The 134,269-nt window shown below is 50.0% G+C and overlaps 3 protein-coding genes, 2 long non-coding RNA genes and 1 other non-coding gene across 10 annotated transcripts; 3 read left to right on the forward strand and 3 right to left on the reverse strand.

The window, feature by feature from the left end:
- The first annotated feature begins 14,950 nt into the window (after positions 1-14,950).
- On the forward strand, positions 14,951-62,808 carry ASAP3 (ArfGAP with SH3 domain, ankyrin repeat and PH domain 3). The gene is given in 27 exon segments (XM_046024055.1): positions 14,951-15,208; positions 40,210-40,282; positions 40,374-40,519; positions 43,158-43,232; positions 44,401-44,450; positions 50,659-50,770; positions 50,989-51,074; positions 51,514-51,589; positions 51,745-51,831; positions 52,006-52,124; positions 53,054-53,123; positions 53,436-53,523; positions 54,693-54,741; positions 54,936-55,129; positions 55,218-55,351; positions 55,591-55,685; positions 55,937-56,114; positions 57,065-57,150; positions 57,313-57,428; positions 57,999-58,066; positions 58,161-58,268; positions 58,402-58,597; positions 59,637-59,844; positions 60,396-60,438; positions 60,440-60,487; positions 61,439-61,472; positions 61,475-62,808. Coding segments are annotated over 27 exon segments (2,706 nt in total). The 5' UTR covers positions 14,951-15,079; the 3' UTR covers positions 61,513-62,808.
- A 3,414-nt stretch (positions 62,809-66,222) lies between these two features.
- TCEA3 (transcription elongation factor A3) lies at positions 66,223-102,950 on the forward strand. 2 transcript variants are annotated; one of them, XM_046012438.1, is made up of 11 exons: positions 66,223-66,434; positions 71,631-71,693; positions 72,639-72,759; positions 73,208-73,349; positions 79,784-79,846; positions 89,708-89,871; positions 90,037-90,093; positions 92,586-92,740; positions 98,234-98,380; positions 100,210-100,281; positions 102,746-102,950. In XM_046012438.1, the coding sequence occupies exons 1-11, from the start codon at positions 66,366-66,368 to the stop codon at positions 102,752-102,754; spliced, it is 1,062 nt and encodes a 353-aa protein (XP_045868394.1). In that variant the 5' UTR covers positions 66,223-66,365; the 3' UTR covers positions 102,755-102,950. The 2 variants fall into 2 exon arrangements, with proteins under 2 accessions (XP_045868394.1, XP_045868404.1); XM_046012448.1 differs by having other exon boundaries at positions 66,224-66,434; positions 72,639-72,744.
- Positions 79,859-98,197, reverse strand: LOC123946745. Its single transcript, XR_006819648.1, has 3 exons — positions 97,476-98,197; positions 87,417-87,573; positions 79,859-81,490 (listed from the first exon to the last, which is right to left on the reverse strand). It is a non-coding gene; the product is annotated as an uncharacterized LOC123946745 (long non-coding RNA).
- A 5,571-nt stretch (positions 102,951-108,521) lies between the features above and the next one.
- LOC123928319 lies at positions 108,522-108,631 on the reverse strand. Its single transcript, XR_006815665.1, has one exon. It is a non-coding gene; the product is annotated as a U6 spliceosomal RNA (small nuclear RNA).
- A 928-nt stretch (positions 108,632-109,559) lies between these two features.
- On the reverse strand, positions 109,560-112,703 carry LOC123951535. 2 transcript variants are annotated; one of them, XR_006820476.1, is made up of 4 exons: positions 112,604-112,703; positions 110,994-111,057; positions 110,602-110,693; positions 109,560-110,315 (listed from the first exon to the last, which is right to left on the reverse strand). It is a non-coding gene; the product is annotated as an uncharacterized LOC123951535 (long non-coding RNA). The 2 variants fall into 2 exon arrangements; XR_006820475.1 differs by having other exon boundaries at positions 110,602-111,057.
- On the forward strand, positions 111,379-119,737 carry ZNF436 (zinc finger protein 436). 3 transcript variants are annotated; one of them, XM_046020255.1, is made up of 4 exons: positions 111,379-112,757; positions 114,055-114,146; positions 114,950-115,076; positions 117,300-119,737. In XM_046020255.1, exons 2-4 carry the CDS (start codon positions 114,114-114,116, stop codon positions 118,550-118,552), a joined length of 1,413 nt encoding a protein of 470 aa, XP_045876211.1. In that variant the 5' UTR covers positions 111,379-112,757; positions 114,055-114,113; the 3' UTR covers positions 118,553-119,737. The 3 variants fall into 3 exon arrangements, with proteins under 3 accessions (XP_045876211.1, XP_045876214.1, XP_045876209.1); XM_046020258.1 differs by lacking the exon at positions 114,055-114,146; XM_046020253.1 differs by lacking the exon at positions 111,379-112,757 and having other exon boundaries at positions 113,441-114,146.
- Positions 119,738-134,269: the final 14,532 nt, after the last annotated feature.

Raw genomic sequence — 134,269 nt, forward strand, 5'->3', positions numbered from 1 at the left:
TCTGAAATTGATGTGGTGATGGTTGCATAACGATGACTATCCTAAAAACCCCTGAATTGTATACTTTCAGTAGGTGAATTGTATGGTATATGATTATAACTCAATAAAGCTATTATTTTATAAAAGGACAAAGGGATCCCGTTGGGGGCATGAAAATGTTCTAAAGCTGACTTATGATAACAGTTGTTACTTAATAAAATTTCTAGAAATCATTTCATTGTACATCTGAATCAGATGAATTTTATATTATGTAAAATATATGTCAACAAAGTTGTTGGGGAAAACCAAAGAGAGGCAAGGCTGAAAATGTATGTGAAAGGGAGAATTTTCTAGAAAATAATAAATGTACCCAAACTGACTCAAAAAGAAATAGAAATCATTAACTAACTGGACGGGGCATTCAGGAGTTTCTGACTCCAAAATGATGCCAGAGCTAGGTGGATTTATTAAACTCTGATCTTGAACTTCTACATTTTTCAGACAATGAGACAAAGGAAAATTGTCCAGTTTATTTTATAAGGATAGGATTAACTGGATCCCCAAACCAGAAAAAGGACAATACAAGAGAAGAGAAGAAAATAGAAGAAGAATTCCCTTAAACATAGATACATAAATCCTAAATAAAAATTAGCCAATTAAATAGAGCCTAAATAGAGGGGGGAAAAGGTCATAGCCAAGTTGGACTGATCCCAGGACTGCAAACATATTTCATATCAACACATTTGCTGCAAAACTCCAAACTTTTCTTGTGTGCAGGATGTGAGATAGAAATGCTACTTTTTGGAAGCTTTCCCCAGGAATCTGTTGTCCTCATTTATTCATTCAGTAAATATGTGGGTGCCTATCAAGTGCTCAGTATTGTCCTGATACCAGTGCCTAACATAAATTCCTGCCTTCAAAAATGAAAAGAACCGGTATACACAATCCCCCACGTTAACGAATTAAAGGAAAAACCCATGTGACCATCTCCATAGATATAAGAAAAACACTCAAAAAACTCAACACTCTTTTATTTATTTTTTCTGAAGGTTTTTTTTTATTTATTTGACACAGAGAGAGAGATCACAAGTAGGCAGAGATGCAGGCAGAGGGAGAAGGAGAAGCAGGCTCCCCGCTGAGCAGAGAGCCCAATGGGGGGCTCGATCCCAGGACCCTGAGATCATGACCTGAGCCGAAGGCAGAGGCTTAGTCCACTGAGCCACCCAGGCGTCCCTCAACACTCATTTATGATTTTGAGAAAACTGATACGTGAGAATACACAGGAATTACTATTTTATTTTTTAAAGATTTTATTTATTTATTTGACACACAGAGAGAGAAATCATAAGTAGGCAGAGAGGCAGTCAGAGAGAGAGGGAGAAGCAGTCTCCCTGCTGAGCAGAGAGCCTGATGTGGGGCTTGATCCCAGGACCCTGGGATCACGACCTGAGTCAAAGGCAGAGGCTTAACCTACTGAGCCACCCAGGCGCCCCAGGAATTACTATTTTATAGCAAATACCATACTCAATGGTAAAAACTTAGAAACAAGACAAGGACACCACTGTCATTGTTACAAATCAACACCAACCTGGTGATCCTGGACAAAGCAATAAGACAAGAGGGAGTAAAAGCCATAATGTGACTACCTGAAGCCCAGTGCAATTAACTACTGTGCTCTCCTAGATAAGGGTCATTTATTCATCAGACATTTACTGAGCATCTATCCTGTGCCAGGGCGGGATCATAACTTAACCTTACTTGTCAAGGGTATTGACCAGTGTTAAGAGTTGGCTTCCTGGGGCTCCTGGGTGGCTCAGTGGGTTAAGCCTCTGCCTTTGACTCAGGTCATGATCCCAGGGTCCTCGGTTGAGTCCTGCATTGGGCTCTCTGCTCAGCAGGGAGCCTGCTTCTCCCCCTCTGCCTGCCTCTCTGCCTACTTGTGATCTCTGCCTGTCAAATAAATAAATAAAATCTAAAAAAAAAAAAAAAAAGAGCTGGCTTCCTCCTTCCACAGATGCACACGGCCTGGCAGGTCTATGTCTGCAGCAGAGCTCTTGGGGTACCTGAAGGGTTCTAGATTACAGCAAGGAGACCAGACCTACCCGGGAAGGAGAGTTTCTAACAGGGCTCAGCAGCGTGACAATGCTTTGTTATGTGTATTTATGCATTTCGTTTGCCTCTTGATCCCTCCATCAATCCTGGAGAGCAGAATAGAGTGACCCAATAAATCTCAATTCACTGGTGTCAGGCTCATGCGAATCCTCAAGTGACCAAAGCCACAAGTGACCAGCAGAATGCCAGTGTACCTGCTGGCTGGGGCTGTGTTGACCCAATCAAGGGACACAACTCTTTTGGTGTGCGTACACACACACAGACACACACAGACATCCACAGACACACACACACAGAGTGTGTTCCTTCAAAGGGATCACTGATTACCAGGCATATTACTTTTTCAGCATGGGGACTGCTGCCCTCTGGTGGCCACTCTGCTTAATGTCTAATTTAGGAAAAGAATTACAATTTACAAAGATCATTAAAGACCAGGTTTTATCTTATTTACCACCCCTCCCCAAAACCTTACAGAACAGGTATGATCCCCAGCGAGGCTCAGAGAGGTGAAGCTACTTGCCTGAAGTCACACAGCCAGAAGTGACGGATGGGCTGTGACTAGGGCGAGGCACGAGGCAAAGGCCAGACCGGCCCCTCACCTGCTCCACCTTAACCCCAGCCCTGGCGAAGGCGCAGGACTAGAATCAGGTCAGCCAAGTTCCTAGACTCCTGGTCTTAACCACCTGGTTTTCCAGCCTCCTGCGTGGCATGACGGGGGTTCCATTCTGACCTTGGATGTCTCCTTTGTGTGCGCAATTCTAGGTGCTCGCGAAGCAAAGACACAGCCTTTCTTTCACCCATGAAGAATGTGACTTGTGTCCTGCAAACGTGGGTGTGAGAAGACTCGTTGCTCCAGAAGCAGCAAAGGAAGTGTGATTTGTGTGTGTGTGTGTGTGTGTGTGTGTGTGGTGTTCTAAGGGAACAGGCCCGGGGTGGGGGGGGCGGTGCTGGAGGTAGTGTCCTGGCCACAGGCGTCTTCTGGCCCAGGCAGGGCAACCCCTGAGACAAGCCGGTCAGCACCATGTAGGCTCCTTAGAGGTGCTGGGGAAGCATCTGTGCAATAAATGACCATAAACTTGTAACAGTCGATCTGCTCTCCATTGTGAGGATATACGGGATTCTTATTGTCCTGTGTGGTCGTGAGGCAGAGAAGGCAAGTGCTCACGGGTGTGAAGGGAAGTCACATTCCTTTGACCAGACATACTCAGCGTGGCTGTTTTAGCTCTTCTCATTTCACCAGCATTTTTCATCAGGATCCAAGCCAGTAGTTTTCCCCTAAAACCAAATTCACAAGTTTCTATTGAGCAGCCATTAGGGAGTCAAGACCCAGGGAGAGGGCAATTGCAGAGGGAGAGCTCTAGGCCATTCATTCAGCCCAAGCAAGGTGCCCAGCATTGTCCTAAGCGGTCTTCTTTACATCAACACAGTGAGGGGAAGGGGTGGGGTGGGGAGGAGTGGAGATGGAATCCCTTCAGAGATGAGAAAGCAGCTCAGAGAGGTCAAGGGGTGTCTCTGAAGTCACACAGTGAGAGGCAGAGCTGAGATTTGAGTCCAAGTCTAGCCTGGTGCTCACATCTCGACTTCTGTGCCTCTGGTCCTCGAGAGTTCCCCAGACGAGCAGCATCAGGATCACCTGGGCGCTCTTTAGAAACGCAGGTCATCAGGTCCTGCCGCAGGTCTACTGAACCTGAACCTGTGGACAGTGGACCCAGTGGCCTGCATTTCAGCAAGCCCTTCAGGTGATTCCGTGGGATTCTCAAGTGTGAGAACCACAGACCATTGCTCTAGCGGTCCATGAGCCTCAAATGCCCACAGCCAGATGGGGACCCACCAAGGTGGGACAACCCAAGGAACTCCAGTCAAGACATTTTGTGATAGTGCTAGGGGAGGGAGAGAGTTCTGGGAGTTCTGAAACAGTTTCTTGGAAGAGATGACATTGGACCCTGGCCACGTTGAACGGAAGGACTTTACAGATAATAGATGGAGGAAAAAGCCTTTTGTGTAGAACAGAAGCAAGCAGGCCAGGAAGGGCCTGCTCATGAAAAGCCTTGTCTGCCAGGCCGAAGGGCCTGGCCCTTTCCTTGGAGGCAGTGAGGAGCCATGGTAGATTTTTGAACACAGATGCTCACAGCATTTTCTGGCTTACCCACTGCAGCAGGCAAAATAACGGCCCCCGAAGACATTCATGTTCTAATCCCCTGAGCCTGTGAATACATTATGTTACATGGCAAGGGGAGATGAGAATTGTGGTTGGAATAAGGCTGGTAATCAGCTGACCTTGAGATGGGGAGATTATTCTGGATTGTCCCGGCGGGCCCCATGTAATGTGGGGTCCTTATAAGTGACAGAGGGAGGAGAGTCAGAGTCAGGGTCAATGAGGGATTTCACGATCAGTCAAGGGAGTGATTTCAAAAGCCACCCTGCTGGCCTTGGAGATGAGGAAGGGGCCAGGAGCCAGGAATGCAGGCAGCCTCTAGAAGCTGGAAAGGCAGGCACCAGATGGGCGGAGCCTCCAGAAGGAACACAGCCTTGCTGACACCTTGATTTCAGCCCAGTGAGACCCATCTGAGACCTCTCCCCTCCAGAACTATGGGATAGACCTCCAGAAAAATGCAAGGAGTCTTCTTTTCTTCAACTGAAGACAAATCACAACATCAGTTAGCGTTTTCTAAGTGCTTGCAGTGTTGTATATTTGATGAACATGCTCCCTTTAATCCTTACAACACCCCCATGACATGGGCGTTATTATCTCCTTGTTCCATGTGGGGAAACTGAGGCTTGCTGGAACTGATAAGGAGCATAGCCAACACTAAGACCCAGGCCTGTCTCCCAAGTTTGTCCCCACTTGGCTTGAGAAGAACTTAGCCCCCCGTGACAGTTTCCACGTGAGGTTGCCTGGGTGGGCTTCAGCCCAAGGTGCTGGGGGCCTTTGCTAGCTGGAGCAGGGGCACACTGTTGGAGGACCTTGGATATCCTCGCCCTCCAGGGAGGAGTTTGGTGAAGACAAACTTGAATTTCTCAGTGTACCACCCCTGCCTTGGGTCTGCTTTCAATGAAGCCAAGGGAGACAGAAGCCCAGGTATTGGGCTCAGGTTCATGGCCAGATTGCCTGTGTTTGTCTCCTGGTCCCAGACAAGTTCCTCAGTCCTACTCTGTAAAACGGGGTTGATAATAGTACCTACCTTCAAGACTGTTCTATGGCTTATTGCATGTATGTGATGGACTTACACATTAACTACACAAAGCAAGTCTGATAACTGTTTTCATTATTTGCATTATAATTTCGGTCACGGGAGACCCACCCCACCCCAACCCCCTTCTCAGGAATAGTGGGGTGATCAGCTGTGCAGATGGATTCACACATACACCTTTTTCATATGAATATTTTTACATGTTTGCTGAATATCTCTTCAGGAGTTTTCAACCTTTTGTGGGTTTGTGGGCCCTTTGGGACTCTGATGATAACTATAGACCTTTTCATATCTGATCCATCCATACCCTTCTGGGTGCACAGTGATGGGTCCCTGCATGTATGCTTGGACGTTGTGGGTGTTGGTGGGCTTCCACAGCTCACAGGGAGCCTGGCCCCTGCTAATGGGCACCCAGGGTTACTTGGTCCAGATTCCCAGCTGTGCAGGTTGTGCACTGCCCAACTCTAAGGGGCGCCATGATGTAGACTACAATTCACAATCCTGGCGTTGTATAACATGGAGCCTTGTGAGCTTCTGATCCAGACTGTGGTTACCCAACTCTTTCTCAAGGGAATTTAAGATCTGAGATTCTAAGATTAGTCTCTATGGGCGGCTTGAACTGAGGATATGCAAATGAAGACCCTTTGGCCCTGGAGAGTAGCTGCTCTTGGTTCTTGAGTACTTTCTGGTTTCTGGTGGGACATTTTGGGTAGGAAAGATCTTGCACAGCTTGAAGCCACAGGACCATGAAGTTCACAGCCTAGCAGAGGGTGGGGGTGGGACTTTACACACACATACACACAAAGGGAGGGAAGGAAAAATAAGAAAACATGAAACATGGGGAGGCATGGGGGCCTACAGGAAGGGCACAGGAAGGGAAGGTTTCCTAAGGCAGTGACATCTGGGTCATGAGGATGATTAGGAGATGGCCAGGCGAAGAAGCTGGAAAAATAATGCAGGGAAAAGGAACAGCCAGGGAGTGAGCAGAGGTGGGGGTCTGGAGGCCTTAGGAACTTAAGCAGAGGTCAGTTTTCTTCTGAGAGAGAGGATTGAGGAGGCAGATGGGGCTAGATGGGAAGGGGCTCACGGCCTTGCAGAAGAGTATGGGCTTGATCTTAAGGGTGGGGAGAAGCCCCTCATCGCATCCATTTTCCCTTGGTGACTCTCATGTTTCACTTCTAGTCTCTGGTCTCATCTCGCCTCCTGGCATGAAATGTGAGTTCTCCACTCCCAGGAGCTCAGCCCTGAATCACCAGAAGGTACATCAATCATGGGGCAGTGGAAGAAACAAGGATTTAGACATTAGATAAACCTGGATTCGAACTCTATGCCAGCCACTCACTAGTCATGTAACTTTGGGCGTCAGTAAGATGGGAATAACGACACCTACTTGATCTAGCAAATATTCACAACATTCCTACTACGGACTGTGGGGTCAGTCACTACCATTTATTGAGCTGAGATACACTATGTGCTAGGCACTATTGCCAAATCCTTTGTTGTTGCTGTTATTTTTAAAGATTTTATTTATTTGAGAGAGAAATTGAGTGAGAGAGAGAGTGAGCGAGCACAAGCTGGGGGGGGAGGGGCAGAGGGAGAGGGAGAAGCAGACTCGCTGATGAGCAGGGAGTCCAATGCAGGGCTTAATCTCAGAACCCTGAGAACCCTCATGACCTGAGCTGAAGGCAGACACTTAACCAACTCAGCCACCCAGGGGCCCTGCCAAATCCTTTATATCTATCACATCATTTAACCCATTTCTATAGCATTATGAGGCAAATGCCATTGTTCCCCCATTTTATAGATGAGAAACTGAGGCCCACAGAGATTAAGGCATTTACTCACGGTAGATAGCAAAGCCAGGATTCAAACCCAGGCAGTCTGGCTCTAAAGCCTGGATATATAACCTGGCTTCCCACCAAGGCCCTAATAAGGACAAAGAAGTCCATGCTCTCACAGAACTTATATTCTAATGGAAGGAGCAAACAATAAAACAGAGACAAATAAGAAAAGCAGCATGTTAAAAGGTGTAAGTGCTAAATAGGAAAAAAAAAATAGAACAAGGGGAAAAAAATAGAGTGATGTAGAGTTTGGGGAGAGACAGGTGACTGCATTTTTAAATGAGATGGTCAGGATAAACATCATTAAGGTGGTTACCGTTGAGCTAAGACTGGAAAAAAGGTGAGGGAGTTGACCATGTGGATGTCTGTGGAAAGAGCATTCTAGGCAGTGGGAACAGTAAGTGCAAAGGTCCTGTGGTGAGAGTGCGCCTACTACATGTAAGGAACAAGGAAGTCAGTGTGGCTGGAACAGAGGTGGAGAACAAAGGGAAGAGTAAGAGTAGATGAGGTCAGAGGGAGGCAGATTATGTGGGGACTTGCAGGTTATGTAGAAACTTGCCTTTTTGTCTGAGTGAAATGAAGAGGCGTTAGAGGCTTTTTTTTTTTTAAAGATATATTTATTTACTTGTCCATTTTGAGAGAGAGAGAGAGAGCAGGGAAAAGGGAGAGAGAGAATCTTAAGCAAACTCGCCGCCGAGCACAGAGCCCAATGCAGGGCTCAGTCTCATGACTCAGATCATGACCTGAGCCGAAATCAAGAGAGCTGGATGCTTAACAGACTAAGCCACCAAGGTGCTCCTCATTAGAGGCTCTTAAGGAGTGAAATTACATGATCTGACATGATATATTTTTAAAATTTTTTAGAAGATTTTATTTATTTATTTGACACAGAGAGAGGCAGTGAGAGCAGGAATACAAGCAGGGGGAGTGGGAGAGGGAGAAGCAGGCTTCCCACTGAGCAGAGAGCCCGATGAGGGACTCGATCCCAGGACCCTGGGATCATGACCTGAGCCGAAGGCAGATGCTTAATGACTGAGCCACCCAGATGGCCTCTGACATGATATTTTAAAGGATCATTTGCTTCTCTGATAAGAGTAGACTGTAGTGGAGTAAGGACGGCAGCCAAGAGACCAATTTGAAGGCTCCTGAAATAATCCAGGCAGGAGATGACATGGCTGAAATCAGGCTGGTAACAGTGCAGCGATGAGGACTGGGGGGTTTAGGATCTATTTTGGATATAGACATAAGAGATTTCTCACTGTGGGGAAGGAGCTTTGGGAGGGAAATCTGAAGTTTGGCTTTGGATGCGCCAAGTTCAAGATGCCCCATTTGCCCTCCAGGAACGTCAAGGAGGCAGATGGATATAAGGGGCTGAGGTTCAGGAGAGGTACAGGCTGGAGTTGTAAGTCTGGGACTCATCAGGATCTAAATGGTATTTAAAGCAATGGGACTAGATGAGATCATCAAAGGACTGAGCACACATAGGAGAGGAAATGACCAAGGACCAGGGTCCTTAGTGTTAAGAAACCAGAAAAAAAAAAAAAAAAAAAAACCCAGGAAGAGCTGACATGGGAGGTCAAGAAGAAGCCACCAGTGAGGGAGGCAGAAAATCAGGCAGTGTTGTATCCCGGAGGCCAAGCGGGTGAGGACTAAGCACTGGCCACCGGGTTCAGCAACGTGGGGGCACCAGTGTCCTGAATGCGAGCAGTTGCAGTGGCTAGTGGGAGTGAAAGGCCGATCACAGGGAATTTAAGAGAATATTAGAGTTCAGGCCTCTTTCTGGAACTCCTGGTATTGTCCCTGGTGGCTCCACGGCTCATGCTTCTAGGTCTCTCCGAGCTCGTTTTTCACCCTCCCCAGCACTCAAACCCAGCAACACCTTGGGTTCTCCTCTTAACAGATGCAATTTGCCTGGGACCCCAAATCAAGTTCAATATTCCACTGATACCAGTGAGTGATGTCCGAGCAGCTGCTCCTGACTCTATACTACTTGGGGCAAGCCGAAAGGAAGAGAATCTATCTTAAGACGTTCTCTTTAGAAAGTGATGACTCTGGGTGGCTCCGCTGGTTGAACGTCCAACTCTTGGCTTCAGCTCAGGTCATGATCTTGCAGTGGTGGGATTAAGCCCTGCATCAGGCTCTGCTCTCAGTAGGGAGCCTGCTTCAGATTCTCTCTCCCTCTCCATCTTGCTGTCGTGCTCGCGCACTCTCTCTCTCAAATAAATAAATAAAATCTTAAAAAAGAAAGCGATGGTACTTAAAGAGAGCATTTGCATTAGGTACCCCAAACACTGGGATCCTTATATTTTTCTCCTCTATTCTGCTCCAACATAAACATAATCTTGGGTGCAACAGGATATTAAACACCTGTTGATTACTCAAAGATTTCCCCAAGCCTGGAAACTTAGGGAAATTCTCAGTTTAACTGAGTTGTTCACATAATACTTCAATAAAAGCAAAGGGTTATTTTACTAAAAAGAAAAATATTGGAGGAGTGGAACTGGATGCAGTGATGACAGCAGTGACTTTCAATGACTCCAGCGGCAAAGGGAAGCAGAGAAATGGGACAGTAGCTGGAGGGAGAAAAGAGATCAAGAGAATTGCTTCATTACAAAAGCTGTTAGGGCATGCCTCTGTGCTGATGGGAGCGGATTTTCTGTATCATCTTTATCCCTGCCTTGGCTCATTCTGTCCCCAGCTCCCTCAAATCCTTCAGGGCTGAGCTCAGGTGTCTTTTCTTCTCTGAAGCCTCCCCAGCTTCCCTGAGCCACACATTGAAAGGGTTCTCTTTTTCCCCTCCTCACCCCTCATTCCCATAGCTCCTCTTCAAGGCCATCTACAATTTGCATCTTATGATTATTTGAGTTCAAGTTCCTTGAGAACCTCCCCATATCGTGCCAATCCCTGTATCCACACCTTCCCTCACTGCTTATTTTCCACTCAAGAATCTGCCCGGAACTGCGTGGTGACTGTTTGTTGAGTGAATAAGTAAATTTCCGGGAGTAAGATTTGTATAGTGTGACCCAGGGACTTAGAAATGGCTATTTTATACGTAGTGTGTCTCAAACTCTTCCCTTGAAACAGCCCTAGTAAAGTTGAATTGTTTCATAGGGTGGTCTGGGAACATAACTTGAAGCAACTGGAAATTTCCCTGAAGGCACATATTTTCTCTGAAAATTCCCCCAAATTTCGTAACTTATGCTGATAGGGTCCCAGGTTTATCTTACTTCCCCAAAATACTGTAATTTACTTACCATTTGTTCTTTAATTCCCCCCCCCAATTTTTTTATGATTTTATTTATTTTTTTGACAGAGAGAGACACAGTCAGAGAGGGAACACAAGCAGGGGGAGTGAGAGAAGGAGAAGCAGGCTTCCTGCAGGGCAGGGAGCCAGATGTGGGGCTTGATCCCAGGACCCTGGGATCATGACCTGAGCAGAAGACAGACGCTTAACGACTGAGCCACCCAGGCACCCCTTCTCCCAAAGATCTTGAAATAAAACTTAAGCTTCAGAAATGGGCCACAAGAGTAGCATGTGTCTCTCAGTCTGAGCATTTGATAAAGGATTTGACCTTGAAGTAGTTGCTTTGCAAGCTAGAAAGGAATTTGTTAGCTCGTAAGATATGATGACAGTATTCTGCCTCTAGTGGGTGGTATGTTTTAATTATAGGACAGAATATATGGAACATTTATATCTACTCAATTTGCAAGAGGCAACATTTTCAAGTTAGGTAGCATAGCTTGGTGATAAAACAAAACAAAAACAGGCTTCTGAGTCATGCAGACCTGGGCTGGAATCCGGGTTCTATTGCTTGTTCATTCTGATTTTATACTAATTAACCTCGCTAAGCTTTAGTTTTCCCACCTACCACACAGAGATGGCAAGAATAATGTTACCTGCCTCCCTGGGTTGTTGGGGGTACTGAGCAAATTATTGCTTGTATAGCCCTTGGCATTGTGACTGGTACACAGTAAGTGCTCAGTAAAAAAAACACGTGGGCCAGAGACCCAGATCGGCAAGCAAGTGATTACAGTGCACAGTGAGAGGCGTTATAGCAGGTCCTGTGGGAATCTCCAAAAGGATGTTGGAAAGGCTTCCTGAAGCAAGCGACATTGAATTTGGGCAGCTGAAAAGAAGTCGGGGAGTATTACAGGCAGCAGGCGGTATAGCTAGAGGTCTCAGATGATGTCAGGGATAGAGGGGTGGGGTGAGAGATAAGGCTGTAAATGCAGGCGTGACAAGATCGTGCAGGACCAGCTAGCCATGAAAAAACATTCATCTTTCACCCAGAGAGCAATGTGGACCTTTAGAGAGCTCTAAGCAGGGCAGTATCAGATCAGACATGCAAGACTGGGCTCAAGGAGACCTGTGAGGAGGTGAGAGGTAGCTTGGCCTGGACTGGGGTTGGTCTGGAGAAGAAGAAGGTGGCCATATTGGTGAGACATTAGGAGACAGTGATAAGACTTAACTGAGTGGAAGTTGGTGGAAGGAGATGGAAAGGATGACCCCGAGGTGGTACAAGGTGATACCTTTCACCAAGACAGGGACAGAGAAGGAGCCAGGGCCAGGAGCAGGGTATAAGATGGTGAGTTCAGTTTTAGACAATGTAGAGTTTGAGAGGTCTGTGAGATATGCACCATCCCATGGGCCATTGGATCTTTAGTAAGCAGAGAGGCAGGCAGAGAGAGAGGAGGAAGGAGGCTCGATCCCAGAACCCTGGGATGATGACCTGAGCCGAAGGCATAGGCTTTAACTCACTGAGCCACCCAGGCGCCTGGATACATAGAGCTTAAGCCAGAAAAGGGTCAGAGCTGGAGCTAGAGCCTTGGAAGATGTGGTAGGCTCAGTAATGGCCCCCAAAGACATGCAGGTCCTAATCCCTGGAACCTATAAATATTACCTCGTATACCAAAAGTAATGTTGCCGTTGTGATTAACTGAGATAGGGAAATTATCATGGATTATCTGGGCCGATCCTAAATGTAATCACAAATGTGCTTATAAAATGGAGACAGAGGGAGATTTGACCACAGAAATGAAAGCAGTATGATATGACACAGAGGCAAGATGCCCTTGAAGATGGAGGAAGTTGACTATAAGCCAAAGAATGTGAGAAATGCAATTCTAGAAGCTGGGAAAGGTAAGGAAATGGATGCCCACCGAGTACCTTCAGAGGGAGTGCAGTCTTTTTTTTTTTTTTTTAATTTTTTATTTATTTCTTATTTTTTTATAAACATATAATGTATTTTTATCCCCAGGGATACAGGTCTGTGAATCGCCGGGTTTACACACTTCACAGCAAGAGGGAGTGCAGTCTTGCTGGTGCTTTGATTTCCATGCGACGAAACTCATTTCAGACTTCTGACCTCCAGAGCTGCAAGAGAATAAACGTGTCTTGTTTGCCACCAAGTTTGCAATAATTTGTTACAGTCCCGATAGGAAACTAACACAGAACACATCCACATTAATGGTGTGAAGGAAGCTGGTGGGGATGGATGAAAGTGTCCAGAAAGCCTGGGTGGAGTGAGAAGAGCAAAAGGTCTAGAAGGGAGCTCCCAGTGATTCCAGCATTTAAGATACATGCAGAGAAAGGACAGCTGAGAAAGGGCCCCTCAGAGCAGCTAGGGAGGGAGGAAGAAGACCACCAAGGAAAATAATTCTCTCAAAATTCAAAGGAAAAAAGTGTTTCAAGAAGGAGGGAGTGATTAACAGTGCAAAATATTCCTGGAGGTCAAGCAGGAGAAGTGCCCGTTGCATTTTAAGAGAGAGATCCTCGTTGACCTTGAAATAACTCTGGAGGGATTCCTGATGAAAACAGACCAGAGTGAGTTGAAGGGTGACTGAGTTGTATTTCACAGCATATTTGCCCTGTCTCCTCCAGCAGACTGTACACAGTTTTTCAACATTTAATTCTATTACACAAGTAGTATACGCTCCTTGCAGAGAAGTTAGGAGATACAGATTACCCAAAAGAAAAAAAAAATTACTCATGTCCTCAGCAGGTGGTATCTTAGTGTATATATTTTTAGTGTTTGTTTTTTTTTTTCCTGTGTAAAGTACGTAATAGTCACAATCACCTTATGGAGTAAAATACTACTAGGCCACTTTAAGAGTAGAAAATTTAGGTTTGGGGGAGCCTTGGTGGCTTAGTTAAGCCTGGGACTCTTGATTTTGCCTCCGGTCGTGTCTCAGGGTTGTGAGATCAGCCCCGTCAGGTTCCCCACTGGGCTTGGAGTGTGTTTAAGATTCTCTCTCTCACTCAAAAAAAAAAAAAAAAAAAAAAAAAAAAAAAAAAGAGAGAGAGAGAGAGAGCGACAAAGGACAAAGAAAAAGAGAATTCAAGTTTAGAGAAGCAAGCAATTTGCTCAGTTGCACACAGCCGGTCAACAGCAGCAATCACGATTGGAACTCAGATCTATGAAATTCCAAAGCTGATATTCTTCATCGCAGGGCTTCCCTGATTTATTTTTTAAAATTAATTAATTAATTATTTTTAACCTGAAGAAATCCTTTCATAGGACTTCAGGCTCCAGAACAAAACCCAAGTGGATTTCTATCCTGAACCCCATTCCTCATCCGCCCAAGGAAATAGGTGGTTTCCAAGAGGTAAGTGTTAATAGTGGGGAAGAGTGGCAGTCTTCAGCCCAATACAGACAGTGAGCAGGGCTGAGGGGTAAAAGGCACGATACTGAGCCCAGGAAGAATGAGGGCACGGTGAGAGGGTCAGCAAAGGGCAAACGGGTTGCTCAGAGCTTATTGGGTACGCGCACGTGTTAGGTTCTTTCCTCGAAACTTCACAGTTTAGTGGGCATCAGACTTCTCACTTCGCAGAGAAGGAAACTGAGGTTCCAAGAAGGAATGTACCCGCCTCCAGATCACACAGCTACCCAAGGGCACAGAGCCACACAGACCCAGCGGCGGCCGAACCAAGGGGCGGGTGGGCGGCTCCGGGGGAGCACAGAGCGGAGGCCAAGAGCTGAGCGTGCGGCGCAAGGGAGTGGTGCCGTTGGGAGGGAAGAGGGGGGGCCCAGACCAGGTGGGCTTTGTGGAGAGATGGAGGGCGGAGTCGGGATGAGGCCGAAGGGGCGAAGTCACGAGGGCTGGGAACGAATCCATAAGAGAAGACACAGGGCGCATGCAGGAGGGGCGTGGAGGTGGGGCGCCCGCGCAGCGGGAGGCAAGCAAACTTGGGAGGCCCAGCGGAGGGACGAAAGGGGGCGTGGCCGTGGAGAGGCCGAGAGGGAGAAGTGGCAGAGAAGCTCGCAGGCAGGCCGGGGCGGCGCAGTCGGGACGGAGCTCTCTGGGGCTGGGCGGGCTGGAAACCCCGCAGGGGAGCCCTGCGAGGGGCGGGGGGCGGAGCAGGGCGTCCCGGGCAGAGCTCTCAGGGGTTGGGAGGCCTAGGGGCGGAGCCGAGGAGCCCGGTGAGGTCTAGAGCTCCCGGGCTCCGAGTCCTGGTGGCGGGGGCGGGTGAGTCAGGGGCGGAGCTCTCAGGGGATGGGCGGCCTGGGGGCGGGGCCGAGGAGGCCGGTGAGGGGCGGAGCTCCCGGGTTCGGCGGCTTGGTGGCCCCGGAGGAGTCCGACGGAGAGCAGGGGGCGGGCAGTCAGTCAGGGGCGGAGCTCTCAGGCTGGGAGGCCTGGGGGTGGGGCTAGGGAGCTCCGCGAGGGGCCTGGCCCTGGCTGTCCTGGCTAAGGGTGGGGGGGGGGGGGGAAGGCTGGAAGGCCGGGGGCGGGGCCTAAAGGCGGGCGGGGTGGGGAAGCTCTAGGCTCCCGGGACGCCAGGGAACGCGGCTGTGCTGGGCTAGGGCAGTGGAGGGGGCGGGGCGGGGCGGAGGGGGCGGGGCGGCGCGGAGGCCCCGACGGCGCTCGCGGTGGGCTGTGAGGCCAGCCCAGTTCCGTGCAGCGAGCGCCCCCCGCGCCCCGCTCCGGCAGTCCCGGCGCCCCCGCCCCGCGCCCGCCATGCCCGAGCAGCTCAGCGTCGCCGAGTTCCTGGCCGTCACCGCGGAGGACCTCAGCTCCCCGGCCGGGGCCGCTGCCTTTGCCGCCAAGATGCCCCGGTGCCGGGGGGCAGCGCTGGCGCGGGAGGAGGTGAGAGGGCCGAGGCGGGAGGGGTCGGGGGTCCCGGCAGGGCCTCGCTTTGACCTTCACGGTCGTGACCGTGATGGCTCTTACCGCGCCCCAGAAACCTGACTCCTCTCTAGATCTGTGAGAACCGAGTGCATCTCAAACATCAGCGACCTCACTGTCGAGTCCGGAGGGCCCGAGGGACTTTTTGTGCGGCGGCGGGGGGAGGCTTGAGGTCATCTCGATGACAGGCTTCACAGGTCGGGGTCATAACCCTAGTGCTCGTGTTGACCAGCCCGGTCGCATGCATGTGTGCTCAGCGCCTCACTGCATCTCTTTGGGTTTTCGTCTTCGGAGCCCCACGAGTTTGCTCCCCAAGTCACTCCCCTCCTGGAAAACAGGCCTTCCCGCCTCAGTCCTGAACTTACTTCTCCGCAGCTTCAGGGAGGCCCCCTCCCCCTGGCTGCGGGTTCTGAGATTTGGCCGGCGCTTGTGGAATGAATGCGAATGAGAAGGCGCCAGGAGCCGGGGTTCACCTTGGCCAGGCTGTTGGCAAGTTTGTAGTCTCCCCTCCCCTCCCCTTTTCTCTTTGTCTTTCCCAGCAATGCGTCCCAGGCCTTTTCTTTCGCCCTTGCAGGCTGCCCCACCCCATTCCCTTCTGCACTGGAGTTCATTCCTACCCCCCACCCCTACGGACCTGCTGCACGCTCGAGGGGGGGGGGCGCTCCTCTGCCCGGACTGTTCTAGCGCATTGGGTCAAGGGAGAATAATAGGGTTGTGCACCTCCCTTTCAGAGGATGCCCCGAATTTGGTGGCATTTTTGACTTTAGCAGGAGCTCTCATCTCCAGCCTTCACCATGAGAGTCTTGAGCGCCCACTGTGTGGCAAATAAAAAGCTCAATAGTTCAAAATACTCTGGACCAGTGTCTTGAGGAGTATCTCCTTCTCCTCCTCTCCCTGGCAGGCTGAACCCCCATCCCAGAGTCTGTGCATCTCTCTGTAGGGGTGTTAGAGGGGTGTGGGAAGAGCATTGACTTTGCGAGAGGCAGAGCTGTGTTCATATCTGGCCCTGCAGTTTGCCAACTGTGTGAGCTTGGGTGTATGACCTGATCTGTTTGAGCCTCACATTTGGGATCTATAAAATGGGATAATAATGTTTACCTCACAGGGCTATGGTATTATATGAGTCAGTGTGAGTAAAGCATGCATCTTTATAAATGGAATGATTATCAGGTTAATTGATGGACCTTTTTAGACGGTGACTGGTTCTCTTTTGTCCTCATTTCTCTCACAGAGCCTAGCCTAGTGCATTGCACATAGTAGGGTTACAGGCTTTCATTAAAATAAGAAGCAGCCGTGGCCCCTGAATGGCTTAGTGGGTTAAAGCCTCTGCCTTCAGTTCAGGTCATGATCTCAGGGTCCTGGGATCGAGCCCCACATCGGGCTGTCTGCTCAGCAGTGAGCCTGCTTCCTCCTCTCTCCCTCTCTGTCTGCCTCTCTGCCTACTTGTGATCTCTGTCTGTCAAATAAGTAAATAAAATCTTAAAAAAAAAAAAAAAGAAGACGCAGCCAATGACCTTTCGGCCTCTTTCCTCAGGCAGAACCAGTAACTTGAAGTCCCCGCACTATGAATGTGGATTCTGTGTTTCTGGGAGGTTCACAGGGCAACTGTTGTCCTGATGGGAGAGTGCTGCCAGAGATTCATCTTCATGGCTTCACATTCCTTGACCTGGAAGAGTTCAGTGCCACTGGCATGATTAGGGCTTTCACAGTTCACCCTCCTCTCTGGGTTGTTCATTAAAATGTTAAATCAGATCAGGAGCAGGAGAAGGGACTGTACTATGAACCTTTCTCCAGGGACAGAAATGCCCATTTATCCTGTGCATCTGGCCTTGCCTGGGTTGTTGTGTGTTAGTACTTGTGTGTGCTGGAGAATGAGCATGGGTGGGAGGGAGTATGGGGGAGCTGCCCCTTGGAAGGGGTCTAGTGCCCCAGTTCAGGCCACACAAAAATCCAGCCTCGTTTGCCTTCAGGACTTTGGTTTGGTCCGTGTGACAGTTTGTTTTCGCAGCAGAAAGCCTGTGGCACCCAAACAGCTTTCCTCTTCAGTGTTTTAGTATCCGAAAAGTTAGCATCTGACCTTTGGATTGGACTTTCCTGAGGTTTCCTGTTTGATTTTGCATTCATGTTTATATTTACATGCAGTTTGATGCTGGCATGCGCCCACTCCTCTACCCCCCAACTCCCCCCCCCACCCCCGCTCCACCATACCCCCATTCTGGGCATGACTAACCCACCCCCTGGCTTGAGGCTCCATTTGGCTGAATTAAAATGCGACAGATTCTTAAAGCACGCCTTCCAGTCCCCTGTGGCTTCCCCAGGAATAACTAGAGACACTGTCCTAGGACTTGCAGGACTCTTTTGCAGTCTTACTAGGAAGGACCCTTGGCAGGCCACTGAACTAGAGTGTCAGCATTCAGCAGCCATTTAAGATAAAGATCACCTAGGAACTCTCATGTAAGTTGGGGAAACTGATGCCCAGAAAGTACAAGAGACTGGTCCGAGCTCCTTCCTCTGGGTAATAGAAGAATTGGCATTGCCACCCAAATATTCTAATCCCTGGTCCTATTCTATTTCCTTCCAAAGTCCAAATGTCTGTTCTCCCTATGTAACTTCTCTGAACCTCAGTTATTCTACCCTTAAAATGGGTCTAATAATCCTTCCTTGCTTTCCTCTCTAGGTTGTTAAAGTTTTGGGTTTGTTTTTTTTTTAAGATTTTTATTTATGTATTTGACAGAGAAAGACACAGCAAGAGAGGGAACACAGGGGTGGGGGGGGCGGAGGGAGAAGCAGGCGTCCCGTTGAACAGCCCCGCCCAATGTGGGGCTAGATCCCAGGATCCTGGGATCATGACTTGAGCTGAAGGCAGACGCTTAACAACTAAGCCACCCACGCATCCTAAAGTTTTTTGTTTTTAATTGTGAAACACTGTACAAATGTGAGGGAATATTAAGACAAATAAATCATTCTGTCAACCACCTCTTTCCTGTTCTGGGCCCCTTTACAGTCATCATCTTACTGGTGGTAGTCACAAGAACACCGGTGAAAATGGACCCAAGAAGGTTAAGGAAGTCACCTAGTGTCACACAGTGGCTATATACTCTAAGTATATCTTTATCCAGTTCTCCATGCCATCTCTGGGCCAGGCACCAAGGATGTAGAGATGCTGCTCTGGTTGATGGCTGGTTGGGAGACATGCCTATCTTAGGGAGACGAGTAGGAATCCCAGGAGTCTGTTCTGAGTGCCTAGAGAGAAGTACAGAAGGGTGCCATAAGAGGTCAGTGGAGTTGGGGGGAGAGAACAGTGAGGATTAGTGCAGTCATGGAGAGCTTCCTGGAAGAGGTTACTGCCAGATGGGTCTTGAGAAATGGAGGAACTCCATCATTCAGTGGAGAGGGTAAGTGAGTGAATTTGGAGATGCGGGAAGAGAGCATATACAAGGACTCAGTAAACTATTTTGACCGGTGCTAAGAATTCATGCTGTATTGTGCGTCTCAAACTACTACTGAGTGTGTATCTCCTGCTAGGTGTTAGATAAAGCAGTCTTCCACAAACAGGAGATCTTCGAAGGCTTGTGTCTCATATATTTATTTTGAAGGTCAATGAAATTTTAATTGCACAAAGAACATGATAATTTTTTATTAAGTTTTAAATTTTAATTCCTACATAGTTAACATAAAGTGGTATAAGGACATAATCATTTATAATTAAAACATATAAAAACATAACAGAAAAAGCAGAATTCATCTCTGATCATGCTTCACAATCCTTATTCTCTCCCTGGAGGTATTTACTATAGATATGTGTGTGTTTCCCAACGTATGACCTCAAAGAAAATACATTATCGCAAGGGGGTGGTAATTAGGAGGAATGTTTACCTCGATTTGTATCATGTTCTATATCACATAGTTGACGTTTTATTGGAGTCAGATTTGTCTTGTCCTTTGTGACTTTGCTTTTTTTTTTTAAATCTTGTTTTAGAAAGAACTTTGTTGCTAATACTCTTGTGACTTCTATATTCTGCTCTATCGTGTATCTTTATTTGTTTTACAAAAAATAATAAAAATTATGTAATCTTTGAGGTTGTTTGCAAGAAACATAAGCCCTCTCAAGCTGCTGATGTTGAAGGGAAACTCGTTTTAGGGAATTAGAGGTGCCTCAGGGGACTGAAGCGTGGTTAAGTAATAGTAGACCACATCACGGCCTCACTTGAGGCTGGGAAGTCGTCAGGAACAAAAGGAACTGCTTCATCATTCTGGCTGCCCCACCTGTGCTTCTTTCTGCACATCTGCTCACTTGTCATCACACAGGCCCCAGAAGGTATCACATAGTCGTCTGGGGAAGAAGGCCACTTCAGCCCCCATATCCCCGTGACCTCACGTGTCTGAAGGTAGCCACGCTGGCCTTGTGTCCCACTTCCTGGTTCCTGGTGGAGAGGTTGATGGCCTGCCTCGGCTTCTGGATTGGTTCTAGAAAATGGGATTTCCACCCCTGGTTTCACGTGGCTACGGAGACCTGTGCTGTGGGAGGGAACACTTCCCAGAGAAGAGGGGCAGAGCTTGGAAAGTCCCCACCCCTCCTATGCACAATTGAGGATCCAGGGAGAGGCACAGTTCTCATCCTGTTTTCTTTTTTTTTTTTGCTATTTTTTTTAAAATATTTTATTTATTTATTTGACACAGAGAGAGAGAGAGATCACAAGTAGAGCAGCAGGCAGAGAGAGAAGGGGAAGCAGGCTCCCTGCGGAGCAGAGAGCCCGATGTGGGGCTCGATCCCAGGACCCTGAGATCATGACCTGAGCCGAAGGCAGCGGCTTAACCCACTGAGCCACCCAGGCGCCCCCTCATCCTGTTTTCTGCCTACTTGGCTATCCAGGTGTTAGGTGGACCCCAGTTTTAAAAGCTAAGGTTTAGTGGAATTAAAAAGATGGAGAGCTAGGGGCGTCTGGGTGGCTCGGTTGGTTGGGCCACCGGCTCTTGATCTCAGATTGGATTTTGATCTCAGTGTTGTGAGTTCAGGCCCTGAGTTGGGATCTGTGTTGGGCGTGGAGCCTACTTTAAAAAAAAGATGGAAAACTAGAGGGTATAGCCTGACTTGGAAGGCCATGACTGCCAAATTCATTACTTGGGCTTTTTGCTGGACACGGGGGACCAGTGAACCCAATCATGTTGTCCAAGGAATGGATGAGGCCAGTTCTGCTAAGGGACACAGCAGCCAGCATAGGGCCTTTGGGACTGCTCGGTGCCAGGGCCTGTGTTAGGCACTGGGTGGACACATTGCTTATTAAAAGAAATAGAGGCCTTGCTCCATTGCGCTTTCAAATCTTCTGGGGAGGACAGCTAGTAAACAGATTAACAAAGTAGGTAATTGCATGTTGTGATGAATGGCATGAAGGCTCTCCTCCTGGTCAAGGCCTTCCCTGGAGCTTGGTCCTGGGCCCTCATTTCTTTGCGTGCTAGCCCCTCCCCAGGCAATCTCATTCACGCCCTCAGCTTTGGTCCTCTCTCATCTTTAAGCGACTCACTCACACATTGGTATATCCAGCCCAGACCCTCATGTTCAACTGCTTGCTTGGCCATTTCACTTAGACATCTCAACGTGTCCAAAAACCACACTTGTGACTTCCTACACAGGCTGGCCTTTCCAGGGTCCCCTTCTCCGGGAGCGGTACCTCCCTCCGTACTGTTACACCAGCCAGAAACCTCGTACCACCACATGCATCTTGCATCGTCAAGGGTCACCTGTTCTGTAAACATCTCCGCAGCCTACCCACTTCTCTACATCCCCACCCTGGTCCAGACCACCATCACCTCTTCCCTGGCGCTCCTAACTTGTTTCTCTGCTTTTATTGTAGCCCAGTTTCCCCTAATAGCACTGCATGTCTCTCCTTTGCGGCACACATCAGAGATATATTTTGTATTTATTTATATAATGATGTTATTAAAATCTGATTTCTCACTAGATTTTGAGTTCCATGAGAATAGAATCTAATCTCACCCCTGTACCCCTGGTATTTACCATAACACCATAGTGGGTGCTCAGAAAATATTGGTTGGATCACGAATAAATAAAAGAAGAAAACTAAAAAGGAGCATACTAGAGAATAGTGGTGTGAGGGTGTTCCAGATCGGGGGAACAGCTTAAGCAAAGGCCCTGAGGCAGTAAAGAACCTAAAGCATCTGTGACACTGAAAGGAGGCCAGAGGGACAGCAGCATAGTGATGAGGTGTTGGAAGACCAAGACCGGATGAGTTTGGGAAGGCAGGCAGGGGCTAGATCACATTCAAGCTTGTAGGCCCTAGCAGCAGGTTTGGATTTTATCTATTTTGTAAGCAAGCAGCATAATCCAGTTTCCATTCTAGAAAGATCATATCAGCTGCCTTGTGGAGATGAGATAAGAGGGAGCAGGAGAAAACCCAAGGACGCTGTTACAGCTGTTCATGGAAGAGAATGATGGAAGTGTGACTAGGGCTGTGATTGGTGGAGGAGAGAAGTGGACAGATTCTAGAAGGATTTTGTAAGTAGTAACTAACATCAAGACTTGTTGACGGAGTGCATGTGGGGGAGTGGTCAAGAAAGGCTCCCAGATTCCTAAGGAAGAATGCCATTTACCCTTTTCTAGGAAGGAGAAATCTAGGGGAGAAACAGGTTTGGGGAAAAGTCAGGAATCCTGTTTGTACAACCTTATAGGTCTTTGAGATACCCAAGTGGAGAGGTCAAGATGGCGTTTGGGTATGTGAGTTTATTTCGGATATATGAGTCTGGAGATGAAAGGAGTGGGAGAGAGTTGTCAGAGTTGAGATAGTGGGTTTTGAACTTGGATCTGTGTAAGAATCACCTGCTGGCCTTCGCAGAGAGTCTAACTCAGTAGCTGTGTCTTTCTTAGGCCTCTTATTGCAAGCGACAGAAACCAGCCTGAGCTGCTTCACACAAAAAAGCAGTTCACGGAAAGGGAATATTCAGTAGGTCACACAGTTTCTGGGAAGCTGGAGAGCTGGGGTGAGGTGGCAGCCAGGATCTCAGCCAAAATCACTCCGCTGAGCCAGTTTGGCAAGGACACTGCGTTAAGTGCCACAGCTCGTTGCTGCCACTGTCCTTGGAGACAGGGCTCCTTCGTGGCTCTCGTCGTCAGTAGGAGAACAGATCTTCCCTCTCCGCTCCCAACTCGGAGTCTGCAGCGAGTGCCTGCTCCGCCAAGCCCAGCTCACACCTGGACCCTAGCTGCAAGGGAGTCTGGAACAGCAAGAACTTGGACTTCGCAGCTTTTGCCAGAGGCAAGCTCTGCCAGGACTTGCACTGCAAGTAGTTTCGTAGATGAAAGAAGACTCACAAGCTGACCCGCAAAAAGTGGCAAGCGTCCCTGGCTGGTTTGCTGGCAGGCAGGAGGGTGTGAGAATCTGCATTTTGATCAGCATCCCAGGAGATGCTCATGCAGGCGGTCCATGGACCATGTGGGCTTACATCGCATTAGCTGGTGTTTAAAGCTGAGGGAATGGATGAGATCCCCCAGGGAGAGGAATGAAGAGGGCCCTGGCTCCAAGCTCTGGGAAGCTCCAGGGCCAAGAGTTTGGGAAGGAAAGAGTAGCTAATGAAGGAGGTTGAGAAGGAGCTGCCAGTGGGGAAGGAGGAAACTCAAGAGGGTGCAGAGCCCCAGAAAACTGGAGAGGAATGTTCTGAGAGGGGAGTCATGCTCAGCTCAGTCAGATCCTGCCTAGATGTCCAGAGGCAAAAGTAGAAAATGGCAGACACAACGCCTAAGCATGGCAACATAGAGGTCGATGATCAGGTTAGGAGCCGGGCCAGTGCTGGCTTCCCCTCTGTACTGGCCTGGACTGATTGAGGGAGCAGGCTGATGAGAAGTTCTCCTGCGATGAGGAGCTGAGATGGATGATGGCTGGGGACCTAAGCCAAGAGGGTTTTCCAGGATGGCCTTAGAATGTAGTCCTGCCTGAACCCATCTTCTTCCCATACCTGCCTCTGGACCAGGGCAGAGGGTCTTCCCGGAGTGTCTGCCTCGGGCTCAGTCTTGTAGAGTCTCCTCCTCTCTCTAAATTTCAGTCTTCAGTGTTCACTTCCTTGCCTGATGTTTATTTGTTTTGGGCCACTGTGGTGACGCGAGCATGTTTGAGAACAGAAACTGGAACTGCAGGGCATGGCAGAAGGAAAATGCTTTCCCTGAAGGCTGTTTGGTAGTCTAGTCCTCAGACAGATGTTGTTGCTAGAAGATCCCCCCCTTTTTTTTTTCCAAGATCTTTATTTATTTGAAAGAGAGAGAGGGAGCAAGCAAGCAGGGGGAGGACAGGGGGAGAGGGAGAGAGAATCTCAAGCAGATTCCCCACTGAGCATGGAACCCAGTGTGGGGCTTGATCTCATGACCCTGAGATCGTGACCTGAGCCGAAACCAAGAGCCAGACACTCAACCAACTGAATCACCTAGACACACTGCTGGAAGATTCTTTCAATGGGCCTAGTGCCTGGGTCCAGAGCACATGAGGCATTGAGGCCTATGGAGGAATAGTGAGTTCCCCGGGCTCTGCGAACCCTCTGTCCTGGGAACAGTGTAGGGACTGGACCTCACTGGGGTCAGAGTGGGCCTCACTGTGGAGCATACTGGAGGCTGACCTGGGAACAACTGCTAAAGGTTCTCCAACTCAGATGGCGTTTGACCTTGACTGAGCTTTTAAGAACTTCAATTGCCGTGGGTTCTACCTGGACCCACTTTATGAGACTCTCCCAGGGGTGAAGCCTGGGCAAGTGAGGAGTTCAGAAGTTCCCCAGGCGACTGATGAACAGTGGGCTGAAGATGATTGTGGTAAGCCATGGCATACCCCTGTAAGGTTGGGAAGGTAGGTTCTGATGGTACGGAGACCATAAGACAAGGCCCTGTCTGGAAAGGAGAAGGACTTAAGCCCATGGAAAGCTGATGGACAATCCACAGCATACAGGGATGAGGCTGAGGTCTATGTGAGAGTCCAGGGACTGACGTCAGACAAACCTGGGTTTGAATTCCCTTTGGCTGTGTGACCTCAGGAAGATGACTTTACCTTTCTGAGTCTCAGTTTCCCCATCTGTAAATCATGGGCAATGATAACACTGTCATGGGGTTGTTCAAGGGGATTACAGATGAAGCATCTAGCATATCCCTGTCACGTGACAGATGCTTACTTTTTTTTTTTTTTTTAAGATTTTGTTTATTTGTTTGGCAGGCAGAGATCACAAGTAGGCAGAGAGGCAGGCAGAGAGAGAGAGAGGAAGGGAAGCAGGCTGCTCGCTGAGCAGAGAGCCTGATGCGGGGCTCGATCCCAGGACCCTGAGACCATGACCTGAGCCAAAGGCGGAGGCTTAACCCACTGAGCCACCCAGGTGCCCTGATACTTAACTTTTTTAAAAGTCCCTTTTACTAAAAGCACAATTACCCCCCTGCACATAGGATAGCTAAAGAGATCAGGAGGCACACAGGGAAAATGAGATCATTGCAAACAGGGTTTATGAGTGAGCACTCAAATTGTCTGCAACGTCCTGGCACCAGAGCCAAAAGAGGACTCTTGTGTCCCCTCCGGGTGTCCAGGAGGGAAGAGCCCAGCCCAGTTCTGGACAAGGCAGGTTCTTCCCTCAGCTCTGCCCTTTGCTGCCTCTCAACCGTTCATTTCTTCAGCAAACATTTACTGAGACTGACTGCACATCCCCTCCCCTGGGTTGCTTTCAGGAGGATTTCTTAAAATCGGGATAAAATTCACCATTTTAACCATTTTAAAGCAGGCAGGTCAGTGGTCCTTATTCACGGTGCTGTACAAATACCACCTCTCACTCCAGAACATCTCCTCACCCCAAAAAGAAATACCGTGTTCCTTAGAGTCCTCCCCGCTGCCCCTCCCCGAGCCCCTGGCCACTCTCTGTCCCTCTGGATTGGCCTGTTCTGAATATTTCATATCAGTGGAATCCTCCAATATGTGGCCTTTCGGGTCTGGCTTCTAGTTAGTGTCATGTTTGCACGGTTCTCCCATGTCATCTGGGTTGCTTTAAAAGCAATAAAAATAGGAACAGCAAACACAGCAGGCAGGGCTGTGCGCACTTCCTGAATCCAATCCCTGTAATCCCCATGAGGAGGTGAAGGCACAGAGAGATGAGCAGCTCAGTAAACAGGGTCGCCAGAAAACGTCCAGGATGCCCATGCAATATCTGGGATATACTTATCCTAAAAAATTATTCATTGATGATCTGAAATTCTAATGTAACTGGATGTCCTGTGTTTATGTTTGCAAAATCTGGGAACTCTACTAGCGTAAGTGGCAGTTCAGAGCCCTTAGGAGGGCCTGTCCTCTCACCCCATGGGTCATGCCTGACATGATTTAGTAGGTCTCAAGTGAGGCTCTGGTACGCTTGCTTTTTGAAGAGCTCCAGGTGATTCTCCTGGCAGCCTGGAGGTGTGGGGACGAGTTCGCTGGGCAGGAGAGCTAGCCTACCACCCTCCCTGTACATAGGGCGCTGGGCTATGGGCTGAAATGCCTGACTGCATTCAGTCCTATGAGGTAGATGCTGTTATTATCCCATTTGACAGATGGGGAAATGAAGGCACTGAGAAACCAAGTCACCTGCTCCAGGTCACCCGGCTAAGACTATGGGAAAGAGAATTTGGACCTCAGAACAGTGTGATGTGAAAGCTGGAGTCCTGAGCTCCTGCTGCTTTTTCTGTGTTCCCATAGGGCCTTGCGAACATTCATCCATTCATTCACAAACGTTTGAGGCTACTCCCGTGGCCCTGTGCTGGGGTCTGTGAATGCAAAGGCAAATGAACCGGTCTTCAGCCCCTGAGGGAAATCAGATGTGTGGTACATAAGGGCCATGAATGCCCGGATAAAAGGTATAAAGGCAGGAGGGATGGGTTCTGCAGGGGTAAGTTCTGTTGAGGCAGGGAGGAAGTAACCTAAGCAGAGTCTGGGAAGACTGAACGGGGGAGGGCCTGTCCAGGCCGCGGGGAGAGCATGAGCAAAGTTTTGGTGGCGGCAACAGCCTGGCGTGTTGAGGAAATTGCAGAGCTGTGTAGGACTGGCATTTATGAGATCCGTGATGGATATCCCGTTGGGTGCAGGGAAGGGACTCATCCAGGCCAGTAAGGGAGCCAGAGAATGGGAGGCGGGGGGCTCTTGGCTCCTCTATTCAGGGAGGGCAGGGCAGGCTGTCTGCAGAGCTGGGTGGAATTCAGGGCTTGGGGCCAGGATTCAGACGGGAATCCGAGGCGATCGGTCCGGCAGAGTTCTCGCTCTCTTCGCTCATCACTCCTAGCAGTCTCCCGAGAAAAATCCCCGCCAGGAAACTTGGGGTTTACAGAGGGCTCAGCTTACGTTGAGGGTGCGGCTCCCTTCCTGCAACCCCTCTTCCTCCCCACTCCCCACCACCCTGCAAGGGGCAGCTGGCGAGGCCTAGCAGCTTCCCTGGCTGGGAAGACAGATGCAGGGGCCCAAGCGAGGGGCCCCCCGGCCAGTCACGGGCTCCAGCCGCGCAGGAAGGAAAACAGCGAGAGGCTGAGGGACCCTGAAATAATAAATGTCAGAGCTGGCAGGAGCCTTCCGCATTCCGCCCAGCCCCTTCGTTCCAGACTCCAGATGGGAGCCGAGGAGTCAGTCTGGGAGGAAAGGAGACTGCGGGAGGTCGCAGCAGGGGGGCGGGTAGAGCTGGGCCCCTGGTCCTGGCTCCCAGGCTCTGCGGTTTAGCTAGGACAGAGGCTACAGGCAGGCAAGGAGAGAGGAGCTGGAAAGAGCCCTGCCCTGCTCCCTGGCACCTCCTTCTGACTCCGCCAGCCTGGACTCTTGGGTCTTGTCGGGGTGGGGGCCTTGTCCGCCCAGATGAAAACCAGTTGGAGACATGCTCTCGCTGGTGCCTGAGGTTCAAGCAGCCTTGCAGGATATGATTAACAGGACTCGGGGTCCCAGAGCATCCCCTAGAAGGGGAGGTAGCACTCATGTCCATCAACTCTAAGGTGCACAGATGGGGAAACTGAGGCACGGGAGGAAGGCACGTGCTCAGAGGGACCCAGAGGGGCTAGTGGCTGAGGCAGGCCTAAAATTCAGTCCCTTTCCCTTCCTTCAGAATGTTTCTGCATTACCTCTCAAGGTGCCTGACATCCACCATTAGAAAAAATATGGTCTCTTTTAATGTTCACAGTCGTGCTGACGGAGGTAACAGGCTCAGCCAGGTGGGATCTCGCTCATGGTTTGATAATGCGAGAAGGCTCTGGAAACTACGGGCTCTGCCCTTCCTGGAGCTGCCTGTGGCACCTGAGCCAGTTGCCTCGTCTATCCCAGCCTCAGTTTCCTCATCTGTAAAATGGGAAGGATAATAACTATCTCGCAGGGCCGCTGAGAAGGACAAATGAGGGAAGCATCAAATGTCTGGCCCAAAGCGATCCCTCCTTGGGAAGGTAGGTGGTTGGATTCACGTTAGTAAGTAGACTCATTCTGGGACTTTGGAGTCTGAGTCCTTCCTGTCGTGTGTGATCGGTTTTGGGTTGGGCCAGGCTGTGTTCCCCATCACCCTGTCATGCCTGTGGGATGCATCTGCGCCCCTTTTTCCCTCTCGGATATGGGTCTGCAGCCAAGCCCTAGAGTTGATCTTTCTACCATCGGAATTTACCATGTCACTCCTCTCTTGTCCAGAGCCCTGCGGGTGCTCCCGGTCACCTGTGGGGTAAAACCTAGGGGTTTGGTTAAAAGAGCCTGACACCCTGGGTCCAAGTTTAAGTTCCACCACCTACTAGTTGTATGAGCCTGGGCAAATGCCAAAACTTCCCTGGGCCTCAGTTTCCTCATCTGTAAAACCTTCTGGGGTCACTGACAGGATTCCATGAAGCGGGACAACGCATGTTCCCTGGGGTAGAGTGCAACTCTTGACCCTGGGGGTGTGAGTTTGAGCCCCACGTTGGGGGTAGAGATGACTTAATAAATAAAAGTTAAAAAAAAAAGTCTGTCGCATGCTCGCCACACAGCCTGGCATACAGTAGTGCTAGAAGCATCTGCTTAGCTCCCACTGTGAGCCTGGTCTCCCCAGGGGGTCATTCTGGGCCCTCTCGGTCCTGAGGACTCACTGTTCACTGTCCTGCCCCTGGCGACGTGCTGCTCCAGGAAGCTCCTGGCTGGTCCCCAGATGTGGGAAGCGTTCCTACCCAGGAACTCTGCCAGGCATCTCTCCTCTCTTAAAGTCGTCGTCCGCCGTCTCACTTCGCTCCACTAATGTCTCCTTGTTTTTCAGGGCCCTGGAGAAGCATCACTTCATCTCAGCGTGGGGTGGGTACCTCTTTGTCTGTGTCCCCACACAGGCTTCTCTCCTGCTCTGGGCTCCCCAAGGGCCTCCGCAGGCCGTGTCCTATCTCCCACACCGGGCATCGGGAGGGCAGGACCCAAGCAGACATCCCTCTCTCCCCAGCACCTGTGCAGGGGCTTGGAAACAGCTAGGCGCTCAGTATGTGTGAATGAGCTCCTACTCTGTGCCAGTGACTCGTTAGAGACCTTACCCCAGCTCCTCCCTCTGTCTCACCGGGTGGAAAGGGGCAGGTTTGCAAAGCTGAACTTCCCCAGCACACACCACTGAGGGTGTGGAGTTGAGCTTGGATTGCCCTGGAGGTGGGATGCTGGAAATACTTCTCAGTCCCACCCTTTCCCTTCCTTGCTGGCCACCCACGAAGGGCCCAGTGGGGCTCCCTGCCTGGCTCTGGATCTGGTGGTTAGACAGGTGGACGAGAAAAAGCAAACTTTAGAGCCTCACATGAGCAGGACAGCTCACGTTTGCATGGGCTACAAACTTCTCTGGTCTAACAGGATTTAATTCTCAGTCGGGGTGACTGGAGCCGCGGTGACTGTCATTCCCGTTTTGCAGGTAGAGAGCCAATGGCTGAGAGACCCTGGCTTAGGATCTCCAAGCTAGTGAGAAATTGGGTCTGGAAAAGACCTGCCTCCACATCCTGTGCTCTTTCCACCATGTGCCCTTTTGTAATCAGGCTGCAGAGCATGGAACCTGCCTCTAGCCAGCAGGTCAGCCTTTACCCCTTCCTGCCTGATCCCTTGCCCTCCACTGGCCCTGCGCCCCAGGCCCCTGACTCCCTCAGGCCAGCTTCTCCAAACCCACTCTTCCATCCCGTTCCCCTTGTGGAAAGCCGTGCCCAGACAGCTATCCACTGAAAAGAATCAGTTCCACGTACTAAGGTGTCAAGGGCTCGTTTCAGTAACTTAGTGCAGTGGTCCCTTACCTTTCTGAATATATGAATCCCTTGTCGGGGCGCCTGGGTGGCTCAGTCAGTTGAGCGTCCAGCTCTTGATCTCAGCTCGGGTCTTGACCTCAGGGTTGTGAGTTCGGGCCCCGTACTGGGCTCCACACCAAAAATGAAGGAAGGGAGGGAGAGGGGGAGGGAGGAAGGAAGGAAGGGCCCCTTGTCTTCTTGTATTAACTCTGTACTGTAGAAATTTTCAAACATACCCAGAAGTAGACTAACCAAATTGTTATTATTTCTTCAATCTTATGTTTCATCAATGAGCCCTCACTTTTTCCTGAATTTATGGAGATTCTGAAATGGTCGCAGGGACAGAACAAAATGATGCACAACCCCCATTTACACGTGACCCAGTCCTGCCCTGACCACACCTCCACCTGCTTCCCTGACTCTCATCTTATTTTGAAGCAAATACCAAAGTTTTGCTTAAATTCAAAAAAATGTTCTAAAAAGCAAAGGAGGGTCCGTGCATCACCTTTTGTCAGTGTGTGTTTTTTTTTTTTAAAGATTTTATCCATTAATTTTGACAGAGAGAGAGATCACAAGTAGGCAGAGAGGCAGGCAGAGAGAGTGAGAGGGAAGCAGGCTCCCTTCAGTGCAGAGAGCCCAACGTGGGACTCGATCCCAGGATCCTGAGATCATGACCCGAGCTGAAGGCAGCGGCCTAAACCACTGAGCCACCCAGGCGCCCTGTGTTTTGCACCTCTTAAATGATGTCTCCTCCGTTGTTTTTGGTTTCGTTTTTTGCAATCCCCTTGTTAAGGAGATCGGTGGCTTTTTCTGTAGTTTCACACGGTCTGTGCTCACTGCTGCATTCCCCAGGCGTGGCTGCACGAGTTTCTCCATCTGCTTTTCCCGTACATTAGTAGTTGGATGTAGAAATGAGAAGCTCTGGGGATTTTTTGTGTGGGTTGGTTTTTTGTTTTTGCATTTTATATATCACTTCATTAAATTTTTTTTAAAAATTACTCTTTTTAGTTATTTATCTATTTATTTGACACAGAGAGAGAGAGACAATGAGAGGGAACACAAGGCTGGGGAGAGAAAGAGGGAGAAGCAGGCTTCCCTCCGAGCAGGGAGCCCGATGCGGGACTCGATCCCAGGACTCTGGGATCATCACCTGAGCCGAAGGCAGATGAACTGAGCCCCCCAGGCGCCCCTCATTAAATGTTTTTTCTTTTTTAAGATGTTTATTTATTTACTGGACAGACAGAGATCACAAGTAGGCAGAGAGACAGGCAAAGAGAGAGGAGGAAGCAGGCTCCCTGTGGAGCAGAGAGCCCAATGCGGGGCTCAATCCCAGGACCCTGGGATCATGACCTGAGCCGAAGGCAGAGACTTTAACCCACTGAGCCACCCAGGCACCCCTCATTAAATGTTTTAAGTATAACTTGGCTTGCTCTTTAAAATGTAGTATTTTAACTTTCACATTTAATATGTAGTATATATAATTTAATCTTCTTTGTGGATATGAAAGCTCAAAGGAGCCAGGATTCTGCCCCCTCACAGAGGGACCTCTTTTTTTTTTTTTTTTTAAGATTTTATTTATTTGACAGACAGAGATCACAAGTAGGCAGAGGCAGGCAGAGAAAGAGAGGAAGGGAAGCAGGCTCCCCGCCAAGCAGAGAGCCCGATATGAGGCTCGATCCCAGGACCCTGGGATCATGACCTGAGCCGAAGGCAGAGACTTTAACCCACTGAGCCACCCAGGCACCCCGAGGGACCTCTTTTTAATGTCAGTTTCATTGGCCTTCCCATGAAGTCATACTTTTAGCATTGCTTGAGAAATTTGGAAAAGGACAAAAAGTTACCATGAATTCAAGAATGCTTATTTATTTATTTGAGAAAGAGAGAGAGAAAGAATGAGAGAGAAAGCATGAGCAGGGAGAGGGAGAAGCAGGCTCCCCGAAGAGCAGGGAGCCCGACATGGGGCTCAGTCCCAGGACCCCAGGATCATGACCTGAGCCGAAGGCAGACGCTTAACTGACCAAGCCACCCAGACGCTCCCCCACCCACCCATGAATTCAAGAATGCTTTTAAAGACTTGTGTCTTATTGATCATAACAGCTGTGTACAGATTTGGAATGTGGTCATGCTAACCTGGGAGACTTTTTAAAATTGGTCTCTGTTGCTTCCTGTAGGTGCAGCTTGGTGGGGCCCAGGTAGGAACTGTGTGGATGTCCAGAGTCTGGAGTCCACAGACTGGAAATGAACTAGAAATGGCATCTCCCAGTTTGGGTCCATGCATCTCTGCTACTTTGTGGCTGTGTGAGCTCAGGCAACTCCCTTCACCTCTCTGAGCCTCACTGATTCTTTGGCCAGATGGGAACAAAAGCAGCAACTGCCTTGTTGGGATGCTGTCCGTCTTACAGGATGGATGTGAAGCTGCTTTAGGAACTGTAAAGCCCTGTAAAAGTGTTGGTTTATATTCTGTCCTTAGTTTGTATTTCCTATGAGACTTGGGGCAAGAAGCTCATCCGACCCTTTGCTCTGCAGTCTGTAGGATGAGGAGGTAATGTTAGATTATCTCTACTATTCTGTGATTTAGTCCTTTGGGAGACAAGATGGAAAATGGTTTTCATCTCCTGTGCCAACTCTGGTTTAATTGGTAGAAGCTACCTGAAGAGTAGTCCTAGCAGAATGATGAACCAAACCTAGGGTCAATGGGAAAAATCCTGAGATGGACTAAGGAGGCCACAAAAGTGATGCCTCTGTGCCATATTATAGTAGTCCAAAGGAGTGAATGTCTAATGGTGAAATTTAATCAGCAACTCCCGAGGCCTTAGCTTTTGCTGCTCTGCTCCCTCTGCTGAGTCGCCATGGTTACCACAGCTGGCACTGGGAAATCACAGGAATGAAGAATGGGTCCTATTGATGAATCCTAATCCAGGAGGGGGGCATGCAAAAGGCCCTTCCAAGCAGGCCAGCTGGGCATGGCCCTAGTGCTGCCATCTATATAGGCTTTGCCTGCAGAGAACACAAATCAGAGCCAGAGCACAGTGTGTGATGGGGGGAGGAATGAGGGGGGAGCACACCGGGGGAGGGAGGGGCATAAAGGGCAGTGCCACCAGCGGGAATTCAGGCTTTGTCTAGGGCCAGACAGGCAAGGCTGCCCAAAGGACTCCAGCTAGTTTTCCAAGTTTAGGCACGTCTCCCCTGCCTCTGCCCGATGCCTGCCCAGGCTCCCGCGTGGAACCATTGACTCTGAGCTTTGAGAGAACGCTGAATGGCCATCGCTACTAAGTCCAATTCCAGTTTGAATCGTGCTCTACTATCTGAAGTCCTTGAATACTTCCAAGTGCTGGGGAGCTCACTCCCTCGAAGGGTCGCTTACTCTTCCTTAGGAACTTCTTCTTCTGAGCTGAAATTTGTTTCTGTCTCCTTAAATTCTACCTCTCAGGCCTGGAAATCCTCCTCTGGTCTAATTTGTACACTCTATGTTCTCTTCAGTAGGATAGCCTGAGGAGTATTTGTCGTTGGGCACCGCTGTCAACCCTGTTGTTTTGGCACAGGTCTCCACCTGCCCTGTCCCTGTTTGAAGGATGGGGAGGGGGTGGTAGAGGTGTTGAGTTGGGGTTCAGATTCAGAGGCAGAGCCAGTCCCCAGATCAAAGAAGCCATGTCACTGAATGTCTAGGGGCAGCTTGGTGGGAGGGACAGACCATCAGCTCTGGATGTGGCCAGACCTGGGTTTCAAGGACGGCTCTGCCACTCTTTGGCATTTATGTGACCTGACCGTCCCTGGACACGCTCCTTCCCCCAGCAGCTTCATCTATAAAATGCCAGTGGTGATGCCTACGTCAGAGGGTGGCTGGAGGGTGACAAGAAACGTGCCTGGCACAGCCCAGGCATTCACGTGTACCATCTTGTCTGCCCAGTGGCGGAGGTTCTGTGTGACTGCCCAGTGGCCCCTGGGGACCTGTCATTCACGGGTCGTGCTGAGCTGGATCATTGCAGGGTGGGGAGAGGATCTTTAATCAGCTCTGGGAAGGTTGAGAAATTCCTAAGCCAGTTCAGTTTAATTCTGGAATAGGTAACATCACTACCTCCCAAACGATAAGCACTTTAAGCACTAAGCACCTTACCTGGGTGAAGTCATTTCGTCTCCCCAACAACCCTTTGTAGTGGAAACTGTTGTCATCCTCATTTCAGGAAAGGGAATGTTGAGGCACAGAGAAGTCACACAGCGAGTACCTAAATGGAGCTGAATTCAAAACCAGGTAGTTTGAGGCCAGCCCCATACGTTTGGCTGTGATGATTTATTGCGTCTCAAGGGTAGAATTAGGGAGCGATTCCCAAACTTTAGCATGCATCAGAGTCATCTGGAGGACTTGTTAGACCAAATTGCTGGGCCCCGCCCCTGGATTTCCTGATTCAGCTGAAGCCCTGCACTTCTGACAAGGTCCCCAGGTGACGCTGATGCTGCTGGTTCAGAGACTCCCCCCGCCCCTTCGAGGATTAAGTAGACCCACCTGCATCCAGAGACTGATTTTGGGTTTTGTTTTGTTTTTTTTTTTCTATCCGGTCCAGCCTCAGACATGGGGAATGAGGACTGATCTGCAGAGGCAGAAAGCAAACCACAGTCAGATTCATACTCCTATTTTCCAGATGCCCCGAGCCTTGGCATGTGCTGCCAGGTCTGTGATCTCTCGTGAGCTTCACCAGGAACTCTGTAGGTTAAGTGGGGAATGAATTTTCTCCCCACATTGTAGTATTTTTCTCCTATTTTAAGCAAGAGGAGATTTGGAGAACTGCTGTGTCAGTGTTCCCCAGGGAGGTCTTTTCAGCAGACTGGGGCTGGAATCTCAGCTTGTGACTCCTCGTCCTATGGTAGCTTCATCACAGGAGTTCTGGAAACCGCGGGGCCTTTCCCCAGATACCTTTCCATCCCCAGACTATGACCAGGATTTTTTCCTTAAAACTATATTTCTTTAGCTTAAGCCTTTGCTGCATTGTATCATAGAGTGTGGATAGATGTTATCAGTCATTTATACCCTGGTGTGAATGGTGTTCAGATTTTTTCTGGAGAAAAGGGTGATGGGGGTGGGTACCTGGGTAACTCAGTCATTAAGCATCTGCCTTTGGCTCAGGTCATGATCCCAGGATCCTGGGATCAAGCCCCGCATCGGGCTCACTGCTCAGCGGAGAGCCTGCTTCTTCCTCTCCCACTCCCCCTGCTTGTGTTCCCTCTCTCGCTGTGTCTCTGTCAAATAAATAAACAAAATCTTAAAAAAAGAAAAGGAGAAAAGGCGATTAGAATTCTCCCCTCTTTGTGCCCACGTCAGGCACTTCCATGTTTATATGTCTGGGAGCCTCTTGAAGGAAGGGGCCGTGCATGGCTAAAACAGGGCACCAGCAGGTCCTTGCTGGAATGAACAAATGAATGCATGAATGAATGAATGAACATACGGACCATGTTCCTCTCCTTTCCCCTTCTTCCCAGAGCCCTCCCTCCTCTAGCGATCCTACCATTATACCGAGCACTCCCCACACCACCTCACAGTGCAGTCTTAGTCCCTTTCCTGCCCATCCCATCCCCATAGTCAAGCATCACAGCTTACAGCTTTCCCTGTTCCTTTTAAGCAGATGCGATTCTGCTTCCCCTGGGCTCCCGGGTGCCTTGTCCACCTTCCATTACTAGCTCTAATTGGATTGAAGGGATCTATTTGCTCGGCTTTCTCCCCTTAGGTACTGATTTCTGGAGAGATGAGACTGTGGCTTTTACACAGGGTGCAAATGCATAGCAGGCACTCAGTAACTAAGATGAATGAATGAATGAGTGAATGAATGGCTGTGTGAACTTCGGTAAGGTCAGGAATGGTATCTTGCCAGAGAGCCATTTCCTGATATATGTCTGACAAGGGCATCGAGTGATAGTTTGTTGGTCTTTTTTTTTCCTTAAAGATTTTGTTTATTTATTTATTTGACAGAGAGAGACGGAACACAGCAGAGGGAGTGGGAGAGGGAGAAGCAGGCTCTCTGGACGTGGGGCTCGATCCCAGGACCCTGAGATCATGACCGGAGCTGAAGGCAGATGCCTAATGGCTGAGCCACCCAGGTGCCCCAGTTTGTTAGTCTTTAGGTGACTTGCCTGCCTGGACCAGCTAGAGCTCCTAGCTTCAGTCCCAATAACAGTGTACCCAGCATAACGTGGCTCATAGAAGACAGACGTGTATTTCTCTTCCGTCTGAAAGAAGTCTGTAGGTGAGTGGTCCAGGGCTGATGGGGTGGCTCCCCAGTTACCCGGGACAAGGCCACTACTTTGTCTTCCACCATCTGCAGCACATGGCTTCTGCCTTACGGTCCAAGATGGCTGCCTGAGCTCTAGACATCACACATGCATTCTCGCCAGGAGAACGGTATGACAGAGGGTTACCCCTCCCTTTCTTCCTTTTCCTTCTTTCTTCCTTCCTTCCTTTATTTTTTTTTTAAAGAGAGAGAGTGCAGGTGGAATGGAGGGGCAGAGGGAGAAGAAGAGAGAGAATCTCAAGCAGGCTCCATGGTCAGCATGGAACCTGACATGGGACTTGATCTCAAGACCCTGAGATCATGACCTGAGCAGAAATCAAGAGTCCGATACTTAAAAGACTGAGCCACCCAGACACTCCCCCACTTAAAAAAAAAAAAAAAAAAAAAAAAAACTTTATATTTTAGAGCACTTTTAGGGACGCCTCTGTGGCTCAGTTGATTGAGCATCTGCCTTTGGCTCAGGTCACAATTGTGGGGTCCCGGAATCAAGTCCCACGTCAGGCTGCCTGCTCACCAGGGAGCCTGCTTCTCCCTCTGCTTGTGCTCTCTCTCTGACAAATAAATAAATAAAATCTTAAAAAAAAGTTAAGGAAGTACAGATTTCTCATATATCTCCTACTCCACAGACAACCTCCCTCACTGTCACTGGCCCACACCAGAGTGGCCCCTTTGTTAGTATCCGTGAACCGACATGGACATGTCATTGTCACCCCAGATCTGTAGCTAAGTTAGGTTCACTTTCGGTGGTGTACGTTCTTTGAGTTTTGACCAGTGCCTAGTGACATGTGTCCACTCTCGGCATCGGGCAGGAGAGTGCGACGGCTCTAAAAACCCTTCGTGCGTCACCTGTTTATCCCGCCCTCCGCTGGCGACCCCTGATCTTTTTATCGTGTCCATTCTTTAGCCTCTTCCAGAGTGTCACATAATGGGAAGCAGACGCTATGCCACCTTTTCAGCTGGGTTTCTTTCACACAGTGATATCCACATTTTGTGAAAGATTTTATTTTTAAGTAACCTCTCCACCCAAAGTGGGGCTCAGACCCACAACCCCAAGATCAGGAGTCACATGCTCTGCTGGCTGAGCCAGCCAGGTGCCCCCCCCCCCCCCGAAATACACACTCAAGTTTCCTTCATGTATTTTGTGACTCGCTAACTCACTTCTTTTTAATGCTAAGTAAGATTCCCTTGTCTTCCAAGTTTTAGCAGTTAGGAATAAAGCTGCTATAAACATCCATGGGCGTGTTTTTATGTGGGAACAGGTTGTCAGTTCATTTGGGTAAATACCGAGGAGTGCAATTGCTGGATCAGATGCTAAGAGTATGTGCAGTTTTGTAACAAGCTGCCAAGCTGTCTAGTGAAGCGCCCGTACCGTTTTCCTTTCCCACCAGCAGCGTCTGAGGGTGCCTGTTGCTCCACAGCCTCATCAGCATTTGGTGTTGTCAGTGTTTTGGATTTTGGCCATTTTAATAGGTAGGTAGTCCCTCCCTTCCTTCTAAGAATACTTCTGGGAGCTAACAAGTGAAATATCCATTAATGACATAGGTCAGCACATAGTCCTATGACTACGTTCAGCTGCAAGGTAAGCTGGAAAGTGTAGCCTGTATTGGGGTGACCGAGTTGCCATCTGAAAAGTCAGCATTCTTTTTTTTTTTTTTTTAAGATTTTATTTATTTGACAGAGAGATCACAACTAGGCAGAGGCAGGCAGAGAAAGGGGGGGAAGCAGGCTCCCCATTGAGCATGGAGCCCAATGCGGGGCTCGATCCCAGGACCCTGAGATCATGACCTGAGCTGAAGGCAGAGGCTTTAACCCACTGAACCATCCAGGCGCCCCAAAAGTCAGCATTCTTAACTGCTAAGGAAGAAGAGAGAATGGACACCGAGAGCCAATCAGCAGGCTCTGCCATGCTGCAGGGAAGAGAGATGCTCTCAAAGGAGCTTAAGCATGAAGGGGTATTTGTTGCTTGCATTCAAGGATATTTCATGAAGACCCAAGGAGCCTCTCGGGGTGCAGAATCTGGAGATTTGCCAGAAACCAGAGGAGCCTTTTTCTTCTGTTTTCTGGGGCACCATGGGTCTCATTTGCTTCTTTGTATACATCTGCTTTGTTCTTTTGTCTTTGCCCACGGTGGGAAAGATGTCCCAGCTTGAGTACTTCAGATGGATTAGCCAACTTCCCAGAGCCCCATTCCACATTCCTTGGAGAGAGAAGCTGTTTGGGCCGGCCTGCATCAGGTGTCACCCTGGTCCGGTCTACTCTGGCTAGAACAAACAAACAAGGTAATAAAGGACCTGCCTCTAGAGGGGAGGAGGGCTGTTTTCCAAGAACAGTATCTTGGCGTGGGGAGATTCCCCCAAAAGTATCTACAGCAGGAACACAGACTCCTCAGGTCCATGTCCCGGGACTTTGCAAAATGTTCATTTAGGTAAACAACTAGTGGATATTTTCTGTGTGCTAGGCACATGGATCTGCCTTTTAGGGAGCTTTCTCCTTTTTTAAAGATTTTATTTTTATGTATTTATTTGAGAGAGAGCGTTGGTGAGGGCAGGGGAGTGACAGAGGGAGAAAGAGAAGCAGACTCCTTGCTGAATGTGGAGCGCAACGCAGGGCTCAATCCCAGGACCCTGAGATCACGCATAACCTGAGCCAAAATTAAGAGTCAGAGGCTTAACTGACCCAGCCACCCAGGCACCCCCTTTCCAGGAGTTTTTAAGTCTCTTTGGAATTCATTCATATCTGTGGTCTGCACTGTCTATTGGAGTAAAGTCAGAGCTCCTTAAATTAATCATGTCTTTGCTCTCCCTGTCAAGTCTCAAGGTGGGGATCAAGGGCTTCGGCGAATGTGTGTTTCCCCCTCTGGGTCTTTGGGAACTATCATGATGTCCTAGTTTTCCCTTCATGTCTTTGTTTCTCTGGTAGTGTCTGAGTTTGTTAGCTGGTTCACATACGGCCTCCTGTTCCCCCATCTCCCTAATTCCTTGACTTTTTTTTCTTCAGCCCTGGGATGGGCCTCCACTGTCCCAACGTCACATGTCCCAAACATGAAATCTGTACTCAGGGAGGAGAATGTTAGCTTTCTAGTCCCTGTAGGAAATGTACTCAGAGTTTGGTGGACCCTTCGAGAGCAGGTACTGATGATGACCATAGGTGCTGTTCTTTGAAGCCACGCTCAGCACAAAGCTAGGCCCTCTCTGTGCATCTCATACATGCGATCTCATAACCCTGAGAGGGAGGCATGATTTCCCCCCATTGTGCAGATAGTTAACCAGGAAGCAACTTGCTGAAGGTCACACAGCATCTGGTCACTAGAGCAGAGCCCTCTCCCTCCCGAGGCTTCCCCCATGCCCAAGGCTTCGGAGAACATTCTACATTGCCCCCCAGCTCTGCCCCGTGTGTGCCCTCCCGAGCGCAATCTTTGGAGAAACCATTCCAAATGTGTTTGTCATGTTGAAGGTAACTCTTTGGAGATAAACTCTGATCCCTTTTTTAGTCACCGGACAAAATAGTTGGGGCTGTGGCGGGAGTGGGGGGATGGGTGTGTGGATGGAGCCCTGAGCTAAAGCAGGGAAGCCCAGCTCTGCGGCTGCCCCACTCTTTGACTCTGGGCCAGGCACTGCCCTCGCCAGGCCTCAGTCTCCTCAGGGGTGGTTCTGTCAGCCTTTCTCAGCCCTGATGTTCTATAATTTCCAGCTCCACCAACATTTCATCAGGGGTCCATGAGGTTGGAGCATCTGCACCCCACTGAAGGAGGAGGTTTGGATCCCTGGCTGAGCCTGCCCCCCTAGGGCCTGTGAGGCCTGCTTCTCCCCATCACATCTCCTGGCCTTCCCCGTCTGTTGTCTGTTCTGCAACCCACAGAGGTTGCCTGGTGCTGTCCCACCAGTTCTTTCCAGTCGGGGTGTAGTGTGGCCCCTTCTGCTTACCGAGCCCGGGATTCGAGGAACAAGCATTCTTCTGTCTGTGTCTTCGAGAATACAGAGATGGGTCTGCGTTCTCTCCTCCGGTCTTTTGCTAAGCACTTTTGGATACATTTGTCAAATCATGAATTCTCTCAGCACTTCCAGGAGCCTGTAGTATCGTCTCCAGTTTGCAGACAAAGCCCCCAAGGCTCGGAGAAGTTAGCAGATCTGTCTAGATCGATACTCTAAGTAGTGCCAGAGTCAGGATTCAGACCCAGGACTGGCGCTCCCCCACGACGCCACGTGCCGTTGAATCGCTGCATTTACTTGGCCTGCATCGGAGTTGGGGAGAAAAGTCTGTAGGTCTTCCTGGAGGGCTGCGACGGATCTCTGGTGTCCTGTGTGGTCTGGGTGGAATAGGGTGGTCTGTTCATGTTTGGAGGAGGGCTGGGGGGCCCGAGGGAAGAAACATTATATGTGTGTTTGGAGGGTGGGATCCTGGAGTCAGGCACCCCTCCCAGCTGAGCGTCCCTGAACTCTGTCTGCATTTGCTTCCAGATGCTGGAAGGGGACCAGGCCATCTTGCAGAGAATAAAGAAGGCTGTGCGGGCGATCCACAGCTCCGGCCTTGGTGAGTGAGTCTGCCTAATGCCCAGACTGGCCAAGCAACTCCTTCCCCAGCCCCAGCATGGAACTCACTCTGCCTTTCCCTACCTCCACAGGCCATGTGGAGAATGAGGAGCAGTACCGAGAGGCCGTAGAGTCCTTAGGCAACAGCCACTTGTCCCAAAACAGTCACGAGCTCTCCACTGGCTTCCTGAACTTGGCCGTGTTCACCCGTGAGGTGGCTGCACTTTTCAAGAACCTGGTGAGGACCTGTTCCTTTCTCAGCCACCCTTAGCCTAGGCTCGGGGTAAATCAAGTGGGCTCATGAACCTCACTGTCCAGGGTTTCCCTGGACCTCAGTCTCCCTTGACCTTGACCAATGACCCAATTCCCTTTCCAGTTCTGACCTCCCTTTTGCATTCTTCTTCTTGTCTGACTTTCCCCCCATGTGCTCTCTCTTCCTCTCTCCCTCCTCTTTCTCTTCTGTGGTGAGGACCCAGCAGCAGAGGAAGGCTCACCGAGGGGAAGAACCCCACAAAGAGAGGACTCCCTGGCGGGGGAGGGAGGTTGGGAGAAGGAAGGGCAGACTCTGGGTTTCTGTCTTTGTGCCGTTGCCTCCTCTGAACCCTGCTAGTCCTCTGCTTTCCCAGCTGCATCTGCCATGTCCTCAAAGCCTGGGACCCACCTCCCCTCAAAAAGCATCTTAGCTCTTGCCCCTGCCCAGTATCCTCAGGTTCTTGCCTAAGGCTTTTTTTTTTTTCCCTGAGACAAGAGCTCTTCCCACAAACAGGCATGGTTCTCAGAGCCTCACGTGGGTTAACCCATTGAATCCTGGAGCACAGCTCTGTGGGTTTGGTTTTACTGTTGTCCCCACTTTATGGGGAGGAAATGAGGGCCTGAGGTCAAGCGACTTGCCCGAGTTCATATTGCAGGATTTGAACCCAGGGTGTCTGGCTCCGGCATCTGAACACAAGCCTGGCTGTAGCCGTTCGGGAAAGCCCATCTCCCTCCAGGCTCCGTGGCTTGTGGACTGGCTGTTGTGGCTCCAGTCCCTCCCTTGCCCAGTCTCTGGTTGTGTCACCTGTGAGAAGCAGTTTGCTTGGTAATGGAGCGCCCAGACCCCAGACTTAGATGCAGGCCTTGAATCCCTTGCTCTGCTGCTCTCTAGGCGTGTGACTCTGGGCAAGTCACTCAGTCGGCCTGGGCCCCTTCTCTAAAACTGGGCTGATCACGGTACCCACCTCGCAGAGCTGTGATGAGGCTCACGCAAGCTAAGTTCCCAGCCCCGAGTAAGCGCTCAGTAAGGGTTTGCTACTCTTGCGTCTGTCATTATTATATCTTTTTGCGTAGCACCGCCTCTCACACTGTCCTCTATGTAGGTGTCTGGTGTTTGAGTTCAACTGAGTTAGTGATTGCTTTTATCTCTCCTCCCCCTGCTTTGGTCAAACTAAGGTTTGCTGAGGGTTTCCTCCATCCTGGGTATTGTACTGGGGGCTGGTGACACAGAAAAGAGTTGGGCTGTGCCTGAGAGAGCCACAGTCTAGTGGGGGAGGCAGGAACTGAGATGTGGGATGACACCAAGACAAACTCAAGAACCCAGCAAGTTGGCTCGGAGGCCCGGTGCTGCCAGAGTTTGGAAAAGGGAAGGTCACGGGGCGCCTGGGTGGCTCAGGCCATTGAGCATCTGACTTCGGCTCAGGTCATGATCTCAGGGTCCTGGGATCGAGCTCTGAGTCAGGCGCCACGCTCAGGGGGGAGTCTGCTTCTCCCTCTGCCTCTCCCCCCACTTGTGTGCGCGCACACTCTCTCTCTCTCTTAAAAAAGTAAATAAAATCTTTAAAAAAAAATTGAAAAGGGAAGATCAGCATAGGCCATGAGTAGGGGCAGTCAGGAAGGCTTCCTGGAGTAGGGGAGACCCAAGCTGTACCTTAAAAGGCAAGCTGAAATATCAGACAGGCAGTTGGGGCTGCCAGATGATAGAGATTCTATTCAGAATAGGATTTTTTTTTTTAAACTAGAATTTTTTATTTTTTTAAAAGATTTTATTTATTTATTTGACAGACAGAGATCACAAGTAGGCAGAGAAGCAGGCAGAGAGAGAAGAAGGGAAGCAGGCTCCCTGCTGAGCAGAGACCCTCCCCCGATGCAGGGCTCAATCCCTGGACCCTGGGATCATGACGTGAGCCGAAGGCAGAAGATTTAACCCATTGAGCCACCCAGGTGCCCCCAAACTAGGATTTTTTAAACAGGAATTTCATTAGCCCTTGTAATGGGAAATCCAGGTATGCAACTGGCTTTAGGCCTCTTCTCTTTCTCTTAGATAGTTTCTGTGTCTGCTCAGTGGGCAAGGTGGCCCAGCAGACCCAGATTCACAATACCGTCAGAAGAAAGACAGTCTCTCTCCCATGACTCTGGCAGAAAGTTGCAGGAAGGACCCTGATTGGCTGGCTTGAGTCATGTTCCTGATACAGTCACTACGGCCCAGGGGTGGGGTACCCTGATGAGCTCTGCTCCTGTGTTTACCCCATGTGACCACAGGGGAAGGGTCCCCCACATGATGGGGGAGACGAGGAGCTAACCACATACAAATGACAGATGGGCACTTCAGAATCAGGGTCTGAGGGGACAGGTGAGGATGCTGGAGGCAAAGGGCCAGAGAGGGGACTGACTGTGGATGTTCCCAGAGCTGGGAGGTGATGAGGCCGGTTAGTCAGGGACGGCGGTAACAGCTCTTATGGGAGACCCACTCTGCCACTCCGCTACCCTCCCCCCTCACCTCTCTCTCCCCAACCTCCTCTACCCCCGGGTGTCCTCCTTTGCCTCCCAGTGCTGTCCCCAACCTCTTGGGGCCAGAAAGATGGTCACCCAGGGTGGGGTCTGGGGATCTCTGCTCTTTCTAGGTTCAAAACCTGAACAACATCGTCTCATTCCCCCTGGACAGTCTGTTGAAGGGGCAACTGAGGGACGGGCGACAGGTGAGTTCCCATTTGGGGAGCGGGGGTGCCCAAAGGTGGTGGGATGGAGGGAGAAAGCGGTGGGCAGGAGACCAGAGGGGAGGCAGGGCTGGGCTGAAGCCGCAGGTCAAACGAGGCTGTCACTGTGTGAGTGCTGACCCCATACTGGGGACCCTTGGAAGGACAGGAAGACGTGGCTCTGGGGTCAGCCGAGGATGGCTGACCTACTGTGTGCCTGGGCCCCTATGTGAGATAGCTCGGGCTACTCTTACAGCAGCCGCACGAGGTGGGTTCTGTAGGCACTATCGTCCCTGCTCTGCAGGTGAGAAAACCCGAGGCTCAGGGAGTTTGGTAACCTGCTTATGGTTCATACAGCTGCTGGCGGAAGAGCCAGAGTGGGCTCTGGGGCTCTTGACTCTCATGCTTGGCTCGTCCCTGCCCTGGCAGCTCCCCGCTCCAGGCAGAGCAGAACTCAAAGAAAGTGACAGAATAATCGGCCTGAGAAATCTGTCCCAGAAGGCTCAGGGGAGACGCTGTCCTCCCCCCAGAGGCTTCCCTCTTGCCTAAGGCCAGTCACCAGCCTGGGAACCACCCAAACCAGCCAGGCAGCTTCCTGCCCACCCCCTCCTGGGCTGAATGGGGCAATTCTGAAGGGTGTGAGCCATCCCAGGCAAACTAGGCCAAGGATCAGCCAGGTGTCACTGGCTTGCTGTGTGGCCTTCGGTAGGCTTCTTAGCCTCTCTGTGCATATGTCCCTCTATCTGTACCCTTCCTGTTGAGAGGATGATCTAGTACCAGGCAGGAGAAAGGAGTGGGGGAAAGTTAGAGGGTGAGTCTGACCTTCATCTTTCCATCCTCATCCTCATGGTGATCTCTGTCTTCTGAGGGAGAAAACTTAGGGCAGATCCCAAAATCTTCCCACACCTCAGGCCAGGGCCCACCAAACCCAGCTGATTCTTAGCAGCTATGGGAGGAGGTTGGATGGGTGAAGGGGCTCAACCCTGAGAACAGGGCCGGTTGGGTCTGTTTGGGTGGAGAGGCGAGGTTTACAGTAAGGGCTCCGGGGGTAGGAGTTAATTGGATTGTGGCTCTGAGCAGCATAGGGGAGCGTGAAAGCACAAAGTTGCCTTAAAGGCAGCAAAGTGTGCTGTGGATTCCCTTTGGGCACATTGTTCTTTTTAAACCACAGGATTCCAAAAAGCAGCTGGAGAAGGCGTGGAAGGACTATGAAGCCAAAATGTAAGTGGCTGCAGTCAGGGTGGGTTTCCCAGGGGAATGATGCTGGTGTTACAGCAGGAAGCTAGACACTGGGGAGAACTTCCGTGCTGCCCAAACATGTCACCCACAAGTGCACGGCCTCTCACTCTCTAGGGGCATTCGTAGGGAGCGATTTATGCCCAGGCCTGATGGGAGTCTGGGGACTGGGCTGCGAGACCACCGAAGGGAGGCAATTGTGAAGGGACCTCAAGATGCTGCTCTCAGAGGCCCGTCTGCTCAGTGGTGCCAGATGGAAAGAAGCTATCACTTACCGACATACCAGCCACTTAATCCTCACAAGCACCCAGCCCTGTGCATGAGGGGTTAGCGTCCCGATTGTCAGAGGAGGAATTGGAGGCTCAGAAGGGTTAAGTCAAGGCCCAAGGCCACACAGCTAGGCAGAGGTAGGATTGGGATTCATGATTCTTGATTCTCTTTCTGCAACACCAGGTGGTGTCTCGAAACATTTTGGTGGACATAGAGGAGGGAAGGGAGTTTGTGGTCATACCCAGGCCTCTTAGTATGGCAAGACTCTGGACCTCTCACCAGCTACGGGGCCATCATGGGGACAGAAGGAGCTGGTTCCCCCTGAGAGAGATTCCTCTGTCTGCAGGACTCTGCCAGGGCCCACCCAGGCTCACCATACCTCAGAGCACTTGGTAGCTGTTTGTAAAATTTTGTTTCTCTTTCACTTTGCGAAATCAGTATGTGTCCATTGAGAATAACTTAGAAAATAAGGAGAAGCAAAAGAAGAAAACATTTTAATTATCCTATGAGAGGATTAGGGCAACGTGGAGACTAGACACTACTTCTCTGTTGTTTGAATATTTTACATAGTATGAGCAGACCCTGTCATTTTGTCACTTAAAAACGTGGGGGTAGGGGCGCCTGGGTGGCTCAGTGAGTTAAAGCCTCTGCCTTCGGCTCAGGTCATGATTCCAGGGTCCTGGGATCGAGCCCCACATCGGGCTCTCTGCTCCGCAGGGAGCCTGCTTCCTCCTCTCTCTCTGCCTGCCTCTCTGCCTAGTTGTGATTTCTCTCTGTCAAATAAATTAAAAAACAAAACAAAACAAAAAACAAAACAAAAAAAAAAAACGTGGGGGTAGGGAAAACTACCAAAACCAAGAGGAAAATTCTTAATTTCCGAGCTTCAACTAGTAACAGCTTTCTAGTCATTTTTTCTATGCATAAAGAAATACTTTTACAAAACCGAGAACATAATAATCATACCTTTTATTTTACTTAAAAATACATCATGACCACCTTTCCACATTGTTACATATTCTTATACGACGTCACTTAAACGGGTGCCAACATATGCATGATTTGTAACATATTTTGTCTTCCCTGCCTTTGGAGAAGCATCCTTGGAACGAGATCTTGGCTCCCACCTATAATTATTGCTTGTGTAGGATCATTCTAAGAAGTAGATCCTGGAGCTTTATGGTTCCTCCAGCCCCAGGGCCCTGAGGACATCCCGAGGCCGAAGGAAGGCCAGGACACCCCCCCGACCCCCATGCCAGCAGTATCCCCATCTACACTGCGGCTGTGCATGTAGATCGCGGTTTCTAAGTCCGGTGGTCTCTCTGAGTCCCTATGCTCTGTGGCCTCCCGGCCCCTGCCATGGGAGCTACAGAGGCTGAGCTCCACGTCCTGGCACAGGTGTCCGTGTACACTCCTTTCTGTAAGGGCTTCAGGTGTGGCTAGATATTGGTGAGCCCTGAGTTTCTGTGCATTTCCACCTCCTTCCTCCCACACTGGTCTGGACAGCAGCTGGAAAGGCCCTGAACAGCATCTGTCGGATACCACCAGGAGTCGCTTCCTGGTTGGTCACAGAGGAGCATGGGTTCCCCGCTCTGCCTGGAGCTGTGAAGAAAGGCATCCCAGGCCCTGTGCAGGGGCCGAGTTTTTCTGGGTTGTTTCATGTGCAGGTCCATTTCCTCATCTGAAACACAGGGCCGGTGATACCCGGGAGGGTTGACTTGGAGATGAAGTAGAACAGTGGCTGAAAGCGTCTAGCACTGCACATCAGCAAGTACTCAGTGACCATCTTTCCGAGACCAGAACCGAGACCAGAATAGCACAGCAAGGGGCCGAGAGGCAGGAACCAAATCCTTGGCTCCTAGCACTCCCCCCTGACCAGCCTGGGATCTGGGACCATCACGTCCCTTCTCTAGGACTCGGCTTCATCTTGTGTAAAACGATCCTTCACTGTGACCTGTCAGAAAAGACACCATGGTGGAGGGGAGGGGCACGGGCTGTGAAATAGGTGCTGGGGATTATGTACACTTACAGGGTGCCTGGTGGGTGTAGTCAGTTAAGTGGCCGACTCTTGGTTTCGGCTTGGTCATGATCTCAGGGTCCTGGGACTGAACCCTGCATAGGCCTCCGTGCTCAGCCAGGAGTTGGCTTGACGTCCTCTGTCCCTCTCCCTCTGCCTCCTCCTCTTCACGCTCTCTCTCTCAAATAAATAAATCACATACCAGGATGAGCATTGAGCAATGTATAGAATTGTCGAATCACTATACTATATACCTGAAACTAATATAACACCGTATGTTAACTATGCTGGAATTAACATTTAAAAATTAAATAAATAAATACGTTTTGAGAAAAAAAAGATACCGTGCCTGTTTGGAGGAAGACCAGGCAGGACAGGAGGGATGGAGCAAATCTGAGGCACCGTGTTGGTTACCAGTGTCGTCCCCAAGGCTCTATCGTCAGACAGACCTGGAGCCAAATCCTAGCTCCAGCACTCAACAGCCGAGCAATCTGTGACCCGTCTCAGCCTCAGGCTCCTCAACTGTAAAATGGGGTAATGAATCCTGCCCCACGGGGTTATTGCGTTAGTACGTGAAGGATCTGGCAGAACACCCTGCTTAAAAATAATCATTAGTAATAATAGCAGCTGATACCTGTACTCAGTTAAGAGCTTCCTCTGTCCAAGGAACTGTGATAAGCTCTTTATCATCAGACTGACTCCCCTTGGCAGGGAAAGGGGCTGTTACTGTCCCCAACTTATAGGTAAGAAGTAAGGGAAAAAACACCACCACAGTCCTTGCTTTGTGGATCCCACTGGTTTGTAAGCCAGAAGAGAGGTGGGTCGATAAGTGACGGAAATACAAAGCGATGGTGCCACGGGGAGGGTGTCAGCGCTGGGGTGGCAGAAAAGACAGGTGGTTTGGTTTGGGTGGAGGTGGAGGGGAGGTGGCATCACAGGAGAGGCTGTTCAAGGGGTCAGGCTGGCAGATACACGATTTGTTTTGATTCCTTTCCTCTCCCGCCGTCCTTCTCGCTGCCCCCCTCACTCCCCGTCTGAATACTAGACTGTCCCCCAAGTCCCCTTTCCATTTCTCTCAGTCTCCTCAGGAACTAGCATTTCCCTGCTTCTCACTCCCTATTCATTTTACTCCTCTTGCGTCAACTCCATTCGAAGGAAATAAAAGATTTGCAGCAGTTGAATTGTTTAGAAACCACTGGTGAACTGTTGAGGACATTGAGGGAATCGGAGTGGTGCTCTTTTCTGACCAGGGCGTGAGAGGATATAAAGCACTCCCAGCTGGCACTTTGAGCTTGGCAGGTCATCTCAGGTGACCAGGTCAGCTTTGGCAGGGTCAGTTTCTTAGGTTACCTTAGCGGAGACGGAGGAACAGAGCTATGGTAATTCACAAAGCCGTCCAGCATACTTTACAGCTTGTTTTCATCCTGAGCTACCTAGCTTCTGTCCTTTAATCTCCACTCGCGCCAGTAGCACCCCCCCCAAATTAAATAAATAAATAAGGAAGCACCCTATGCTAACACACACACACACACACACACACACACACACACACACACACCCTAAAGGAATCACCAGGTGGCTCAGTTGGTTGAGCATCTGCCTTCAGTTTGGGTCGTGATCCCAGGGTCCTGGGATCGAGCCCTGAGTTGGGCTCCCTGCTCAGTGGGAAGCCTGCTTCTCCCTCTCCCCCTGCTGCTCCCTCTGCTTGTGCTTGCTTGCTCTCTCTCTCTCTCGAATGAATAAGTAAACTTTAAAAAAATAAAGGAATCACCAGCGGTTATTACCATAACCGTCAATATCACTAGCATCATCATAATCCTGCTACTTATTGAGGGCTTACCGTAGGCCGGGGACTGTACCATGCGTTATACCATCTGAGAACAAAACGGTATTTGTCTCGTTTTTGAAATGGGGGAACTAAAGCTTAGAAAGTTTTATAAAAGTTACGTGAGAGAGCTGCCATTCAAACCCAGACTCTGCATTTCTAGCCACTGTACCGTATGGTGCTTCCTTTTTGTCCATTCACTCTGGAGCAGACGTCTCTCAGTGTTAGTACCTACAGAGCTTCCTCATCCTTTTTTAACAGTCGCATAGTATTCCTGTGGCTGGCCTTAGCACAATTTAACTACATCCTCCTGATAGACATTTAGCTTGTTTTTCATTTTTTACTACTGAAAGATGTGGTAGCAATGCCTGCGGGAGATGCCCCTGCCCCTGCCAGCAGCTCTGCCCTCTCTGTCTCCCACCCTCCGTAGCAAGCTGCCAGGCTCACTGCTGACACCCTGCTGGCCTAGCCAGCACCTCTCTCTGCTGTTCATCGTCAGATCCCCCAAAAAGCATCTGTCGTGACCCTCCAGGAAGCCCGGGTCATAGGGTCAGTCCCCACCTTAACTCCACTACCCTGTTACAGACTCCCTCTCGGGATATCATCAAGTCTCAGGGAAATGTAAAAGAGTCACTCCTAAGAAATTTTTTCTAGAAAACCTACAGAACTGCACCCTAGAGCAGTGGTTTCTCAGTCGGGGGTGATTCTGCATCCCCACATCACCCGCGGGAGATACCGCTGTCAAAACTGGGAGAGGCTACAGGAACCGTGTGGGTAGAGATTCCAAATATCCTACATCCACAGAACAGCCCCCACATCAGAGAATCATCTCATCAAAGGATCTGTAGCTCCAGGGTTGAGAAGCTGCTGTGTGGGTCTCCAGGGACAGATTCTACATATAAACACTACCCCAGAGGACTGACCTCTGTGGGGCCTGGAACTTTAAAGCCAGAATGAACTCTGCCTAGGCCATTGCTTCCCCACTTTACAGATGGGAAAACTAAGGCCTAGCGGCACCTGTGATCATAATAACTGTAGGGTCTTCTGTGTGCTAAGTCTGCTGTGTCCTCTGTCTCATCTGGGTACAGAGAAGGATCCCCATTTTGCAGATGGGGAGACTGAGCGGGGGAGTGACGTTTGTCATGTATCCCACAGCTGTCTTTGCTTGGGGCTGGCACCTACTTGAAAGCACCACTGATAAGTAAGATGTCTCCTTGACAGAGGAACTGTGGTGACAGGTGCCCAGCCCCAGATGTGGAAACACTCTCACGCTGAGAGTGGGTGGGCTGCTGGGCGTGGGATTTCCAGGAAATCATTTACACACAGATCCACCCATTCCCGAAGAGGGAAAACAGCCAACCCTTGAGATCTGTGGGGGCAAGGCCCGGGTTGCTCTCAGCTGCAAGCCCGAGAGGCCCCGTCTTCACTCAGAAAGAAAACTCGGGTTTGCTAAGTTTTACCTGGGAGGTTCCGTGGCTCAGGGCATGAAGGCGCTTGGTGATCCTTTAAGCTATGTGGTCCTAAACCCCTCCCAGCAAAATCACACTGGTCACCCCAGACCCCACCTGGCCCTCATCTAAGCCCATCACTTCCCTGCATAAAAACCTTCCAGTCCTTCCCACTGCTCTTGGGAACCCTGACATGATCTGAACCAGGCCCTTTGTGATCTGGCCCCTCTGTCCCTCACCGGGAACCACCTCCTCTCCGCCTCTACTCCCGAGCCCTGAGGGCTCCTGCCTCCAGCCCTCACAGGGTCTGACGCTTCTAGCTTCCTCCTGGCAACTCGCAGACCTCAGCCCTCGCCTCGAGCAGCGCTTCCTGAGCGGCCCGTGGTCGGATACCCATTTTAGCTTTCCGTGGCTCTCCCGATGGCTGGGATCTGATCCACGTCGTTCTCCCCGACCAGCCCGTGGGTTCCCGAATATGCCTCGTTCACCGCTGGACCCTGGCCCTGCCACACGGCTGGCGCACGGGAAGCCCCCTCGCTCTCGTGTGCTCGTGGCAGAGAGGAGCGTGGGGACGTGGTGGCACATGAAAGGGGCCCCAGTGAGAGTTGTTCAGGTTTCTCTTTCCTTGGGGCCTAGGGCCAGGCTGGAGAAGGAGAGGGACCGGGCCCGGGTGACAGGAGGGGCGCCTGGGGAGGTGGCCCAGGACACTCAGAGAGAGCGGCGTGCCTTCCAGCTGCACATGTGTGAGGTAAGGATGCTGCAGGGGCGAGGGCGGGGCGGGATACGTCTTCCTGTCTTGGTCTCCTGAACCCCCAGGGGGGCCCAGTCACAGGTTCTGGCCCAGAGGGATGGCACCAAGGTTCAGTGAGGGCCAAGAAGATGAGCCCCGGATGGGGACGGCAGCCCCCTGGCCCCCAGGATTCCACTTCTGCTCACACTGCGTGCTTGGCCCTGCTCCTTTCCCAGTACCTGCTGAGAGCCGGGGAGAGCCAGCTGAAGCAGGGGCCCGACTTCCTGCAGAGCCTCATCAAGTTCTTCCATGCCCAGCACAAGTAGGTCTCTGCCCTGTCCCCACCCCCCCACGCCACGGTCCTTGCCCCTTAACCCTTCAGGCAACACAAAACAAGGCCCCTCCCCAGGGTCTGGCAGGCCCTCGAGGACTCTGTGCCTTGTTGGTGATGCTTTGTACGGCTTCCCTTAAGGGGGTGTTCATCGTGTATCAGGCGCTAAGTACTTTCTCCTACACATCAGCTTCCACGCAATCCCCAGCAATCCATTTTCTCCTCAGAAACTAAGCCTCAGGTTTACTAGCATCCCCCAGCTAGTAAGTGGGATCTAGACTTAGACAACTTGGGCTCCGGAGAGCGGGCTCCTGCCCAACAGAGAACACTGCCCCCAAGTGCCCCGCGATCCTTGGAGCACCTTCTCCCACACGTCCTGCTTCTCTCTTTCTCATCTTTCTCATCCCTTGTTGGGCCTCACACCTCTTAGCTTTTTCCAAGATGGCTGGAAGGCCGCTCAGAGCCTGTCCCCCTTCATCGAGAAGCTGGCAGCCTCTGTGCATGCGGTAAGTTGGGCCTCGGCCTTGAGTACCTGGTCAAGCCCCTGTCTTTCCGGGGGGGGGGGGGTCTGAGGGTGGGGAGAGCTGGCCCCTGCTCGTCTCGGTCTGGGCCATGCGCCTGGCCCGTCCGCTGGCTGACGGAGGGGTCCTCTGTTCCACAGCTCCGTCAAGCCCAAGAGGAGGAGCTCCAGAAGCTGACCCGGCTCCGGGACTCCCTCCGAGGGACACTGCAGCTTGACAGCAGAGAGGTCAGCCCCCGAAACATCCCCAAGTGAATGCCTTCTCCCAAGGCCCGCCATGGAGGGCGGGAGAGGGGGACCCACTTCAAGGATCCCTTGAGAAGTGTCTGAGAGGGGCCCCTACAGAATGAGGCTCTGCCCACCCAGACGTCCTAAGGTCTCCTTTGCGTGTCGGAGGAACAGGAGACTCTGAGCCGGAAGAACTCGGGAGGCGGCGGCGGGGGCTACAGCATCCATCAGCACCAAGGCAACAAGCAGTTTGGGACAGAGAAGGTGGGCTTTCTCTACAAGAAGAGTGACGGGTAAGTGACCCCGAGAGCTTGACTAACTTGCCCAAAGCCACACGGCCAGTAAATGACAGTTGGGGGAGCTGCCCAGGGGAGCCGTTCTCATCATTTATGTAGACTCTGTGGGTTCCAGGACCCTCCACTGTAGCAATGCAAAATCCTCCGAATCCTAGGCATGTGAACTTCTCCTAGAAGTCACTGGTTGTTCCTAACTTGAAAAAGGATAAAAGCAGCTGCTAGCAGTTACTGAGCGCTTATTATGCCCTAGACCATCCCCGTGCCCTTCCCTTGAACCTCTGTAATATACTGAGTATGCCTGGAAATGAAAGTGTTGGCTGTGCCTTGCTCCCTAGTGTAAAAAAAAAAAAAAAATCAGGTGTGAAATGCAAAGGGATGTGTTCCCATTTCTCCTGACTAATCAGTTTTTACCAGAGAATAATAATTTTGGTATACTAATTAATATTTAATTCTTGAAGAAGTGTTAAGTAGCTATAGATCGTGGGTTTGCTAATTTTACTTTGGGGGGGGGTCTCAATATTTATCTTGCTTTATCCTTAATCGTAATGCAGCTGTTGTGGTCGAGAACCGAGAGCCTGATCCTCCTCTCAGTCTGGGAGTTCCCTAAAGTCCAGAGCTGTGTCTCCTTCATCAGACTAGCGGCTCTCAGAAGGCCAGGGTCACGTGATCTCCTTCAGAATAAAGATTCCCAGAGAGTGGGGGCTGTGTTTCCCCCATCAGACGGGGAGGTGCCTCAGGGCAAGACTATGTCTCCACCATCAGAAGGGAGCCCCAGAAAGTGAAGGGTGTAGGGGTCAGGGGATGAAGAGGAGTGGCTAGAGGTCAGATGGGTGGGGCCGGGGACCTGGTCCAGGACTCTGTTTTCTGATACAGGGGAATTAGGTGTGAGCTTTGGGTCAGTGTCTCTCTATCCCTTTGGGCTCTAGAATTCGAAGAGTCTGGCAGAAAAGGAAGTGTGGAGTCAAGTATGGCTGCCTGACCATCTCCCACAGCATGGTGAGGCCTGGAGGGGGCACGATCGATAGGTCTTCTCTTCACTTCTGAACAAACAAGTGTCAAACCCTCCCTCCAGCCCTGGCCCCCAAACCTGGATCCGGAATCCCTGGAGATCCCCTGTGGGAGGAAGGCTGGGACTCAAAACTCTCAATCTAATCTTGGCCCACACTCTACATCCCTGAGGCGCTGCGAAAGGGAAGACATGAACTGAACAGGACAATTATGCCCATTTAACAGACTGGGAAAATAGAGGCCTGCGAATTTGGGAGACCCAGAGAAAAACATGTGTCCTGTCTCCGCAAATCCCCACAGATAAACCGGCCCCCAGTGAAGCTGACCCTGCTGACGTGCCAAGTGAGGCCAAACCCTGAGGAGAAAAAGTGCTTTGACCTGGTGACCCGTGAGTACTCCCAGTATCCTCCCCCACAACTGCCCGGTGTGTCTCTAAGAGACCTGCCGGCTCCCGGGAGGCTTCAGTTAGGGCCCCGTGTCCAGTCCCCCGTGTGTTTATCAGACGGCTGGCCCTGCAGGCATCAGACACCTGAGGCCCTAGGCGCTGCTTTTAGAGGCTTCACTTCACAGACTATTAAATACTAAAATGCACTCCCATTCCACATTAAATATGATTATTTCTGTAAAGTATATTTGAATGGATTTGGGTAATTTAGCTTTGGAAGTTATTATTTCTCTAACATTTTCACTCTTCATCCTTTGGAGGCTTTGGTGCCAGGAGGCGTGGGGGCCAGTGCCAGCTGAGAAAGACCTAGATCTCATTCTAGGGCAACTCTCTCTGGCAGGGATGTGATGTGGGGACCCAGTAAGATGATGGGGAGTATCCAGAAGAGAGGTACAGATATAGCACTGTCGAAGATAAGGGAGGGGAAGGCCTGCCCTGCTGTCGGGAATCGGGAAAGCCTGCTTGGAGGAGAGCCTTTGAGTGTAGCCTTGAAGGACAGAGAACGCTGAGTTTGGGGGAGGACGTTTCAGGAGACAGGACTGGCATGATGAAAGGCATGGGAGCAGGAGAGTGGGTCTGACCAGGCTGACCAGAGTGCAGAGTTCGAAGAGGAGAGTGGTGTGAGATGAAGCCTGGGAATGCCTCTTAAAGTTTCGGACCTTATTTCCTGGCAATAGGGAGCCACAGAGGGTCCTGAAGAGGGGGTGGCCTGATGAGAACCTTGGGCACAATAGTCTGGCAGATGGTACAGGTGGGGGAGGGGGAGTTGGGGAGCAGGGAGACCAGACAGGAGGCCAAGGGCCCACATGGGGTAGTGGCAGTAGGTTTGGAAGGTACCCTGTCTCTGAGCTGGGGTTGGAGGGGGTGGTCCTGTGCTCTGGGGGACCACCCCAGACCCTGGAACAGAGGGGTCTTGGTAGGATCCTCCTTTGGAGGTGACTTCTGAGAAACAGCCCATGCTGCCAGCCACTATCCTGCCCACCATTATCCGCCCCCCAGCTGCCAGCTAGGCAGAGTCTGGTTCCACAGGGACAAAGTTCCACCTGGACCCCACAGGCTGGGTGAGGTCTCCTTGGACTTCTGCGGGCCAGACATACCTCCTCTCCCCACAGACAACAGGACATACCACTTCCAGGCAGAAGATGAACATGAGTGTGAGGCGTGAGTGACACCCCCCCCCCCCCCCCCCCCCCCCCCGCTTTCTATCCCCCACCCACCGCCGGTCCCCCAGCCTCTCCCCATTCCCCTCCCCAGCCTGGGACAGCCTGGAGGTGGGGACAGGGGAGCCTTATCTACCTCCCAGCCGGGTGACCCCTGCGGGTGTCACTCCCATACCCCCTCGCACCCTTTCCTAGGTGGGTGTCAGTGTTACAGAACAGCAAGGATGAGGCCTTGAGCAGTGCCTTCCTCGCGGAGCCCAGCGGCGGTGGCCCGGGACCCTGGGGGGGAGCCGGGCTGGACGGGGAGCCCCAGGATCTCACGAAGCTGCTCATCGCCGAGGTGAAGAGCAGGCCCGGGAATGGCCAGTGCTGCGACTGCGGGGCTGCAGGTGGGCCAGCGGAGTGGGGAGAGAGGGGGGAGCTGGCAGCGAAGGGGAAGGGCCGGCGCCTCCAGGCACGAGCCGCTCTCCCTTGCAGACCCCACGTGGCTCAGCACCAACCTGGGCGTGCTCACCTGCATCCAGTGCTCGGGCGTCCACCGCGAGCTGGGCGTGCGCTTCTCGCGCATGCAGTCCCTCACCTTGGACCTGCTGGGCCCCTCCGAGCTGCTGGTGAGGGAGGGGCGGGCCCAGAGGGGGTTGGGGTGTGGCTTCGCCGGGGGCGGGGCTTGGGCCTACTGGCTCTGCCCCAGGGTTTTGCGCTCGGGTCTGGCCGGGCGGGGCGGGGCGAGGTGGGGCGGATCCTGAAGATCCGGAAAGGGGAGGGTCGGGGTGGGGCCTCTGGAGGCTCCGTCCTCCAGGGGCGCTGTCCAAAGCACTGGTCTTACTCCACCGCTTTCCTGCGACCCCAGCTGGCCTTGAACATCGGAAACATGCGCTTCAATGAGGTCATGGAGGCCCAGCTGCCCGCACAAGGCGGCCCTAAACCCTCAGCTGAGAGTGACATGTAAGGGGATTCTCAGATGGGGGTCGGGCCGTGCGTCCTGGCTGGGGATTCTGCTTCTCCAGCTCCCGTAGTCTCAGGAGGATCTTGGGCCAGAAGTCTAAGGAGAAGGGAGCCCCAGATCCAGAAGAGGCCAGGACATGGTTCGGTGGGGAGGGGGTGGGGGGGTGAGATCCGTAGCTCCTGTGGGATGGTTCCAGGGCTCAGCGGAGTGGAAAGGGCTCATGCTCTGAGACTGTGGTTGACTTCTGCAGGAGCACGCGCAGGGACTACATCGTGGCCAAGTATGTGGAACACAGGTTTGCCCGGCGGTCCACACCCGAGCCTCAGAGACTCCGGACGGCCATTTGCAACCGGGACCTCCTGTCAGTACTGGAGGCCTTTGCTAACGGGCAGGACTTTGGACAGCTGCTGCCTGGGCCTGAGGGACAGGTGAGGACCCCCTCCAAGGGCGACTTATATCCCACCCCCTCTCATACTCCCCCGTCCTTCTCCAGGACCAGCTGTCACTCTCCTCTGCTCCCCTCCCCCTGACATCTGTTCAAACCCTACCTGTTGGAGGGGTAAATGGGACAGAGCACTTCCGTGGGGCAGACCTGGGCCAGAGTCCTGGCTCTGTGTTTTCCTAGCTGTGTGATCTAGAACAGGTGACTTCACTTCTCTGAGCCTCTGTTTCTCATCTGTGAAATGAGTGGATGGTAGCACCCCAGGGTTGAAGTGAGAATGAAGCTTGTGTATATAAAGGACCAAGCACATGTGTGCAAGAAATGTTAGTATCTTTCTTTTTCCTTGACAAACCTTGGACATGGGTAAAGGTGAGTCAGAGTAGGTCAGGGAAGCCTGTTGCATTGGTGATTCTGGTAGCAAATATCCCATGAGCCAGGGAGTTGGGAGGGGAAGGGTGTCAGAGACGTCTGAAAGTTAAATTGGCAGGAGTTGCTGACTGTAGATGAAAAATGGATGTCATGTCTTCGAACCATCTGATATCTTGGTGGGATTGTCCAGTGGGCAGTGAGGGTGCAGCACTTAGGTGAGGTAAGAATTTGGAACAGCCTGCACATGAGTGAGAGCTGAAAGCCTGAGGTTAGCTGAGCTCTCGGGGGAGCAGCGAGAGAGAGGAGCAGAGAGAGCAAGGCCGGGGCTAAGAACTGAATTTGGGAAGCACGTGTTACTGGGATCAAGAGGAGGCAGAGCCATGGAAGGAAGCGTGGAGGAAGGGTCTCTCCTCCCAAACACGAGACTCCCTCTCCGCAGTCTCCTCTCTCAGGGTTCTGGCAGCTTTATATCTGGAGATGTCGGGGGGCAGCAAGAGTTCAAAAGGGTGATATTGGGCTGGGGGCAGGTGAACTGGGGAAATCTCAGAGGTGTGGACGTGTACCCAGGCACCTGGAGAGCTCGCCCTGCACTTGGCCATCAGAGTCGCCAGCCCTTCCTCCTTGCCCCTGGTGGACTTCATCATCCAGAATGGGTGAGAGCCTCCCTGCCCATCTGCCCACCTCCTCGTCCTCCTCCACCCCTGTCCCGTTCCTTTCTCTGCTCCACAATCCTTCCCCTCTCCCTCTTTTTCTCCCTGACTTTGACCCCTTCCCCTGTCTGTTCCCCTTCCTGCCTCCCTGTCCTCCCCCAACAGAGGTCACCTGGATGCCAAGGCTGCTGACGGGAACAGCGCTCTGCACTGGGCTGTTCTCTACAACCAACCTGACTGCCTCAAGCTGCTGATGAAAGGAAGAGCTTCGCTCAGCACAGGTGGGGCTCCCAGCACGTCCCCCAGCAGACTTCCATTCTTTCCTGCCCCTGGTGTGGAACTTCCTGCCCTCTTCCCAGACCGAGGGCACGGGTAACAGGCACGGACTTTGCAGACAGACTTGGGTTCTAATCCTGGCTTGCCTCTGACCACCTCTGTGACCTTGGGATTTGTCCATTCATCTCTTGAACCTCAGCTCCCTCCTGTGTAAAATGGGTATAATACCACTGGCCTAGCAGACCTGCAAAGAACATAAAATGGTGTTTCTGAAAGTACCTAACCAAGTAGATACTAGCTGAACACAAATAATAGTGATCATGATAGCCACTATTTACCGGCATAGTAACTCCTTTAGTCTTCACGACAGCCTCTTCAGGAGGTTACAAGTATTATACTCATTTTATAGATAAGAAAATCAAGGCCCAGAGACGCTAGGTAACTTGCCCAAGATCACACAGCCAGGAAGCAGCAGAGCCAAGATTCAAACACAATCTGATTCCAGAGGCCCATCGTAACCTCTAAGCTAGAATGCATTTGACCTTGACCATGACCCTTGGCTTTACCCCTCACAGTGAACGAGGCAGGAGAGACAGCTCTGGACATAGCCAGGAAGAAGCAGCACAAGGAGTGTGAGGAGCTGGTGAGGTCTAGGAAAGGAGGGGAAGCCCCTTATCCTTTCTGTCTCTCTGCCGAGCCCCTGACCCTCTGAACTGCCAGGGCTTTGTTATTGGCAGCTGGAGCAGGCCCAGGCTGGGACCCTCGCCTTCCCTCTGCATGTGGACTACAACTGGGGAATCTCCCCTGAGCCTGGCTCTGACAGTGAGGAGGACGAGGAAGAGAAGGTGGGTCCCGGCCCCGTCTTTCGGGCCTTTGTTAGCCCATGGAAGGAGCCCGATTGGGCCTGGGAGGGGGAGGGCCAGGGCTGAACTGGAGGAACCAGACCATCCTTTTTCTCCCATACTTTTGCCCCTGCAGCGCTCTCCTCTGAAGCCCCCAGCCCAGGCCCGCTGGGCCAGCGGGAGGGTCGACCTCAGCAACAAAACCTATGAGACCGTCACCAGCCTGGGATCAGCTGCCCCTCAGAGCCAGAGTGAGGCCTGCCCCCCACCCTTGCCGGTCAAAAACCCTTCTCGGACCATGGTCCAAGGGCGTGCAGGACATTCCAGCGGAGGTATGGCCAGCCACCCGCAAGAGTGCTCCCCGTACCGTTCACGGAGGGTCTGCCATGCGCTGGCACACTGAGCTAAGGCTGTGTGCAGTAGTCCACGCCCCCCTTCCGCCCTCACAATCACCTGTCAGGTAGAGGCTACCATCTCCCCTCTGCAGGTAAAGGAACAGAGATGTTAAGTCACGTGTCCGAGATCCCACAGCTAAGTCCCCGATGTGGGATCCCAACCCAGGTCTGTCTCATTCCAGAATCCTCAATGCTGTGCTTAAGTAAAAAGTCAGAGAAGCATGTACTGACCATCCACTGGGTGCCCGAGATGCAGTCTAGTGGGGGAGATAACAGCCAGAATGCAATTCATTACAATATTAGACACGATGGTATGGAATGTAAATCCCCCCCACCCCCACCCCACAAAGGGTGTAAATCTCGAAAGGACAGGAATTGGAGTGTTCTGGGACTAGTATTTCGGCATCTGTCTGGCCTCAAGAACTATTTGTTGACTGAATGAAGAAGCTTGTTCTGGGAGCTCAGGGGAGGGAGGGAGCATGTCCTGTTGGGACTGAGGGGTGGCTGAGGAGGGTGTCCTGTCCTGTCGGCATCTGAGCTGAGCCTGAGGGGTGAGGAGTCCAGACTGAGGTCCCAGGGGAACAGAAGCTAAAACAGTGCGTCACTAGCCCATGAGCCCCAAGCAGAGTGGGGAGAAGCTGGAGGGGAACACCAGATGGTGGGGGCGTGAGCAGTGGGGGCAGCCGTGATAGTCCCTAGAGGCCAAGGACTGCTTTGACATTGAGAACAGAGTAAGACATAAAGACAGGTTTTATCACTTTTTTTTTTTATAAATCTTTTTAAAAAAATATTTTATTTATTTATTTGACAGAGAGAGGCAGAATAGGCAGAGAGGCAGGGGAAGCAGGCTCCCCACTGAGCAGAGAGCCTGATGCAGGGCTGGATCCCAGGACCCTGAGTTCACGACCTGAGCAAGGCAGTGGCCCAACCCCCTGAGCCACTCAGGTGCCCCAGGTTTTATCACTTCTGATTCCAGATCGTTCTGAAGTCCCCAGCCTGGGCTGTGAGCCCTTCGGGGCCCCTGAGAGCCTGGGCCGTCCAGCCTCCACCTCTTCCACCCTCACAAACCCCGTGGAAGCTGCAGGTCCCAGCCAAACCCCACCCAGCTCTGAGGAGGGCCCCTCCCGACCCAGCCTGACATCTGGAAGCACCCCTGCAGAGATGTATCCCCCGGTCAGGTTCAGGTAAGAGCCCAGCTCTGCCACTGAGCAAGTTTTTCCCAATCCTTATGTACATCATCTAGCTCCTCACCTGTAAATGGTGGCTGCCTAAGGACTGCGACACCTCCCAGCTCCGAGGCCCACGACTAATGCAATACGCTAGCCTTCGAGTGGGGGGTGAGGGGACCCTTCGCCCTTCACGCACCTGCCCCTGAGTCCAGCCTGAAGGGCTGGGAAGGAGCCTGGAACTCACACTGCTGCAGATGGGGTAGAGAAGGCCGAGTCCCACCCGTGTGGCTTCTTCTAGAGGTTCTCAGTGGGATCTCTGTCGTGTCCCATCGCCAACCCACAATCTAGTCCTCTCTTCCTTGTACACAACGCTTTCCGTTTGGAGTCTGGAGAGTAGACACAGGAAAGCTCCAGTTCCAGGCCTCTGCAGCCTGTGATGGGCCCAGCCAGGACCCTGGAGGACTCTGTCCCCGCTTGTCTCAGTCCCCAGCCTATACCTGAGCTCTTTGTCCCCGCTCTAAGAGGCTCTCGGCATGAGGTCACCTTGGCCTTTCCCTGCCTTCCAGCTCCGAGAGCACTCGCTCCTATCGGCGGGGTGGGCTGGAGCCTGGAAGACTGTCCCTCAGCCAGGCAGCCTCTGCCCACAAGGAACATGCCGGTATGAGCTCTGGGACTGTGGTTCAAGGGGTGGTGGCAGGACATGCGGGAGGCAGAGTTGATCAACAGTAGGTGGGCGGGGTGGGGTCATGGGGACCTCTGCCCATGGCCAGAGTCTACAGGAGGCTGGGTGGCCACAGTTTGGCCAGTCCCTTGCCCTGGTGTGCCCCCTCCCCTCTCCAGCCCAGGACTCATGAAGCTGGGGAGAGCCCAGGTCTTAAGGGACGGCAGAGGTGAGGATGCCCGAGCTGGGGCTTCTCTCCAGGGGAAGATGAGCAGACCTGTGTCAGCCAGGCTGGGGGCTCACTTCCCTGCAGATGAGGCAGGATTAGGGCAGCCGGAGAGCAGCTCTTGGCTTGCCAGCTGTCCCCTTGTATAGGAGAGTCTCCTGAATCCGCCCAGACAGGCCACTCCCAGGCAGAGAGACGTGTGACAGGGACAAGGCAAGAGCTGTCACCCTGAATCTGGCCTCTCCCTGCTGAATCATGACGTCTTTCCCAGTCACCCATAGTTAGTTGGGGATCCTGGGAGAGGACACAGGACAGAGCCAGTTAGGCTGAGCACGAAACCACTGATCCCCTGGGGATCCCTCAGGGGTGGCCGTGGTTGCTGTGCTGGGAGTCGGAGACAGCAGGGGCAGGAGCTGGGCCTCTCTGAGGAATCGTCATCCTCAGTCCATCAAAGTCAGACGCCAGATCCCAATCTGTGTCCACAACCAGGTATCCGCCCCCAGCATTTAGCAGATGCATGTTGGTGGCACATGTGTGATAAGAAGAGCTTGGACTGTAGGACATGGAGGACTTGGAAAAGTGGCTTTGCTTCTTCAAGCCTCAGTTTCGTTGTCTGTGAAATGGGGATAATTTCATCTATCCATAATAGGACGGTGGTAGAACTGAGGTGGTATGTAACATAGGTACTTAGAATATGTCGATTTTCACTCTTCTCTCCCCAGGTTGGCTTCACTGAAGGAGAGGACTCCAGGAGAGGGGTTCTCCTGGAAACTCTGCACAGCTTTTGCAAGACTAGCTCCTTGCTGGCCCTTGCATGCCAGAACTAGCACCCGTGTGGGACCCCAATGTTCAGTGCTAAGACTTGAGCCCACAAGAGCAGGGAACTGAGTTCTCCATTACCTTAGGTCTTGCTCTGTCTGTACCTTGTGCCTCTGTGGCTGGCCTTCCTCCCTACCATGGGCCCATGCCCCCTCCAAGGATACGGGCCCCTTTCATATTCGGGCTGATGGCAGTTCCTTCCCCTCTATCCCGTCCCCACCCAGGGAGCTCTAGAGCTGGGTCTAAGTACTCATGAGCTACCGTTAGCTGCAGAACCCTCAGTCTCTCATCAGACCAGAATATATTTCTTCCATCAGTCTGGGGGCTCTGTAAGAGTAGGGCCAGCCCACCTTCATCATCCAGACCAGGGATTCTGCCAGCCAAGGGCAGAAAGGACGGTCTTCTATCTGGAGTTGTCTTCTCGGACATTCGTTAGTCTAGTACTTTACTGAGTTTCTTTCTACGTCCAGATGCCACATGAGTAAGACAAGGGTCTTGCAGACATGGTCTCTTGCTGGGTCACTGGTCCCAAGGGCTGGGTTTGGGAATCAGCAGGGCTAGATTCCAGGGGATGGTCCCGGGCCTAGGGGCAGACAGGCAATCAGCTGCCTTACACCGATGGGACTCTGCATTGTCTACAGCTCGCATCCATCCTGGTTGGCCACTGCTCGTGCTGTACTGGCTGTCAAGTAAATACACACTAGCACTCCTTTTGAGGAACCGCACAGCCCTCCTGGGGACCTCTGCTCTATTCCTCAGCCAGGAAGCAGGCTCGGAGTAGCCCCCATTTGCCTACTGTCCTTGATGTAACAGGAAGGAAAGGAATGGTCTGGGATGACTGATCTTCCTTTCTCTCCTTTTCCTTTGGTCAACTCAGAAGCCTTCCAGTCTTGGGGGAAGAAAGAGCTAAGAAAGAAGGAAGGAGAATAATAGGAATGGGAAGGCAGGGACTCAAGTTCTGCTTCCCAGTCCCAGAAGTGCCACCACGACTTTCAGCCCTATATTAGAAAACAGGTACAGCTAATCCATCATCAGTCTCTAAGATGGTTTTATGAGCATCCGGCGCTGGGCCCTGGCAGGGATGGGTCAGGCCAAACAGGAGAGGCCAGAAAGTGCCAATGGCCAATGAAGCAATCTGGCCTGGGAGGCAGGGCTGTGTGTTCTGGAGATCGGCCTGGTCTGGGATCCCACAAATCCCAGTGGGGTTGTCTTCTGGGCCTCCAGCGTCTGGTTTTGTTCATTTCAGACTTGTTATCTCACTCATCTCTAATAAAAGATTTTTTTTTTTTTTGCATTAAATTCAGTGGCTTCCTTTGTGGGATCTGAAGAACAGTAGGGAAGGGGTGGGAATCCTAGGGCCTGGAATTCTTTCTCTGGATCTACTAAGGAAGACCGCGGCACAAACAGGGGTTTGCACCCAGGGATGATTTTGCCCCCAGGGGGATGTTTGGCAACACAGAGACCTTTTTCAACTGTTGCCAACTGGAAGGTACTACTATCATCTAGTGGCTAAAGGTCAGGGATCCTGGTGACCACCCTCCATCCAGTTCACAGCTCAGCCCCCAAAACAATGGATCATCCCCTCCAGAATGTTAATGGTACGTGGGTTAAAAACCGGTGCAGAGGAAGTGTGCTGGTCAGGGAGCCGGAAGGCCCATAGTTTAGGCTGGCCACAGTCCTTGTCTCAGTTTGCAGTCCCCTGAGACAAAGATCTCGGAGCAAGGAGTTTATAATTTGCAAGGTGATCCCAGGAAATGTAATGAAGAAGTAGGGAGTAGAATACTGGGTCAAAAAGCAATAGGGGGGGCCGCCTGGGTGGCTCAGTGGGTTAAGCCTCTGCCTTCAGCTCAGGTCATGATCTCAGGGTCTCTGGGATCGAGCCCCGTATCGGGCTCTCTGCTTGGCAGGGAGCCTGCTTCCTCCCCTCTCTGGCTGCTGCTCTGCCTACTTGTAATCTCTCTCTCTCTATCTGTAAAAAAAAAAGAAAAAAAAAAAAAAAAAAAAACAATAGGGGGTGTGTTAATGAGGGGCTACTGTGAACTAGGGCTTATCTTCAGGACCTTCCAGAGACTATTGATTAGAACATGTCTTCGGGGCACCTGGCTGGCTCAGTCAGTAGAGCATGCGACTCTTGATCTCGGGGTCACTAGTTCGAGCCCCATGTTGGGCACAGAAATTGGTTTAAAAAAGAATAAAAAAGAACAAATCTCTGAGTTGTCCCACTGAAAGTGAAAATATTGGTGTGCTTGCCACCAGATCTTTTGTTGTCTTTCGTTGGCAGAGGGGTCCTGCCTGGGAGTGTCCATTTCCAAGCACCTCAGCCTGCTCTGAAGCCCTCAATCCGAGATGTAGGAAGGTGTTGGAGGTGCATCCAGGAACAGCCTGCTATGACCTCCAAGTGAGGGCAGGTAGAGGGAATACGGCGGGTACCAACAGTGTCTGATATGGTTGAGCAGTGCAACCCTGGGCTGCTCTAAGCCTCAGTCTTCCCATCTGTACAATGAAGAGGTTGGACTAGATGTTTTCTTAGGGTCCTTTGAGCCCTAGTGATGTAGGTGTCTTGGCTTCTGTTGATGTCATACAACTCACCGTGGGAACTCTGTGGAACTTTGAGGAGGACCAGCTCTGTTTTTTTTCTTTTTTCAAGGCAATCCTGGGGCACCTGGCTGGCTCAGTCATGGAGTGTATGATTCTTGATCTCAGGGTTGTAAGTTTGAGCCCCACATTGGATGTGGAGTTTACTTGAAAATAAAATCTTTTATTTTTAAGATTTTTATTTATTTATTTATTTATTTGACAGAGACAGAGCGATCACAAGTAGGCAGAGAGAGAGGGGGAAGCAGGCTCCCCACTGAGCAGAGAGCCTGATGCGGGGCTCGATCCCAGGACCCTGAGACCATGACCTGAACTGAAGGCAGAGGCTTAACCCACTGAGCCACCCAGGTGCCCTGAAAATAAAATCTTTAAAAAAAAAAAAAAAGGCAACCCTAAGTAACTACAGACTGCTGTCCCTTAAACCCAGAGGTTGCTTGGGAGTTGACCAAGAGACCTCCGCACATCCCAAACATAAAGTCTAACCTCCTAAAAGTGGCCCATAATGCTGGTGTGGTCAGACTGCACTCACCTCTGGCTTTCTGCCCTGTCTTTCCCCAAAACCAACCTCTAAGCTATAGCCCCGCCAATATTTCAGTTCTTCCAACCCTGACACACCAAGCCCACTCCCATCCCTAAGCTTTGCATGTTCAGAGCTCCCGGAGGACTGTTTTGTTCCTCTCTGGATGCTCAGGGCTAGAACTGTCTGGCACATAGTAGGTGTTCAATAAATACATGTTGAATGAATGAATGAATGTTTCTTCATCCCTTATGTGAATAGTCCCTTCCCACCCACAACTCCCACCCCACATTTCTGCCCCAAAGATTAAATTTCCTTTCTTCAGGGCAGATGAAACCTCCACTGTGTGGGTCCCCTCAAATGTGTCCTTAAAGTATCCTTACTACTTCCTGACCCTCACCCCACTTGTGATAATATATTTGACTGCATCCAAATCCCCTTAGGTTTTCTCCTGCCTGTTTTCTCCTGACTGTATCTCAAGTTTGCTGGGACTAGTGTTGGACATTCAAAATGCACTTGTTGAATGAAGATAAACTCACTCCTTCCTACCACAGTCCCAGGTCATTCACTCAGCAGCAGTTAGAAGCCAGATGAGCCGTGACCTAGGCTGGGATGGAGTTCTCTAACACTGAACACCCCAAGCTACTGTGCGCCCCCCCCATACAGCACTGACCACTTTTCATCCTTCCCCTCCAGGTCCCTAAGCACCTCTTCCAGCAAAAAGATAATTTTGTGTTAATTACGCTCACCAGTTTAGGACTCTTCCTGGGTGTGCTGGACACTTGGAAGGAAGGTCCTTCCATGGGAACACAGATGGGTACGCAGCTGTGAGGGTACAATTCTCTTTCCTCCCTTCATCCAAGATCCCACCTCCAGACCCGATCCCTTCATCCAAGATCCCCCCTCCAGACCCGATCCCACTGGGGAGGCAGGTGGCCTGACCCTGAATAAGTTAGGGGCACCCATCCACCCGGATCAGCATGTCTCAAAGTTTGGTGCACCTAAGAATCTCCCAAGTCGTCACTACACAGAGAGAAGTCGGCACAGCCCTGCCTGCTGCACTCGGGGGAGCTTGTACGAAACGCAAAATCTCACTGCAGCCAACAAAATCGATGGAATCAGAGGGCCTGGGTGCACGTGTGTACACAGGCTGTGTGCACGAATGAGCAAGCCCCGGTAGAGCAGAGTTGGATTTGACGGCCGCGCAGGAAATATGAGCAGAGCGCGGCAAGCTGCCTGCACTTGGGCGCAGGCACGGAGCTTGGTCCGCCCGCTTGGAGCAGCGACTGTGTAGAGTCGCTGGAGCCAGGACTCCTCCCAGAGCGCTGGGGCACCCTCAGGCGCCCTGCTTGCCGAGACAGCCCCTTGTATCCGGGGACCACGGCCTCCCCAATTGCCAAACCTCGTTTGGGCAGAAGGGCGGAGGCGCAGGGCCCTCTCTCTCGCAGCCTCGTCCCTCTAGGGAGGCCAGACCCGCCGGCGCGGGCAAACTTTGCCCGGGCGAGTCCTTGAAGTCTATATTTAGTGCACGTCACCCCTCCCGCCCCCCCCCCCCCCGTGGCTGCGAGGCGGGCGGGCGGAGGGGGTGTGGGGGGAGAGCCCCGCCCCCGCAGGCGTGTGCGTCGTGTGGGTTTGGGGCCCTCGCGGTCGCGCGCCCTCCGCCTTCGCGCCTCCCGCAGCCCCGGCGCCCCTCGCCCCCGCGGGCGTCGCGCGCCAGCATGGGCCAGGAAGAGGAGCTGCTGAGGATCGCCAGAAAGCTGGAGAAGATGGTGGCCAGGAAGAACACGGTGAGGCGGCGGAGTTTGGGCCACGGCCCCCGCCCCCAAGAGGCGCGGCGCGTGCGAGCGGGAGTCCCGGGGGCGCGTGTTGGCTGGGCGCCCGGGAGGCGCGTGCGGGACGCCGGGGCCCGAGGGAGGCGCGGCTGGCGCAGGACGCAGCGCTCCTTGGGGGCTGCTGCGAACCCCCGGGGTGGGCGTGTGCCCGGCCCAGGGCGCTGGGCAGGATCCCGCGGGCCCCAGAGACGAGGCTTATGCACGCCCCTCTGGACAAGCGGGGTTCAGGGGCCCTGGGTGGCTTGCGCAGGGCCCGGGAAAGCGAGCGAAGAGACCGGGACCTGGAAAAGGACTTTCGGATTCCGGGGACTCAAGGCAAAGTCCGGGGAGTGGTGGCGACAGGGGGCGGGGAAGAAGGGGGAACGGCGCGGGGGAGGGGGTGTGGATTGCAAAATCCTGGGTGCCCGAGAAGGGACAAAGAAACTTGAGCTGATGTAGGGTGCTGAGCCGCCTCCATCCCTCACCGGGGGAGCGGATCTAGGGTAGGGCAGCAAGGGACCGCAGATCCCACAACCTCACAGCCTGCGGGCGCCAGGAGCGGTTCTACTTGCAACTTTCCCTTAACTTGGCCGCAGGGTGGGGCCCCCGCGGGCGGGGCCCGAACAGGTGCCGGGCAGCCACTGCGTGCCCTCGGGGGCCCTCAGGGCGGGGAGGGAAGGAGGACTGGCGGTAGGCCTGGGCCTGAGGGTGGAGGGTTGGAGGGGAGAGCCGGACCCAGAGGAGAAGGCAGACGGAGGGCCCTACCTGCGCGGCCCTGGGCTCTCAAGGCAACTTCAAGTTAATGTTTGATCCTCACCATGATCTTTGCCTCAAGCTGGCGGCCAGGTTGCCTAGTCAGAGCAAACTTGGCCTTGGGTCTGGGAGGGCCTGAGCACACCCGGAGAGGGAAGAGAGGACGACTTAGCCCTTGAGAGCTCCATAGCCCCTGCTGGAGCCTGACCTGTCTTTTCAGCCCATTCTGTGACTAGGAGCTTGGGAAAGTGTTGGCCCCTAAGGGAAGCTTTAGAATGGGGAAGAAGGAAGAGTCACCGCAGTCAAAGACTGTGTCAAGCAGCCCTACAGTAGGCACAGTGAGTGGGTGTCTGCATAAAGGCCAGAGTCTGCCAGTTTTCTCACGTGGAGGGAAGAGATGAGATTATCTACCTCCTGGGAAGGGGTGACTGCAGGCAGTGGTGAGTGTGGAAGAGATGTGAGGCCTTCGGGAGCACTTGCATGGATGCTTAGTAAGAGTTAGACAGTGACTCCTCCTTTGGGACAGCAAGGTGGGACGTGAAACCTGTGGAGTGCTGGGAGCCCGTCACCCTTACAAGCCCAGTCTCCCCCCACCCCATTCCCGGATCCTCCAAGATCAGTGGAACTGAGCCTCGCATCCGAGGGCGTTTTCCCAGCTCCAAGTGGTGGAGCTCAGGCCCCTGTCTGCTGAGCTCAATTCCGCCTCACAGCCCTGTCCCTGGCTGACCCCAGGCTTGGGCCAGCAGATTCTGGGCTGGAGGTGAGGGTGGTGGGATTGGGACACCTGAGGAAAGGCAGTTTTGGGGGGAGTAGAGCTCTGGCTGAGAAGGAGGGGACCTGCCCTGGCTTCCCCCTCACTCCTTCTATGGTCCTAGGCTCACTGCTCTCTAGGCTTTCCCTCTCTGGGCCTCAGTGCCCTCTTCTGTGAAATGGGAAGAGGAAACTGTGTCCCTTGGGGGATGGATTCCTGTGAAAGTGCCCAGAGCTCCGTCCAGGAAAGAGCCCGGTCTGGATGCAAGGTCTCGGAAGCCGGTAGCACAGGGCTCCTTCGTGGCCACGTCTGCGCCTGGGCTCTTGGCAGCATCTGGGTGGGCACAAGCTCATGGCCTATGGCCGGGAGAGGCGGGGCCTGCTCTGGGAGCAAAAGTGGGGCCCGCCCAGCAGCGGTTAGGGAGAGGAGGACACATTTCCTGTAACAAGACGGATCCTCCACGTTGCAGCTCAGGCCTGGGGTTTGCTGCCAGTTACCAAAATCCCAGCAACATACTAAGGGCTTTTGTCAGATGCTGTCAGCGTCCGGCTGAAGCAGCCTCAGACACAGAGCCACAGCGACAGCCACAGCGACACATACACACAATCACACACAGAAACATAGCTGCACACACGCAGCCACACACCACAACAGCTAGACAAGCATCTACACAAGTAACTGCGTTTGAGACCTGGCCACGGGCACTGACGTGCCAGATACAGTGGCCATGATGCTTCCAGAAAGACACACTCGTGTGCGCCGCAGAACCATCCTCAGACAGCCACACTGACCCACTCGGAGGTTGTAACAAGGGCATCATCCCACAGAGACACACAGACACGCTGCTCGGAGCCGCACACGCACAGCTCCACGCGGGGACCAGAGGTACAGCTGGGTGCACACCCCAGCCCTGTACACGGAGAGTCACAGCTGGCAGCTCTCGCTCGGGGTTCCTGGCAGTTTCTCTCCATCACCGCCCCGCAGTACAGTGGGACACACAGAGACACGTGCCCCGTGGTGAGCTGCAGCCACAGCCACTGTTGATTTTTCAGGAATTTTCCAAGCTGGCCGTGAAATACAGCTGTTGTTTATTCTTTTAATTGATTACAGTTGACAGCCAATGGGACATTAGTTTCAGGTGTACAACATAGTGATTCCTCAGCTCTATACATTCTGTACGCCACCAGCTGTCACCGTACGATGCTGTTAAAATACCATCGACTTGGGGCACCTGGTTGGCTCAGTGGGTGAAGCATCTGCCCTCGGCTCAGTCAGGTCATGATCTCAGGGTCCTGGGATCGAGCCCCGCATTGTGCTCCCTGCTCAGTGGGGAGTCTGCTTCTCTCTCTCTCTCTTGCTCTCATTCTGTCTCTCTGAAATAAGTAAATAAAATCTCTAAAAAATAATAAAATACCATTGACTACATTCCCTACGTAGAGCATTATCTTAAAACTTAAAGATATACTTACAATTAAATAAATTTTATTAAAAACAAAGGTAATAAACTCTCCAAAGCCATCACTGCTAATTGTTTTACATCATTTCACTATCACCTGGGGTCTAAAGCTGATTCACTCAGATCACATCAATACGGTGGAAACGGTGTATAATGCGTGGGTCTGCACGTCCCTTCCTTGTCCCTCCTTTACTTCAGTGACAGTGGTTGGTAGCTCAAAACTGGCCACGGGAGGACTATTGACACGATAGAAATTGACAAACACTAGGGATCAAGTGGTTTTTCCTTTGAGAACTGGGCGTTAAACATTGAGCAACAAGCCACTGCCCTTACTCATATTTCGTAATCGTACACCCCGAGGTCGCTGCGTGTCCATCTCGACGCAGTTTCTATCGTGGTTAGAGCTGAGGGGCTTCAGTTCGAGTCCCAGGTCAATGCCTTGCAACTTGGGGCAAAGTATTTAATCTCTTTGTTCCTTGGGTAGTTCATCTGTGAAAATGGGGTAGTAATTTGGTAAGAAGGAGGGTAGTGATCGTACATGCCTCGCAGGGCCAGTGTGAGAGTGAAAGGGACAAATGCAGGTGAAGGACGGAGGGCAGGGCCCAGCACCCAGGAAGCCTTGAATTAGTGGTGCACGCAGAGTTGTTTGCCCACACGTTTATGTACATGCTTGCACGTCTGCAGGTCACGCCTCCGAAAACGTACTACAGACCAAGTTCCAAGAGAGGCTGAGAGCAGCCCTTGGGACGTGGTCCTGGGAAGGAAGCCTGGCAGGGCAAGGGCTGGCAGCTGGAACCACACACTGAGACCAGGGCAAGGGGCATGCAGGACACAGTCAGCTGGTGCTCCCAGGGGACTGAGCTCAGGACAGGAGGCAGGGCTGGCCTCTGGGAAGTGGGTGTAGGAAGGAGAAGGCTGAAATGGGGCAGGGGTTGCACGGGGCCTGGCAACCAGCAGATTTTCAGATCTGAGGCTCCTTTGCTCCCTTCTACCTCTCCCTTCCCACCTCTGCTCTCTGCTTTAGCCATTCAGTCAGGGAGTGCTGAGCTGCGTGCTGAACCTTGAGGTTTCAGGGACTAAAACAGTCCTCTTTGCCCCAAAGAAATGAAAGTATATGTCCATACAAGGACTTGTACATGAATGCTCCTCTGCCCTCTACCCCTACGTCCCACCAGCAGGTGAACGGATAAGCCAGTTGTGGTACATCTCTAGGATGGAAAAAGACTCAGTAATAAAAAGAATTATTGATCTCTGCAGCAACATACATGAATCTCAATTATGCAGAGTCAAAGAGGCCAGAGGAGAAAGCCCATCACAGTATGCTTTATATAAAATCCTTTTTTTTAATTTAATTTTTCCAGCCTAACAGTATTCATTATTTTTGCACAACACCCAGTGCTCCATGCAATACGTGCCCTCCCTATTACCCACCACCTGTTCCCCCAACCTCCCACCCCTGACCCTTCAAAACCCTCAGGTTGTTTTTCAGAGTCCATAGTCTCTTATGGTTTGCCTCCCCTTCCAATTTTTTTTTATAAACATATATAAAATCCTTTCAAATGCATCTAGACTGACGTCAGAGTACCAGTGGCCAGGACCTCGGGTTGGGGTGCAGGGCGGGAGGGATCACAAGGGGGCACAAGGGAACTTTGGGGGATGATGGCTATGTTCTTCTCTTGATTGTGATGATGGTTTCACGGGTGTACACAAACTTCAAACATGCAGCTCATTGCATATCAGTTATATCTTAGTAAAGCTATTAAGAAAAAAAAAAGCACGGTCCTCACCCTGCAGGAGCTCACATTTGGCAAGTAGGGGGCTGAGGTTGCAGACGCAAAAGCAGTAAGAAGCCATGAAGTAATTACTTTTAGAGGACAAGATGGCGGAGGAGAGCGCATGCCCAGTAGAAGGAACAGCAGAACCTGGGGTGGGGGGCCGGGACGTGGTTAGAGCTGGGCCCCGGCTCAGGGAGGGCGCGAGGCCAGCTGGGCGATGGGAGAGGAAGTTAGGGAGTTGGTCTGGGGCAGAACATTTTCCCTCTCTCCCTCTTTCTGTCCCTTGCCTGTCCTTTGACCACTTGACTACGTTTATCCTGTAGCTGAGCAATCTCCCCTATCTCCTACACCCCTCTTTCCCGCAACACCACACAGTGTCAGAAAGGGGCCTGGGGCAGAAGCCATGGCCTCCGTCCTTACCTTGTGGCCTCCCACAGGAAGCGGCGCTCGACCTTCTGAAGAAGCTGAACAGCTGTCGGATGTCCATCCAGCTACTCCAGGTGGGGCGGGGATGGGAAGCCTGGGGGGGGTGGGGGGCTGTGCCTAGGGGATGGGGAAGACCTTCTGGGGAAGAGGAAGACCTGGGGGGGGGGGGCCTGTCCAAGGGTCGGGTCTGGGAGGGATTTCTGAAGGGAGGGCCAAGGGCGGGGGAGGTTTTGCGCTCTGAGGGTAGAGACTGAGGCACTGAGATGGCGGCGGGGTACCTTCCAAGGGCAGGGGGCCCTCTAGGTCTGTGAGGAGGACTGATTTGCTTTCTTAAATACCCCAATTCCTAAGCCCTGGGCCTATGGGATCTGTTTTTTTTTTTTTTTTTCTTTTTTTTAAGATTTTATTTATTTATTTATTTGAGAGAGAGAGAGCACATGAGAGGGGAGAAGCAGACTCCCCACAGAGCTGGGCGCCCAATGTGGGACTCGATCCCGGAACTCCAGGATCATGACCTGAGCCGAAGGCAGTGGCCCAACCAACTGAGCCACCCAGGCATCCCTGGGCCTATGGGATCTGAAAGGCCAGTGATCCAGGGAGAAGGAAACGTTGCCCACTTTTGATCCTCCCTGTGTTGCCCGAACAGCCCCCAAGCATTACCAGAAGTTCTCAGCCCTGAAAAAAATCAGCACAGACCCAAGCTGTAGGCACCAGACCTGTGTCTTCAGCTGAAACTTGAACTCAGAGATGCTAGGAGGTGGACGTGGTGAGGGGTCCTCAGCGGCAGCTTTTCACCGAAGCCATGGTCACCATCAGGGCTGGGGGCTGGGCCTTGGGCCCTGGTCTTCAATGCGTGCTGCAGGACCAGGGTCACGACATCAGCCACGGCTCGGGGCCGGGGCTCTGCAGAGGCTGGGGCAGGGGACGGGCGGGATTGAGCCGGGGCGGGCCCTGCCAGTTAGGATGGCCAGTCCTGGGAGCCCACTGGAAGACCAGCCCTTGACCCTCTGGCTTTGCAGACAACCAGGATTGGAGTGGCCGTCAATGGGGTCCGCAAGCACTGCTCAGACAAGGAGGTTGTGTCCTTGGCCAAAGTCCTCATCAAAAACTGGAAGCGGCTGCTGGGTGAGAGGGGTCAAGGTCTGCTTAGGCTGTGTGCTTCTCCCTTCTCCTGGGTCGGGACCATGCCTGGCTTACAGCAGGTGCTCAGTGAATGTTTGTCGAATGACTTAAGAAATGACAGGGGGCCTCATTGTGGGGAATGACAGTATTGGCCTACACGCTCTACGCATTTGTAGACGTGTGCCTCTATGTATGTATTTCCGTGTGCTTGCATGTTTTATAGAGAGCACATGTCTGTATAGACGCATTTGTGTGAATATGGTCTGTGTGCAGATGGCTTTGCACACGTGTGTGCGTGTTGCATAAACATCCGTGTGTGAATGTATTTCTGTGTGTGTGTGAGGGTGTGTTGGGGGCATGTGCTGCTGTGGAGGTCCCTGCCCTTTGTTCCGCCCTCCCCGAAGTCATGCTGGGGTCTGCAGAGATAGAGCGCAGTTTGGGACCAATGCCATGCTTTCGTTTTCAGACTCCCCTGGACCCCCCAAAGGAGAAAAAGGAGAGGAGAGAGACAAAGCAAAGAAGGAAAAGGGGCTTGACTGTTCCGACTGGAAGCCAGAGACAGGTCTTTCTCCACCAGGGAAAAAACGCAGCGAAGAACCCAAAGACAGGTATTTTTTTCTGGGATGGAGAGAAGGGGCGACACTTGTCCTGTTCTCTGCCAGCGGCTCTGTTTCTTTAACTTCATTTACTCCTCATGCTCCAGGAGGAGCTGCTCCTCTCACCTCCTATGGGGTCCCCTTGAGGGGTTCTTCTTGGGCTCAATCAGACAGACCCGCAAGACCCAAATAGGTCATCCCTGTCACTGACTTTACCTTTGAGAAGGACACTGGGGCAGGAGGCACACTGTGCCAGCAGGGCAGGCCCAGGCCTTTCTCATCTGCTAGGGGACCACACAGCCTCCAGAACTCTTCTGAGTTCTACCCAGGTACAGGGTAATGAGTCCGCAATGAGGGGGCCGTGAACCTTGGCGCAGCTCCCCAAAGCTATGGTTTTCCACTAATTATTTATATTGCATTCAGAGCCCTTCCTGCCTGCATGTAATTTACCAATCAGGGCTCATTTGCTATAAGCAACGTTGCCTAGTAACACAGCTGACATCCCACCCTTGTCAGGGTTCCAGGTAAATGGGGCTAGGAACTCACTTAACCCTACGGAAAGTAGAGTGTTCTGTTGGCTCTCTATTCAACATTTCCATTTCGTGAGGAGGAAGCCGGAGGTTGGGGAGCAGGGATTTTTCCAAGACCACACAGCTGTTACGTGACCGAGTAGGATCGCATCTTCTGCTGAGAAGAGTTGTTTGTCTCAATTCCATGTCCATTCCCCCTTGCCCACCACTTCATGTAGACCCAAATGCCTTATCCATGAGAGCAGATAAAAGTCCTCATCGATGCACAAATAAATCCGACCTATTCCCTATGAGACTAGAGCCCTTAATTCCCTGGGTCGGGGCGGGGGGGATCTGCATTTGTTCATCTACTAGGTAAGGAGGCAGTTTTAAATAATACTGAATAGTATCTGATGGTAGATAATAGTAGGTATTTTATGGATAGTATCATCCATGATATAGCAATATTTTTAAAAGATTTTTATTTATTTATTTGACAGACAGATCACAAGTAGGCAGAGAGGCAGGTGGAGAGAGAGAGGGGAAAGCAGGCTCCCCTAAACAGAGAGCCTGATGCGGGGCTCGATTCCAGGACCCTGGAATCATGACCTGAGCCGAAGGCAAAGGCTTAAGCCACTGAGCCACCCAGGTGCCCCCGATATAGCAATATTTTTAACGAACATACCTTTTTACCCAATATAGACACTATAAGGAATTCATTTTAAGGAATTAACGAGGTTAGGGGCACCTGGCTGGCTCAGTCGGAAGAGCACGGGACTCTTGATCTTGGGGTTGTGAGTTCAAGCCCCACACTGGGGGGCTTTGAAAAAAAAAGGAATTAACCAGATTAAAGCATAAAGACTTAATGTTGTACGTGTAACATATTTCTGCTGGCGTTTCTGAAACATTTTTAATCTCTGAACCATTTTAAAATGAATGTTTATTATAATCCTAGAAAACAAGTGTTTTGCAGAAAACACTTTTAGGGAATGATGCTGTAGAAGAAAAGATCTCACCCAGAAGGGAGACATACCTCTACCACGCTACTCCCAGTCTGGGCTGTGCAAACAGCTGTGGGGCAAGGATCCTATGTATCCTTCCAAGCACAGGACAGTCCCACACATTGAAAAACCACTTACTATGTTCAAAAAGCTGATAGGGCCTCCATGGAGAGGCAGTGCTGGGTAGAAAAAAATTTAATGACGTGGGAAAATATTCACTAAGCATTAGGAGAAGCTGTGGGTATGATATAGTATATATGGTATGATCCCATTTTTATAAAAATTAAATAAGTGAGGGGCACCTGGCTGGCTCAGTAGAGCATTTGACTCTTGATCTTGGGGTGGTGAGTTTACTAAAAAAAATAAGTTAGGGTGCCTGGGTGGCATATATATATATTTGTATATATATAATTTATGGATGCTTAGGTGGCTCAGTCAGTTGACCATACCACTCTTGATTTCAGCTCAGGTCATGATCTCAGGGTTGTTAGACTGAGCCCCGGATCAGCCTCTGTGCTCAATGCAGATTCTGCTTGAGATTCTCTCTCTCCCTCTCCTATTGCTCCTCCCCCCAACACTCTCTAAATACATACATACATACATACATACATACATAATAAATACATGTATCATTTATGTAACATATATATCCTTCCAGACATTTTTGTGTGCTTATTTTGTCAATAACATGGAATTATATGCTGTATATTATTTTATAACTTTTCCAAATACATGTATTTATTTCAACAGTAAGGCACATTTAGTGTAAAAAGTTTAGAAACTCAAACACAAAAGAAAATAACAGAAATACCACTGTTAACATTTTGATGTATACCCTTCTCCTCTTTTTTTTTTTTTTCTTTTTTAGAGAGGGGTAAGGGGCAGAAGGAGAGGGCAAGACAGAATCTTAAGCAGGCTCCACACCCAGCACAGAGCCTGACACGGGCTCAATCTCATGACCCTGAGATCATGACCTGAGCCAAAATCAAGAGTACTTTTCCCTGGGAAATGAAATTGTCACTAAGGCCAAGCAGGGAATGAGTAGGTTGTCTCCCCACCTCGTGGGGAAAATTAAGCTGGCAAGGGTCCAATTTCAACTCATTTGGTGAATTTTTTGTTTTAGTTTCCTTAATGATGACTCACTATCATTATTTATTATATAAACACTATCCACATTAGTGATATTTAAAATTTAAATGAGCAGTGCCTGGCTGGCTCAGTCAGAAGAGCACGTAACTCTTGATCTCAGCGTTGTGAGTTCGAGCCCCATGCTGGGTGTAGAGATTACTCAAAATCTTTAAAAAAAATAAAATAAAAATGAAAAATATTTGTCTACAGTGTGCCACTTCCAACAAATGAAACAGCTTTTGGACATCTTCCTCCCTCCCCGTCCTGATCGACTAATATACATAATTTTTCCATTCCTATAGGCAGAGTATACAAACAATTATGTCCCTGTTTATCTTCCTGTTGTATTCTAAGCATTTTTTTCTTGCTCCTAAATACTTTTCGCAACGATCATTTGCAGTAATTGCAGAATATTTCTGGTGTGCTCTAAAAAGTAAGGCAATAAAGAAGGGCCAGAAAATGGGGAGTCTCTGGGATTGAGGCTCATGTCTTCTCTTCTTTTTTCTACTGCAAGAATTCCAGCTTTCCACTTGGGCCTGCACCTGTCCGTCCCCATGGGGCATTCGGGGAGGAACCCCGAAGGGGAAGTCCCAGGGTCCAGTGTGGGATTAGAGGGGCTTGTGAAGAAGGGTCGCTCCTCCCCCTCTCTGTCTCTGCTGCCTCCCCTGTGTTTAAGCTGGGGTGAAGATCTGGGGCCGAATGAGTCTGGCCCACAGGATAGTCAGGCCTAGCCCCTAAAGCCGCCTTAACCACTATCTCCCATGCCACCTAGAGGATGAGGTGGCAGCTGGAAGTCTGTGTAGGGAACACTGCACAATCTGGAAAACCAGAAATCAGGTGCCTAGGACTACCGGGCGTGGAGGACTTCTGTGTTCTGAAAACTGCTATAGGGACAGAAACCTCTTCCCAGCCAGCCCCTGGACACAGGTGCTTTTCTCCCCCACTTGACGGGGGCAGGGAACCCATATTCAGAGAAGATAACCTGCCCAGGGCAGGGCTGGGATTGCAGCTCAGACCACTGTCTCCCTTTTTAGCACACCTGTTATATATGCTTGTGTGCACGTAGGAAAGGAACCAGAAGGAATGGACCAGCGATAGTTGCCACTGGGGAGCTTTCTCTTCCCACCTTTTGAGTTTTTATATTTCTGCATTGGTCAGTTCCACGGCATTTGGCAACAAATACTTATACAGCACCCGTTTTGTGTTAGACGGTCTTCTGTTGGCCTGGAATAAGCCAGTCCAGGTATGAAATTGGATTCCACAGAAGCAGACCCTGAGACACAAGTTCAAGTGCAAGGGGTTTACTTGGGAAGTGATTTCAGGAGATGCAGAGAGAAGAGTGAGGGAAGCGAGATGGGGAAGGGAAGGAAGCCAGCCCAGGGTGTGTTAGTGGGCAGGCTAGTGCTGTGGGCAACCAGGGCTTAAATCCTGCCGGGGAACCCTGGGTGACCGTGGAGAACACACCTCGGTTCACCCCCTGAGGGCTGAGGACGCTGGGGTGTTTATCCACCAATTCCTAAGTGTCTGGTTGAAGACTGCTTCCGGGGTCCTTAACTCCTTGGCACTTCCATCCCATTGGCCGGCTGGCACTGGCTGGCACGGAGAACTCTTGTGGGCACAGGCTGGGGGACCCCTCAGCACGGAGTCCTTGGGTCCCAGTGCACAGGGAGAGTGAGTGCCCGAGGGAACGTGGGCTCTGCAGGGACAGCGTCCACCACAGTGAACAAACCCCACCAAGCTCTGTGCTTGTGGAAATTACGTGGGGGCTGGTCGGATAACATACATAGTAGGTAAGAACATAGTAGGTAAGAACATTTTGTAGTACCTTAGAAGGGGATGCCCACCCTGGACTTAAAAAGAAGTCTCGGGGGACGCCTGGCTGACTCAGTCAGTAGAGCGTGCAACGATTGGTTTCAGGGTCATGAGTTCCAACCCCAGATCAGGCGCTAAATTACTTAAAAAAAAAAAAAAATATATATATATATATAAATATATATATATGTATATATATATAAATATATAATATATATTTATATTATATTATATTTATTTATAAATATATAATATATATTTAATATATAATATATATTATATATATTATATATATAAAATATATATGTATATATACATATATATAGGAAGCCTGGGTAAGTGAAATGGGAAGTGATGTTTACAATTTAAACACAGATTAATTTCATAAAACCATTAAAAGGGGGAACGTATTAGATAGCATAAAGAGAATGTAGCTACATGCATTTTGGAGAATAGAAATAAATTTTCACCTCTGATCCCATCACCCTACTGTAACCATGGTTGTATCTTCCTTCTTTCCTTTTTTTTTTTCAGATTTTTTTATTTTTATTTTTAGAGATTTTATTTATTTGAGAGAGCCAGAGAGCAGGAGCAGGGGGAGGATCAGAGGGAGAGGAAGAAGTTGGCTCCCCGCTGGCAGGGAGCCTGAGGCGGGGCGCATTGATGCGGGGCTCGATCCTAGGACCCTGAGATAATGACCAGAGCTTAAGGCAGATGCTTAACAACTGAACCACCCAGGTGCCCTAGATTAGTTTTTTCTTTTGAGTAATCTCTGCACCCAACGTGGGGCTCCAACTTACTACCTGAGATCAAGAGTCCCATTCTCGGGGAGGCGAACCATAAGAGACTATGAACTCTGGAAAACAACCTGAGGGTTTTGAAGGGTCAGGGGTGGGAGGTTGGGGGAACAGGTGGTGGGTAATAGGGAGGGCACGTTTTGCATGGAGCACTGGGTGTTGTGCAAAAACAATGAATACTGTTACGCTAAAAAAATAAATAAAATGGGAAAAAAAAAAAAAAAGAGTCCCATTCTCTACGAGCTGAGCCAGCCAGGAGCCCTGATCACATTTTCTTTCAATCTTTTTTCCTCCTAGGCATTGCTTTTCTTGTGTGACTTTAGAAATAGTATGCATCTAATTTTATGCACCATTTCACTTGTCATTTTAACAGCTCTACTATCTCCAAGGCCTGTGTGCCTCTCTCCCCTTCTCCTAAGTAAGGTGCCCGCAGGGGAGGCTGCCGCTGATCTTTTCCGGCTCCTTGGCTCCTCCTGAGAATAGGCAGTCCCAGGAATACCAGTCTCTGTGGACTCCAGCTAGCCAAGGCCTGCCTGACAGCAAGGAGGAGGGGAGTCTGCTGAGAATTAATGATTAATAATTAGTAACACAAAGTAAAGGTGTGGGGGTGACTGGCTGGCTCAGTTGGTAGAACACACGACTCTTGACCTGAGGGTTGTAAGTTCAAGACCCAGTTTGGGTATAGAGATCACTTAAAAATAAAAAATCTTTCCAAAAAAAAAAAAAAAAAAAAAACCATTAGAGGCGCCTGGGTGGCTCAGTGGGTTAAAGCCTCTGCCTTTGGCTCAGGTCATGATCCCAGAATCCTGGGATCGAGCCCCGCATCCGGCTCTCTGCTCAGCAGGGAGCCTGCCCCCGCCCCCGCCTGCTTCTCTGCCTGATTGTGATCTCTGTCAAATAAATAAATAAAATCTTTCCAAAAAAAAAAAACCATTAGTAACACATGCATAACACACATAATGTACATGGCACATATAAGACCTCCTTCCCTTGATTGCTTCATTCAGTGGAGGGTAGGGGCAGGTGTCTAGCCTGCAGGACTTGCAGCTTTGTCTCCAGGCAACTGTGGTCGAGGTGGGTTCCACCACTCTCAGCCCAGCAGGCCTGGCTCCCAGAAGCTTTCTCCCCAGCCTCTGAGCTCTCTAGATCAGTCCTGGTGCTAACTTAAAGAGTCTCATCTCCAGTTTCTCTTCTTTCAGGAGAGACTCTGTGGACTCCAAGTCTTCAACCAGCTCCTCTCCAAAAAGGCCACCGATGGAAAGGTAAAAGAAGCCACGGGCTTCTCCATCCCAGAGGTGCTGTTCAGTGTGTGTTCCCCTCTCTGCTTTCATGAAAACAGCCTGGGAGCAGAGGAAAGTAGAAAGCCTCCTATAGTATGTTCCTTGCAGACTCTAGGACCTACACCGGAGGATTGAATGGGACCTTGAATCAGAGGGATGGCTCCTTCACTGGGGTGGCTGACCAGTCACTATTGCCCCAACACTATCTAGGGAACATTCTCAAGGTCAAGTTGAACCCAGTGAGGACAGAGGTCTGGAGAACTTATCCCTGGAGTGGGATCTCTGCATTTTAGTTACCCGAAATAGCATAAGTCAGCAAGTTGTTTATTCATCAAATATTTATTGAGGGGCAACTATGTGCCAGGAAATGTTCTAGCTGCCAAGGATACACACAGCAATGAACAAAAGCAAAATCTCTGTGGTCATGAGGCCTATATTCTAACAAGGTGTGAGAGGCAATCCACAGAATAAATAAATCAGGCAATGATTTAGAAGGTGATGGGCATTGTGGAGACAACAGGGCAGAGTGAGGGGGTTGGGAAGGATGGTCATTTGAACAGCGACCTTTGAACAGTGTCTTTGAACAAACCTTTCAAAGAGAGGAAGGAATGAGCCATGCAGATCTCCGGATCATTCCAAGCCAGGACCCTGAGTGGCAGGGTCAGGAGGCGGTGACGTGGCCAGGGCTGGAGTGGAAAAGTGAGGCGGGAGAGCTGGAGGACGGAGTAGAACAGGAGCCCCACAAGGGAATTTATCAGAATGCCTTCGGCTGCTATGCTGAGAATGGGCCGTCAGGGCCAAGGGCAGGAGCAGAGCCCCGCCAGGAGGCTACTCAATAATTCAGGCAAGATATGACGGTGGATTTCCTGACAGGCTGGGGAGGGGTACCAGAGAATATCAAGAGTCAAGATGACTCCAAGACTTTTCTCTTGAGCGCTGGCAAGGACCGAATGGGGAAGATTGCATCTAACCCAGGCTGCAGCAGGTGATACAGAGCTGAGGTGGGGATGTGTTGGGTTTCAGGCGTGTCCTAGTCATTCAGATGGAGAAGTTGAAGGCACTTAGGGCAGACCAAGCTAGAATTCAGGAAAAATGTCTGGGCTAGAAATCTGAGTTTCAGACTCATTAGTATGGATCTAGCGTTTGAAGCCACGGACCTTGATGAGGTGGCTAAGGAGAGATTGTGACTGAAAGAGGGAGTGTGAGCTGTGGTCCAAGGGGAGGTCAGAGCAGGAGGAAGTGACATAGAGGTGGATCAAAGCTAGTGATTCATGACCGGGGGCCATATTGGATGCTGGGGCAACCAGGCTAGAATGGTAAACGTGTTGGCTTCCAGGAGACTATGTATGGAGCCGCACAGTTATTTTAGACCTACTGTACTAGTAAGACTACCACTGTAAAGAAAAGGGGCACAAAAATTAGGCTGTTTAAGGTTTTTGAAGATTAAACAGTCCTGGGATATTGATGGGGTGCTGTACTTTTATAGTCCAAAATGGCTGTCAGGTGCCTGCTGATGAGTGGCGGATCTGGGGAGGGCTGCAGCTTGGAGTTGGAGTCTGAGGCCACATCCTGCCTCTGAAGGGAAGAATTCTGTGGTCAGCTGGTGATGTCTTACATGAATGAGGCCTAAGAATGGAGGAACCAGTGGTTGTCAGTGGAGAGTCATTTAGAAGTTCGTAGAGGTATTTTTGGTCACAGTGATGACTGTGATGTGGGGTTATCTTAGTTCAGACTGCTGTAACGAAATATCGTGGACTTAAACAACAGACATTTATTCCTCACAGTTCTGGAAGATGGAAACGCCAAGGTATGAGCCAACTCAGTTCCCGATGATGGCCCTTTGCCTGGTTTGCAGATAGCCACCTTTTTGCTGTGTCTGCACAACACACACACGTGCACACACACACACACACACACACACACACACAGTGAGCTCTGGTCTCTTTTCTTCTCATAAGGCCAATAATCCCATCATGGGGCCCTCAAAGGCCTCACCTCCAAATTCTATCACATTGGGGGTTAGGACTTCAACATATGACTTTATGGAGGACACAAACATTCGGTCTGCGGTGGGAGAGAGGCAGGAGCAGGACAGCATTTACTAGGCAGGGGCCAGAGATGCTAAATGTCCTGGAACATGAAGGACAGACCTGCATAATGAAGGATTGTTCTATCCCAAAGGGAAACACTGACCACTAGTCCAGTTCTGGGTGTGATGTTATAAGAAAAACATTTCATGTTTGTGTAAGGATTTATACCTCCGTATTCCTTTCCTGACTTAGCCTTGTGACCTTGAAGTCTCCTGACTCCCTCCTGTAATGCATTCTTTTTCTGAAGGTCGGTCAAGCAGAATACGTTTGTCCTTAGAGCAGTTGTGCCCTTTCCTGCTGGTTCCATAGTGGGGGTGGGGAATCCAGAGAAATACAAGCAAGTCTTGTAAATCCACCTTATCTACTACCCACACTGTTTCCTGTGCACTCTCCCTCTCGATTTCTTCTTTCCCTCCCTCCCATCCATCCATCCATCCAATGAACACATTTGTTGAGCACCTCCTTGCAAACCTAATAGGCTCCAAGGACCAAGGTCATGTGCATACAGTGGGAGACTAGTGGAGACCATGGCAGACTGGAGGGTACCTCTCTGTCTCAAGTGGCCATGCAGTATCCAGCCCAGCTATTTGTTGCTTTGTGAAAATGCAGGCCCTGGGTACCGTGTCTTCCTATTTTTTAAGGAAAGCTGGACATCTAGATGTTCATATGAAACTCCCAATTTTATTTTTTTTTTTAAGATTTTACTTATTTGACAGACAGAGATCACAAGTAGGCAGAGAGGCAGGCAGAGAGAGAGGGGGAAGCAGGCTCCCCGCTGAGCAGGGAGCCCGATGCAGAGCTCGATCCCAGGACCCTGGGAACGTGACCTGACCCAAAGGCAGAAGCTTTAACCCATTGAGCCCCCCAGGTGCCCCTGAAACTCCCAATTTTAAATATGGATAATGTATTCATATTTTTCTGTAACACAGTAGGGCAAATAAAATACATTTGGAGCCCACCAGCTGCAGCCTCTAAGCCCAGGCAAAAGTGTCAACTCATGATCTCTGCCTTCATGTGGCAAATCACTGACATAGAGGCAGACAGCAAAATGCTTTTTGTTTTTGTTTTCCAAATGCTGTCTAAACAAAAAAAAATTTTGAACGTATAACATTCGATGGGCACATAGGAAGAGAGTCTCAATATGACTTGAGAAGTCAAAAAAGACTTCCTCCAAGACAATGTATTTGTGCTCAGAATTGAGAGATGAGAAGGAGTTCGGTGGACAAGCCAGGAGAGGGCCTGTCCAGCAGTGGGACTGGAAGGTGCAAAGCTGTAGTAATATGAGTGAGCGTGGTGCTCTGGGAACTGTAGCTGGGGCATCAGGGAGCAAACCCCACAGGGCACCCCTGTGACAGGGAGGAAGACTGCACCTTTACCGAGCCCGCTGTCTGGAATTGTTGACTTTTCACCCAGCAGCTGGGCTTGCCTATCGGTGTAGTAACTGCAATGTCCTCGAGGTGGCGCGCAGGAGCAGCAAGCGGGCCTCCAGGTGCCTCCGCTCCGACCTGGGGTGGAATTTTTCTAAGGGCTTGGTGATGTCAGATCACAGGCTGGGGGGCTGACGCTGGCGCTGGCACATCCGGGGAGCAGAAGGAAGCTGTTGATAAATCCGACGCCCCACCCCCAGCCCCGCCAGTGATGCCTTCCCTGCAGTTTGTCGCTGTTCCCAATCGTGTGCACTGAAAGCAAAATGAGGCTGGCTGCCTGAAATGCACCGAGACAGGAACGCCGGCCAGCCAGCCAGCCAGCTCCTAGCCAAGGGGAGGGACCAGGGCTGGAAGTGCCCTGCTGGGAAGGTGGGGGGAAAAAAAGCAACAAGCAGCCTAACCTAGCCTGGGTTGGGGACCCTGGAAAACTCTCTGCCTTGTAGAAACACAGTGAGATGAATTGAAAAGAATTTGGAAGCAGACAGATCTCGGATTGTGGTGTGGCTCTGCAATTTGCTGGTTGGATGACCTTGGACAAGTCAGTTCAGCTCTCTGAACCTCAGCCTACTGATCTGTAAGGCGGGGATAATTATGACCCCTTTCCAGGTCATTATGAGGATTAAATGAGATAACAAAATGCTTAATACTGTTCCCAACCCATATAAATGGTCAGTAAGTACATGATCCTTGGTAATAATACTCACACTTAATGTGGCAATCTAGGTAAGTTACCTAACCCTTCATTACTAGAATTCTCCTGGCTGCTCGAATCCTATCAGAAACTCTCTAAGATGGGTACTATTCTCATCCCCATTACTAGCCCAGGGTCACAGAGCTACAAAGTGGTGGTGTCAGGCCTTGAGCCTCGGAGTTCAGCTCTGGAGCAGCTTGGGTCCTTAATAAATATACCACCTTAGTGTAGGCATTCCCCAGATGAAAGCTGTCATATGTTATCATGTGTCCTTCCAAGCAACGTGTGCTCCAGGCTCCACTGTCAGGGCCCCACTGGAGAATCCTAGACATTGAGGATATGGTGATGGGGCATGTAGCTCAGTGAGGTCCAGCACCAGGAGGAGTCTGGGGCTCCATCACAGCTGGAGATGGGCTGGCCTGGGTGGTGGGAGTTGACAGACTTTGGCTCAGAGTGAGATCACTTTCTTAATCCCAGGGAGTAGGGTCTCTATCTTTCCAAAGAGGACCTGTCACTAACCCAGTTCAGCACTGTCTAGGCCTCCTGGATGTGCCTTTTATCTCTTTGTGGCCAAATTTCTCAACTCATCTTATATTCATGCGTTTAACAAAGACTCATCGAGTGTTGGCCCAGAATGCTATTCCAGGTGCTAGAAACAATGGTGAACCAGCCAAAGGGATTCCTATACTCTGGAACCTGTAATCTGGAGATGGAGGCAGGCAATGCTTAGAAACACACAAACAAGTTAATTCTAGACTTGGGTAAGTGCTATGAATGAAAGAAGTCAGGTCACGTGCTAGGGAGTTACAGGGCAGGGATAGGCTGCTTGACTGGGCTGGTTGGGGGAGGCCTCCCTGAGGATGTGATACTGGAGCCAAGACCTGACTGGTGGAAGAGGCCCAGTCATAAGAAAATCTGGAGGAAGAAGAGCCTTCCCGGAGGAGGGAGCAGCCAGTGCAAAGGCACTGTGGTGGGAGTAACAGGTGTATTTAAGGAAGAGAAAGAAGCAGTGCCATGGGGAAGCTTCCGTGAACTGAAGGGGGAGTGTGGCATCAGATTAGATCAGAGGGGAGGCAGAGGCCATTAGCGGGGCTGGGAGGCCATGGTGAAGAGTTAGACTTTATGCTGAAAATAACTGGAAGCCATTAGAGGGCCAGAAGCAGGGAGGGATGAGATCAGCTGTGATTTTTTGAAAGGGTTCCCCTAGCTTCTATGTGGCAAATGGATTGTAAGGGGGGCAAGAGGATGCCAGGAGACCAGCTTTGGGGCTATTATGGCTGTGTGGGTGACAGCCCAGTGGCTAGAACCAGGGCTGGGTGTGGGGAGATTCTCACTGATTGCAGGCAGCCCCTTAAGCTCTAGACTTTACACCCTTTCCAGTCCTCCCTCACCCACACCTTTCCCTACCACCGAAATCTGACTCCAGCAGAGAGCAGGCTGGAGCTCGGGTTCCCCAGCCCTGTGCCCTGCCGCCAGGCCGCTCACTTGTCAGGCAGGGTTGGGTCAAATCCAGGGTAAATTTATCTAGAACAGAAAGTTCCAAACTGCATTTTAAAAAATGAATAAAAGCTAGGAAATCTCTTTGGACAAAATTTTTCATAATTCAAAATATAAACCTTACAAGACCAGGCCTTCCCTCCCCAGCCCGCCTCAGTCCTTAGGCAGCACATAGGTACCTTTGAGGAATCTCAGGGTTCAAGAGAACACAAAAAAATTGTTTGTGGTGACGGAAGACATCCAAGCCAGGTCAAACCAAACAGCAAAGGCTGAGGAAAAACAAGGTCTCCAGCAGAATTTACATTGAAGAGTACCTAGCAGGATGTTGGATGTTGGATCTTGTCACCCCAGATTTTTAACAGCAGAAAGCTTGGGCTACTCAGTCAGCCTCACTCTCAGACACAACTCCTTGGACTTGAATTCTCAGAAGCCCAGGATCATCTTCCTGAGGGGAAGAAGTGCATCCATAGCTTCAGAGAGGTATGGTGCAGCTGCCCAGGCTGTGCACTGTACAACTCCAGAAGGTACCCAGCTGACAATATGAACAACACTCCCTGGAATTAAGAAATACAGCAGCCCTTTAGGACCTTCCACCAAGAACTCAGTGGGTTAAGACTCTGGAGTGGAAGAAGGGACCTTAATTTCTTCAACCCTCATGAATCAGTTTTTCTGAGGGAGGCCTAAGGACTGGCTGGCTGATCCTGATGTGTCACTGAAGGAGACGAAGGTGAAGGCATCTTGACACCTGGCCCCCACCCCAAGAGTTAGTGTAGAAGCAGCTCTGAAAGGGAGGGAGTTGTGGAACTATCACTCCATCCTCTCATCTGTGAAATGGGGCCAGGAACTTGCCACGGTCAGGGTTATGGAGAAGAAGAGGTAGCAAACAAGCAATAAAAGATGACTTTGGCTTTTACCTTTTTTTCACAAACCCCTTAACAAGTTCTGTCCTTTCTCTCTAACACCCTCAGCCTCACGCTCCAGGTGCCCTGAGCCCCTTAACACTGCCTATGCAAAACATGGGTTTCACGCTTCTGTGCATTTCTGCCATGAATGCATCTTCCCGTCCGCTCCTCCGGTGGCCAACTCCTCCCTCCCATCCCTTGTGGAACTTGAACTGAGTTGCACTGCAGTGTGGGACCTCTTTGAGCTTTCTTAGGCTGCGTGGTTACTAAGGGCTAGAGCATTGTGATACTGATCCGCACAGGTCACCAACAGGATGCTGGCGGATGCCTCTCTCCTTGCCCAGCACTCTCATTGCAAGGACTCAAAAGGGACCAACAACAGTCCAAGCTTCAGCCTAGTTCTTTTGGTTGCATGTACAGTACTTCCTTCTTTTTTTTTTTTAAGCATTTTTATCGTGATAAAATATATATAACAAAATGTGCGTTCCAACCTTTTTTTCAGCATAAGAAAAAAGATATTTTATCATTTTGAATGCATTAAGATTTGCCAAATATATAAAAACAGATTACTTATCATTGCATATGTCAAGCTGTGTGGTTATTCTTACTCCATGAACTTCCTGGATGGATTTTTTTTCAAAGATTCCTAGATGGATTTTTTTTATTGGTTCAAAATATACATAACATAAAATTTAGCCATTTTAACCATTTTTAAGTGTATCGTGGTGGCATTAAGTACATTCACATTGTGGTACAACCCCACCACCATCCCATCTCCAGAACTTTCTCATCCTCCCAAACTGAAACCTGACCCCACTTCCCCCTTCCTCCAGCCCCGACAACCACCATCCTACTTCCTGTCTCTGTGGATGTAACGATTCCAGGTACTTTGTGTGAGTGAATCACACAATGTCTGTCCTTTTGTGTCTGGCCCATTTCACCCACCATGTCTTCCGTTCATGGCATCCATGTTGCAGCGTATCTCAGGATTCCGTTCCTTTCTGTGGCTGGATGGTTGTCCACTGTATTCCATACCGCATTCCGTGTATCCATTCATTTCTCTCTGGACACACGGGTTGCTTCCACCTTTGCTGGGAGCCCCCTGAGAACAGGAACACAGGAAGCCCGTCTGAGCCATTAGCTTAGAGTGACCACTCGTGATTATCAAATTTTTTTTTTAAAGAAAAAAACCAAAGAGTTTCTCATTACGGAAGTAGATATACTCTTCAGGGAAGATATAGAAAATCTGGATAAGCAAAGATGAGATTGAAATCTACTGTAACTCCACCTCAAAGAGATAATGAATAATTACTAATTATTATGATCAATGATTAATTATATAATTAGTAATAATAATTATTATTGCTCTTAACAAGGTGTTGCTGTCTGAATGTTTCTATGTTGAAGCCCCTAGCCGCAAAGTGACTGCATTGGGAGATAGACCCTTTATGGGGGTAATGAAGACTAAATGAGGTCATGAAGGCAGAGCCCTGACCGAATAGGATGAGTGTCCTTATGAGAGACACCGGAGAGTTTGCTCACTCTCTGCCACGCGAGGACCTAGCAAGAAGGTGGTTGTGGGAGGTGCCTGGGTGGCTCAGTGGGTTAAGCCGCTGCCTGCGGCTCAGGTCATGATCTCGGGGTCCTGGGATCGAGTCCCACATCGGGCTCTCTGCTCAGCAGGGAGCCTGCTTCCCTCTCTCTCTCTCTGCCTGCCTCTCTGCCTACTTGTGATCTCTCTCTGTCAAATAAATAAATAAATTCTTTTAAAAAAAAAAGAAGGTGGTTGTGGGATGCCTGGGTGGCTCAGTCAGTTAAGCCACTGCCTTCAACTCAGGTCACGATCCCAGGGTCCTGTCTACAAGCCAGGAAGTGAGCTCTGTCCAGCACCTTGATCTCAGACTTCCCAGTCTCCAGATCTGTGGGAACTTTCTATGGTACAAACCACCCAGTCTTTGGTATTTTGTTATAGCAGCCCATACTAAGACGCAAAGTTATCCTGCCAGTCATCTGTACATACATGTATGTATACTTGTGGGTTTTTAAGCCCAAACCAAAATGAAATCATTCTTTTTTTTTTTTTTAAAGATGTTACTTATTTGTCAGAGAGAAACAGAGCATAAGCAGGGGGAGCGGCAGGAAGAGGGAGAAGCAGGCTCCCCAGGGATCCCAATGCAGAACCCAGAATCAGGACCTGAGCCAAAGGCAGACGCTTAACCAACAGTCACCCAGAAGTCCTCAAAATGAGAGACTTCTTAGGCAGTCTATCTTGGGAGTTAAGAGTAGACTTTGGGGGCGCCTGGGTGGCTCAGTGGTTTAAGCCGCTGCCTTCGGCTCAGGTCATGATCTCGGGGTCCTGGGATCGAGTCCCGCGTCGGGCTCTCTGCTCGGCAGGGAGCCTGCTTCCCTCTCACTCTCTCTGCCTGCCTCTCTGCCTACTTGTGATCTCTCTCTGTCAAATAAATAAATAAAATCTTAAAAAAAAAAAAGAGTAGACTTTGGACTCAGACAGACCTGAGTTCAGGTCTCAGTGGTGTAATTCTGCTTCCTCATCTGCAAATGAGGATGAGGACAGTATCTACTACCTAGGACCGCTGTGAAGATTCAATGAGAAAATGTTCCTGCCATGCCTGGCACCAGGTAAAAGCCAGCCCACCTCAGCGGTGGTAAATTCACCCATCACTAGACTGTCAGCTCCTTGAGGATTGGAGCTTTGCTGAGTTTTCCGCTTTACCCCTTGTTCTTAGCACTGGACCTGCAGAATAAGGGCCTACAAAGCATTCACTGAATGAATGAGTAAATGGTCCAGTGAGAAGACAGAGAGAGCTGTTAGCACGGTGTCTAACGGATCGTAGTGTGGTTTCACGTGGTGTTACAGCATTCTGTAACCTGCAGAGCAGAGCGCTTGGTTAAGAGTCTGGGCACCTGAGTTCAATGCTCGGGTTTCAGTTCTGGCTTCCACTTGTGTGACCCAAGTCAAGTTATTATGAATGTGACTAGCTCTACGATTCACTTTCGAATGCAACTCTAACGGGGATGTAAGAAGAGAAGCAGCCTCGTGGGGTTGTCATGAGGATTAAATGAGATGATCTATGTCAAGCCCCTAAAAATAGCACCTACCTCACCATGTTGTGTGAGGATTAAGGGAGATCACCCATGAAAACGTCCAGAATGGGGCTCAGGGAAAGCTTTATCCACTTAATGTCCAAATGTCTATTACTGTTTGTCATCCTCAGATCAAACAGCAGCAAATCAAAAGCAGAGACCCCCAAAACACCCAGCAGCCCCCTGACCCCCACCTTCGCCCCCTCTGTCTGCCTCCTGGCACCGTGCTATCTCACGGGGGACTCTGTGCGGGACAAGTGTGTGGAGATGCTCTCAGCAGCCTTGAAGGCGGAAGGTGAGAGGGCCTGGGCTGGGGGCGGGGGAGGGAAGGGCTTCTAGAAGGCGGATGGGATGCGGTCTTTCTCAGGAGTGGCACAGGACACTCCAGTCTCCGGTACAGGCAGGCTCCACTGCCAAGGTCATGTCTGGCTGACGCCTGTGCTTCCCGAATCTCTTCCAGATGATTACAAGGACTATGGAGTCAACTGTGACAAGATGGCGTCGGAAATCGAAGATCATATCCTTGAGTTGTGCCAGGGCTGTGGGTGCCCGGACTGTCCAGCAGCAGAGTGTCCCAAGTGCAAGGGACCTGGGACGGTGAGGGGGAGGGGAAGGGGCTCTGGGGACAACCCCTATTCTTCCTCTGAACCTGGGTTCTTAATTCTAGCTAACATTTATTAAGACTTGCACCCGCCAGCCTTTTGCTAAGCTGTTCATGAGCAGCACCTCGTTCAAGGTTGAGAACAGTCCCATTTTACAAGGGAGGTAAACAGCCTCAGAGAGGTCACTCGCCAAAGCTCATACAGCTCATAGTCGTGGTAGAGTTGGGATTTGAACCCAGAAAGCATGACTCTAGAGATCGAGAGCTCAACCGCCGTGCTAGACAGGCCGTGTCGTCAGGTGGCTCGATTGCAGTGTCAAGTATCAGAATGGACAGGGAGGACAGCATTCCTCATGCTCAGCCTTCTCCCTTGTCTCTCCCCTGAAGATCAATTCCCTGCTGGGTACCAGGCCCTGTGACAAGCAGCCAGCACTTCCTGCTCTGTCACCTCTCACAGTCTCTATGAGACAGGGGCTGTTGCTCCCATTTTACAGGTCAGGAAACTGAGGCTCAGAACGACTGGGTGTCACAGGTTGACTGAAAACTTTGGCCTTTGGATTCCATGTCCTGAGTTCTTTCCGTATGACCCATTCTCCTACTCTTTGAAAGGGGGCTGTGCAGACAGAGGAGGTGACCCCCCCAAGTCATGTGGGCCCATTGCACCAAAAGATTGTTGTTTGGGGGAAGGAACTCCCTCTCGGCATATGAAAGAGGTGTAGAGGGAGGGGACAGGATCCCCAGGGGAGAGGGGTTCTGAGAGTCTCAGTGAGGTGTGAGTGACCCTTTTAAACCTCCTGGGCTACCTAGGGAGCTCTTTCGGGTCTGTTGGGGAGGGTCCCTGCTCTGTCTGGTCTGACCTTCTCCCCTGCTGCCACCTCCTGTGTGAGGCCCACCTGGATATCCTCCCTGCACACTTCCTGGGACTTCCCCTCCACTGTCCTTTAATTATGAACCAGCACGTCTTGGGCTATGGAACTCCTCACCAAATACGTTTTCATCAATCCCAGCGATTCAGGAACACAGAGCAAAACTCTGAGCTTCATCTTTATTCTCTCCAAGCAATCGCCCATCCCTCCAAACAGGTCCCTTCAACCTTCAAGCCCAGCTGGAAACAAAGGCTGGTGGTCTGGTACCTCATTCCACTCCCAGCCTGTCTTCCTTCCCTTCCTCCATCAAGCCCTTTATCTCTTTGTTCTTAGAAGGTGGGAGACAAGGGGGAGGATGAGTTCTAGGGGCTTGAATGCTCTGGGTCCCCAAAAGATCTGTTCTGTTTGGAGAGACCTCGCAGTAACGTGGCAGCCAGAAGGCTGCGCTCCTTGGAAGGGGTCAGTGACCCCCGGGCCTGGGCTCCACCTTGTCCTGGTCAAGGCCACTTCCTGCCTGGCGAGGGGAGAGTGGAGAGTGCATTACCGGCCGACTTCCCACCCTGTCTCTGCCGGGAATTTGCCCTGTGACCTTGAGCACGGCTGCATCCTTCCTAAGCCTCAGCTTCCTTGTCTGTTCATGAGAAGTAACTCTGACCAGCAATTCCCAAAGTGGGTTCCGTGGCATGATAATAGGTATTCCTAGGGGAAAGGCGCCGGGGGAGGTGGTTCTATGCTCGAATATGTTGGGGACACAATTGAACAAAATGATGTCTTTCTTGCAGTACCTCTCAGGCTTCAACATGAGGATCCTCGTCTTCTGTTTTCCTCTGATAGCTGGACTCCCACCTTTCAGTGGTCCTTCGAAACTGGAGTTGTCTTCATCTCTGTTCTCATCTTCACAGCCCTTAAGTGTTGAGCCCTCAATGTCCCAGACCCTAGGCTAGTGGATCACGCAGTGTAGCTTGCTAAATCCTTGTAATAGCCCGATATTTTATAAATAAGGAAATCTAGGGCACCTGGGTGGCTCAGTTGTTAAGCGTCTGCCTTCGGCTCAGGTCATGATCCCAGGGTCCTGGGATCGAGCCCCGCATCGGGCTCTCTGCTTGGCAGGAAAGTCTGCTTCTCCCTCTCCCCTGCTTGTGCTCCCTGTCTCATTGTGTCTTTCTTTGTCAAGTAAATAAATTAAATCTTAATAAATAAATAAGGATATTGAGGCACAGAGAAGTCACGTGACTCACCAGAGTCCCACAAAAAACTCAGACAAACCCCCGATGCCCTTCCCTGGGAGCCCTGACACAACAGTGCTCATTAAGGTCTGATCTCACTGGGGAGGCCGTTGCCCGTCCCTGATGCATTGGTGACCCCAAATGCCTGAGCGAAATCCCCACTCCGGGGGTCAGCAGCCACGTAGGTTCCCAACCCCTGTACAAGTCCAAGGAGAGGAACAGAAGGTCCTGGGGCTCTTTGGGCTTTGGGGAGTGGCTCTCCATCTTTCTGTGCCCCTCCACGAGTGGCTCGCTGATCCTTGACATATCTGGTCACATATCTACCAGGAGCTGAAGAGCACAGACATGAAGTACCGGAACCGGGTACGCAGCCGGATCAGCAACCTCAAGGACCCCAGGAACCCCAGCCTGAGGAGGAACGTGCTCAGCGGGGCCATCTCTGCTGGACTCATTGCCAAGATGACGGCGGAGGTGAGAGTGGGGCTGGGACCCCTGCCTGGCGGGGTGGGAGGCCAGGCCCCTCCGGCTTTGCCCACCTCTGTGCCTTGTGACTCAGTGGAGATGACCCAGACCCTCTCCAACTCCCCCTCCCTCTCCGACTCCCCATCCCTCCAGGCTTCAGGACCATCAGGATAGTGAACACAGCTAGTATGACTTAAGCATGGTGCTAAGTGCCTTAGGCTCATTGTCCAGCTGTATCTTCACAGCATCTGAGGTCGAAGTGTTTAGTATCCCCATTTTACAGGTGAGGATACTGAGGCTCGGAAGGGTTCACTGGTTTGCCCATGCACCCAGCTAGAAGACATCAAAACCAGGGGTGCGTTTGGCTCAGTCCGTGGAGCGTGTGACTCTTCATCTCAAGGGTTCTTCTAAGTGCAAGCCCCACGTTGGGTGTAGAGATTACTTTTAAAAAAGATAAATCTTTAAAAAAAGAAAAGAAAAGAAAATGTCGAAGCTGCAAAGCAAACTCTTGGGCCCCACAACACCCACTCTTTACTGCTTGGTCATCTGCCTCCCTCTTCTGCCTTGTGTAATCCTGGGTCCAAGCAGAGGAGCAGTCCCTGTCTCTGTGGAACATAGTCCCTGCTGGGGAGACAGATACATTTGCAACTGTGTACAATTCAGAGGTAGTGAGTGCCACGATCGAGCCACCCCGGGAACTTAGAGCAGGGAAGGATTGACCCAGCTTGAAGGAGTCAGTAAGGGAAGGAAAAGGGAACAGCCTGTCTGAGGAAGTAAATGCAGTGGTTACAAGCTTCAGAACTGTGCCAGACTGCATGGGTTTGAATTCTGCCCTTCTCACTTAGCTCTGTGCTCTTGGACAAGTGACTTAACCTCTCCAGGCCTCAGTTTTCTCATCTGTAAAACAGGGAGAATAATAATAACTAATATGGGACGCCTGGGTGGCTCCGCGAGTTAAGTGTCTGACTCTTGGTCTCAGCTCAGATCTCAGTCTCAGGGTTGACTTCATGCCCTTACTTTAAAAAAATAATAATAATAGGGGTGCCTGGGTGGCTCAGTGGGTTAAAGCCTCTGCCTTCGGCTCAGGTCATGATCCCAGGGTCCTGGGATTGAGCCCCGCATCGGGCTCTCTGCTCAGCAGGGAGCCTGCTTCCTCCTCTCTCTTTGCCTGCCTCTCTGCCTACTTGTGATCTCTGTCTGTCAAATAAATAAATAAAATCTTTTTAAAAATAATAATAATAGCTATCTTGTGAAAGATTGAGTGAGTTAATACATATGAGTGTTTAGGTTAATATAATAGTAGGTAAAGCCCTCCCCAGAATTCTTATATGATAGACTCAGTGACTGACCATTTCATGTAACCCTGAGCACCATGCTGTGAAAGAGGAAATCTTTATCCCCATTTTATAGATGAGAAAAACTGAAGCCTCACACAACTGGTAAGTGATAGGTGAGGATTCAAACCCAGATCGAATTTCAGAGCCCACATCTTGGAAACACCTTTTGAACACCCTCAGGTCTGAGTGGCTTTTGGTTGCCTGGGCTGATCCAGGGGATTCCGGATGAGCTCCGCCAAGTCAGAGTGGCCCAGACAAGGGGAGGGGCAGGGCGTTGGGATCCTGGAGTCTGGCTGTGCCTCAGGACGTCTGGGAACTCTGATGCTGTTGGCAAGTGTGTGCCTGTGTGTGTTTGTGGTATGTGTGGTGGGTGTGTGTCATGTGTAGTGTGTGTGGTGTGTGGAATGTACTTGGTATTGTGTGTGTGTGTGTGTGTGTGTGTGTGGTGAGATGATGTAGTGGCTCTCTATATTAATTTCTCTCTTCACTGCTTTCCTCAAATACCCAAAACAAGAGCAAGCCCTGGTTTTAGCATCAAATGGGGGAACTTGGCACAGGTGGACCAGGGTTCTCTTTTGGCTTAATTTAGAATAACTGGTCTTGGGCACCTGGGGGGCTCAGTGGATTAAGCACCTGCCTTCCACTCAGGTTGTGATCTCAGGGTCCTGGGATCGAGCCCTATTTCTATGCGTGTGCCTTGTAGGAATGCTATCAAGACATTATTCCAAGCAATCCAAGGCATGGGGAGACCAGACCCAGGAGAACCAAGAGCAAGGTATAGACACAGGTTCGAGCCAAACCCAGCAAGTTCCCATAAGCTAGAGGTCAGAATGGAGCGGAGTGTCTGCACTAAGACAAAGACAGGCCCCAGACATCCCAGCAAAGTAACTGGCGAAGCCCGACATGCAGGTTCCACACGAGGACTGTTCACTAGGACAGAGCAAGAGAATCAGGTGGTCAACCCATGGCCAAGAAGAGTCTGACCAGACCCAGAGGAGCGAGCCAAGAACCTAGCAGGCCTTCCATGGGGCCAGGCACCAAGGACCCTACCGTCTGCCCGCTGTCCAGGCATCAAATGAGAGGAGATCTTCACCCTGGGTCCTCTTTGGTCCCAGGCAGGAAGCTTCTGTAAGAAATATAAGACCAGGAGCACCTGGTGGCTCAGTGGGTTAAGCCGCTGCCTTCGGCTCAGGTCATGATCTCAGGGTCCTGGGATCGAGTTCCGCATCAGGCTCTCTGCTTGGCAGGGAGCCTGCTTCCTCCTCTCTCTCTGCCTAGTTGTGATCTCTCTCTCCATCAAATAAATAAATGAAAAATCTTAAAAAAAAAAAAAAAGGAAAGAAATATAAGACCAGGGGCGCCTGGGTGGCTCAGTCGGTTAAGTTCTGCCTTCAGCTCAGGTCATGATCCCGGTGTCTTGGGATCAACCCCCAGGTCTAGCTCCCTGCTCAGCAGGGAATCTCCTTCTCCCTCTCCCTCGTTTGTGCTTGCTCGCGCGCGCTCTCTCTCTCTCTCACTCCCGCTCTCAAATAATTAAAATCTTTTAAAATTTTTTTTAAAAAAGAAATATAAGACCATTTTTGATCCAGTAAGAATAATAACAGCTTGGGGTTGGACAGCCTGCTATGTTTTGGCTCAGGAGACAGGAGCGGCCATCAGGGAGAGCCTGGGAGAGCGGACGCCCTTGTACGTGGGTGCCCCTCTCTATATCCCATGTCTCCCTCTTTCCTCCCTCAGTCTTCTTTCCCTCTTCTCCTCTCTACCCAGTAGCATCCCGGCATGGAGTCAATTCCGAGATGCTCTTTAGGGCCATTGAGTGGCTATACCCTCGGCCCCATGAGGAGGGGGCTTCTGTCTGTGCGCCACTCACCCCGGGACTGAGACCCGTGCCTGGCACGTCATAGCTGCGCAGCTCCTACTCATGGGGTTCACCTTCGGGGTTCCTCCTGTCAAGATGCGTACACAGAGGGCCAGTGTCCTCTCCCGCTCTATCCCCGTCCTCATGCCCCAGCTTATTACAGTGCTGTACTAAACTACTGCGCTGTGTTTGCTCCATGTGTCTTTGACATGGCCTCCTCCATAAGGCAGCACGGAGACAGGTAAATGGATTGGTGAGCGTGTGTTTTTCTGCTCTGTTTCATAGCTGGTACACAAGACCCCCTTTCCACCATCTGACCCCCCGCCACATCTCCCAGCTTGAACACACCCCCAAACACCCTTCCCCCTGTGTGTTATTCTTGGCTGATCTTTTGTGTCTACTATTCTTTCTCTAGAACTGCTGTTTCCCTTGGGAACTCCTGCTTATCTTTCAAGACTAGTTAAGGTGTCAGTTTCTTCAACAAGCCTCCCTGCCCCGGAGCAGTTAGGCACCCTGCCCTGGGCTTCCCCCTATGCTGTGTGTACCTCCGCCTTAAGGACCTGCTCTGCTATCTCGCAATCCTGGCTCTCTACCTGGCTACTCTACCAGATTAGCATTGCCTGGGGGCAGGTGGCCCATCTGCATATCTGAATCCTTCAGACTCGGAAGCAGCAGTCCGGCAGTCCAGTAGTCAGGGCCTGCCGTCCAGCTCAAGAGAGGTGGTCCCTGTGTGGCTATTCCTAGCTCTGCACTCAGTTACCCCATATGAGTAGCTTGAAATTGGCCATGGAAGGAGCATTTACACTATGGAAATTAGTGACGGGGACAAATCAAGCTCCCCTAAGGCCGAGGCCCGTTCGCCAGTTTGCAAATGCATTGGGGGCATTGAATAAATTGACATCTAGTAAATTGACGCTTTGAATGAATGAATGCCTTAGGTTCTGGATTTCCCCCCAAATGAAAGTCAGCTGCCTTTTTTCCCCCCAAGATTCTATTTATTTATTTGACAGACAGAGATCGCAAGTAGGCAGAGAGGCAGGCAGAGAGAGAGGAGGAAGCAGGCTTCCTGCTGAGCAGAGAGCCCAATGCAGGACTCGATCCTAGGACCCTGGGATCATGACCTGAGCCGAAGGCAGAGGCTTTAACCCACTGAGCCACCCAGGCACCCCAGTTAGCTGCTTTTTGCTTACATGGCCCCAGGTTGACTTGTTTTTCTGTACACCCCTGCCCACAGTTAGGACCTAGTCCTTGAACTGAATATGGTTGGACTTATACATTGGCAAGGACCAGAAAAACTTAAGGGCACTAGTAAAATTCCCCAGGCCTGCCCTTAGGATTTTGCATTCGGAGGTCTGTGCATTTCATCTGGAAGCCAAGCGGTGACAAAGCCGCGCTCGGCACACTGCAGTCTCCGGCCTTTGCGCCCGAACTGTTCTTCCACGGTTTAAGGAGTCGGGAAGAGATCGTGGCAGTGGAAATGTTTACCCCGCACCAGGTTCTCATTTGAACGTCAGCTCCGGCCATCCTCCCTTCCCCAAACCAACCTCACCTAGAGCTTTCTCCGGTTTGAGTGTCCCCTCGTCTGCTGTCCTCTGGCAGGGGCGAAAAGGGGAGTCAGGTGGCCAGGGAGATGGATGAAGGTAGGACCTGGATAAGGCAGATAATGGGTGTCTGCGGTGAGTGGACGGGAGACGGGAGACTGTTCCATAGGAGCTTGAAGAGAAAGATGTTCTGTGACGCAGGGAAGCAGTTAGCTGTGTGAACCCAGGAGCTTCAGGTCCCACGGGGGTCAGGGCAGCCGCAGCAAGTCAAGGTTCCCAGCAGGCAGAATGGACTAGGCTGTGATTGCAGTTTGGACAGACACTGGGTTAAGGCCAGACCGGAAAGATAAGGGGAACAGCACAGATCAGGGGGTCACGATCCAGGCAACTCAAGCAGGAAGGCTCAGGCAGGTACCTAAGGCCCTGGCAAGGGGCGTGAGCACCAGATCTGAAGAAATGTACACAAGCTCTTGACCCTGGGGCGGAAGCTGTTTGCCTTCTGCTCTCCCACACACGCCCTCCTGCTCTGGGCCCAGTCGGAGCCTACAGATTTGCCTTCCCACCCAAAGCAGGATGCGGACTATCTGGGTACAGCCTTTTCCAAGCTGGGGCGAGGCCAGGAGTCCAGGCCTCCCTCCAGCTCCTTGTCCTCAAACCAGCATGTTCCCCTCTCTTCTGTTCAGGCTCTCTAGAAACCAGGTGAGGGGGGGGGGGGCAGGGTCCCTGGGACTCAGTAGCACTGAAGGGCAGACTCCTTTCTCTCCAGGAAATGGCCAGCGATGAGCTGAGGGAGTTGAGAAACGCCATGACGCAGGAGGCTATCCGTGAGCACCAGATGGCCAAGACGGGCGGTACCACCACCGACCTTTTCCAGTGCAGCAAATGCAAGAAGAAGAACTGTACCTATAACCAGGTGTGGGGCGGGGGCTGGGGGGGCGCCGAGGTGGAACGGCAGCTTCGGGAGGAGCGGGGGGAGAAAGGACTAAAATTCCAAGCTGCAGAGACAAGGCCAAGTCTTGCTGTACCCGTGGCTCCTAGAAAATGTTCTCCTGCATGCCGAATCACCCAGACTGGGGTCTATGAGGCCTGGCGAGCAAGCTCTGGCCCGCCCTGAAGCAAGAAGAGGAGGAACCAGACTTACTAGGCACGGGTTTCTGTAGAGTCACAGATGGTTGGAAAGAAACTTGGCAATAGAAAACTTGGTTCCCTCATTTCCTACATAGGGGAACTGAGGCCCAGACAGGGTCAAGCTTCACAACTTTGTCCAAGGTGGCCAAGACGGTCCTAAACGGCAGGGATAGTAACAAACCCAGATCGAGACTTTTCTGCTGGCCTGAAATAAAGCCAACGTGGCCAGCGGAGTTGAAGGCATGTTGCCCCAAGTCCTAAGGCTGAAGACCACTGTCCTGGCATGGAGGGGTCGCAGAAGGCTGTGGAGACCCCCTCCTCTGAAGGACTTAAAACCCAAGAACCACCTTCTGTTTCTGGGTTGTCCATATTATAGGCTTAGGGCACCACTCTTCTTGGATTCTAATTTGTACTACGTAGTCATTCTAGAACTCTATTTATTCTGCTGGGCAAGCAAGATTTACCAAGAGCACCTTGTCCTCGGGAATCTGTGGCCACTGCAGAAATACAGCGGGCACTGCCGTTCTGGAAGAGTCTCTCAAAGCATTCCCATCCAGGAATTCAGAGATGTTTGTGCAAGCCTCCTGCTCTCTTCCAAGCCCATTTCCATGTGGAGTGATGTGTTTCCGGTGTGTTGCCTCCCACGAGAAGTAAACCACCCATTAGCCAAGTTTTCTCTGCACAGAGAAACCCCAGTGTTATCGTCCCTCCCGTGTTACTGCTCTGCAGTAAGGAGGCTGGGCTGAGCTCTGCCTTCCTGGCCCACCGCAGGGGTCACTTAGGAGCTGGGGTGACTACCCTCCCCCACCCCCACAGACTCCCAGCTGACATCACAGCAGAGCCGAGTGTCAGCAAAGTAACACGTCATGTGCACCCAGGGTCGGCTGTAGACAATCAGAACAGTAATTGTTCAGTCTGTAAGTGCAAGGGGTTTGCTGGGGGAAGCCTGATTCCTGCATATTCCTGGTTTGGTCAAGGGCGTGAGAAACTGGGAAACAGGACATTAGAGTATCCCAGGGGTCCGCTGACCTTCATCTTGCTTTTCCTCTCTGGGCCTTAAGTCTTGCACCTCTGAACGGAGTGGGGTGGGGGAGGGTGTCTGGGTGGCTCGTTGGGAAGCATCCCTGCTTGACCTCGGCTCAGGTCTTAATCTCTGGGCCATGAGTTTGAGCCCCGCACTGGGAGCTGGGCGTGGAGCCCACTTAAACAAAGAAATAAAGGAATGAACTAGATGATCTTTAAGGGCACTTCTAGCTCCCTGAAGTTCTGATCAGTGAGGCACAGCCGACAGGGTATTTTCAGAGGCGAGTCAGGAAATAACTCCTGTGGGAGATGAGCCTTGAGACGAGAGAAGAGTGATCCGTTCTGAAGGATAAAGGACAAAAGCGAAAGGGCAGAGGGCTGGTTGAGCCCGTGGGGCACTAGAAGTGAGCTGATGGGCCTGAGGAGGGGACGTGTACACGCTGGAGCTCTCAGTGATGAGGGGGGCGGGAATAACAGTGCCGAGCTCTGGGATTTGGACCTGCTGCTGCAGACAGTGGGAGCCGTGGCAGGTCTTAGAGCATGGGGGGTGAATTCCTGAGTGGGCCAGCTCCCTCTTTTTCTCTCTCTCAGGTGCAGACACGCAGTGCTGACGAGCCCATGACTACCTTTGTCTTATGCAATGAATGTGGCAATCGCTGGAAGGTCTGTATGTCTGTCACTTTCTCCCTCCCCTGTCATCCACAGCTGCTGCCCCACATAAGGAGTTCCTATACCCACAGCCAAGAAGGGAGGCCAACCAGGCTGAGCAGAGTGGGTCTGCCGAGCTGGAGATAGTGGCGGGTGGTTGTCGGGGAGGCGGGGAGAGGGTACGTGTGCATGTTTTTGTTTCGGAAGGCACCCAGCATGGGTGGGAGCTGCAACCCACATTTTTTTTTAAAGATTTTATTTTATTTAATTGAGAGAGAGCATGAGAGGGGAGAAGGTCAGAGGGAGAAGCAGACTCCCCATGGAGTTAGGAGCCCAGTGCAGGACTTGATCCCGGGACTCTGGGACATGACCTGAGTCAAAGGCAGTCGCTCAACCAACTGAGCCACCTAGGTGCCCTGCATCCCACATTTTGTCACAGGGTGGGCAAGTCTGTCCTTTGAGCACAGGGGCAGTCAGCCTCGTGAGATCCACAGAGGGGAGGAAAAGCAACAGCACTCTGCCTTCGGACCATACCTCTTTGCACAGTGCTTTCACAGATGGGATTTCCTTTGAACTCTGCCACAGCCAGGGATGAGAGGAAGGTTGAGCCCTGTCAGGGGGCATTGCCACCAAATACCTCCCAGGTCATCCTCCTTTCAGAAGGCAGCTCTGGGAGAGCCCTACATCACCCAAGACCATAATCTGGGCTGTCCCCAGCTCCTGCAAAGTTAGAGGTTTTGTTTTCAAGCATGGGAGCCAAGCAAAGACTCCTCCCAGAGTGCTCCTTCTTCCCGCCACATCGTCTTCTGAAAACACTCAGTGTGATCATGTGACTAATGTCAGTTTCCAGTACCGTCTGACTCGCACGTGTGTGGTGCGGTGTCTGGGCCTCCAGGCAGCTGGCAGGTGCTCCAAAAGTCTGGAGGTTACTTAGCAAGGAGCCCAAGACTGGCTGGGAGTTGGGAGCCCTGGTTGTAGGTCCCACTCTGCCCTATTCGTTGTGTGGCCCTAAGCGTGTCACTCACCTCCCTGAGCAAAAGGGTGATGGTAATGCCTTCGTCCCGTGGTGGAGGTGAAGATTATTGCATATGCATACACACAGTTCGCAAACAATTATGAGAGCTGTTCCTTACAATATTACTCTCACTTTCAGGCCAGGAAATTGAGCTCCTGAAAAACACTTAGCGAGCCTAAAGCCACACAGTTCGGAGCACTGAAAGACAATACTCCAAATTCCTGATCGATTGAGTTTTCTGCAGCCTTACTAAGGGCCTTGATAGCCCTGGGGCCTCATTAGAGTTGCCATATTTTTTAAGGTAAAAGTCAGATGATTGTGTACTTTTCCTTTATTCACTTATTGAGCACTTAGGGATGGGACCGGCTTTGTGGCCTCGTGGTTTAGAGCGTGGGCTTTGGCATCAGGTTCAGATTCTAGCTTTATCGAGTTACAAAGTGACTTTGCTAAGTGACCCGAACTCTCCAGACCTGAATTCCCTCATCTATAAAAAGGGACTATTAATATCTAGTCTACAGAGCTGTTTTGAGGAATTAGAGAAGGTAATATAATCAAAGTGTTAACAGTTTTATTATTCACAGTTGATAGCTCGTATGGTATCTTTGTCAAATTGAAAAAAGGTTTTGTTGCCTCCAAGTAGACATAGCCTTGCACCAGGATACAGAGCTAGGCAAATGGGGCAGGAGCTAAGTTTCAGCCCCAACTTGCCCTAGGGCCAGGTTCTTTTGTGCAGTGCACAATCTGTACAACCATACCACAAAAAAGTCCTGAGCACATATGGGCTGGCACATAGTAACCACGTTCTTATTATTCTGAGTTTGTTACCTACCAGTATTACGGGAGTTTGAGCAAGTCACTTCACTTGTCTGAATTGCTTCTTTGCCTGTGAAAATTGGAGAGATATGGTGCCTACCTCACAGGTTGACCATGAGGGTGTAGTATGGCTCAGCTCAGAGTAAGGGATCAAAAAATAGTAGCTCTTGTGATTATTACTCTTGGGAAAAGGACATTCTGCACACTCCAAATCCAGCTCCTTTCCCTTCATTCCTGCTAGCTGGAGCAACAGGGCCCATTAGAGATGGCAGCTACGTGACTCCTGACGTCATTGTCACATGGTGTCCATTGCCATGTGGGAGGCCTAGAGTCTAGCCAACTGATTAGTAATAATCACAGTGATGTTTCTGACCATGCATTAAAAGCCCACTGCATGCCTGGCATCAAATTTCCTATTATTTATTACCTGTTAGCCTCTGGCATTGGCCAGAATTATGATCCCATTTTCCACTTGAGTGATTGGTTCAAGGCCACACAGCTAATAAGGGCAGAGCTGGGATTTGGACTCTGGTTTCTATGGCTCCAGATACCACCCTCTATTTCATGTCTCCCCCGCTCCCCCCACACCCCTTGCTTCCTTGGGTGACACAGGGAGAGCCCTAAAATTGTATCACCTTTTTGGTTTTGTAGTTCTGCTGATAGAACCGCCAGCCAGGATCTCAGTGAACAAGGTGAGGAAGAACAAAGAGAAAGCACTAAACCATTGTAGCTGGAGAAAAAAATAAAAATTAAGATGAAGAAAAATGCTGAACTCTGACTGGGCTCTTAGGGATCAGAGGGAGAATTCTTTTGTAAATGAATAATCTGTTATTAAAATTGATCCACGAACAGAGGAGCCTATTTGGGGTATGATGGCAAGAGTCTGTGTCGACAAACCTCTTGCAGAAGCTCAGACTTCAGAGCCTCAAGGCTAAAGTGTCATGTCTTGGACTGTGGGCTGACAGTCCTTTGCTTTGAGTCCCTTCCCTCGCATCCCGACCTCTCAGCTTTTTCTGAGTTGAAAAATACCAGCCAGACACAAATCTTACCCCACCCCTGCCCCAGAGGCACATGTGTGGAACAGCTGGAACCCAACTTGGCATCGGCAAATGGGACTCCCACGCTGTGTAGAAAGATCTCTTCCCAGACTCTCTACTATCCCCTGTTTGTAGCTGACTTCAGGGACTTTTCAGAACTCCAGACCTGGTGCCTCTAAGCAGGCAACAGACCATCTTGAGCTCAAGCTTTCTGAGCGAAGGGTGCCACAGTGCCCAAGTTCTGCAGATCCTGGAGCTCAGGACCCCGCCCAGGCCCTGGTGATAAGCTCCTCGCAGCTCCATCTGTGGCCGGAGCTTCAGAGGAAGTCTGCAGGGCACAAGGGGCCTTTTCGTGCTCCACCTGCAATGGCACTGGCTTGCTTTTTAAGCTGATAAGAGGAACTTTAGGCAAATCTAGAACCTTCTGGAAAAGTCTCGTGGGCAGGTCTGATGGGCGTGTCCTGGGTCTCCGTTCCGGACTGTCCCTAGCCTTCTGACAGCCCCAGGCGGAGCCTCCTAGACTCTGTGCTTCCTAAAATGGCCTCAGTACAGAAGCCTGTGAACTCCTGACAGCTTGGGCGAGTCACTCAACCTCTCTGAGCCGCTTTCTTACCTGTGATTATGGGAGCGGCGTGAGTGCCCACCTCACAGGGTGCTGGTGCAGAGGCGGCTGGCTTCTGTCTGCCTTAGTTGCCTCAGCAGGGCAGCTGTTAGGAGTAATATCTGCCCATGTTCCTTATATGCCCGGGTCTCATCCGCCCTGGGATTGATTCCTGCCTTCCTCCTTCCACCCATCACGTGCCTCCTCCTATAGATGAAGCCCATAAGGAAACAGTGCAGAGAAATCCGCCACCGTCTTCAGCCCTCCCTGAGTCAGGTTTGGGGGGGCGTGTCCTTTGGAAGGATGGAAAATCTTCTCTCAGAAGATAAAACACACACAGCGGGGCGCCTGGGTGGCTCAGTGGGTTAAAGCCTCTGCCTTCGGCTCAGGTCATGATCCCAGGGTCCTGGGATCGAGCCCCGCATCGGGCTCTCTGCTCAGCAGGGAGCCTGCTTCCTCCTCTCTCTCTGCCTGCCTCTCTGCCTGGTTGTGATTTCTCTCTGTCAAATAAATAAAATAAAAAGAAAGAAATTGAGGAGAGCTAAAAAAAAAAAAAAACACACACAGCTTGTCAATGGCAGAACCAGGACCAAAACCTTGGTCTTCTGCTTCCTGTCATTGTACCCGAAGCTGTAGAAGCTTCGGGGCCGTATGCAATGCTCAGCCCCTGTCTTCTAGGAATGCCCAGCCTGGTAGGGAAAGAAACCATAAGCAGTCTTCCACGCTGGACGGGATGGATAAATGCCATCCGTACCTGAGGTTCACGTATGACCCCCCCGGGACTGTGGAGCCCTGTTGTTTACACAGCCAGGTGCTTCTAAAACTGGGCCGGGATCCCCTGGGGATCCTGTTAAAAATGAAGATTCTGATTCATCGGGGCTGGGCTGGGGGAAGGGAGCCTGAGATATTTCTCTTCTTTCTTCGTTTTTTCTAACTTTTATTTATTTATTTTTAAGAGAGGGAAAAAATGCATATGTGAGCTGGGTGGGGAGAGGGGGCCATGGGAAAGGGAGAGAGAGCATCCCAAGCAGACTTCATGCCCAGCCGGGAACCCCATGGGGGGCCCAGCCACAGGACCCTGAGATCATGACCTGAGCAGAAATCAAGAGCTGGACACTTAACCGACTGAACCACCCAGGTTCACTTTTATTTATTTATTTATTTTTATTTTTTGGAGATTTTTCATTTTTTTAAAATATTTTGTTTATTTGACAAATCACAACTAGGCAGTGAGGCATGCAGAGAGAGAGGAGGAAGCAGGCTCCCTGCAGAGAAGAGAGCCTGATTCGGGGCTCGATCCCAGGACCCTGGGATCATGACCTGAGCTGAAGGCAGAGGCTTTAACCCACTGAGCCACCCAGGCGCCCCTCATTTCTTTTTTTTTTTTAATATTATTTATTTATTTGACAGAGATCACAAGTAGGCGGGGGAGGGGCCCGGGATGCAGGCTCCCCGCTGAGCAGACAGCCCAATGCGGGGCTTGATCCCAAGACTCTGGGATCATGACCTGAGCCTAAGGCAGATGCTTAAACCACTGAGCCACCCAGGCGCTGAGATTTTTCATTTCTTACAAGCTCCCAGGTGTTGCTGATGCTGCTGTCCACCGACCATGCTCTGAGCAGTAAAGGGTTTAGATTCCCAGCTTTTTCTTTGCATGATCGAATCCTCCGTCCAAATGTCTAGAAACCAAAAGCAACAATTATCCCTCTAACTGTGTCAATAAATGTTACTTCAGGCTGCTTCAGGTGGCCCCGTGGGGTGACTTTCAGTCACAGTCTCAGTACCCATTGTGCTCCTGGTGTCATGGGGACTTACAGCACAGGAAAAAATACAAACCCTGAATCTCCGCCCTCAATAACCTTACTGTTTACAAAGGAGATGAGTCAGATGAAACAGCACGAGAACAAGTCGGCTCCAGTCCGCACATCTATGCAGTACACTTCTCGGCTCACAAAAGGACACAGAAAACGGTGAATAGGCCTCAGACCGTGTTCATCAGCAGACATCAATATCCTCCCAACTGGGATTCCTGTGTCCGCTCTGGAGTCCCTCCAGTCCATGCTCTTCCTCCACTGACCGGAATAGGCTTTTCAAAATTGTAAATCTGATCTTGTTATAGCCCCCCCCCCCCACTGCATTTTAGGCCTTCCGTTTCCCCCCCCCACTGCATTTGGCAGGAGCCACAGGCCCCACAGAGCTGGCCTCTGCCCCGCCCCCATACTTTGTGCTCCAGCCACGCTGGCCATGCTGTGTGCCACACGGTCCTTGCACAAAGCCTGTCGGCTGGGACTCCTGATTTAACCGCATCTCCTCCTTCACGTCAAAGACGAGGAGGGAGCGAGCTGCCAGGGAGTTAGTGTGAACTTCTGCCACTAGGAAGGCTTCCCAGGGGAAGGGAGACTGCTACCTTACAGGAGGAAAAAGGCAAGGTCAGGGAAGGTGAAACACAGAGGCCATGCTCGGGATGGAGGAGAGGACTTCTCACCCGTAATGTCATGGCCAAAAGACCTTGAAAACCAAGTACATTCGAGATCTTATGACCAACTTAGAAGATATTTTCTAAAGGTTACAGGAACGTGAAAGACTCTATGGAGTGAGAAATCTTTCCTCGTATGCTCATTCACACCACCAAATCTGTCTTTAGCCCTGAGATTCCCTTAGCTTAAGCCTTACGTCACCGAGTGTCTGTCTGGATTTCTCCTCTCAATACGCTGGCCCTCTCCATACAACTAATCTGAAACTAAACTCACATCTTCTCTTTCTGTAAGTGCCCTCTTCTTTTATATTTGTCAGCTAGATGGCTTTCCAGAACCGTCTCGGACCTTCCCCTTGCCCTCTTCTCTTTTGTCAGTTACCGATTCTGTTGTCCCTCCCTTGTTCAACCCTGCTCTCCCCCAACACTAGCAACATTCTTTCAGGGTTTCTTTTTTCCTGCACCTTCTACTGGCCTCCTAGCTCAAAGCATCCCTACCTCACCTGCCCCTGCCCTGCACGGCTCTGAGCATCGTTCTCCCTACCGCCCCTGTCTCCTCCCCTGGATTTCCTCCAGCTGGCAAACAAAACTCAAACTCCTTAGTTTGACTTTCAAAGCTCCTCTCCGGTCTTAGGTGGCTTATCTTTGACCTCTGCTGCCCCTTTGTTCCAGCCTGTGGGAAGTACTTTCCCCATCCTTGAAAACCCAATGAACCTTCCCAGCTGTGGCTGCCTATTCTGATTCCTCCTCCCTCTCCCCATCCTAATCTTACCCATCCTTCAAGGCTCACTTCCGGTGCGTGTTTTGTTTTGTTTTTTAGTTGAAGTACAGTTGACAAACATTCTTTTTTTTTTTTTTTAGATTTTATTTATTTATTTGACAGAGAGATCACAAGTAGGCAGAGAGGTAGGCAGGGAGGCAGGCAGAGAGAGAGGAGGAAGCAGGCTCCCCGCGGAGCAGAGAGCCCGATGCGGGGCTCGATCCCAGGACCCTGAGATCATGACCTGAGCCGAAGGCAGCGGCTTAATCCACTGAGCCACTCAGGTGCCCCGACAAACATTCTTAATGTCACATGTACAGCCTAGTGATCTGACAAGTGAGTATAGTCACCATTTGTCACTGTACAGAATTATTAACAATGTTATTAACTATATTCCCTGTGCTGTACTTTTTGTCTCCATGACTTATTCTGTAACTGAAGTTTGTACCTCTTAATCCTCTTAACCCTCTTCACTTTGTTGACCCTTCCGCTGCCTCCCTTCCCAGAGGCACATCTTCTGTGAAGTCTTCTCTACACCTTCTGTGAAGTTTTCTCTAATCCCCTGGCAGTAAGAGATGGCCCTGGGGGGCGGCTGGGTGGCTCAGTGGGTTAAAGCCTCTGCCTTCAGCTCAGGTCATGATCTCAGGGTCCTGGGATCGAGCCCCACGTTGGGCTCTTTGTTCAGCGAGAAGCCTGCTTCCCTTCCTCTCTCTCTGCCTGCCTCTCTGCCTGCTTGTGATCTCTGTCTGTCAAATAAATAAATAAAATCTTAAAAAAAAAAAAAGATGGTCCTCGGAACTCCCACAGCGCGGTGACCCTTGAATACTTACGCTACATTCTACCACGGTGACGACGGTGACGATTTCTTTGTTTCACAGTATGGATAACATCTGTTAATTATTGACTAGCCAGGTATCTTGGGCACGTTATGAAACTTCTCCATGCCTCTGTCTTTCCTCTGTAAGATGGTGGAAATAATGGCACCTGGCCCAAAGGGTTGTGAGGATTCGTTACAATCATACCTGACATGAAGTACTTGATCAGTGAATGTTAGCGATTGTCATTACTGTGAGTAGAGGGGCTTACTTTATATTGTCCCCACTAACCCTCAGACCCCATGAACTGGGTTACTATGATTATACTCTTTTGTTTTGTGTTTTAAGAGGGTTTAGTTTTAAGTAATCTCTATACCCAGCATGGGGCTTGAACTCTCAACCTCGAGATCAAGAGTCACATGCTTTACTGACTGGGCCAACCAGGTGCACCCTTCAAACAAACAAACAAACAAAAAGATTTACTTAGAGAGAGCGCCCGTGTGCATGCACGCCGAGGGGGAGGGGTAGAAGGAGAGAGACCATGTGACGCGGACTCCATGCCTAGCTTGGAGCCCCACGCAGGGCTCAATCCCACGATCCTGAGATCATGACCTGAGTTGAAATCAATAGTCAGCACTTAACTGACTGAGCCACCCAAGAGCCCCGAGGTGCCCCTTTTTAAAATTGTGACAACACATAGACAACATAAAATTTATTAGTTTGAACTCTTTGGGGGGCTTTTTAAAAACGGAACGCATCACAGATTAGCATGTCATCCTTGCGCAGGGGGGCATATGCTAATCTTCTCTGTATTGTTCCACTGTTGGTGTATGCGCTGCCAGAATGAGCCCCGATCGTAACTATTTTCAGTGTACACAGAGTTCAGTAGTGTTAAGTGCATTCCCATCATTATGCAGCCCATCTCCAGAACATTTTTCATCTTGCAAAATTGCACCACTAGACCTATTAAGCAATTTCCCATTCCCTCCTCCCTGAGCCCTAGGCAGGCCCTAGGCAACTATTCCGCTTTCTGTCTCTACGAATTGTATGATTATACTCTTTTTAAAAAAGATTTTATTTATTTATTTGAGAGAGAGAAAGAGCACATGTGAGGGGAGAGGCAGTGGGGGAGAGAGAAGCAGACTCCCCAACGAGTGGGGACCCTGACGTGGGACCAGATCCCAGGACCTTGAGATCACAACCTGAGCCAAAGTCAGACACTTACCCGACTGAGCCACCCAGGCGCCCCGCATTATCATACTCCTCACAAACTGAGGATACCAAAGTTCAAAGAGTAATTTGCTTCCAGGAGACAGAATCTGGACTGAGCCCAGGCCGCTGTTCATGCTCTTAAGCCACTTTGAAATAGGGCTTCATCTCAAGAGCACCTGCGGTGTGTTTTACTTCCCTCCCAGCAATGATGGTGCCTGTGTGGCCAGGCCCTCCTCTGTGCCCATGTGTTGCCGCCATTGTCACATTTCATCGTCACAGCAGCCCCACGGTCATTGTGAGGGGCTGCGTCCTGTCTCCCCGCGGTGTCTGATACCGGAGAGAGACACAGGAAGCATGTTCGGTGAACGGGGGGCCTCTCCGATGCTTTTAAGTAGACTAACTCATACTAGATAAGTTTGTTGTACATTTTTTTTTAATATTTTTTTAAGCATTTTATTTATTTATTTGACAGAGGGAGAAAGATCACAAGTAGGCAGAGAGGCAGACAGAGAGAGAGGGGGAAGCAGGCTCCCCGCCGAGCAGAGAGCCCGAGGCGGGGCCCGATCCCAGAACCCCGGGACCACGACCCGAGCCGAAGGCAGAGGCCTAACCCACTGAGCCACCCAGGCGCCCCATGTTGTACATTTTTAATGCAATTGTTTACATTTTGGGGGAAAATGTTGATCGTCTCAGGAGAAAACCAGCTGAAACTCTGGAGCTCCTAAGGAACTTCCCAGTCCTCTCCACTCCCCCTCCTCCTGCAAGTCGATCTGCTCTTCTCACCCCAGGCCAGCCCCAGTCTGCCCCCCCACCCCAAGCCCCCATCTGCACCTCATCACCAGCTCTGTTGCTCCACAGGCCAAAGGCTGAGGCAGGCAGGCAAGGGGACATAAGAGACTGTCCCTGCTCGGCTTCCTCCCCCGGCCACTCCACCCACACTCTTCCTCTAGCCCAGCACAGTCCCGGCCATCCTGGAACAAGTTGTGTCCTTTCACGCCTCCCTGACTTCGCACATGCTGTTCTGAAGACTGGAATGCCTTCCCTCCCCTGGTTCTCCACCTCCGAGACTCCTACAGTCTCTGCCAGCCAGCTTAGATGTCCCCTCCTCTGGGAAGCCTCCTCCCCTGCCCTGTCCTGTCTGCCCACCCCCCCCCCCCCCCCGCCCCGCACAGACTTGCTCATCCTATACTACAGCACTCAGGACCGCAACGAGCCACCCGGAGCCAGTGTGTCCCCCGTGTCCCCAAATCCTTATGCTCTGCTCGGAGCAGGGGTCAAGAGGAACCCAGGGCGCTTGGATTTTTCTTGATGCTCCTAGGACATCTGAAAATGAGACGGCAAAACAAGTTCACAAATAAACACTGAGGCATATTTTTCCACGTTTAATACATTAATGGCTTCTCATACCAAAAATCATACCACAGTCGCACTGCTCACAAGATGATTAAAGGATTTATTAAAATATAATAATGTAGGCTGCTCCACAGGCATCGTGGCCTTTGTTAATAAGAAACAAGCTTAAGGACACAGAAAGAGGGTCTTTGATCAAATTGGTCAGTGGATCTGACATACCGTTTAATCCCATTCGGAGATAATGTCAAAAGCCTACCTTGGAGACCCTGGCCCAGTGGTTCTTCTGGCCCCTTTCCGTGATGAGGGGCTCTGCTGCCCCCTCTGTACCCAGTAGGTGCTCAGTGATTGCTGAATGATGGGAACACGTGCAGCTTTCCAAGTTAATTATTGAAAATTCACATGCAGTAAGTATTCCTGAGAAACAATGAAGTCCTGGACAATGGGGCAGGAAGCCACCTCCTTCTCCAGTGACCCCCCCCCAACCCTCAGAGCCCCGCTGAAGGCTGCAGCAGGAAGCCCCTCACCCGCCGTCCTTCCTCCCCTTCATCCCCAAGGGCACCAAAGGCAGTTGGGCTTTCCCTTCGCTCTCAGCCTCCCTTCTCCTCCGCCCTCTAAGGGTCCCAGGTGAAGAGAGAGAGAAGCACTTACTCACAGAAGGAGGCCAGCAGCCACGCTGGGCTCTGAGGGAGAGTCGTCCTGCCCCCAGGCAGGCCTGAGGAATAAAAGAAACAGCGAGAGCACAAAGAAGGACTTAGAGCACTGGAGCAAGGGGGAGAAAGGCCTAAGGAAGTTTATAAAGCGTCTGTCAGAGAAGGGATGAAAAGGGAGCCCTGCTGGGCTGAGGCGCTCAGGGGCTCAACTCACCTTAGGCCCAATTAGAAATGTGCAATTACTGCACCAAAGTCTGAACTCACCCCCCACCCCCCACCCCCGCCCCTTGTCCTTGTCGAGAAGTTTCCCTGAGCGCGAGGCCTCCACTTTCTGAGTTCTGGCAGCGTCAAATACCTCTGCTCTACTGGGCTCAACCTCCCAATTTGCTTGAATCCACCAAACTGGCCCAACTTCCAATCCCCTCTGGATTTCCAACAGAAACACCACGTGAGGGGAAGGCCACCAGCAGATTCTCACAGCTCTGGGGCTACTCTGACTTCCCAGATTTTCTGAGCCAGTGAAAATATCCACAGGCCTTTCTGGAAGTCTCCCCCCTACCCCCGCCACCAAAGGCAGGATAAATAATAGGAACAGCTATCATGTGAGCGTTCCTTCTGCCTAGTGCTTTAGGTCACCTCACTCAGTGCTCACCACCAACTGAGGGATGATTGCTCTGTCTTACAGAAAGGGAAATGGGCCCGTGGAGATTGAATGACTTTCTAAAGGACAGACAGCCAGGATTCCAACTCAGGTCTGTCTGACCTCCATACCCCACGCTCTTCCCACTACGAAAACCGTCTCTCGGGGATCCTCTACAATTCCTTTTTCTCTTTCTTTCTTCTTCTTATTTATTTTTGTGTGTGTGGTACCCAAACAAATTTCAGATGGGGCAGGATGGTATAATTCTGAGCTATCTAAAGAATTCCTAGCCTCACAGCTGGGGATGAGAAGAGGAGTGGGAGTGGGAGAGTCGGCCTCAGGGCTCGGTAGGGTCCTAGCTCTTTTTAGACACTTGAGTAATTTAACCATAAATAACTGGGCACTGGGAACAGGACACTCACTAATAAAAGCATAGCCCGGAGTCATGTTGGGGGTTGGGGGGGGAATTCAAGTCACTCAGTGGGTGGATGTATCTGCAAAACAAAAGAAAAGCCCCTTTCCCAGCCCAGGCAGAGAAGTCTCCTGTAAAGTTAGAGAGAACAGGCTTCTGGGCACGTAGCCAAGGTTCTGGGGATATTTATAACTTGAAGAGGGTGGGAGTCCCTAATAAGCTGCTATATTCTTTTTCCATCACTTCCCTCTCCAAGGCTACAGCGAGCTCAGAGCTCTTCCCCACGCAGAATGCCTGCTTTCCCTAGTGCTCGGCTGCCATTGTCTAATTTTCTCATCCTGGCTGGGGAAAGGGAAGGCTGCAAGCCCTTCCGTTCGGAAGAACTCCAGTTGAATGCAGCTTAGCTGCTGCTGGTGTTTCTTGGCTAGCTGCTGTGGTCTCAGGGATCTGCCTATGAGTCTGTGGTTTCTCTGGGCTGCCTCAGAGTCTGTGAGTCTTTGGGATCCGCCTACGGATCTCTGGGCTCTGCAGCCAAGTCTACGGATTTGAAATCTACCTGCGGGGCTGAGATATCCGGGATCTGCCAGTGATCTCCAGAATCCTTCCAAACACCCGAAGTCTCAGAGAACTCTGCCTGCGGATTTGGAATCTGTTTGAGGCCTCTCAGATCTTGGAGCCGGCGATCTAGTGGATCTTTTGCGGGTCAGGAGGTAAGTCTGTTCTTTCCCCAGCTGGGTTTTTGGGCTTCCCACCTTCAGCCGGTCAGGGACTGCTAGCATCCTGAAGGTCCGCCCGACTCAGGGCTCAGAGGCCCAAGAACTCATCGGTGCAGGAAACCGTCAGAAATCCTTTTAGGAGACAACCCGTCAGGAATGTTAAGGACGACTCTTCTCAGCCCTGAAGCCGGACTCGCTCCTCCTTCGGCGCCCAATCCCCCACCGTCGCTTCTGTATACCCTCAGGGTTTTCGCATCCCCTCCACTGGGCGCAACTCAACCCGCCCCTCAAGGGGCGCCCTCTTTAGAAGGACAAGGTTGGATGCCCCTATAGGGTTAACAGCGGTGGAGCCGGGACACCGCCTGGCCTAGCCGCGTACAGCACTAGCCAGCGCACCCGCGGCGCAGGGTCTCCTGGGAGTTGTAGTCTGGGTAGTCGGTGAGAGTGCCGCAGGCACTGCTGGGAGACGTAGTGCGTGGGTGGAGCTCAAAGTTAGAGCGCGGCCGCTGAGTCTTCCCTGGGGAGTGGGCGGCTGCCGCTTTCCTCTCAGGCCCCGGCTGTCAAATGAGGGCCAATCCCAGAAGAACCCAACACAGGCCAGAGTCTAAATTAGGCCCGAAGTCGAAGTTAAGGCCCGACTCAAGATAAGCTTCTAAGGTCGTGAGGAGCTGCAGGGGCAACCTCTCTGGCTTAATCGGGCTGTGGTCTCTCAGTGAAGAAAGCGGAAGATACTACGCCCTGGCTAGGAGGACGTGCTTCTTTCTTCACCCTTTTGTTCTTTTCCCTCCTTGGTTTTTGGCCTCTGACTGGCCTTTGTACGCCAGAATGGAACTCCAACTCCCGGCAGGCCACGGGGGCAGGCGCAGGCGTGATAGGGTGCTCAGCCACGCTCAAGAGGCGGGCCTAATGTGCGCCATCTAATTGGCAGAGCGTTTTGCGAGCTTCGCTCGCTGATTGGCTGAAGTAGCTGCCGGAAAGGGCCCAGCCTCGAGATGGGAGAGCGGAGGCGTTCTGTGGGCTGGGCTGAGAGCCTCCTCCCCGAGACAGCATCGACTTGACCCCCCGGCCGGGGAGGGCCAGAGCCAGGGGGCTGTCTTAGTAAATTCCTGCAGTGCCTCCACCCTACGGTGGCGGAGACATAGAGGGCGGGTCGCGCTCGAGGGTCAGGGAGGAGAGTGACCCGGCCCGGGTCCAGGGCCCTCCCCACCCGTCTGGCGGCCAGAACTCCAGCCCTGGGGAGTGGGCAGGGCCTGTTTTCTGTGCCTCACGCCCTGCTTTTCGCCTCCTTTAGCGCTGTCTGCTACCTGCTTTCCTGCTCTCTCTTCTGGGAGGCGAATCCTTGAGTCCGAGATGGCAGCCACCCTGCTCATGGCTGGGTCCCAGGTAAGCCGGGGGTGGCTTCTCGGACCCTGCCTCTGCTTACCCACCTTGTCCCGGCGTTTCTTTGCTCTGCAAATCCCTGTTGGCAATTCCCTGGGATTAGTAATGCACTCGCTTCGGTATTCTGCCTCCAGGAACCTCAGTACCAGGCCAGTATAGCCACAGACAAGCATTTATCGAACACCAGCTGTATGCCTTTAAATACTGGGGAGACAAAAGATGGATGAAACGGGCCCTCCCTGCCTGCTCACAATCTTTAGGGAGACAGACGGTTAACCGTAATACGACGTGCTAACAGCTTTATTTGTCGTAGGAACAAAGTGCCAAAGTGCCGTGGTGTGAGAACCAAGAAGTGGGAGTGATTAATGCTAGAGAGTCCGAGGGAGGAGTGGAGCGGAGCAGGGGTTGGGGGCACAGAAGAACAGTTGGTAAAGAATTGTAAGATCTCGCTAGTCTGAGAAAGAGACTCCAGGAAAAGAGGAACATTGTGAGTAAAGGTATGGAGTGATGTAGGTGATGCATGTGTTCTGAGAAAAGTACCGCTAGAGGATAAAGTTCTGGAGTGGCCAGGGACATCTGGCTATAGAAATAGCAGGGCAGTCAGCTGGTAAATGGCTCCCTTCTCTACCACATCTCTCTTTTTTTTTTTTTTTTTTTTTTTTTTTTGCCTGCTTATTTCTTCTCTCCACTCCTCAGTTACTTCCTTTTGCCTTCTCAATGATTCTAGCCATGTCTCTAATTTCAAGAAGAAAAACTGGTACTAACCTCCAGATACCAAGTAATGAGGAAGCATTGTGTGATTTCAGGCACCTGTGACATTTGAAGATATGGCCATGTACCTCACTCGGGAAGAATGGAGACCTCTGGACCCTACACAAAGGGACCTTTACAGGGATGTTATGCAGGAGAATTATGGAAATGTCGTCTCATTAGGTAAGTGAGGATTCTCTCTCTCTCCACCCCCACATTTTCAAGACTCTCAAAAATGGCTTAACTCTTCCAACGCAACCGAGTTGTTTGATTTTTAAAGCAATTAATTGGCTATTGGCTTGAGTTCCATCCACAGGCAAATCTTTTGAGTGTAGGAACATCAAGGTCATATTGTCTAAAAAGAAAAACGGTTTCTGCCCATTTTAGAAACATTCAGATTTCTTGTGCCCTGAGTCATCTACCCTTCTCCAGCCTGTTTGTACAGATTACTGACCAAACAGGTCTAACATAATGGTGCGTGCCAGGATGTAAATGCCCCTGTAAATGGTGATTTTACTGCAAGTTTGAGGGGAGTTCTGACCCAGGTTCATGGGAGGGCAAAAAGCCACATTTTTGTGTTTGTTTTGGCTTCAGAGCCCTAGCTTTGGCTGAGGTCCTTTATTTATCTGGAGCAGGTACTTGTCTAGAGGTGATTCAGAGTTGATCGTAGGTTTTGAGTGTGTCAAATGTTCAGGAGAATCATGAACTAAATGAGATCGCAGATTCTATTAGGCAGGGAAGTGAATTTTTTTGATGGTCTGCAGACCTGTCTGTTCTTGGCTATCCTTTGGTGTGGATGTAACTAGAATAAATAATATAGTCTTGAGCTGAATGGTCTTTGACTCCCTCAGTCTCCTGGTAACACTTGACAGAAGTTAGCAACTGTGTGTGGTTCACTAGGTTATCTGCCATTCATTAGGACTAATTCTTTTTTGGAAACCTTTATTTCTGTAGCCTTTCCCAGAACAAAAGGCGACTATGAGGGGTTTCGCTTTAAACTTGGGCTCTTCCTGATGTTCCAAGATTCTTGGATCTTACCTTTAGAAAAGTAGCTAGAAATGAAATTATTTACCTAGATGTATTGCAGTCTCTAATCCAAATACTTCATTCAATCCAACAAAAGCATGAAGTAAGAATCTTAAAGAAATGTGAATTTATATGGTTATAGTCCAGCCCAAGTAGCACTTGTTAGAATAATGGAAGCATGAAAGAACACACACACACACACACACACACACACACACACACACACACACAGAAAAACAAGTTCCTCTCCCAAATAAATTTGGCACTGGGTTAATAATATTTACAAGGTTTCTTTACCTCAAGACTTGTCAGAGCCTTTAATGTGTTAAATGGCATGTGAATTTCTAAGAAGAGGCTATTGGATGCACCATGTACCAAATGAATTTGTCCATGGACCCTTTTCTTCCAGCGTACCTACTAACCTCTTTGTTGAAGAGTATGCTAAGAAACACAACTTGGAAAATACAGTCTCTGGTAGAAAGTTTCTTGTAGACAGTGGTTGTATATTTTCATTTTCATTTGCAGACTGTGTTTAGTTAATGTCGAGAATGTTCTGAGATGTTTTTGCATCCTCCAACCTTCCCTTCTCTATTCATATTAGAAGGCCACTGGAAAGTAGCAAGTAACATTTGGCAGTCACCTTTCTTGTCAGACTTGCTATATAGCTAGACAAAAATGTGTTTTTTCCATAGTAACCCAGTAGATTCTTAGTAACTATGACATAATGGTAATAATGAAGACTTGAAAAGTTAAGAACATAACACACAACACAATCACGCATAAAATATCTAGGCCCTTGGCTTTTAGAGATTCTAATATGGAGTCTCTTATATTTTCTGTTTTCTGTTTCTGGCTCTTTTCTTTCAAAACACCAGGAATATATATAATTTTCTTAAAGAACCATTAACTCTAGTGGTACAGAGCATGAACCGTGATCAGACAGACCTGAATTTCAATCATGGCTCCACCATTTACTATTTTATAAGCCTGCACAAGTCACTTCTCTTGGTCTTTTTTTTTTTTTTAAGATTTTATTTATTTGTCAGAGAGAGTGAGTGCACAAGCAGGGGGAGCAGCAGGCAGAGGGAGAAGCAAGCTCCCCGCTGAGCAAGGAGACCAAAGTGGGACTCGATCCTAGGATCCTGGGATCCATGACCTGAGCCAAAGGCAGACACTTAACCAACTGAGCCACCCAAGTGTTGCCCTTCTCTAGGTCTTGGATTTAAATCATCATAGAGTGGAAATCGTCATAATGCCGGACTTTCAGGGTGGTTGAAATAATTGGGATAAAGAATTTAGCACAATGCCTGGTACACAGTAGATAAAATTTTCTGTGTATTTGCCAGTATTATTGTTATGACTATTTACCCTTTATTACAGATTTTGAGATCAGGAGTGAGAATGAGGTGAATCCAAAGCAAGAGATTAGTGAAGATGTAGAATTTGGGACTGCCTCTGAAAGGCCTGTTGGGAATACTGAGGAAAATCCTGAAAATGAAGAGGCCTTTGAAGGCGGGGATAGACCAGAAAGACAGTGGGGAGATTTAACAGCAGAAGAATGGGTAAGCTATCCTCTTCAACAAGTCACTGATCTGCTTGTTCACAAGGAAGTCCACACAGGCATCCGATATCATATATGCTCTCATTGTGGAAAGGCCTTCAGTCAGATCTCAGACCTTAATCGACATCAGAAAACCCACACTGGAGACAGACCCTATAAGTGTTATGAATGTGGAAAGGGCTTCAGTCGAAGCTCACATCTTATTCAGCATCAAAGAACACACACTGGGGAAAGGCCCTATGACTGTAATGAGTGCGGGAAAAGTTTTGGAAGAAGCTCTCACCTCATTCAGCACCAGACAATCCACACTGGAGAAAAGCCCCACAAATGTAACGAGTGTGGGAAAAGTTTCTGCCGGCTGTCTCACCTAATCCAACACCAAAGGACACACAGTGGGGAAAAGCCCTATGAGTGTGAGGAGTGTGGGAAAAGCTTCAGCCGGAGCTCTCACCTAGCTCAGCACCAGAGGACCCACACAGGTGAGAAGCCTTACGAGTGTAATGAATGTGGACGAGGCTTCAGCGAGAGATCTGATCTCATCAAACACTATCGAGTCCATACGGGGGAGAGGCCCTACAAGTGTGATGAGTGTGGGAAGAATTTCAGTCAGAACTCCGACCTAGTGCGCCATCGCAGAGCCCATACGGGAGAAAAGCCGTACCACTGTAATGAATGTGGGGAGAATTTCAGCCGCATCTCGCACTTGGTTCAGCACCAGAGAACCCACACTGGGGAAAAGCCATACGAATGTAATGCTTGTGGGAAAAGCTTCAGCCGGAGCTCTCATCTCATCACACACCAGAAAATTCACACTGGAGAGAAGCCCTATGAGTGCAACGAGTGTTGGCGAAGCTTTGGAGAAAGGTCAGATCTAATTAAACACCAGAGAACCCACACCGGAGAGAAGCCCTATGAGTGTGTACAGTGTGGAAAAGGTTTCACTCAGAGCTCCAACCTCATTACACATCAAAGAGTTCATACAGGAGAGAAGCCTTATGAATGTACCGAATGTGAGAAGAGTTTCAGCCGGAGCTCAGCTCTTATTAAACATAAGAGAGTTCATACTGACTAAGTCCTGTAATTAACAAGAAATGATTCATTTGAAGGTACAGTTTTATTTGATATCCAAGAGCTCTCTCAAGACTGAGCTTCTTTTACCATACTGAATTTCCATGTGGGCACAGGTTAAAACATCAAAGAAGATAAGCCATTTGCAATTCTAACCCACAACTCTGGGAATGTTATCTCCTCCTCCAAAGTAATGATTTTTATTCATTCGATATTAATGAAGTACTTCATCAAAATCAACCCCACAAATAACTGGGAATCGGAAGACCAGGGGATAAATGCTGGTAAATACTCAGGCCTGGAAATGGCATAAAACTTTAAAAGTTTTTTCTCTCATCCTTGGCCCAAAGAACTATGCTAGGGGAAATATTGGAATGTAATAGGGTGGTCACAGCTGCTTCAGAAAAAGACAACCAGAGACTGCCCAAATTGCCATACCTATTCACTCTCTGTAGTAGTTGGGCACACACATCTTCCCCTTCAAAAGGCTTTTTCCTTGAGTTGCTCATGCATTTGTCTCTTTCCATCTTCCTGAGAGCAGGATTCTGCACGATGAAGGCAATGATCAAAACTTTTCTCATTGTTTCTAATTTAACTTTATTAAAGCTTGCATCTTTGGAGAAGCTAACTGAAGATACAGATTGAAAGAAAAAATGAGACACAGGTTTGGGGACCAAGGAACTCATCAGTGCTGGTGACTTTAGCAAAAGAGATGCCCACTGTTGTTCTCGCCATTAATCAGAATGTATTCATTTTCTTTGGGAATCACTGTAGGGAACATTGTAGGCAAAATACCTTCAAGGAAAGCTAGGACCATACTGATGGTGGAGTGTAAGGAGCAAGTGGAATTGACCACTTCAGGGAAGGAAACACAGAATTCCTCCCCAAGGAATACCACCGGTCCTTTCTGTGTCCTTCCCCCTCTGCCCTTTAAGATCAATTCTCCTTAGACTGCTAACTCTAGAATTTGATAAGGGCCACATCCCAGTGTTCATCTTGGCTTGCATAAGGGCATGTGTAATGTACAGTAAAACGTGTATTCTTGTAATTTTTCCAGTAGCGGAAACTGTATCCACACAGAATTAGCATGTTCTTGGGTGATGTTGATCATGTGACCGAGCTACAGACAACTTCAGTGTGAGAAATGTCCTTTTGTTTTCATTTTTTCTAAGGAAAAAACGTAAACACTAGTGCTGTAGTGTGCACTGTCCTGTAAGATCTGTCTTTGTACAGAACGAAGCCCTGGTTTCTGTGTATCAGCCAACTGGGGGAGATAATGACCGGATAGAGAGATTGATTGTCCTGTTCTCAGACTGAATTACCTTCTCATTGGCCTAGTCACAAGGAATTACTGAACCTAGATAGGAATGTATCTCCATCCTCTCCGTCTACAGAAACATGTAGTTAAAATGAGAGTTGACCCCATTTAAACCTGTTCGTGTCAGAGCCTCTCATCCCAGCCCACCATAGGAATTAAGAAATACCCCAGATGTTGATGCTTACCCAGGCTTTTGGGGGGCGGCGGTGTGAGGGGACTAGAGGAAGGAATATATATTTTTGAGAGTGCCCCCAAGTTCTTCTTACTTTGCTTTATCGTGAGTGTTGTAACATTTGAAAAATACTTCTGCCATAGCTCTTTGGGACTTGGTGCGTTAAGGGAGCCAGTGGTCTCTCGGGGGAGTCGACTAAAATGAGTCATTAGGACCCACAGCTGTGTGAGCCTGCATCCTTTGCAGAGACACAGCCTGGAAACTAACACCACCACTCCCTGAAGGAGGTTTCTTTATTATGTTGCCTCTCCTATTGAAATACAAACTGGGGCAAGGAGCCTGTTTTGTGTTCTATACAAAAATCTAGCCGATGGTGGGTATTCACATTTTAATTGTTGAATGACTTACGTGTTCTCGATGGCTTTTCCCGTGTCAGTGTTGCTAATGGTTTTAATGACTAGCAAAGTTCTCCTGTTGTTTCTGTGAGCCACAATGGGCGTCAGCTTTGGAGTGGCCCCAGGAGACAGCATCCTCATGACCCAAGTATATATCACTCCCATGACCCAAGTATATATCACTCCCATGACCCAAGTATATATCACTCCCGTTTTCTGCCCCACTCTTCGGCCTCGTCCCAAGCTGTTCCTGCTGCTGCTTTTGGCTTCTTAGAGGTGAGTGGCTCAAGAAGAGGCTTCTAAGTGCCCCAGCCTTCTCTCCATATGCCTACACTCCAGCTGGGAAGTTAAAAGCACAAGGGCCAGACCACCTGTTTCCTCTCTTTTTTCCCAACTGCTGCCCATTTGCCTTGTTGAACTTCGTGTAGAACTTATGCATCAGACTCTCCTTGCTAATGCTTTTTGCATGTCTTCTGCTCCCCAGTCTCTGGCTGCTTCTGCACATACCCTGAACACTTTGTGCCTGTTTTCTATGGTTGTGGAGAGTGAGTGAATAAGTAAGTGTGTAGAGCAGTTTTTCGTACGGTATTGGTCGCAGTTATGCTAGTGTCTACATCTGTATTCTAACAATATTCTACAATTAAAAGGATAATTTTTAAAAATCAAAACATGGAGAATTATTTTAGTCACCCACCACTGATTCCTAAGATGGCATTTCATCGGATTCATTAAAATGGGGCATGATTGTCTTTACATTAATGCATTTGGAAAGACGTTCTCGTGGAAATGGGGGAGTACATTGTTTTCACACATGGGTGAGCCCTCTGGATATTGCCAGAATTTGAGAAGATGCAAAAGTCTGGGTAGTTTCCTATAAAGATTGGGCTGGGGGCAAAAGAGCATGGAAATAATTTGGTTATGAGTGGCCCATTAGCTTTGGAGAGGGAAAGAAACAAACACATCCAAAAGCAGAAATGAGAGGAGGCCTTGTTGCTTTAAGGAGGTACTTTTGGGTACCTGTTGAGAACGCTGAAACAATTTCTACTGAACCAGTATTGGGATCCCAGAACAGATAACCTCTCAGAAACAGTCAAAGGCTCTCTGTTCACGACAGCTAGTTTGCCTAAGGCAGTGATTATGTATTACTAGGGTGTGGCTATATTTTCAAATCACTTACAAGCAATTTTCTTTGATGAATACCTTCTTTAAAGGGAGGGCCAGACTAGGCCGAAGGAGGGAGTAGAAATGCTTTAAATTGAGGAAAAACACAAATACGGAAGAAAAATTGTAACTCTACCTATTGCCAAAACTTGGAAAAGGAAAGAGGTTTTATCAAAACCCTTTTTTAAAAATTCCATTTTTCCTTCTACGTGTTCAACAGTTTTTATTTCTGGGAGGAAACGTTAAAGGAAAACGCGGGCTCACCGGGAGCCTCCGCTCTAAAGGTATTTGATATGTTAATGCTTCGCCATTATTGTAAAGGAGATTTCCTTCTGTGTGATCTGTTCTCTAAAATAAGAGGCTAGGTTAGGGCTTTGCTTCCAGGCCGCTAGGATACCGATGAATGCACTGAAATGGTAATTTGTTAAGTGGTTCCCTACTGTTTCAAAAGTTGGTATTATGTGAAAAGGAGTTCCTATGCCCTGGGAGAAATGGACTCTTTGAAGCATTGGTTAGATACCCATCTCTACTGTAGCCTGGGCTACCGCTTCTCTGTTGGGGACTCCAAGATAAAAGGTCATTAGTGAAAACAACTGAGGAGTGAAAGTAACAGAAGAAAATTACCTTGTCAAGACCTAAAATTGTTTCATAGTTAATCCCATTTTAAAATCTGTTTTCCTAAATGCTTCATGTTCAAAGTTTGTATCATTTTCAGCTTCTCCAAAGGTGGTTTTGTTTTTCCTTCTGGGGGAGATTGAGGCCGATAACCTCAAGATCTCACTCTGAGTTTCACAATAGCCCTTGCGCCTAGCTGCCTTGTAGACCCCTCCATTTGGAAATTACCCAGGCATCTTAAAATCAACGCCCCAACTGACCTTAGCACTTTTCTTCCACCACCTCCCAACTGCCTCTCCTACAATTCTTTCCCTCCCTCCCTCTCTCCCTTTCCCCCTCCCTTCCATTTTTCCTTCCTTGAGATTTACTTATCCGTTTGAGATAGGGGGCCCCATGAGAGAGAGTGAGGAGAGGGGCAGAGAGAGGGAGAAAATCTTCTAGCCAACTCCCTGCTGAACAGGGAATGTGACATGAGGCTACATCCCATGACCCATGAGATCACAACCTGAGCGAAACCAAGAGTAGAATGCTTAACTGACTGAACCACCCAGGCACCCCTCCTGTATTTCTTAACTCAGTCATTGCCCGGTTATCCAAGCTGGACACTTGCCTATCATATTCAACAGCTCCTGCTCCTTTTGGCACCCTCCCCAAACCAATAAATATTAGCGGACTAGTCATTCAGTCATGACCAACCTTCCTTTCTCTACTTGCTCTCTCAGGTCTTACCATGTGACCTTGGGCAAGTTAATTAATTTTCCTGCTCCTTGGATTTCCCATCCACAAAATGGGGATAGTTACATCTGCCTCATAGAGTTGCAAAGATATGAGCAAGATAATGGGCTCGGCTGCAGTCCTTCAGACCATCACCAGGCCACATCTTGCTTACAGTGTTTCTTCTTTTAAATTTTCCTTAGTTAACATACAGTACAATACTGGTTTCTGGAGTAAAATTCAGTGATTCATTACTTACATACACCTCCCAGTGCTCATCACAACAGATGCCCTCCTTAATACCCATCCATCACCCGTTTAACCCACCCCCCACCCACCTCCCTTCATCGACCCTGTCTGTTTTCTATCCTTAAGAGTCTCCTATGGCTTGTTTCCCTCTCTCCTTTTTTTTTTCTTCTTCCCGTTCCCATATGTTCATCTGTTTTCTTAAATTCCACATATGAGTGAGATCATGATTCATACAGTATTTCTATTTCTCTGACTTATTTCACTTAGCATTAATACACTCTAGCTCCAGTCTCATCGTTGCAAATACTTTTATTTTTATTTTATTTTTTTAAAACGTATTTGGTCTTTATTTTATTTTATTTATTTATTTATTTATTTGACAGACAGAGGTCACAAGTAGGCAGAGAGACAGGCAGAGAGAGGAGGAAGCAGGCTCCCTGCTCCCTGCTGAGCAGAGAGCCCGATGCGGGGCTCGATCCCAGGACCCCGGGATCATGACCTGAGCCGAAGGCAGAGGCTTTAACCCACTGAGCCACCCAGGCACCCCTCGCTGTTGCAAGTACTTTTAAAGATTTTATTTTGGGGGAGGGCACCTGGGTGGCTCAGTCAGTTGGGCGTCTCCCTTCAGCTTGGGTTGTGGTCCCTGGGCCCTGGGGTCGAGCGCCACACTGGGCTCCCTGCTCAGTGGGGAGTCTGCTTCTCCCATTCTTCCCCCAGCTTGTGTTCTCTCTCTCTCTCTCTCAAATAAATAAATAAATAAATAAATAAAATCTTTTTTAGGAAAGATTTTATTTTATTTTTAGAGTGAGCAAGCAGCGGGTGGGGCAGAGGGAGAGAGAGAATCCTGAAGCCGACTGCCTGCTGAGCACTGAGCCCAAAGTGGGCCCCATCCCAGGACCCTGAGATCATGACTTGAGCTGCAATCGAGTTGGCACTTTACCAAACGAGGTGCCCCTAAAGATTTTACTTTTAAGTAATTTTTACACCCACCTTGGGACTCAAACTCACAACCCCAAGATCAAGAGTTGCAAGTTCCTCTAACTAAGCCAGCCAGGCACCCCACATCTTGCTTACTGAAACCACCTCCTAATGTGTTTTCATTTTCTTTTAAAGATTTTATTTTTGCAAGAGAGACAGAGAGAGAGAGTGAAAGAGAGAGCCCACGCACGCGCAAGTAGGGGGAGGGGCAGAGGAGACGCAAACTCCCCGCTGAGCTGGGAACCCAGACGCAGGACTCCATCCCAGGAGCCTGGGATCATGACCTGAGCCGAAGGCAGCTGCTCAACAGACTGAGCCACCCAGGCGCCCGAGCTAGATCTTTCTGAAGGGCAAAGCCTTTCTTGCCACTGTTCTGTGTAAAACCTTCTCATGCCTCCCACTGCCAGCTGCATACAGTGAAACTCCTTGGGTGTTAATTTTTTAGGAGACCATCTTTGCTCTGGCCTCTGCTGCCCTCCGCTGCCCTCAGTTTCAGTTCTCTGCACTACATTCTCCAACCTGTTCTGGAGAATAGTTCTCTCCACTCTTCTGGCCAACTCCTCCTCTCCTTCAGGTCTCATACCTCACTTGTTCTAGGAACTCTTTCCCGATCCCACAAGACTGGATCCGATGTTCCTTGTCAGTGTTCCATGGGTTTATTCCAATCAAAGCACTTTATTGCTGTTTCATAATTGCCTGTTTACTTTCTCGTCTCCTCCATTAGACAGTTACCCTTGAAGTCATTGTGTCTTGCTCATCATTGAATCTTCAACTGCTAGCAAATGTTTGACTTCAGGTACAGAGTCGGCAGACATCAGATATCTGTTGGATAAATGAGAGGAGAGAATGTGTAAACTTCCTTCCCCTCAGCAAGGCTGGTGGCTTCAGTTCTGATTTGTCATCACACAGGCTACTCATGAAAGAACTGGAGAAATTCTGTCATTGCATACCTGGTGGGGCCTTATGCAAGAGGACGAAGGCTGCCCTAGGTGATGTGCCCCGTCTAAGATGTCTCCTCTCCCCTCCCCCAGATAAAGCTGGGATCATGAAGACACCACCCCTGATGGTTCCTGTGCTTAATGAGACTTTGTCATCTTTGAAGGGTTATCTAGGAATAGACTCTTCATGGCAACTTTGGAGCTGTGTTACATGGCAGGCTGTCCATGCAGGGAGCATGGGCAGGATTTTAAGATCCCTCCTCTAAGTTTGGTATTTGGTCAAACTCTGAATTCTCCAAGCAGATCACATAAACCAATGGTGATTAATCTTTTACAGGGAGACTCCAGATTCCTTTTCGAATCTCATGAAAGCAATATTTGCTTTTATGGAGTTTTGAGAATTCTTTTTATGTTTTGGATACAAGGCCTCTATCAGACATAGGATTTGCAAAAATTTCTCCCTGTCTTTGGCTTGTCTTTTCATTCTCTTAATAGTGTCTTTCGAAGGACCAGTTTTAAATTTTGATGTTCATTTTCTGATAGGATTTTTATCCTAGATTTCCTTCTCTGGATCTCCACATGGATAGCTCTTGAATCATAGCACTTAAATCTGGTTTTTAGCGAGGGAAGGAAGAAGCACACTTTCTCGAGTTCATTCTTGTTTAGTTATATCCCCTCTAGTGGAGTTTGGGTTTTAGCCTAGGTAGTACTGCCATTAGACCAGGGCAACAGGGAGAGCCTCCTGAGCCTGGCTCTTTAAAGGGCCTGATCCGGCTCTCCACATTTCTTCATGGGGTTAAGGGGACATGCCCCTCCAGAGCTCACACCCCTCTCCCCTTCTCTAGATCACAAACTCCAAGTATTTAGGGCCTTGGAATTCTTTGCCCAAACAGTCCACTCCCAAGCTTCTTCCCCAGGTTGTTTTCTTGGGGACAAATCAACCTTTGTGTGTGTGCCCCTAGGTCTAGGTTTATAGGATATACTTATACTAGGCTTATAGGATAGACTTCTACCTCCAGGTTAGGTAGCCTCCCACAGGTGGACACTAGGGCCCTTCTAGAACAGGGCAGACAGAACGGGAAAGGAAAGGGGGCAGGCCTCTGGTTGTACTCTATTCCTTTTCTGGTTCCAGGTGTGCTATCAAAAATCTCCAGGACACCTGGCTGGCTGAATAGGAAGAGCAGGTGACTCTTGAGCTCCGGGTCAGGAGTTTGAGCCTCACATTGGGTGTAGAGATTACTAAAATAAATAATTTTTTAAAAAATTGGGGGGTGCCTGGCTGGCTCAGTAGTAGAGCAAGCAACTCTTCTTGATCTTGGGGTTGTGAGTTCGGGCCCCACATTCAAAGTAGAGCTTACTTAAAAATTTTTTTTTTCATGAGTGACTTGTGAGGAGGAGCCAGAACTTTGAAATTCCAGATTTCTGAGGTAAGTGATTCATTGAGTGGATGAGTATGCTACGAATTGAGCCAGAACTCATAAAAGAGGAGGAATCTGGGATGGGTATCAAGATTACAAGCTAAAGGGTCCCTGGGTGGCTCAGTGGGTTAAGCCTCTGCCTTTGGCTCAGGTCATGATCTCAGGGTCCTGGGATCGAGCCCCGCATCGGGCTCCTTGCTCAGTGGGGAGCCTGCTTCTCCCTCTCTCTCTGCCTGCTACACCACCTGCTTGTGCACACACACTCTCTCTCTCTCTGTCAAATAAATAAACATTCTTAAAAAAAGATTACAAATGAAGTCATTTCACAAAAAATTTGCTGAGCACCAGTTTATGTACCTAGCATAAGACTGAATGAGATGAAAACTCTGCCGTTGTAGAACTTATATTCTGGTTGGCGGCGGTGGGGGGTGATGGACAATAAACAGAGACATATGTAACGTCTGGTGATAACAAGAAAAACAAATAAAGAACAGAGAGTGAAGGGGACTGCTCTTTCAGAGAGAGTGGTCAAGGAACGCGCCGCTGAAGAGGTGGCATTAGAGAAGGACCCTGGATGAGTCATCAGGATATCTGGGGGAAATGTTCTAAATCCTTAATTTACTGAAGAGCGAATGTAAGGTAGTGAGGCCATGATTGGCGGGCATACTGGAGGAACAACCACCAGACTGGTGGGGGGTGGAACTCGTTGAGGAAGGGGACAAAAGGTGGGAGATAAAAACCATCTTTAGAGACTAGGTGTCGAGTTTGAAGAAACTGTTACATCCAAGCCCAGCAAGTAGTTGAAAATATGAGTCCAGAGCCCAGGACCAAAAGTTGGGCTGTAGGTAAAGAAATGGGAATAGCTATCCTGGAGACGATAGTGTAAACCATGCGTGGGAATGGATGGCCCTCTTAAAGCATGAGAACAGTGTCAAGGATGGAATCCTGGGAACACCAGTAGGTAATGATGGGCAGAGGAGAGGACCTAGAAGGAAGTATTACAGAACCCAGAAAATCTGGAGAGGAGAGTCACAGGGCCAAGCACGGGGCACATTTCGAGGTGTCCAGACAGCAAGGATGTCTAGTGAAATACTATGTTTGAAAGTTAGTGGAGGGTATTACAGCCTTGTTATTATTAATGCTGGTTAGAAAGCACCTGCCCCCCCTTCTAATAGACACTTCAGTTTAAGGGTAATGAGAATTTTGTTACAAGCACATAGTCTATTTATAATCAATTCCTACTGTTTTATTGGGTTTTAAAAGCAAGACATATGTAAGTTACGCTGAAGGAGCAGAATTCACAATCCCTGTTGACTCTTAACTTGGCTAACAGTGTATTTAACTTGTATATTTAAATATGGGTGATAATTCTTAGAATTCTCTGAATTCCCCTGATTTGGGTTAAAAGCTTATAGTAACACTTCCATAAAAGACTTGCAGATAGAGCTCTTCTGCCTGTCTATAGGGAAGCCTTAAAATAATTAGAACTCAATGGACCGATGTTATGTTCAATGGTCTCCTACAATTTGATTTCTGGACTTTGAGTGGCAGGTGTGGCTGCTGCCTGTGCCTCTCTCTCTAAATGGCTACAGAGGTCAGTGTCAACGGATAGATGCATGAAGCTCCTGGTGGTGAGTCGCCTGGGAATCTTGTTGTTGCCGAGTCTGTTAAATTCTTCCATGAGACCAAGCGTTTATCGCTCTTAAGTCAGATCTAATAATCCTAATTAGACTTAAAAGTTGATTCTTGCTTTCTCGGGTTTGACTGGGGCATTGGAAAGGAGAGCTCACTTTTTTTCAGTTTTGCCATATGCCCTCAACAGAACCCAAGGAGAAGAGAGAATCCATGAAAAAAAGGAATAAGAACAAAAAGAACTTCAAAATCAGAGACTTCCAACATAAGGTTTGGGAATATGAAGGCTTAAAAAGAGGGAGGTTTAACTTTATTGGTTTTGATTCTTCTCTTCTGACCATGTAACATAATGATAAAGAAACCAGAATTGGGGGGCGCCTAGGTAGTTCAGACAATTAGCATCCAACTCTTGATCTCAGGGTTGTGAGCTCAAGCCCCACATGGCTCTACACTCAGTGGGAGTGACTAGAATTTGGAGTTATATCAGAGTTTGAGTCTCAGCTCTAGCTTGAGCCTGAGTCTCTTCATCTGCAAAAGGGAGAGGATAGATTTTGATATTTGCCTCTAATACTGCAAGCACTTAATGAGGTAATCTCGTAAGTACGTAACAAATGTTAACTAGTATTTTTAATTGGATTTTTAAAAAAGATATTATTTATTTATTTGACAGACAGAGATCACAAATAGGCAGAGCAGCAGGGAGAGAGAGAGAGGGGAGAAAGCAGACTCCCTGCTGAGCAGAGAGCCCAATGTGGGGCTCGATCCCAGGACCCTGGGATCATGACCTGAGCCGAAGGCAGAGGCTTTAATCCACTGAGCGACCCAGATGCCCTAGTATTATGAAGATCATATAGGTATAATCTTCATGAGTCATTTTCTTTTCTTTTCTTTTTTTTCATTTTTTTCCTTTTTTTTTTCATTTTCTTTTCTAACAAACCTATCCAAAGGACTGTTGCTTCCCAATGTTGAGACCCTATGAGGCCACAGTTTTGAGATATGGTTAGTTCTCAGAACAAGTTCCAATTGCATTATGAAGCCAGTGTGCAAACCACATAAGGAAAATGTCATTATCTCATATTATGATTTGCTTGGGACTCTAAACAGTATCTTCTAACTTTTCAGATTGACATTGATGATTATTTTTGACTGGTAGAAATGTGTACCTCTGCAAGCGAAGAACCTGTCGATGCTGAGACCTTAATTGAGAAGTAGCTTGGCGAGGTGGCTTTTGGAATCACATGGAACGGTGTTCCAGTCTTGGTTTCAGCTATGTGGCTTTGAGCAAATGTTTTAACCTCTCTGAGACTTGTTTGCTCAATAAAATGGGAAAATATCACTTATCTTTAAGGTTTCATTTAAAGATCAGCAGTAGTATATGTGAAACACCCAATATACAGTAGAAGTTCAAATCATAGTAAAATGTCTTGTTGCTAAGGTGGAGATGTGCTTTCCATTTTAAAGTGGCTTTGATGAATTTCAGAACTAGAAGAGAATTCAATGAGCTAGTGCAAGAATAATCACCTTCTCCTCCTCCTCCTCCTTCTTAAATATTTTATTTATTTACTTGACAGACAGTACAGACAAGGGGAGTGGGAGATGGAGAAGCAGGCGCCCCCCTGAGCAGGGAGCCAGATGCAGGACTTCATCCCAGGATCCTGGAATCATGATGAGACCTGAAGGCAGACACTTAACCTACTGAGCCACCCAGGCGCCCCCCCCCCTTTTAAAGATATATATATTTATTTATTTTAGAGAGAGTAGAGCTCCATCATGACATGAGCCAAAACCAAGAGTTGGATGCTGAACCGACTGACCCACCCAGGCGCCCCGGCACATTCTTTTTTAAAAGAGGCATAATCCTAGGAAGTATAACCGAGAAACAGCTTTCAGCTCTAGTCAGTTTGACTGGAGCACCACAGTGTTGGAAAGCACCTTAGAATATAAAAAATTAAGATAAAGAAAGTGAAGTTTCAAGTTTTCCGGTAAAGCTGAGTAGAGGACTCTTGGCACCTAGTGTTAACAAGGGTTGGTTGGTGATGTCCTTTCTACAACATGCTACATGTGGCATTTATTTTCCATTTTTTTTCTCCTCTTTCTTTCTTTCTATATTGTTTCTTCCTTTCTCCCCCCTGCCTGTGCCTTTGGATTGTGGCTGGATAGCTTGTCCTTGTTAGTAGCAAGTGAAGGCACTTTGGATTGATGTCATCGTGTTCGAAGTCTGAAGGAGAGACTCAATGTTATAAAAGGGAAAAGCATGATGAATATTGATCTATGGATCCAGTAAGAAAGGTTGATAATTTAAAAAATTCTCTGTTAACTTCAAGTTGTAAGTAGTAAAAGTCAAAGCTTCAACTTGAATATTCTGCTGTCCTGTAATTGTTTTTAAGAAGCAAAAGCATGTTCATTAACATATCCGCTCAGGCCCCAGGTTTGGTCTGTGACAGGTGAGGTTTGTAAGATGGCCTGGCTGCACTGTGCTAATCTCAAAAGATTAGGGATATAGCTAGAATGCTCCCTAACAGCTCATTTTTATAATGTTTATTTATATATTTGGCCCGTATTGTTAGCTTGAATGTAAGCTCTTAGAGGACAGAGATTGTGTTCCATTCATTTTATACTCCCTACTTTTAACACAGTGATTTGTCTGAGGAGGACATACAACACATATTTGTGGAATATCAAATGCACACGCACACAAACACACGCACACACATTTTGGGGGGAGATGCAAAACTCCAATTACCATATTTCCCAAAATAAAAAAAAATCATGATAAATGGTTTGAAAAGGTGGAGTGTATTTCTTAGGACTATATGGCCAAAATACTTGAAATGTTATCCCAGAAAATACTGGGTGATGGAATCACTTTAATTATGGTATTCAGCACAAGGGTTTTTATCCTGTGGTCAGTGGGCTTAAAGGAGTCTCCAGATAGAAGTGCATGGTCTTTCAAGTTAGATGAAAAAAAGTTTTTTAAAGGATTTTATTTATTTATTTGAGAGACAGCAAGAGAGCTCACATGCATGAGCAGGGGGAGGGGCAGAGGGAGAGGGAGAAGCAGACTCTCTGCTGAGCGGGGAGCCTGAGGCAGAGCTCCATCTCAGGACCCCAAGATCATGACCTGAGCTGAAGCCAGGGCTTAACTGATTGAGTCACCAAAGTGCCCACCAAAATAACATTTTTATTTTCATGAATGTCAAACTGAAACTTAGCATTATCCCCCATTGTGAATGCAGGCAACACACCACAGTAGAATTAGCCATAACTTTCACTCTGTCACCAATAGAAATCAAAGGCATTTTTATATCACATTATAGTTTTGGGTTTTCTTTTTTAAAATTCTTTTTTTTAAAGATTTTATTTATTTATTTGACGGAGAGAAATCACAAGCAGGCAGAGAGGCAAGCAGAGAGAGAGGAAGGGAAGCAGGCTCCCCGCTGAGCAGAGAACCCGATGCAGGGCTCACTCCCAGGACCCTGAGATCATGACCTGAGCCGAAGGCAGAGGCTTCACCCACTGAGCCACCCAGGCGCCCCTTGGGTTTTCTTTTTAATATTTTATTTATTATTGGGGCGCCTGGGTGGCTCAGTGGGTGAAGCCTTTGCCTTCGGCTCAGGTCATGATCTCAGGGTCCTGGGATCAAGCCCTGCATCGGACTCTCTGCTCAGTGGGGAGCCTGCTTTGCCCTCTCTCTCTGCCTGCCTCTCTGCCTACTTGTGATATCAATCTCTGTCAAATAAATAAACTCTTTTAAAAAGATTTTATTTATTATTTATTTGACAGAGAGAAAGACAGGGACAGAGGGAATACAAGCAGGGGAAGTGGGAGAGGGCGAAACAGGCTTCCTGCTGAGAAGGTAGCCTGATGCAGGGCTCGATCCTGTGACCCTGGGATCATAACCCCAGCCAAAGACAGATCCTTAATGACTGACCCACCCAGGTGCCCCCATATCACGTTACAGTTATCATGGACTTCTTGAATATCTTCTCATCACCGCTTTAAAATTTCTGTAGTTATTTGACCTGCTGCAAGAGCTTGATATTTAATGTCTTAATAAAGAAAAAGATTTATTTCTTTAAAGATGTTATTTATTTATTTGAGAGAGAGAGTGGGGGGGAGAGAGCACAAGAGTGGGGTGAGGGGCAGAGGGAGAAACAGACTCCCCATGGAGCAGGGAGCCCCACACAGACTCCATCCGGGGACTCCAAGATCATGACTCCAGCTGAAGGCAGACACTTAACTGACTGAGCCACTCATGCGCCCGGTAAACAGATTTACATCACAAATTTGCTCTTAAAATATATTTCCTAGGGCGCCAGGGTGGCTCAGTCAATTAGGCATCTGCCTTAGGCTCAGGTCATGATTCCAGCGTCCTGGGATCAAGCCCCGCCTCCAGCTCCCAGCCCCACAGGGAGTCTGCTCTCCCCTCTGCCACGCCTCCCACTCATTCTAGCAATCTCTCTCTCAAATAAATAAAATCTTTAAAAATATATATATATTTCCCGGGGTGCCTGGGTGGCTCAGCCTGTTAAGCATCTGCCATCGACTCAGGTCGATAACCAGCAGGTCGTGATATTCAGCCCCACGTTGGGCTCCCTGCTCCTGGGGCACCTGCTTCTCCTTCTCCCTCTTCCTACCTGTCTGCTTGTTCTCTCTCTTTCTCTGTCAAAAAATAAACACGCACACACACACACACACATACACACTCACATTTCCTAATTGTATTTCAATATAAAGTTTCTTTTGTAATGCTATGTTATTTTATTTAAAATCTAGAATAGATCCATAGCCCTTACCAAATAGCACTAAAAATGTTAATTCTTGAGCTAGACCTGGGTGGCTCAGTCGTTAAGCGTCTGCCTTTGGCTCAGGTCATGATCCCAGGGTCCTGGAATCAAGCCTCAGGTTAGGCTCCCTGCTCAGCAGGAGGCCTGCTTCTCCCTCTCCCACTGCCCTTGCTTGTGTTCCCTTTCTCCCTTTGTCTCCCTCTGTCAAATAAAGTCTTAAAAAAAAAAAAAGAATTCTTGAGCTAGAGGCCAATAAAGTTCAAGCCTTGAGGTCTCTCACTTTTACCATGCCCTTCCAAGATTCTGTTCCTCAATTTGTATTTATCGTTTTATATTACTTCCAAAAAAGATCCCAGCATTTGTTAAGTTTCACAACCCTTATTACAAAACTTGGATCCACTGAGCCATTCAGCTCAGTACTGAGAGCACAGTAGGTTTTTTTTTTAAGATTGATTTATTTGACAGAGAGAGCAGGAACAGGAGGGGCAGAGGGAGAGGAAGAGAGAGCATCTCAAGTAGACTCCCTGCTGAGCGCAGAGCCCAAGACAGGGCTCCATCCCACCACCTAGATCACCACCGGAGCCAAAATCAAAGTGCCTAACCAGAGGCGCCGTGCAGGCACCTCCATAGTATGTTTTTAATAATTAATTTGGGGCTGATAGGTTCTGGGAAGCTTCAATGATCCTCCAGTGTATCTGGAAATCCTATAGACCACTGCTTGACCTTCCTCCAGTCCCTAAGAAGGGTAGGGCATTGGATGTCGGGGTGGGGAAGAGCTGGCTCTACACAAGTGAGCTGGGAAGATTGTGGGAGGAGAGAGGTTTGCACCAAGGCAAGGACAGAAAACAAACCATAAGGGCGTTATATTGGAAAATGGGTTTAGGAATAACAGGAATTCACCTCCTTGGGACCTAGCCCTTTCCCTGCACCGCTCCCTTGGCTTCGCAAATGCATGTATCTGCCGTACTTCTTCCTAACAATTAGCTTCAAACCCTGTGAGAAAAGGTCCCTGCTCGGGCATTTGCGAGTTAACAGTGCTCTCGAATGGTGCCAACTTCAGCGATTTCTCACGTTCCGAGCTGCCCCAACGATGTACAGCGGGGAGTCCGGGGGCAGTTTTCCGATCGCCCCAAGAGATGATTTTTGTCCGGGAAATTCTCCAGCCAGACGGCCAGCCAAATCAGCCTTACACTGTGTTCCAACCGAAGCCCAAAAGATGACCCAGAAGGAGGCCGGACCGCGTGGCGGTGGGCGTGTCTGGGGCGAACGCCTGCGGCGGCGGCGGCAAGAGGGAGGTTAGGGACGCCGCGGCGCCGGCGGAGGGGCGGGAGGGCCGCGAAGGCG

The sequence above is a fragment of the Meles meles genome, chromosome 1 (genome assembly GCF_922984935.1).
Source record: "Meles meles chromosome 1, mMelMel3.1 paternal haplotype, whole genome shotgun sequence".
Lineage (NCBI taxonomy): Eukaryota > Metazoa > Chordata > Mammalia > Carnivora > Mustelidae > Meles > Meles meles.

Excerpts from the sequence above, each read along its gene's own strand:
- TCEA3 (XM_046012438.1), top strand. The coding sequence starts at position 66,366 with ATGGGCCAGGAAGAGGAGCTGCTGAGGATCGCCAGAAAGCTGGAGAAG. Across the intron at positions 72,760-73,207 it reads GCTGGGTGAGAGGGGTCAAG|ACTCCCCTGGACCCCCCAAA; the intron begins GTCTGCTTAGGC and ends TTTCGTTTTCAG. Across the intron at positions 92,741-98,233 it reads TTGCCAAGATGACGGCGGAG|GAAATGGCCAGCGATGAGCT; the intron begins GTGAGAGTGGGG and ends CTTTCTCTCCAG.
- ZNF436 (XM_046020255.1), top strand. The coding sequence starts at position 114,114 with ATGGCAGCCACCCTGCTCATGGCTGGGTCCCAG. Across the intron at positions 114,147-114,949 it reads TGCTCATGGCTGGGTCCCAG|GCACCTGTGACATTTGAAGA; the intron begins GTAAGCCGGGGG and ends GTGTGATTTCAG. Across the intron at positions 115,077-117,299 it reads TGGAAATGTCGTCTCATTAG|ATTTTGAGATCAGGAGTGAG; the intron begins GTAAGTGAGGAT and ends CCTTTATTACAG.